Source organism: Trachemys scripta, chromosome 21 (genome assembly GCF_013100865.1).
Source record: "Trachemys scripta elegans isolate TJP31775 chromosome 21, CAS_Tse_1.0, whole genome shotgun sequence".
Classification (NCBI taxonomy): domain Eukaryota; kingdom Metazoa; phylum Chordata; order Testudines; family Emydidae; genus Trachemys; species Trachemys scripta.
Window position 1 is genome coordinate 12,929,920 of NC_048318.1, and position 139,171 is coordinate 13,069,090.

Genomic DNA, 139,171 nt, shown 5'->3' on the forward strand with positions numbered 1-139,171 from the left:
TTGCAAATATAGCCTAGGCTATTTGCTTATGTGGGAGTCTCACAGATGTTAGAGGGCCCAGACTTGTCTTTTTCAGCACTGATGAGTATTTTAACTGTGAAACTTCTTAGTAGGAAAATAAATAAAATAAATTTATGTAAAACCTGAATTTGTATTAACAATTAGAAAAATGAAAGGAACAAGTATAAGACATCCATGTTAACAATTTGACTACAAAGTGAGTGGAAAGTAGAGAACTAGCAACATGTAAATAAAAACACTGATTTACATTGGAAAATAATAATCCTGATTTTTATACACCCAGCTAGGGTGACCAGACAGCAAATGTGAAAAATCGGGACGGGGGTGGGGGGTAAGAGGAGCCTATATAAGAAAATGACCCAAAAATCGGGACTGTCCCTATAAAATCAGGACATCTGGTCACCCTACACCCAGCCCAGCCTGTGTGTGGGACACACCCCGTACCCTGGCAAGGGACAAATGGCTGAACCCCCACCATGTAATGCACCTTTCACTCCATCACAGCATCTCATGAGCCCCATATAACCAGCACCACTGCAATGCAGTAACCTCAGGGTGGAGGGCAGCAGTCAGCACATAGAACCCTAGAGGCCAGGAGGAGGAGGAGGAGAAATGTTGGCCAAGAACTCCACTGCAAATGCCCATCCTACCAAAAAGTGCTGCATGGAATCATTAATATCCATGCAGAGCAGACAGGAGGCTTGCACTATTACCACCTGGTTCCCAATGCATCCGCTTCCGAAGTGGCTTCAACATCTGAACCTGCACATTCCAGGGACTCAGGGTTTAAACCCTGATGCTTATGGCTCCAAGATATCCCCTCCCACTTATACTTGTGTTATGAAGGCAACAACCCAGAAAGGATTTGCTTGTTTTATTGTTGGCCCCACCGCTCCTCCCCAATTAGCAACCTATCCCCATCTTCCTTTGCAGCGAGCAGAATTATTGTACAGCCATTGCACGAGAGCAGCATTTCCCTTTTTCAAAAAGCCAGGTTCCCTTTTCTTCAAATCGAAAATTTTCAGCGTAAATACATAAAGAAAAGTCAGGAAATGGGGCAAGCAGATTGCAGTCTCTCACTGGGTGTGGGAAATGCAAGGCTTGCAAGTTCACTTTGCCTTGGGAAACTGTTGACTAGATAAACACACCAGCAACGCCTGGGTGCCTCAAGGTGCGGGTTCAATTTAAGAGGAGGTAGTTTATCTCTGTCCATTCCTCTGTAAAGAATAAAGATCACGGTACGAGCATACTCAGACATTCTTGTCAAAGTCATACACTTCCCTGTTCTCATGAGGTTTCTCTCGCGCCCCTCCCACACATTGTATAAAAATAGAAACTGGCCTTCAGTGTGTTGACACCACTGACCCTGCATCTTCTGCAAATAGAAGCCTTCAGGACCACGCTTGGGTTTACCTTGTGACAAGCTGTAAAACACACATGTCCCAAGAGACCATGGCTCCTCTCCTGACACGTGCTGAACTTTGCTCCCAAGAAGAGTTCCCATTAGTGTGAGTGGGACAGCTCGTGCTAGCAAAGTTAGGTAGGTTTGCAGGATGGGGATTGTCATGCGTAATCAGTAGTCTGATGCAGTCAAACAGCTTTGGATCAGGCCCCTCTAGATTCACCCATCTTTGTGTAAATGGGTGACGTCTGTCCTACTCCAGGTCAAGCTGTGACTACTTTAGTCCTAGATGTGAGCCTTTATTAGGACAAGTGGTCCCAATGAAGCTAATGAGATCACTCTTGTCACCAGGGGTTGGAGGATTCACACTATGGTCCTCACAGCTATCACAAAATGTGTATCTTTACACTTAAACAGTCTGTGTAAAATTTTAAACAAGACATAAATACATCCTGTGCTGGGTGCATGACTGAATTCCACAGAGAACAGACTCGGTGATTGCCTCTGCCCCCCATCCCATCAGGTATATCTGGGAAACAGCACACAGGCCCAAGTCTCATTTTACAGCAGTTTTCTACCAGAAGGGGAAAAAAAAAAAAACCACACACACATGGAGTTTACTTCCATAGGGTTACCACTCCTGATTTGCAGCAGCATCACTGAGAATGAGAATCAAGATAATTGCTTCCTAAACCTATGTCCAAAGAAGAAAGCCTCCTGCAGCAAAAAAAAGCCAGCCATGGAGACGTGAAACTGATGGCTCCTGAGCGATGCCAGCTGTAGGAAACATGGCCAGTTAATAAAGTGTTCTAAAACCAACATACTGGAGTCTGTTACTGGTTTCTTTTAGGATGCTCCATTTCGCAATGGCACCAAAAGCAAAACCCCCTCTGGAATTAATACAACTTCTTTCTTCATTCCCCCACCCCCTTCTGCAATGGGTCAGAGCAGGTTTGAATATGTGCAAAACAGAATCGAAAACACTCAAGGGAGATTACAGAGGGAGTTATGAGAGGAGAAGAACAAAGCTGGTAGAATTGTGACTTTTTGGCAGTATTGCAAGCAATCAAAAATCATGAAATTGGCTAAAAAAAAAAAAATCATGTGTTTGTTTTAAAAGTTGGGTTCTTTGCTTTGCCTTCTGATTTTTTGAACATTAAAGGAACATTAGGAAGTTTTTCTCCACAGCCATGAGGGCTAAAAGTTTAGTTTTTACTTTTAAATAACAACTGAGATTCTCAGAAAGTAACATGACTCCAGGAGCTGAGGGTCTAAGGGGGAAAGCCCACCAAATACTGCAAACTGGGCAATGCAGTTTTTGCAACTTAGTTTGAATAAATAATTTATTTACATCCTAGTGCTTGCTTACATTAAATTGTGTCCTTTCTGGGGATGTGGATCACTTCTGTCTTTGTAAAGTCCACTTTTGGAGGGTTCTGGAAAAATGACTCAGAGCAGCACCTTCCTTTCTCCTGCCTCTGCTTGGAAATTCAACTATTCCATGGCAACGGTGGAAATTGCTTGCAAGTTAGCAGTGGCGGCAACTTTCCTGCAGGATAGAAAGGACATGTACTGCAGCATAGTTTGTACAAGGGACAAGTTCAAGACACACCATCTCAGAGCACCCCTTCATGCCATAGTGTGAAATTGGAGCTACTGTACCCTAGCTTCCCCACCACACTCTTCAACCTACTCCAACTGTAGATATCTTGGCTCCAGAAGGGCCCCTCTAGAGAGATCAACCCCTTCCAGGGTAACAGAGTCTTTAGGCAAAAGACAACAGAAAGCACAAAACAAAGGACTCTTCAGCCCAGCCCTTGCCCTCTTCCCTACCAGCAGGGCTCAGCTGCAAGAACCTCTCTTAAGGGTACATGGGCTCTGGAGCCAGTCTACCCCCACCCCTCCTACAAAGCGTTGTGGCAGGCTACAGTCCAAAGACAGCTCCTAGAGGCTTTCTAATCCCACAGGCATAGTCCATCTACTCTCCTCCCCAGTCAGCCTCAGCTGCCAGGCAAACTTTCCCCCCTCAGACCAACACCCCACACACATATATCAGGACAGTGCTACCTGAACAGGGTTGAGTGGCTGCAGCCCTCCTGGCCCTTAAAGGGGCAGGCCACCCCGTTACAGGACAGGTTACAACTTCCCTGCCGTTTGGTTATACCACAACACTGTGTTGTGTGCCCACATTGTGTCGCCATTGTCTTATGCCACAGTAACGGTTCACAGGCATGATCTACATTGTGGTGCATTGCCTTATATCGCCACAGGTGTTGCATACACATTGCATGATGGTGCACTGCTTATCTAGCAGCAATGTATTGTGCAATTCCTTCCACCAAACCTGGAGCTACAACGGTTTCATTGCGGTAAGTGAAATTCCCCCTGCCCAGAAGATCAGCTCACGATCTAAGCACCACTTCATTCTCACTAACCTCACATTGACCTTCTGCTCTGGGGATGTTCATTCCTTGTAAAGATTCCATTTCATTCCCTGATCCGATGCATTGTACCAACAGGACAATGGACTGCTTTCAGACATTTCAGTTGTGGGGGGGATATGCCAGCTAACCTCCTATAAATCAATGCACATTAACATGAAACTCACAAACTTTAGGGGCTGATAAATATTTCTGTAACAGGCAACTCCCTGCCTGGCTTTAATTACCTGGGAGAGTTTTCCTAAGGATTCTACTGACCTCAGATATTTCCACATCAATTGAGTGCCATGTTCTTGAGTCTTTTCCCCATAGATACTAATGCATTCTGGCTAATATTCAAACCCATGTGACCACCACAGGGTGTCACGGGCAACCCAATGATGCCACCACTCCCCAGGGACAGAACTTGTGGGGATTAGGCTCTCTTTGTTGGGCAAAACATAACAACCACTATGGACCTGATCCAAACCCCATTCAGATCCATGGAAAGACTCCTGTGGACTGGAATGGGTTTTAGATCTAACCCAAAGAGGCCAAACCCTGCAGACATTGAGTGATAGTGTTACTGGCACATCTGCCTCCGGCATCATTCAGATCTCCAATAAGGGTCTTATCATTTTACCAGAATTAAAGTGAGGGTAGAGCTTTGTCACTGACCTACTTTGTGAGCTTGGTCACGTCACTTATCCGTGTCTCAGTTTCCCCGTTTGTAAAATAGGGGTAATGATGCTTGTAAAGTGCTGGAGATCTACATCTGAAAAGGACTACGCAAGCACAATTATTAAACGGCTGCAGTACTTTACAATAGCATTCAATACACTGTCAATAGATGTATTCATCCACTGTAAGTATTCTTAACGATTGATATAGGGCCATGGATTTATATGGTGCTTTGGAGACATGGACTAATACATGTTCCTTGCCCCAGAAAGCTTATGACAAAAGCTAAACAACCCAAAACTCAGGGTAACAGTCCAGGAACGGGAGGGTGAGAAGAGGATATTGGTGACAAGGAGGAAAAGTCAAGGGAAGGAGTATGTTTTAATGAGAATAGGGTTTGGCTGGAGAGAAGGGTGGGGCCTGTTTGAAGGAGCACTCCAGAAGGACAGAGGAGTGGTGGACAGATTTAGATACAATAGTTGGATTACATTCAATTGTTAGGGTCTAGTTCCTTTCTCAGTTAGACCGCTGTAAATCAGGCATCACTTCACTGACGTGAATAGAGTCACACTGATACAAAATCAGTGTGAGATCGGAATATATTGGGCTAAATCCTCAACAAGGGAAAAATCATCAGCGCAGCTGGGCCATTCTACAGGAGCTGGGGATCTGGCCCATTGGTTAGACAGAGCCAAGGCCTGGATTCTGATCTCACCCTTTACCCTGCTGTAACTCCATTCACATCCATGGAGTTACTCTGCTTAACACTGCTGTACCAGAGAGGAGAGCTAGGCCTTTAATGTGTAAAACCAAGACAAGCGGATTGGAGGAAATGAGCTGAGAGCTGGAGTGTTCCTGAATTCTCTGGGGCAGTGACGACGCTGCGGCTCAGGGGGCACTACCAAAAGTAATACATCCAGAGTTAACAAATGTGAGGCTCAGTCCTGAAGCCCTACTCAGGCAAAACTCCTGTGATTTCAGACCAGAGTAAAGGCTTGGGATTTGACCTACTGAGGATAATACACTTAGAGCTAGCGCCTCAGGCAGTATCAGTACGCCTAGCTCTTACGCCAGCCCAAGAACTGGCTGAGATTGCATCGAACTTTGTATCTTCTAAGTGCGCCATGGACATGAACACTTCCCCTGGGTGGTGAATGACTTTGATCCTCATTTGACACATGGAGAAACTGTAGAGGGGGAAGTGATCTGACCAAGGTAGAGAGGGGAAGTGACCTGACCAAGGCCATATTGTACGGAAAGCAAAGCACGTTCACCCCTTGTGGAACCACACTCCTGGGTGCAATGCTGTGTTTACGTGCAAGACCTAAAGCAAGTGCCACCACCTTTAGCACAAGAACAATCAGTTTGGAAAAAAAAAAGTCCCTCTAGACTTTGATATTAGGGCCATTCCTCTTTGTGGCTTTCAAGCTCTGTTACCTTTCTGGTCTAGAGGATTCGGCTGTATCCCATTAATGCTGCTGCACAATATTGCTCTGAGATTTCTGCAGTGACAAAAGGCCCCAAGAACCGTTGGCTTTTTCCCCGGCCAATGCTGGATGTTGAACTGTAGAAAGTGTGTGTGTGAGCGAGACTGAGCGTGACTCTGTGCATTCGTGTAACGGTGCATGTCACGGTATGCCATTGTTGGACTGTTTGTACGTGTATGTGTGTGCGAGACACAGAGCGACACTGTGTCTTCTCCCATTTCACCGCCTTAGCTGTAAAGGACACATTTTCTCTGACTGCTCACAGGCAGCCTGGCTGCAAATCGGCCAGTTCCTGATTGTGCTTTAACTCTCCTCCTGGAGCTCATCTCTGCCAAGCTTCCCTTAGTCACCATAGCAGCAAATGGGCCTGCTGCCTAGCAAAGCTCCTCTCGTGCACTGCCAGGATAGGCTCCCAGCCACCAAGCCACTGGTTTTCCTCACCGCTGATTGGCTTGCCCAGGGCTACTCACACAGAGTCGGTTACATTTCCTGTTGGATAACTGCGGCATATCAAGAAATAATAAGCTCTTCACTTCCAGGTATTCAGGGGGAGTTAATTGTATCTTGAGCGGAAATTACTGTTTAAAAGCCTTTTTCCCTTTGGAGCTCCGCTGAGATCCACGTAAGCAAAAATAGAAGCAAAATACTGATGCTTTTAATGCAGCAAATGGAAAACGTGGTTGCATGTGACGAGCAGAAGGAGTGGATCCTAACGGTCAGAGCCAGGGTCTGGGAGTCTGGACTCTAACTTTAGTCCAGACTGATTTCCTTTGTGGCCCAACGTGAGTCACTTCCCTTGTCTGTGTCTGCGTTGGCCCCAGCTGATAGCAAGTGGTTTGAGATCCGGGGCTCAAGGGTGCTTCCACATTGCAGAGAGACCGCTGTGAAGGCTGCAAGGCGCTGTGGAGGCCACACTTGTGGAAGCTGCACAATTCTAAAGTCTTAAGCTGAATTTGTGTAACAGAGCTTGGGCTGAGCCCTGAGGGCTAGATTCCGAGCTGTGTTACAGCAGTGTAGATCTGGACTATATCCATTGACTTCAGTGGAGTTATTTCAGTTTACACAAGAGAGATCAGAATCAGAGCCTAAAAGTGGGACGGAGGAGAACTGAACTGCCTTGGAGCTGGTGCACTGGGGCTGAGCGCTGGGATAATTACACTGATACTACGAGCTGGGGAAGCTGAATGCAGAGACAATTGCTCTGGAGCAAATGCCCGAGGCTAGCGGTAGGACCGTTGTACTGGTTCACTATCCTCGCTCCGAGTGCTAGATCAGTTGCACTGCAGAAGGAACATCAGCTACCTGCTCTGTAATTGCCTCTTTTAACCAGTGCAGAAAGGTCAATGGACAGTTACTTTTCCTTTATTTTAGGTAGCCCTTTAGCTGTTCCTAGACCCCCATTCCCACTCCCTGAAGGTGCAGCCCAAGATCAGGGTGCATGCTGTGGTCCCGCCACGCCTGGATCCCAGGCACAATGTACATTTAAGTTTGCTATGTGTTTTAGGAGCACAGGACTTGCCAGATTGGATCGCTTCTCTAGTCCACTACCTCATCTCCCATAGGGGCCAGCACAGACAATTCTGCACTCAGCTGCCCTTGGGGAAGACCAGGAAGCACAGACGTCAATACGTCTTGTCAATTTCTGTTTGCAGAAAAAACGCAAACAATGGCCCCCAGGAACAGAGGGAAAGGAAAGAAAGGAGGGAAACAGAAGAAAAAGAAGAATGTGGCAGGTGAGTGTGGAGGAGATTCCCCCATCCCTGTTTCTGTACCCCGGTGTCCCACTCCAGGGCTGGCGTTGTTGCAGGCTCCAGGAAGCCCAAGCTGGGAACGCTGTTGATGGAATGTGTCAGTCCCCAGTGGGACAACAGCTCTAGTGCTGTCTCATCCTCACTCCCCCTGCGCCCTCGCTGTTGGAGCCGCTCCTACATTCTGATGAGAAACAGAAGGCAGCAGCATCTGAGGGCCTTTCCTAAGTGGTTTAATAACCTCCCAAGCCAGGCGGAAGCTAGGAATCAAAGAGAGTGGCCCTCCCAGGCCCCTACTTCTCCCGCTGGGCCTTTAAAATGGAACCACATGGCATTGTGCGGTAGGGACAGGATGCTGGAAGACTGCTAGGCACATGTTTTTGGAGGGAGCTCCTCAGCACTTACACCTCCAGGAGACCCTGCTTTAGCCAATGTCTGTGAAATATAACCGCCCGATTCTGAGGGAAACGTTCTGGGTAGTCCCAGGCATGCATTCCCTATGGCTGCGACAAGTATCGCAGACAGATTCCTATCCCAAAGTGACACAGGAACGGTTAGAGCATTGCCCTGGCTTATTTCCAATTGATGACCCAGGGGATGGTTCACAGGCCCTGGTTCCTACTCTGAGGCAAGTCTGATTCAAATGCAAAACTGTTCCTAGCTTTCACATGGCAGGAGGGTAGGCGAGTGCTATGGGCCAGATTGTCCAAAGAGCACCCTACCCTGCCTGGTGCGAGTCAGGCCCTTGCCATTTTGAAAATCTGGCTCTTATTTAGATGCCTAAATGGGAGTGGAGATCTTTGGAAAATCTGGCCCTGTTTGTTGTTCCTGAGCCTTGAAAATCCAGCTGCAGGGTGGGTGAGGAGCCAGGATTCCAGTCCCGTGCATGGCCATGCTTACCCTGGAGCTTGTCTCATCCTCTGCGTCAGATCGGCAATAACATTCTCTTCTTCGCTCGCTTGCTGCAGAAAATGAAGTGGAGGAGAAATACAGGAAAGCAGCCCTGGAGGTGGACATCCTGAAAGAGCACCTGGGTAAAAGCCTCATCTCTTTCGTTGGGATGTGTCCTGCTACAGCGGGGACTGGTAACAGGTGGAGGACCGGACTGAGGGGAGTTTTCTCCCTTCAGAGGGGAGACAACTGCTGGGAGCCACCGAGTTTCCCATATGGGATCAATCACTATCCCTCTGCGGAAGTTTTCATGGTAACGAGCCCAGTGCTGCTTTCAGTTACACCAATGTAAATCAGCAGTAACTCCAGCGAGGTCAGTGAGTTTCTGCCACTGTACGTGAGACCAGTCAGGCCCATTGATTTATATCTCTCCAGCCCCTTTCAACTTGAAGGCCCTCTCCCACCCCTGGAATGCAGCCACCCCTGGGGTGGAACCCAGCCTCTGTTTCACGAGGTGCAGGGATGCTGTGCAACAGGTTAGGACCAGGAAGTGAAGAAAAATTTCCCATTGCTATTGAAACTGCAAGGGAGAACTTTAGGGAAGCAGGATGTACTTGGCCAAGGGTAATTAACCATGGGAACAACTTACCAAGGGTTCTGGTGGCTGCTTTTCCATCACCAGAAGTTTAGAAAAACACCCAGTCTTGATGTACAAACAGTGTGCTCTAATTCAAAACAGGAATTAATTCGGGGAAGTCGTATGGCCCGTCTAGCCAGGAGCTCAGATGTAGTGATCACAGTGGGCCCTGCTGGGCCTTAGAATCTATGAATGAATCTGTGAATTTGGCCAAGCAATCAGGGTTAGTAACCTGGGCCCAGATCCTCAGCGGTATTTACGTGCCTAACTCCCAGTGAAATCGGTGGACGTCTGGTGCTTAAATTCCTTTGAGTATCTGAGCCCTAGTGCTTGGGAAAAGTGCAAGGGCCCGTTGATGACCACAGGCGGTCAGGACCTTGGTTCTCCATCAGTGCTGGAATATTGCACGGCCAGCAGTACAGCGCCCTCCCCCTTGCACTGAATCACCACCATCCCGGGCAGCTCCAGAGGGCTCCAATGCAAGTGCTGTAAAGCTCAGTTCATAACTGTTAGCAGCAGCCCTCTGAGCACGAGGCATGGAAGATGGTAGAGAAGTGCCAGGTACTGTATTGTGGCCCTTCGCACTCCCTCTGGATCCAGTCCTGCTCTCACATGGAAGTGTGTAGGGGTGTCCCTTCCCCAAATTCACAGACTCCAGGGGCAACATTGCCGGGTATCCGCCTGGGGGGCAGCATGTCAGGGGAGGGGAGGAGGTTCCATCCTTTCTGTTGAGCTGTGCATCTCCGCGGCCGGCAGCCCTCCGGAGGGACGTGGCCAGGCAGGCGAAGGCTGACAGCGAAGGACTCAAGCAGAGGCTGCTGGAGCTGGAGCGGGAGCTGGAGATGTCGCGGGACGACAAGAAAGACATTTACGAAGGTGAGGGGGTGGGGCGCTGTTGCCTAATGCTTGTGGGGTGTGGCATCCTGCTGCTTTAAGAGGGAACCATGCTTCTTCAGCACTGCCTGGTGGGGAAGTGGCTGGGAGACGATAGCAGGCGGCTTGAGGGCTGCCTGAACCCCCAAAATTCTTCCTAGGCAGAGGCAGCTGCAGCCAAAGGCCATGTGCTCCATTCCCTCCAGACCCGTGGATGCCCCTCAATTGTCCCAAAGGAATGGAACACAGCTGGGCTTGTGGACAAACTCCCATTGCTCCCCTACAGCCATCCCTACATGGGGCTGCATTGTCCCTTGGAGGCTCCGCACATCCCATGCCACCCATCCCTGCAGAGCAGCGCCCCCCTGGTTCTATTGGCCATACGCACCCTGCGAGTCGGGGGCCGATGCACCCCCAGCTGTGGACTCAAGAGCCTTAACCTTTGTCCCAGGTCTGGAATCTGGGCTCCCCTCCTGTGGAGGGCCTCCACTGGTCTTTTCCATTAGCAAATGTTTCCCTCTTCAATAGCTCTAACCCCTGCCAGGGCCTTTGCTTGAAGGTAAAGCTCAACCAGTGGTGTAGGATCTGAGCAGTACCTAAACCCTACGCTGCTTTGGCTCCCTGCAGCTGGGCTTATGGGCAAAATTCCCCACGGGGGCTCTCTTCTGCACATACAGCCCCCTGCCCTTAGTGCTGGTGGGAGGAGTTGATGTCCCCCACAAGGAGGCCCTCTGCAGGGCCAAGAGGGACAGATGGTTCAGTGGTTAACCTGAGTGCTGGTTTCAATCCCCTGCTTTGCCACAGCCTCCCTGTGCGACCATGGGCCTGTCCCTTAAGTTCTCTGTCCCTTGATTCCCCACCCCCAAAATGGGGTAATAGCCCTGCCCTGCCTCCTGGGGTGAGGATCGAAACATTACAGAACGGGGCAGTGATGGGCCCCGAGAAGAGCCTGTAACAGACAGGAGGGGAGTGTGCCTGCTGGGTTGCATTTTTGTCCCTCTTGAAGAGTTACCATATTTGGCACCTTCCTCTCCCCACCCTTGTGCCCTGGGACGCCCAGAGATGATCCGACAGTACCAGGAGCTCCAGCGGCAGACAGAGACCCGCATACAGCAACTGGAGACCGAGACAAAGCAGCTCCAGGAGCAGCTCGGTAGGGCAGCCTGACACTCTGGGATGGAGGGAGGTGACCCAGGCCAGTGGGGACGTGCGTGCTGGCCAGCAGGGAATTTGAGACACGCTGTCACCTGCTGAATGGCAATTCTGGGAATGTGCTTCTCTCTGGGGGCCGCAGCATTTCCCTGGCAGGCTTAGTGGGGCCCTTGGAATCCAGGCTGGGACCTCTTCTGTCCAAAGGGAACACTAAACAGTGGGATCCCATCTTTGATCTCGTAGCCTGGACGCTTCTCAACCCTGCACTCTCCGCCGACACCACTGGGAGGAGATCTCTTCCCCCCTCCCCAACCTCTCATAGCCCCTGCAGTGCTAGGAGAGCGAGCTGATTCTGCTCTGCCTCATGCATCAGCTGTAGGGAAATCCCACATGCAGAACGCACCTTCCCAGCTGGGTGACAAACCACCTCTGCCCAGGGCTCTCTGCCCAGGTACCCCCTGCTGCAGTCAGATCACAATGGAGCCTTTGATGTTGTGATTCCTAGGGGTTGGAACTCCCCCACTCCTCCCTCCCCCAGACTGTCTCATGCCACTTCTCCTTCCCCTTTGGGAAAAGCCTCTCAACCCCTTCCCAAGGTGTGCGCTGGTCTCAACGCTGCTGGACCCCACGTGGGTGAGCTCCTCGCCCCTTGGCTTGTCCTGGTGCTGTTTAGGGAATGCCCTCTCTCCATACACTGCCAAGAATGTGATGCTGATGCCCAGCACCCTGTGCCCGGGGCAGAGGGCACTTTGTCATTGACACAATCGCTGTGGTGCATTCACCTGCTCGTCTGCCCTCAAGGTCAGGCCAGCCCCAGCTCCAGTCCTGATTCTTCACCTCCTACCCCCTGCAGCTGAGATGTCCAGGCTCCTGTGCTGGGATCTGCTGCCTGCCATCCCCTGCAGCTATTCAGCATTCCCACTCCACTGCCCTCCTCCTCTCACTCCCTGGTGTCTCTCCCTGGCAGCAACTTGCCGTGAGGATATCCAGCAGGCCCAGGCGGAGAGAGAGCAGGTGCTGGGGGAGAAGGACCAGACCATCGCCGAGCTGCAGGGCAAAATCAATGCTATGGAGACAGAGTATGAAAAGATCCTGCACGTGAGTCACTGTGGCAGGGGTCTGGCGCCATGCCTAGGGGTGGGAGAGCCCAGTTGGAGCAGGCCAGGGATTGGGTGGGAAGTTTCTCCCTCTTCTTAGAGGAACATGCCAGCCCTTCTCCACAAAGCTGGGGGTCCTATTTCCAATTAACCAGAGACACAGAGGAAGAGTGGCTACCTGCTGGTATCTACTCTGTATGTTCCCAGGGTGCCCCCCCACCCCCGCAGCATCTAGGTACCCAGCTCCAGAGCCTCCCCACTAGGCCCCTAACCCCCTGCCCCAGAGGAGGCCCCCCCTTAGTGGCTGTTCTTCACCTGTTGCTTCTCTGCCCTCTCCCTCCAGGGCAGCCTGGACCGAGTCCTTTCCAAGCTGGCAGCCGCCCAGGGCTGCTGGGAGAAGGAAGCCACAACCTTGCACATGGAGCAGAAGGAGAGACTGCGAGAGTTTGGGCTCAATCCCCTGGAGATCTAGGGCCCTGGTTTACACTGGGGCAAGGGGCCATGTAGATGCCCCCTCATGGCCAACCACTAACCTCTCAGCAGTGGCAGCAGGGATGTTTTGCTTGACAGGGCCAACAGGTATTCTCCTAATTGGGGGAGGAGGGGGCAAAGGGGGACTTAGCGCTAGGGGAAGGAGCTGAATCAACAGCCCTGGAGACTGGTGTCCTCTGACCCCAGTGCAGCTCTCTCGACAGCAGACCCAGCTCAGCTTGGCCTGGGTCCCCGCAGCTAGCAGGGAGAGAACAATTCAGTCTCCAGGCCCCCTTTGGTCCTTGGCTTCTCTGCTGAGACCAGCCCTTCCCGCTCCCCCCAACCTCCTGCCCCTTCCCCGAGAGTCCCATCAGGTTCACTGCTTCTCAGATCAGCTTAGGTAATTTTTTAAAAGTTGTTTTAATTGTGTAAAATGAGAAGAAAAGGAGGAAGTGGGAGCCAGCTCCGGTGCAGCAGGGGGATGGACGGCAGCTGCTGGGCTGGGGCTTGCAGAAGGAAAGGCCGGGGGTGGGGGGAGGGGGGAAGGCTATGCACAGCACAACAACACAAGGAGCCAGACCCTCAATGAGCAGCACAGCTAATTGGGAACTTACACAATGGAGGTCAGACCCCACGCCAAGGGAGTAACTGCTGACCCCGCCCTCTGCTCCCCCAACCACCAGCATACACAGTGCCCCTGAGAAGCGGTCTGTGGTCTCCCAGCAATGGAGGGCATGGGTAGCCCAGTCCCCTGCAGATGGAGGGGTTGGCCTGGATTCTCCCCCATTGCCAAGGCGCTGGGATCAACAAGCATCTCAAGCCCACGTCAGAGAGGTACCTGGGTGGAATTCAAATCTCTGACCCGCCAAAGGGTCCTCTCCAGCCCAGCGCAGCCCGGGGAGGGGAGGGGAGACTAGGAGGCTACTGGCAGATGTACAGAGTTAGAAAAAAAGATAACTGCACAGCCAGGCAGAATCATCTCCCGGCCCCAGCGAAAGGAATGCCTGCAATAACCCACTGCCTCTGGTTAAACGTGGCCAAATGCTCCCACATCTTCTCCCAGGAGACTTTCCACCAGCCCCCCCCCCCCCCCAGTCCCTAGAGCCAGCCCCACAATGCAACTGACTCCACTTTACACCAGCAAAAGGTTTGGGCCCCCAGCGCATAACTTGCTGCCATTCCTCCCCCAGATAACTCTTCACTCTTAACAGACAGCGAGGCCCCTTGCACCCCTTGAGCCACAACCTCTCAGCAGGCAGGCTGGGTTTCACTGCCCCTAACTTCAGGGTCTCTCCAAACTATGCAGCTGGGGAGATGAACTTGTAAAAGCCACAATTAGGACCTAATGTAGCAGCTCTACTGTCTCCAAACCTCCATGCTTTGGTGCAGCTCCTTGGTAGAGCCAGTGCTAGCAGCACAAGGGGTGAAGAGACACCATTGTCCTTCACTTACCCATGGCGCCACCGTGTCTGTTAATAAAAAGTTGCTGTGATGCCTCAGCCAGGTGGGTAATTGGTTTCCCATAGGTGCAGGCCCTTGGGCCTCCTTGTTTCACTGACCTCACCTGTTCTGGTCCCTGCTCCCATGCTGGGCCTGCCCTTAATCTGTGAGGCTAATCTCAGGAGAAGTGGCAGCTTTAAAGTCCCAAGATCAGCGGATTGATGCAGCGGCTCACCAGGAAATCAGATCAAGGGAAGAATCAAAGTGCAAATTATCGTGCGTGCAAAATCGCGTGTCCAGGGTTGGTCTGGGCTGTGGTTTGAAGCCGCTCCAGAAGTGGGATTGCGCTGAGCCCATGGGTCCAGAACAGAGTGGCTAGAATGACTGACTCAGTCCCTTCCATTCCTCACACCGTGGCTCCTGCAAGGAACGGAGAAGGGTCAGTACCAGTCAGTTACATGGCCCTTCTGGAGACCCTGAGCGTAGGGGCCATCCATAGGGAGACTGGGGAAGCAGCAGAGATGGGGGTTCCAGGTGGCATGTGGGACTGTGAAGAGGTTCTTAGAACCATGGCACCACCTGCATGGAGGCTCCTCCCCCTTTGCTCTCACCTGCCCTGTCTCACTCAGTGTGCAGGGGTGGGTCAAGCACAGTTTGGTTACTTCTCTGTCACCCCTGGGATTCCCCCCATCCTGGCATCCCCACCTCCACTCCATGTGGCTTGGGGGCCAGATAGCAAGACAGGGACACTGATCTCAGTCTAATAACCATGTAAATCCAGAGCAACTGAAGATAATGGAGTGACTCTAGATTTACACCAGGGGCTAAGAGGTGGAGCAAGTTCACTCGGTGTTCCTGGCCCCGGTTCTGCTCCCATGTACAATGGTGTAAGTTGGAGCAACTACGCTGACTTCTAGGCAGTTCCAGCCAGGCAACAGAGCAGCGTCTGGCCTGTCGCATTTGTTCTGACTAACGAGTCACTGAGGAGCTGGAGGGAGGCCAGAGAGGAGCAAGCAATGAAAAACCATCCCAGGTGCGGAGGGAAGAGCTTGGCTGATGAGAGCTCCTGCCATGGGACGGGCACAAACACCTTGTAGGGAGAAGAGTTAGTGAGCCCCGGGCCTAGAGGAGTGACTGAGACCTTATTTACACTGAGGTTTCAGCCCTGGGCGTAGCTGGGCTGGTGCAGACCTGAGTCACACCAGTGCAAGGCCATTTGTAGCACTCCAGCTCTGCCAGTGGCTACACGCCCCAGTGCAGGGAAACCCTAAGGAAAGGAAAGCGGAACATTAGGAAGGGGCTCCTCTGGAACCATCTCCCTGCAGGCAGGGGAGGGAGCCCCATTGCTTGAGACTAAACCCCACAGCAAACCATCCTGGTCTGACTCTCGGGCCTGCCCGGGCTAATACAACAACTCCTGCTCTGGCTTCTCTGTAGAGTCTTGACCCCAGGTGACTGCACTGGCAGGGCGATGTGGAGCCTGGGGCGATACTTAGAAGGTAGCAGCAGGACCAGCCTTACTCACACTCACCTGCCTAGAACCCAGCAGGGCCTCGGTCCTGGCAGCAGCATCGCCGCCCTCTGCCATATCGGCCGTGACTGCAAGGTCCATCTCCCTGTAGCTCCTGAGCTCTTCCTGCTCCATCACCAGCAATGTCAGCTGCTGCCCACTCTCCTTTATCCTCCCCAGCACCTCTTTGTAGCTCTCCTGCTCCACGTTCCTCCCGTTGACCTCAATCACCACGTCCCCCTCCTTCAGGCCTGCTCGCTTCCCGCCGCTGCCCGTGGCCACCTGGGAGACAGCAGCCATGTCGCTCAGGTAATACTCAGCCTTCACCGCCCCTCCGGCTTCTCAGCCGTGCAATCCAACGGGCAGGCCACAGAGCTGGGTCAGGGTCCCCTGCTCCTGACCATGCTCTGTGGGTGCGGCGGGGGAGTCACTGGCTCTACCTGCTTTGGAATACGGCAGGCGGACCGCCCCAGCATTGTCCAACCACCAGCATGGGGTGTTGTCCGTTCAGAGCCTCCGACGCCCATTGTCCAGGGTGGGCTCTGGACGGCAAAGCTTTTCCAGCTAATCCTTCTAATAACCATACTAGGTGGTTCTGCCCAGCGCCAGCCGACTGAGGAGCCCACAGCGCTTTACACACGGGCGAGTTAGTGAATGCAATGGGCCTGGAAGCCAGGAGTCCTGGTTCCCAGCCCCCTGCTGTAACTACTCCCCTCCCCGAGCTAGGAAGAGAACCCAGGAGTCCTGGCTCCCAGCCTCCAGCCCTGCTATAACCCCTGACTCCATTCCCCTCCCAGAACTGGGAAGAGAACCCAGGAGTCCTGACTCCCACCCCCACCAAACATTGCCTCCAGCTGGGAATGAACTCAGTGGTGGGGAGGCAGCTCAGGATGCCAGACGTGGGCAGCCAGGGACACAGAGAGGCCTGTTCCCTGCTCAGTCGCTGCCTTGGGGGAGAGGGGTGCTGGGCAGGGAGTCCGAGTCCTGGGAGTTACCCATGCCAGAGGACAGTGCCGTCTGGAGCCTCTAGCTCAGGCTGCGTGTGTGTGGGTCTGAGGCTGACCGGGATCATTTGGCCCACCCTTGGCACTGAGGCGAGGGGCATCGAGGGGAGTTACCTGCGTGATAAAGACCCCCGGCTTGTTGGTGACAGTCTGCAGCTGGAATCCGTACCCTTCCGGCCCCATGTCAAGGTGGCAGAGGCGGGGTGTGCCGATGGGCGCGCCATTTCCCTGAGGCATGCTGGGATGGGATCCTGGGGTGGTGGGAGTGCCCGATGAAGGGTGCCCATCTTCACAGAACAGCAGCGGGGACAGCCCAATCTGGAAAACCAAGCAGGCTGAGTCTCACTGCTCCTGGGGCCCTGAGCCAGAGGAGAGCATCCCCAAGGGGGGAGGTCAGTTTTGCCAAGGCCTCTGTCTTGACATCCCACATGGCCATGGGCATATAGTGACCCAGCCCCAGCACTGAATGGCAGAGGGTGCCCAGGGAGGAATTTCTGTGGGGCTGCTGCCCCCAAAGAGGGCAGGGTTGGCATCTCTCCCTGCTGCCCACCAGCCCTCACACTGCACCACGTACCGAGCTGTAGAATTTGTCTCCATCCGGATCGATGACCAGCAACGTCACCTGGTTGCCGCCGGCACGGATCATGTCCACCACCTCCTGGTGGCACAGCCCCTCCACGCCCTCACCGTTCACGGCCAGGAGCCGGTCTCCATCCCTCATCCCCGCCCTGTCGGCTGGCAGCCCGGTATCCACCTCACTCAGGAACTGGCCTGCGCGTGTGGGGGACAGACCCAGAGAGAGAGGGAGCAAGAAAAAAAGAAAGATGAGAGGAGAGAAAAGGAAAATTGTGAGCGTGAGAGAGAAATTAAAATTTCTTTACTGACAGGGTCCATACTGTGGGGCTGGCCCTCTCCAGTTAATGCATTGATCCTCATGGGCAGGAGGCGATTAGGGACAATATCCCTCTTTTACAGATGGGTAAACTGAGGCAGATGGGTGACCTTGGGCAAGTCCCTAAGGAGTCAGGGACAGAACTCAGGGCTCCCAGGCCTGCGCTCAGGCCTCTGCGATACGCACCGATAGCCCTAGCTCCCCATCCCGAGCCGCCTTACCCATCGTCCCTGAGCTGCACTTCTCTTCCTTCAGCAGGAACCCGTAGCCATCTGGACCTTTCACCATGTGCAGCTTCCTGGCCTTGAAGGGCAGCGTGGCGGCATCGGCCATGGCAGCTATGACCCTGACACCCTGCTGCCGGTAGAACTCCTCCGACTTGGCATCTATCACCAGCAGGGTCACTTTGCTGCCACTTTGCTTGAGCTGGTGCCAAAATAAACACACGCGCGCACGGAGAGCCACGTGGGCCTGGTTAGAATCAGCACAGGGCCCCCTGCCACCCTCCCACAGGGCATAAGCCCTGGTAAAGCCTGGAGACCAGGGACAGGGCAGGGACAGTCCTGGGCATCATGTCTTCACCGTGCACATTGGAACTTGTGGAGCCAGATCTCAGAGCACGGAGTGTGGGGAGAACCGGGCATTGACCTGGTAGGGCATCTCCAGGGTGATGGGCCCTTTGTCCCCTGGGAATTATCCACTACCATCTGCTGAGTGTGGAGCCAGAAGGTGACTGGATCTTTGACTTTAGAGCAGGGGTCGGCAACCTTTCAGAAGTGGTGTGCCGAGTCTTCATTTAGTCACTCTCATTGAAGGTTTCGCGTGCCAGTAATACATTTTAACGTTTCTATAAGTCTATATTATATAACTAAACTATTGTTGAATGTAAAGTAAATAATGTTTAAGTAAAAGTAAAGTCAAATGTTTAAGAAGCTTCATTTAAAATTAAATTAAAATGCAGAGCCACCTGGACCAATGGCCAGGACCTGGGCAGTGTCAGTGCCACTGAAAATCAGTTCGCCTGCCGCCTTTGGCACGCGTGCCATAGGTTGCCTACCCCTGCTTTAGACAGACAGACACTGCCTACCTTAGAGGAGGCATGATTGTGAGGGGGAGTGGGGTGGAGAAGAGGATGAAGGTCGTGGGGGAGGGACAGGCAGATGAAGAGAGAAGGCAGGGACAGGAGAACTGAGAGGTGAAGGAAGGGCAGAGGGACAGTGACCGAGGAATGGTGAGTGGGAGCAGATAGGCAAATGCAGGGCAGAGAGTGATGAGTGGGTGAGAGGGAGGGAAATGGGATCTAGTAAGACAAAAGGCAGCAAGTGTCTGACAGACACGTTCCAAGGACGTGAGGGGAGACTCGGGCCAGTCTGTGACCAGGTGGCCCCCCCGGGGAACAGCTTGGCAGTGGGACACTATGCCTGGGTGTGTACCTTCCTGGTGAGCTGTGCGTAAGTGTAGTTCCTCACACTGGCCCCGTTGAGCTCGAGCAGCCAGGAGTCAGAGGGGACACCCGCTTTATCTGCTGGGCTGTCACTCATGACGGACAGCCGGAACGTGCCCTTCACACCTGCATGGAGAGCAGAGCAAAGGGAATGGGATAGTGCTGGGAGGTCCGGCTGGCCCTCCCGTGGGGAAGCGGGCAGTGGAATACACACAGGAAGCACTGGCAGGGTTTTGATGTTTTCTTTTACCTTCTGGAGCTGAAACACTGAAGCCAAAGCCACTTTTGTCCTTCACGACGTGGCAGAGCTGTGGCCTGGCGTGGCCCGGCAGCAGCTCTGCCAGGTTCCTGTCGAGGGCTTTTGCAACTTCGTAGGCATTGCCATCCAGGACTGCAACAACCACCTGGTTACCACTGGCCTTGATCTTCTGCACCACCTGCAAGAGAGCCCACACACATGGGCCCAGGGCCGGGGGGATCCAAACACGGGTCTTGGGAGGGATGTCATGCTGGCAGAAGGTACTAAATTGACAGTCCTGGAGACGCTACAGGACACAGGACAGGGAGAACCTGGGCTGCAGCAGGGCAAGCTTCCCAACCCTGCCCTGCCAATGTGACTCACCCTTGCTAGGACAGAGAAGGGAGCTCTGCCTTCATGGCCTGCTCACGCTTTGGGCTAATGCTGCCAGCAAGGGGCCAGGGGGCATGATGATTTTCATGCTGTGGACGTTAGGAATTGAGCTGAGGCCCAGCAAACTCATTTCATGGGAGCCACCCAACCGCCCTTGGGAGACAGACTTGAACCAAAGCCCAAATCCCAATACACTGGAGCTCCAGGGGAGTTCGGTTCTGGAGCCTGACATTATGGCTCAGGCCCATGCCAAGTCTCTGCCGGCTCCTACCATGGACAATCAGCAGGGTACAGTGTGGGGCAGCCAGTGCCCCATGGCAGTTTACCCACCCCGTTAACCAGGCTGAGCTGATGGCGCTAGTCACAGACCTCGACGCTCAGCTCTGCCCACGCCTTACCCTGAAGTGCTCCATGTTGTCCACATATTCACCGTTCACCTCCAGGATCCGGTCCCCATCCTGCAGGCCCCTGCGCTGGGCCATCCCCCCGCATGTGACCTGCCGGATGATGTGCCCCTTGTTCCGCACCTCCTCACGTAGGCAGAACCCAAAGCTCTCCCCATCGCCCTTGGTCAGCAGGTAGAACCGTGGCTTCTCTGCGCCTTCTGTATCTGAGGGGAGAACAGAGCCTGTGAGTGCCACGTGGTACCCAGGATGCCACCATGGAGGGGGACATGGGTAAGCAGTATGTGGGGAATCAGTAAACGTGTAGAGTTATTAACGAACTGGGGTACCCTCCCCTCCCATGCACATCCCCTCAGTCATTCAGGTTTGCTAGAGAGGCAGGATTCTGCCTCCTCCGGGCCAGGTGGAATTCTAGTCTATGCTCAGTCTTGTACCAGCTGGACGCTCACGTGCCTGTGTGTGTACCGGCCTGTGTCTTTGTGCACCTGTCCCAGGCACTTCTGCATATTCATATCATATGGATAGCGTCAGGACAAATACGTCTGCATACACATGTCCACCTGTACTTATGCACCTGCCTGGATCGCTGTGTGCATGCAGACACATATGTGTCTCATGTGTCTGCACCCGTAGGTATTCGTGCCACACTGTGGGTACATATGCACTCACATGCACACATGCGCGCCTCCCTGCATGTGAATGCACATCCCGCTGCACTTGCATGTGATGGCCTCCCAGCAGGGACTTGTCCCCTCTATGGTTTCTCCTCATCCTTCTATACGTGGGTGGAGGGTCATTTGAGTCAGGGCTCCCTTGGTTTGGTTTTGCCAGAAGCAGAGAAGAGACTCACTGAACCTCCCACCCAACAAGACAGCAGCAAAGAGACTGCATGCAAGCTGGCCTCTGTCCAGGTCTCTGCCACCCCTCACAGAGGGGTATGGGTGCAGTGCAGGCAAGGGTCTTCAATCCAAGTGTGTGTGTTGCAGGGGGGGGGGGGCTGTTGGCAGGTCTCTTAAACATGGGGGCTCAGGAGAGGGGACTTCTCCTTCTACATGGAATGGAAGTGCCCAAGAAGCATCAGCTATGAACAGTTCTGGTCACTCATGGGACTGCAAGATGGCCTGCTGGTAGGTGGTCTCACTCTACAGGTCATGTCCACCCCCGCCCTACCCCCCACACACAAACACAACGCCCAGCCTGGCCCTGGAGGGAGGGGACCCTGCTGATCCTAGTTTCTTCCATTTGCTCGTGAAGAGGAACAACCCCACCCCACAGCAAGCCCAGGGCTGCCCCTTACCGGAGTCCTCAGCCAGTGACAGGGCTGGGTTATCAATCCCGTCCTTGGGGTTGAATTCAAATTTCCTGAAATGATAAGAGAAGAAAGCAAGTCAATCTACAGCAGCCAGACCCATTGGGCCCCACTCCAGCTCAGTGTGCCATGACATCACACCCCAGCCACATGGGCAGCAGCTGGCAGGCAGGAGGGGGATGCATCTGCTGGCTTCTTCCTTGGGAGAATCTTGTCCACAGGCTCCAGTGTTCATATAGAAATGGAGGGGAGGGAGAGGGACCCGAATGGGACCCTGGAGGGCAAGGCAGTGGGAGGCTTCAGGGTGTGAGATGACCATCTCAGGGGTCAGGAAGGAATCTCCTCACACCCCTGCCATGCAGCATGGTACAACCAGCCAGGTGCTGTACTGCCTTCCCTTGTAGCATCCAATATTGGCTACAGCCAGAGGCAGCAGACCAGGAGTCCAGTCCTGCACGAAAAGCACTTTTCCTATTGCAATGGGTGACTGGTGTGTCTGTACACCACCTCCCCCTGAATCAGAACTGCTCAGCTGTGTGTCATGGCCCCCATACTGCTAACAGCTAGGGGAGATTCTCCTTTGGCCTGAGCTTTTGGAGCAAGGGGGGGGTCCCCATTGTGCCCAAGACGTTCCCAGGAGCCCCTGGGAACTGTGAAGTCCCACATGCCCGTGGAATTGTCACACTCCCACACACAGGCACAGGAAACAGTTGGCATGAGACCACAAAGCCACCCTTAGGAGACCAACAATACCCAAGTATACAGGAGTAGCACAGCACTTACAAGGTTAACTCCTTGGTATCCTCAAGTCCTGCAGAAGAAAAGGCTCTGAGGTCAGATGGTCTCTCTAGTAGCCATGATATTGCTCACCTCGCCTGGGCTGCATTCACATGCCCACCCCCTGCCTGGGGCTCGCAGACCCTGCTCCAGCACACGCCCCAAGGCACTGCCATGCGCTCACCAAGGAAGGGCCCCACAGGGACACCGACCCAGACTCTTATGGCTAGTTCCCTTCCAGGGGCTGTAAGCAGAGCCCAGACTAGATGGGCACAAACACAGCTCAGGTGCCTCCTTTCCCACAGGCTGGACCCAGCGCCCATTCCAGGTGGCCGCCAGTTCCCGGGCTTGTCAGGAGGGGAGGGAGCCTTGTCCTTGTGCACTGTTGTGCCTGCTTCTTGCCCACGTGAGATGGATGCCCTGCAGAAGCACTTGTGCACAAGCACACACAACACAGCTTTGCTCCATCCACCCCCCCCCACCCCAAACCAGGCGAAAGAGGGGGAGAGGCAGCTAAGTTGGGATCAATGAATCAGACGCATTTTGGAGGACCACAGCCTCCTAAGCAGCTGCTCTCTGCAGTGGAGCCAACTGTGTGCGCAGGGGGGAGCGGGGAGAAGGGAGTCAAGGGCGTGTGTGAACACTTCCCTCCCACCCCCTGCAAGGTTTTTGCATTTGCTCAAAGTTGCATAGGCCATGGAGCCAGCGGGAGAGAGGGGGTTAAGCAGCATTCCTCTCAGCTAAGTCAGTATTGCTCCAGTTGTGAGGTCCCAACGTCACTGAAATTTGGCCGGGCCACCCCTCCATCCAGACTGTCCAGATAGAGGGACAGGGGGTGCTGTACTGTACTGCATCAAATATTACTCCCGTTCCCACATGGCACAGCAGAGGGGAGTCTGCCAAGAACGTGACTCCTGGCAGTCCTGGCTCATGCACTGTGTGGGTAAGAGAGAGGGGAGACAGGAGGAGACCTGGAGTCTCTGCGGTTGGAGGGGCTGGCAGGGCCTGGAATTTGACCCCGTGATCCTGCCCCAAGAAATAGCTGAAGTGGTGCCACTGCTCGCTGGCTAAATGAGGCTCAGTGCAGGGAGTCCAGCCAGCAGGGAGGCAGCTCTGGAGGTGCAGTCTGGACCCGTTCTAGCCAGTGGCCCTTACCTCTGCATTTCTGAGCAGCAGAATGCACCTCATGGCCTTCACCTCCACTTAACTGGGTACTTACTACCCCACCCATCTGGCCTGCTACTGCAGGAAGCTGGCCAGGAGTGAGGGAGGAATTAAACAAGGCCTGAGCTGTGGTGCTCACAGCCAGGGACACACTGTCCTCAGGGTCAGTAGGGGTCAGGTCTGGGCCTTTGTGGGAGACAGGACAAGAGGGCAATGGGGCTTAGGGACAAGAGCAGAGAGTAACTCCTCAGGGATAATGCCCTCAGCCCCCAAAATACCAGCCCAAGAAATCCCATGGAACTGGGGGGGGGCTGCCTAGAACCCCCAAATGAAGAGTCGTCTGTCTCTCCGGATGTCACCAGGACCCCCAAGAACCCCTGCAGCACCCACCCCCACCCTCAGCACCTGGAGAGATCTGTGAAGAAAGCCACAGGCCCTTGGTTTTGTGTGTGTGTGGGGGGGGGGGTAGGTTCCTCAGAATCAACCCCCGTTTCCCCCAGCTGCTTCCCACCCCCGCCATAAGCCTCAGCTCCTTACCTTCCTTTTGCTTCATGGCTGTGGCGACGGTGCAAGGTACAGTGTGAAGTGGCAGGTGAAGCTGGTGTCCCCGCCTCCTCCAAGACTGCACCGGTTTAATATTTAAACAAGGCAGGAGTCTTCCGCTGTGCCCATGAATCTCAGCAAGAGGGAACAGCTCCCCTCCGTTGACCCCTCCAGGTCACACCTCAGCCAGCCCAGCAGTAGGGGGCCTTGGGGTGAATGGACTTGGCCAAGGTCACGCAGCAAGTCAGTGGCAGAGCTGGGAACGGAACCCAGGAGTTCAGGCTCCCAGTCCCAACCACTAAAACACCCCTCTCCTCAGGACATAAAGAGAAGCTGAGAATCCGGGCTGCCTAGTTCAGGCTTCTCAGTCTCCATGGCCCATTCAATCCTTGCCCTCTGCTGAGGAGGTCAATGGTGGTTGGTGGGTTCTATGGATCAGCATCCCCAGACCCAGTTCACACAGGGCACCAGACAGCTGTCCAGAGGAATGACTCTAGTCACTGTGGTCCCAGGCCAGCGTGGAGAGGGAACCCTGGAGGGGAAAGGCTCCATTGTCCATCCCCCAGCCCAGCTGAGGCAGCCAGGCCAGCCACAAAGCCAACCCCCAGGTGGGCCCATGCCCGAAGCTGCTTCACCAGGTTAAGGCCCTGCAACCCCCAATCCTTCTCTCCTACCGACGAGCCATGAGGTGAGTCCCTTCCTCATCCCTGGATTGCTTCCCTACACCATGCCCACATAGCCTGGCTATGGCACAATCTCCAATCCCCTCCCCTCGTCCCCTACCAGCCCATGAAGTGCCAAGGAAATTCCCCCCCCACTGCCGTACAGAAGTACTGCAGGGATGGGAGCGGGTAGCACTCCCCAGGCAGATGGCAGGAGAGACGTAGCATGGGTTTGGGAAGGCTCTGGCTACAGAAGAACAGACCAGTTTGGTAACATCTCACGTTCGTGGAAACAAAAGTGTTTTAGTTTCAATGATACATAGAACTGCACAACAGCGTCCAATACTGGGAACAACCTCCAGAGCTGCTCCACCCTTCAGCCCGCTCCCCCCAACATTGGGCCTCACGCTGCCCCAGTCCACCCAACCCACCCCCGCAGGATGGACTCCCAGGGCCCAATTCCCCGGCGCTGTCATTCACACCAGCGCACCGTGGGTGTCAAATGCTCCCAGATCAGAATGGGAGCAGTCGGCAGCCACTGGGCCCTAGAAGAAATGACTCCACAAGGTCCAGGAGACTCAGGCCCTTGGTTGATCACTGGCTCTCAGCCCCCTCTGGTGCCCTTAAGAGTCTTGCCTCCATTGCTACCATGCAAACCTGTCCTGTGCTTGGCATGACCGATGGCCGAACTATTTTCAGCCCTCGTGGAGTTCAGGCTGCCGTTTCCCCTCTCTTGGAACAAAAGTGGCTCCCTGGGAGTAGAGCCGGGGTCTCACCAGCCTTGGCAATGGCCGCTTGCTGCCTGGGAATGGCAGATGGGTTCCCAGCCGGAGGCACGGGGCAGCTCCCAAGGGGCAATGCTCCGTGGCTCCTTCCCCAGGTAGCTCCAGGCTCTTGGCGATGCTTTCACTGCAGTTCTACTTGGGCATGGCTCAGAGACAGCACGTGAGAGTGCAGGGTTCATGGCCTCAGTGCACTCCAGGAAGGGAGGCCAGGGGCCAGGAGCTGCTTGGGAAATAACCCAGTGAACCCTAGCACTGGGCGTATCCCTGAGGTACGTGTGGCTGGGGCTGCACAGATGGGATCCAAGTGAGGGAGCGACGGTGCCATCTAAAGCCAGGACCAGTGCTGTGCAAGCTTCCCCACACCCCGACCAGCTGCTCTGACCACACCCCACCTCCTCCTTTTCTACTGCCCAGCATTGCCAACACACCTCGCTCCATGCCTAAAACAGTGCCTCCTGCTGTCCTGGCACTGGGGCTTCTCCTGCCCGGGCCCCATACTCTGTGGTGCCGCAAGTAACTCTCTGCTCCTAGCAGAGACTCCCCAGCCACCCACGTGAACCCTGCTCTTGGGGTGGTGGTGGTGGTGGAAATGGTTAACAGAGTGACTCCCTGGGACCCAGTTAAGCCCTTATGTCCATTGCATCCTCCCATCCTGCTGGTGCAGGCCCATGGGAGAAGATGTGGGGGGGCGCGTTAGAGGGTTCCCTGCTGGATTTTAACCAGCATCTTCTTGACCTCGTTCTCCACCCGCAGGAACTTGGCCTTCTTCCAGGGGTTGCCGGTCTGCCGGCGGCTGCACTCCAGGTCCTGCAGCAGCAGGCTGAGGTGCTGCTGGACCCGCTCGCGGTCCCAGTTGGGCAGGTTCTTCTGCACCACGCTCAGGATGAAGGCCCAGTAGTCGGAGACGTCGGTGCCCACCGTGAGGAACACCAGCACCTGGACGCCGTCGCGGTCCCTGCGCAGTGCGTGCAGGGCTCGCTTGCCCTCATCACTGATGTCGTTGAAATACAGGCTGGGGAAGGGAGAAGCAGAGTTAGGGGGCACCAGGCATCCCCTGGTGACCAATGAGAGAGGAGCATGGGGGGCAGTGACCAATGAAATGAAAGGACAGGAGCAGACGCAAAGGGCAGTAGCCAACGAGAGCAGGCTCAGAGAGGAGCCGCGGCCAATGGAAAATGAGTGGACAAATGATGGCCAGTGAGGGACAAGGCCTCAAGCAGCCACATGATGCAGTGGCCAATGAGAGACAAGCATGGGATCATACATAGGACAAGGCAGTGACCAATGAGGGACAGGGACTCATGCAGCCATATGGGGCAGAAGCCACTAAAGCAAAGTACAGGCACAGTGACCAATCGGAGAGAAGCATGAGCTATGGCTCAGGGAAGTAGTGGCCTATGAGAGATGAGTGGAGGCACAGTGACCAATGAGAGACAGTCACCATGAGGGGTTGGCCAATGAATGACAAGCTCAGCTGCCGTTGACAAGGGGCAGTAGTCAGCAAGGGGCAAGTGTTAGAGTAGCCACCAGCAAGAAGCCAATATGGGGTGGGGGTAGCCCCCAGAGGGAGAGGGACCAGGTCTCATGGGCTGGGAGTGCTGCCAACGAGGGAAGCTGGTGCCCATAAAGGGGATGCCGGGCTGGATGCCTGAGCTGTGGCTCCAGGGTCTGGGATCATGGATGGGGTGGGGAAGGCATTGACCCTGACCGGGTCATAGATGGGGCAGGGAGGATATTGACCAGGAGGGGAAGGGGAAGGGGCAGGGAGGACATTGTACGGGGAGGGGAAGGAGCTTAGGGACTCACTGCACTTCCTTCAGTGTTGCATGCCTCTTAGCCACCTCCACCAGCCCCAGGGCTGCCTCGTCCGTCACCGAATTGTAGCCCACGTCGAGCTCCTTCAGGTGCTGGTTCTGGGCCAGGTGCTGAGTGATCACTTCCACACCCTGGTTCCCCAAGGAGGTGTGCAGCAGGGACAGGTGTGTCAGGGAGCGGTTACCTGCGATGGCCTCAGCCAAATACTTGGCCCCCTGCTCAGTCACAGGGTTGTCCGAGAGCCTGAAAACGACACAGGAAGGTCACAGAGGGAGAGGAGGCAGCCAGGGGTATTTACTGCTCATGCCTTAGTGCTGCAGGACATGGGGTAACAGAGGACTCTAGGGAGAGAATAGCTTGTCCCCTTTAGAGATGGTTGGGGAAAAAAAAAAAAAAGAGGGGGCGGGGTTTCCCCCACCACAGATAATTTCAGCATTTTTAAAAAAAGTTTTGTATACATTTTCATTGTAAATTTTTTTGATTTTGGGCAGAAATTTGACTACCAAAATATTTCAGATTTGGAAATGCTGCTGCAGTGCTTCATGGGAGTTGTAGTTCAGGTGCCTCATGCTTCCATTTTCCACTATCAGCTGGGCTCCCTGGTTGGACTACATCTCCCATGAAGCACTATGGTTCCCCTTTTTGGAGGGGGAGGCAGTACTTCATGGGAGTCCCTGGCCATGGTGCATCATGGGAGATGTAGTCCAGCCGAGGAGCCTGGTGCATAGACGAGAATGGAGACATGAAGCAACTGAACTACAGCTGACAGGAGGCACCACGGCAGCATGTCGAAATTGGAATATTTTGGGGTTTGGAGATATGATTGTTCAATGCTTACCAGGAAATCTCCCCCGACTCTTCCCTCAAATGCCTTCCTCAGCTCTGGATACATTTCCCTCATAATGCCCTCACCCATCACATAGAACTGACACCACCCTCCTGCAGCAACACAGGAAAGATGTCGGAGTCAGGTAGTGTTCTGTAGTCCTACACAGCTTTGGCCTGGCAGTCAGCTCCCCACAGCCGGCCATGGTGCTGCGGGGAGCTTCAGATCTGCCTGAACCAGTGCTAGAGAGACCCACAGGCTGAGCAGGGATGCAGAGCCGGAAGGGGAAGGGATGCAGCAAAGAATGTGAAAGGGAAAACAGAAAGACGATGGAGCACACCAGATATTGCCTCCATGGCCAGGTGCCCAGAAAACCACCTTGATCCAGGCCCCTTTGGCAGAGCTAGGTCCAAACACCTCTGACAGCCCTTTAAAGGATCCTGCCCAATATACAGACCATGGGGGCCAGTGGCTTCAGCTGGCCCTGAGCTGAGCGTAGAGCCTGCTTAGGAAGGGCCAAAGTAACAACCAGCAGACACTGCCCCCAGCCTTCCCTCTCAGCCATTTGTTTACCCTCTAATACCTCCCTGCCTCAGGATCCCCCAGACTCAGGCCAGTAACATGGGGCTTGAACCCCTGACCAGGAGATCCAGAAAGCCATGACCACAGGTCAGACGAACACACTAAGGAAGTGACCTCACCAGCAGGGGTAGGTCTCAGAGAGAGTCCTGCTCCGGGGGACAGGCTCTGGGTTTCCTGAGCACACTCACCGCAGGGTGCTCACCACACACTTGTCGTGCAGCAGCAGGTCCCGGATCTCCCTGCAGGCTTCAGGGCCCAAGCTGTTGAGCTGCAAACTGAGACAGGGCGAGAGCAAGAGGTCAGCAGTGGCACCAGTTTACTCTTCATGTTATGGGGCCAACACCCAGCCCCTCCCCAGCACTCTGGCCCTAGAGGGCAGAGTAGAGGTTACTGCCCTACGTGGAGGGCATGTAGGTGCACCTATTGCAGTGTGACTCACACCCACCTACCCACTAACACCCCCTCCACCTCTCCTAGCCTGCCAGACTCCCCAGAACTAGGAAGTGAGAATCACAAGGGATGAGGTCTCTCCTGAGGCAACCCAATGGGAGAGGTGGCTTGCGTCTTGTGGCCAAAAGCACAGAACTGGACTCTTGGGGATGTTCCCTGCTCTACCACTAAGCAGCCTTGGGTGAGTCATTTCCCCATCAGCATTAACAACACTGACCTTCCCACCCCCACCCCCACCCACCAGGGAATGTCAGGCTTAACCTGTAAACGCTCAGTATTATTCCTGGCAGGCCCACCTGGATCAGCCATAAGGCAGCCATCACCTCTGCTTGGAAGATAATACAGTATTTTCTCCCAAACAGGGAGAAAATGCTCCCCATTTTCATGCACAGACCAGAAGTGGGGCAGTACCAGCCAGAAGACTAAATGACTTAAGCTCTTGGACTGAATCCCAGAGATATGTACATGGGAGAACAGTCCCCAGCAGGATGGGAATTTCAGATGTTGGAGGAGAGAGAGAGAGAGAGAGAGAGAGAGAGAGAGAAGGATCCACCATGGATTCCCTCCCAGATTGTCTTTGTATTGATTCTTCTCTGGCCAAAGGGATGGGACATTTTTTCAGCCCCGCTGTATTTTCTTTACTCTCTTTCTTTCCTGATTGCAGCTTGCCGCCTTCTGGTAGAAGGTGAGATTGCAATACCAGGCATATTTAAAAACGAGACTCTTGCAACTGGCTAGGACCTGGACTAGATAGGTCTTTTCCAGCTCTAGATTCCACCTTTTCTGCAGCCGGACAGGAACCATGGAGGGGGAAACAATTAGAGGGATGTACCAAAGACCCTGCACGGAGTAGAGATGGAATATATCATACAGGGAATGGATCATTTGATCATTACCTGTGCTGTTCATTCCCTCTGTGGGGCACCTGGCATTGGTCACGGTCGGAAGACAAGATACTGGGCTAGATGGACCTTTGGTCTGACCCAGTACAGCTGCTCTTATGTTATTGCTCTGGTACCAAGTGAGACAGTGGGACCAAGATACTCTGATGATCTTAGCCATTTGCTAAGATTTTACTTTAGATCAGGGTTTTCTCCTTCTCTCCCTGCTCTGCTTGTTTAATAAAAAGTTAGCAGAGCTGGCAATATAATCTAAAAATGACTAGAATGGATTTGTGGTGTCTTTAGATAGAATGACACAAAAGCAAGGGACCTGAAAAGCAACAGGGGGTTGGGAACTGACAGCTGAAATATGGAGATGAAAACCACTAGAAGAGCCTTGATGCCAAGCACAGTTCAAAGAACAGCTGAACGGCAGCCCACAGAGTCCTATAAAGGACCCATTGTCTATAAAGAGTTGCTATCCATTGAGACTACTAGTCCCAGCATGCAATAATCTAGCATGGCTGCTTAGATCAAGGAGCATTGTACCCTGACTTATAGTCTCCATGGTCTGTATCTTTGTATTTAAAACAGAAAAAAGCAGCAACTGTTTACACCAGGGTTTCTCAAACTTCATTGCACCGTGACCCCTTTCTGACAACAAAAATTACTACACGACCCCGGGAAGGGGGACCGAAACCCGAGCCCCTCCGCCCCAGGCAGGGGGGCCCAAAGCCGCAGCCCGAGCCCTGCCCCCTGCAGGAGTGTGAAGCTTGAGAGCTTCATCCCTGGGCGATGGGGCTCAGACTTTTGGCTTCAGCCCCAGGCCCCAGCAAGTCTAACACCAGCCCTGGTGACCCCATTAAAACAGGGTTGCGACCCATTTTGGGTTCCTGACCCACAGTTTGAGAACCGCTGGTTTACACCATTGTACGCAGCTCTCAGGCGCCAGGCAAATTGCTGATGGGAGTACAATCAAGGCATCCCCGGATATAAATGGATGACCTAGACCCCCGGCCGAATCAGAGAAGGAGGCACTCACTGAAGCTTCTGGCACCGTAGCAGGACAGGGAAAAGAGTCCTTAGGCTGCTGACATCAAGATGGCATGAGCTCAGGTTAAGCTCCTCCACCTCATGGCTGGTGGTGCCCATGACAGATGCCAGGATGGAGCACTTGAGTGGGGTCATCTTGATGGAGGAGAGGTTGATCACCCTGAGGGAGCGGATGGCCTCCGCCGTGAAGCGCTCATTCTGGAATTCATGCAGGAAGATGAGGTAGTCCATCAGCTCGGATGGGGGCAGCCACTTCCGGCTGTTCCTGATCATAGTCTTCTTCATAGCGTTGGCAATCTCAAAGGCTGCTAGGTTCTTGATGGAGCAGCCAAGTTGCTCCAGGAGGGCCCGGTTGCGGCGTGACAGGAGCCCGCCCATGAAGATGGGGAAGAGCTCAAAGACTTCGTCATCCGGGGCCTCGTCAGGATGGTGCAGGGGGCCCTCCACCCCCAAGATGCTGGAGTTGATCTGGTCTAGCACATCGTCGTTGAAGTAGTCCTCCTCCTTGAACATCTCCACCGCCATGGTGTGGGCAATGGTGTCGCGGTCCTTGCCACTGAGCCGGTTGAAAAAGCGGGGGAACATCTTGAGTAGGCCGAAGAGCAGCGGCAGGATGCGCAGGGGCAGGACCTTGGAGACGATGCTCAGCACCAGAGTCACGTCCTCGCTTATTTTGCCGATGACCTCGGACACCTCCTTCCCCACCCGCTGCGCCAGGGTCTTCTTCTCGCCCAGCACCACATAGAGGGCTGCCAGGTACTCCTGCATGGCGGGGATGGTGAAGACAAAGGTGTGCTCCTTGCCCGGCTGGACGCAGGGCGTGAGGAAGAAGCGGAAGACGTCAGTGCGGAAGACGTTGAGGAGGTTAAGCTCACCCTCCGTCTTCATCTCCACCTCGAAGCACTTCTGCAGGTCTTCATCCGAGAAGCAGGTCCGGCGGGACATCACCCCTTCGTGGGCCAGCTTGCCCACCGTCTTGGCCACATATTTCATCATGGAGACATTGGTGGAGTCGGTGCTGTCCAGGATCTCCCCGCTGAAGTTGAGCCGCAGGAAGCTGGTGTAGATGCCCGTCAGGGTCTGGCTGGGAGGCACCGACTTGGTGAAGTAGAGGAAGTGCAGGGTGGTGCAGACCAGCCAGCAGTAAGAGGGCAGGAAGCAAGCAGCCGCAATCTGGTCGTGGCGCTCCAGATTCCTCGAGAGCATCTCCACCAGGTTGTCCCGCTCGTCCGAGTTGCTGCTGCTCCCACTGCTGTCGCAGCCTGGCTGGCTCAGGCGCATCTGGAAGTACTGCTTCTGGAGGTTGGTGTTGGAGAAGCCGCAGATCTCGGCGTAGCGGCCCACGTACTTGCTGGGGATCCGGCGCACGGCGGACGGGCGCGTGGTGACGATGATGCTGGCCTGCAACCAGATGAACAGAGCTGGGATTGAATGTAGTCCCTCTCTTTCTCTGTCAAACCATTACTGGCCTGATCCAGAGCCCACTGACCTCAATGGAAAACCTCTCACCGGTGTCAGAGTGCCTTGGGTCAGGCCCTATATGACGAAATGACTTGAAGAGGAAGGGCGAGGACTGGATAGGATTAAAGTGATGATTACCTCAAGGCTGCTGGTTCACATCCAGCCCAGACAGCAGTGATTTAACATCATCGCTACCTAAGGGTGGGTGTGACGGGAACTTGGGGGATCTCAGTCTGGCTGATGGACTCCCACATGTTGCCTTTTCCTACAAATCCCTCACGCCGCAGCCCGTACTGATGGCACAACAGGTAAGAACCGCCGGCACTAGCATGGGACATGTCGTGCCACCTTATAACCCCCTCCGTTCCATCGCCTCACCCCTCCACCGACATCCATTCCCCCATGCCTTCTGGATTTGCCACCTTCCATTTAGGCTGTCCATTCTTCGGGTCAGGAACCACCCTGGGGTTGCATTTGCTATGTACCATAGGCAGATGTTACGCCAATAATTGCAGGTTGTCAAAGAAACCACCCTCCCAGCTGGCACGGATCGGCCTCTTTGTTCCCAGCTTGTGCAGAGAGGCCAAAGACTGAATGAGTCCATGGAGACTGGACTCCCCTCTCCCTCCTAAGGGCTGTGGGGCGGTGGTGTCCTTCCAGCACAGGGGTGTGGGGAAGCTCCTTGCTGTGCCTTTTACCAGCCAGTCAGGGCCAGTAGAGGCCTCACCAAGGAGTGGGTTTTGGGCAATGCTCCAGGGATCCCCATTTCTACCCGCAGCCCCCCACAGGCTCACAGCACCGGGTGGGGAGGGATACCAACCTCCGGCAGCAGGTACTTCCTCAGCAGGTTGACTACAATGGCGGAGGGAGGCACGGCCTCATTGGGGTCGCAGCACAGCTCGGTGCCAGACAGCCGAAAGTCCAAGTTGAGCCGCTCCATGCCGTTGAGGATGACGAGCACCTTGAGGTTGGCGGAGCCCAGAAGTGGCACCACCTCCTTGAGATGCAGGTACTTTTTGGTGATGAGGCGCCGTAGTGAGACGGGCACGTTGCTCTGGGACAGGTCCTCGCAGGAGAAGGGGATGACCAACTCGAAGCGGGGCAGGCGCCCGTGGCACCAGTCCACCACCATCTTTTTGATGAGGGTGCTCTTCCCTGTGCCCACCGTGCCGTACAGCACCACGTTCTTCACCTGCTGCCCGCAGGCGTCCACGTCAAACAGGTTCTGGAGGCCGATGGTCCGGCTGCAAGGGGACTGGAGCTGGTTCAGGATGGTCAGGTCAGGTGAGGGCTTCAAGATTTCCTCCAGGGAGCTCTCCCTGATGACCGGGTCCACGTGGATGGTGTCCAGTGAGAAGGACGGGCCGAACTGCCTCTCCTCATTGGGCTGGTGGCTGAACCAGTCAGACAGGCTTTTCCGGTGCTTCTGGATGGCATCTGAGGGGTAGGGGGGAGTACAGAGATGCTCACAAATAGGGGAGGGGAAAAGGTTGTCTCAAGTTTTCAAATTGCAGGAGCCCCTCCAGTACTCGAGTCCCTCAGGGCAGTCCCAGGCACCGGCTACTCCAAGCATTAACAAAGCCCAGGAACCCCCAGAACCAGCTAGCTCCCCCCTTCATTCCTGTATTGGCGCAGCGCTCACGCACCAGCAGGGTGTCGTAGCACTGTGCTCTCCCACCCGGGTGCTCCAGGGCTGGTGCTGTCCACTCCCCACCCCCCTGCAGCCCAACCTGACTGCCAAGAAGGTGCCTTTAATATTGCTTTGTACAGAGGTAGCATTTCCCCATCCAAAGATAACCCCCCACAGCACACTACGAAGGGTTAGAGGGGCAGTGTGACCCTCCCTGTTTCACACAGAGTGAGGAGCCCGCTGGCCCCAGGGCCCTGCAGCGAGTCAGCAACAGAACAGGGAATAGAACCTAGGAGTCCTGAGTCTCTGTCTCCTTTCCTAACCACTGCACCTTGCTCGGGTCAGTGACTGCATCCCAGCCTGCTCACCTGACTCCCAGTCCCGAGCACACCCCACCACTTCAGCACTGCCCGTCTGTGATGGGCTCCTACGGCACGGCAGAAGCACGGGGCCTTACCGGAAGAGGCCACGTTCCTCAGGGCCATCTGGCCAGGCCTGGTGGAGCTCGGCTGAGACGCAGTCTCCTGGAATCCTCCTTGGTAGCGAGTAAAGCTCCTGCAAGGCAGGGACAGGGAATTGTTGAGAGAGCAAATCCCAGAGTGGGACAGCAGCGTCTGTCCCAACGGCCCAGAGCTGGGGCAGCCTGCAGCTGGAGTGAACCTGGACATCCCAGCCAAAGACATGGTTAGCTCACCCGCCAACCCCTCAGCCCCGGCCACGTGGAAACTGCCTCCCTGCCATTGACAAAACGCTTCCAAAATGAAGGAGAGGAGCAGCTTGTGTGCAAACACAGTGGTGCGAGGAGAACTGGGAAAAGCACAACTGCAGTAGGCCCCATGGGGGCATTGTGGGAAATGGGGAACCTGAGGACAACAAACCAGGGCCTGCTCCTTCCAACTCAGCCCAAAGAACCCCCCCTCCTTGATTGAATTCTGAGCTGCAAAACATGCCCACTTTATCCTGAGACCAGGAGCCAGGCAAGCTTCCCCCAGCCCATCTGCCTCAGGCCTGCCATCGAGGGACCCATTCAGCAGTCCAGTCTGCGCTCAGGCTTTGACCTCTCCTCTGAGCCAGAGAACAAGGGGGGCTGTTAGTGCTGGGGGCTGTTCATTATGTGGATACTCGTCCACTAGAAACTGGGTGGCTGAGGTCAAACTCATTTCACATGGGCCACCAAATAGCAACAAGCCACCTTATATAAGAACGGCCAGACTGGGTCAGCTCAATGACCCGTCTAGCCCAGGATCCTGTCTCCAACAGTGGCTGGGGCCAGGTGCTTTAGAGGGGATGAACAGAACAGGGCAATCATCGAGTGAGCCATCCCCTGTCATCCACTCCCAGCTTCTGGGAGTCAGAAGTTTAGGGACACCCAGAGCATTGGGTGGTGTCCCTGACCATCTTGGCTAATAGCCATTGATGGACCTATCCGCCATGAACTTACCTACTTCTTTTTTGAACCCAGTTATACTATTGGCCTGCACAACATCCCCTGGCAACGAGTTCCACAGGCTGACTGTGCGTTGTGGGAAGTAGTCCTTCCTATTGTTCTTTTAAACCTGCTGCCTATGAATGGCATTGGGTGACCCCCTGCTTGTGTTATGTGGAGTAAATAAGACTTCCTTATGCACTTTCTCCACCCTAGTCATGATTTCATAGACCTCGATCATCTCCTCCCTCAGTCGTCTCTTTTCTAAGCTGAGCAGCTCCCCACACATAACCTTCAGTCATCAGCTGGGGTGGGTTGAATGGGTGGCCTAGAGGCGACAGGCCCCATAGTCTGTTCCCAGACTCCCAAGTGAGCTAGTCCCTCTGAAAGATCAGTAAGAGCCCAGCTGAGAGGGCCTCAGCAACCTCCCCCTTCGTCCCCCCACCAAAGCCATACGTCCTGGGGTAGGATCTCAATTAACTTTAAACACCCACACCAACAAATTAGACCAATCGCTTTATGTGAGGGGAGCTGCCTTAGCCACCCACCCCTTGCACTGCTGCAGGGGCTCCAGGCCCTACCTGAGAGGGGACATTTTGGAGCACAGCCTGCCCGCTGGGTGAAGCATCCTCCCAAGGATGAAGCAGCTCCTGGCACCTGGAAGGAAGGAATGCAGGAGGTCAGAGGGAGCAGGATTGAGAGAGATGCAGGATGGTGCCCGTCGCCTGCCACCCCCCTTCCCCAGGGTACTGGCTCCCTTCCTCCTCTGCACTCCAAGATGGTGAAGGAAGGAGCCTTGATCCAGCAGCAGCTGAGGCCCAGACAACCAGGCTGTTCTGTGCGCCTTCCCCGGCATTCTGATGGGGTTTTGGATCCATGTGCCTGGACCGGACCAAGCTCCATGTAGTGTGCCTCTGTGCATGACCAGGGAACGGGATGCTAAGGCAGCCATGCCAGATTCGAGCCCCAGGGAGACACCTGCCTGCAGAGTCCTGGGCTCATGTTCAGAGCACAGGCTTGGGAGACAGGAGCTCCACCGTTCAAATCCTGGCTCTGCCACTGCCTTACTCTGTGGCCTTGGCATTTCCCCCGTCTGTGCTGCCCTGTGAGGGACAATACCCCGCCTCCCAGGGGGCTGTGGGGATCGATTAGCTAATATCACAGAAATCATAGACATGTCAGGCTGGAAGGGACCTCGAGAGGTCAGCTAGTCCAACCACCTGTGCTAAGGCAGGACCAAGTAAACCTAGACCATCCCTGACAGGTGTTTGTCTAACCTGTACTTAAAACCCTCCAGTGATGGGGACTCCCTGACCTCCCTAGGTAACCTGTGCCAGCGCTCAACTACCCTTAGAGAGACAGAAAGTTTTCCCTAATATCCAACCTAACTCTCCCTTGTTGCAAACTCAGCTGATTCCTGCCCTCAGTGGACAAGGAGAACAACTGATCACCCTCCTCTTCGTAACAATCTTTTTACATACTAGCAGACTTATCAGGTGCCCCCTCAGCCTTCTCTTGACTAAACATGCCCAAGTCTTTCAACCTTTCCTCAGAGGTCAGGTTTTCCAAACTTTGATCATTTTTGTTGCTCTCCTCTGGACTCTCTCTGTTTTCTCCACATCTTTCCTAAAGCCTGGCCCCCAGAACTGGCCGCGCGGGTACTCCAGCTGGGGCCTCACCAGAGCGGGACAATGATCTCCCGTGTCTTACATCCGACACTCCTGTTAATACAGGATGCGATGCTTTGCAGATGGGAAGCACCCTGGGCCTGTTTTGGTGCAGATCCCGCTGACTCCAGCCGTAGCTGTAGGTGCTCAGCACCTGTAAAAAGCAGGCTCTTTATAAGTGCTAAGTTATGAGCAAGCGTCGAGGGCACCCCATCACATGAGCCGGGGAATTCTTCCCAAGCAGCAGCACAGCCTGTCCTGCCAGGGAATTTCCCCACTGAGATCTCTGCCTCCTGGTCCAGGGCCAGAGCTAGGGCACGTGGGACTAGCTCCCTGCAGTCATCCACGCAGGACTGGATTTTCCACTTATTGCCCCTTCTCTAGCACCGTTCATCCACGGCTCTCAAAGCACTTCACTAAGGAGGTCAGTATCATTAACTCAGTTTTACAGATGGGGAAACCGAGGCACAAAGTAGTAAAGTGACTTGCCCAAGGTCACCCAGGGAGTCAGTGGCACAGCTAGGAATAGACCCCAGGAGGTCTGTCTCCCAGACCCCTGCCCTGCCCTGCCTCTATGTAAACGAGAAGGAAACACTTCGCACGAACACCACCTCCCCGCCAGTAAAGTGCAATTAGAAGTGACATAACTAGGCCAGCAAGTCTCCTCTGATAAAGCAGCACAGACTGGCTGCAGGATGAGCTGGACCCAGGCAGAACTGATGCCATCCCAAGCCCCCAGAACCCAGCACCCTCCCTTATACCACAGTGCTTTTGTCTGAACGCAATTTATTCAGTGGGGAATTCATACACAGGACATGGCTGTGACTTGGCCCTGGTCACCAGGTGAATCGGGGCAATGCCAGGAGTAGAACTGGGCTCCCAGCCCCTTGCTGTAGTCTCTAGACCCTCCCACCCTCTCAGAGCCAGAAATAGAACCCAGGTGTCCTGACTCCCTGTCTCACTCATAAGGTCACGATGCCTGCGGCAGTCACAGGAAGCGGTGAATTTCACCCCAGAGGGATTGGGCTCTGGGGCAAGCCAGGTAAGAGGCTTCTCACCTCAGCCAGTTCTAACAGCTGCTTACCTGGTGCAGAGCTGGGGGACAGCAGCATGCGCATAATCTCTCGGCCTCCCAATTTGGGTCCCTGGGTCCTGCTCCAGCTGGTCCCAGCCTGGGGCAGACATCGCGGGCACTGCATGGCAGGGGGCCTGCTTCAGCTGAAATGCAGACGGCGATCACTTGGGGAGGCAGACCACCCCACTGCGGTGCCCCAGCTGGGGTCCTCTGTCCCATCACTGAGCTGTGAGGGCCAGGTTATCAAAGCCCAGCCTACTCCAGGACACAACTGAGGGCTGAGGAACCAGCATCATCTTGCATGAGCGGAAGCCCAGAGCTTGCGTCAGGCACCCTTCCTGCTTGGGCTCTCACACCAAGGAGCAAGCGTCAACAGTGCCCTCCCCACCAAACAGAGAGATTAGAGATCTTGACGCAGAGAGGGGCCCCTCAGGACAGCTCTCCCCTACGCAAACCCAGAGTATCAGGCCATCCGCTCTGTCCTCTACCCTGTCTGCAGCACTGGGGAGATCCCTTCCTGACCCCTGCAGCGATCAGCTGGTGTCCTACAGCTTTACTGCACTTTTGGGGCCTGACTCTCTTCTCACACCAGTTTAAATGGATTCACACAGGGAACGGGTGTGAGCGAGAGGAGAATCAAGCCCACTGTACTGGTGGGAGTTTTTTGCCACCTGAGTCACAGGCAAAGGAGGGTCTCTGGGCCAGGCAAAACAATAGTTCTTAACCAATCACCCGAGCACGGGGCTGCAGCTGTTCTCATTCAGTTAATTTATGGCAGGGAGAAGGAAGAGGCAGGGGAGGAGGGGAAGGAGCAGTGTCCCCCCTCCATTCAAAATCATGAGTCAGGCCCTCCCCACCTGAAGATCATACTACTTATTCAATAACGACATTTGAGTCTTTCTTTGCCTTCTTGGGGAGCCAGGCTTCTCTCCCCTGCCGAGAGGCTTCACATTTACTTTGGGGCTGGTGCCATTTAGAGAGTCTCCCACAATCAGATGACATCAGGGGTGGGGGCTTTAAGAAAGAGACCAAAGGTGAGAGTCTCGCTGACGTGGGGACAGTTGGCAGCTCTGTAGCCTTAGAGGAGAGAAAGAAAGATCCATCCTCTTCCCCCTTACGCCCGCCCCCCTCCAAATACCTGAGTGGTTACAGGCTTTTCCCCTTGGCCTGTCAGTGGCAGTCAGAGGAAGGACAGGCCGGTGACTCCTTCTCTACCAGACGGATCCCAGGGGCCCCTCTGCCGGATGCCCTCCCCATGTTGGCATGGGGAGGAGACTGTCTCCTGCTTGCATTCATGTCTCTTTCCAGTGCAGCAGTGGCAGCCAACACAGAGCCCTTGACAGCCGGCACAGAGCCCTCTATCCTGGGCCTGGCAGCCTGTGCTGTCTGCTCTGCTGGAGGAATGAGACACACATTCAGGGCAAACCCGTAGCCTCCTCCCCTTAAAGCAGCAGGGGCGAGAGACTCCAGCTGTCAAGCTGAAAGCTGGCTTGCTGCTGTCAGGCCTTTCCAGAGCAGCGCTCGGGAGCGCCCTGCCAGGGGCTGCCTTGGAGAGTCTGGGCCAAAAACAGTCGGCAGAGGGGGTGCCGCTGCCATCCACGTTTGTCAGGGCTGAATGGATCCCCACCCCACTTGCTCTGCACACCTGTTGAATGCAGTGGGGAGGTTAGCGTCTCTAAGGCAAGGGTAACTGGAGCAAGAGTCACATTTAAAGCGGAACAAGCCTGTTTCCAGCCCAGACAGCTGCTGCCAATTGCTGAATCCATGATCTGTGTGAGCCCCCGGAACAGAAGAACATTTGTGTCCAGGGAACACCTGGTTCATCCTCTCTCAACTGACTAGCACCAATCTCTGCTCCAGGCCATGTCTGACTGTCTCCAGGGCAGCAGGTTGTGGGCATTGCCTCCTCTGAGGCTTGTCAGTGCTGGCAGAGGGGTGCCAGCCCCTGTCCTTATCTAGCTGCGCTGCAAGACTTAGAGACTCCTGCCCAGTATGAGAAAAGGAGTCAGTCGTTGCATCTGGGTTTGGCGGTGGTGCTGTGGTTGTGGCTGGGGAGTTTAGATCACTGGTAGATGTAGGGAGGAGACTGAAGGGTTAACAGGCGACATGCTAGCAGGGTGTCTTTCCCTCCCCAACCTGTCATTACCTGGGCCGGAATCCCTACAAAGCAAACTGCTGGGGTGGTGACTCAGCCTCAGACTCGCATCTCATCTGGTTTGTGTTTCCGGCACCCTGATAATTTCCAAACCAAACAACAGGAAAACGCTGGTCCCAGAGAAGCTTATGGAACCTCCCTGGGCTCCGTGGTCTCCGGCGCCAACCCCTTGAGCATGGCCAGAGCTGAAACGACTCGCCTAGCCCTTCCGGATGCTTTTCATGTATCCATCCCAGAGCCCTTTCTGAAGGAGAGTCTGTCTCATTGATTATCCCCATTTTATTGCCGGGGAAACTGAGGCACAGAGCAGGCCCATAACAGAGCTGAAATAGAACCCAGAAGGTCTGGCTTTCGCGTCCCTTGTGGTAACCACTAGACACTTAAGCTGGGACTAGAACCCAGGAGTCCAGACTCCAAGTCCAGTGCTCCATGCCCACCCCACTTCACGGGCACATTTTGCTGTCCCCTATGTACCTGTAGCTCAATGGATCCATTGAATTTAAAGGCAGGGTGCTGTGAAGCCCACTGCCTGGGGTCCCGGCTGTTCTACGTCTATCAATAGCTGGGCAGGGATGCTGCTCTGGGAGGGGCACGTTTGGGGTGAAACCCAAACTGGGTCACAGTGTCCCAGAGCCACCAGCTTGGGGACTTTCTCCTGCAGCCTCTGCTCAGGGCAGCCCCTCGAGGATCAGCACAGAGGTCACTGCTGCCATGAACCCCACAGACCCCATTGCCATCGCCTAGAGAGACGAGCCAGCTTCCTGCTCATCCTGTCTTGCACGGTCCCCGCCCCCCGAGCAGAAACACAGCAGTCGCTTCCGTTCAAAACCAGCCCCTTGCTCAGAACCCAGCCCGCCAGGGAAAGCCGGAGATGCAGGAAATCAGGGCTCTGGCTTCTGAGCCGCTCTGTGCTGGGACTAGAGGGAACAGGGACCAGGCCGGCTCAGAGAATGGGGACTGAGGAAAAACGAGACTCTGGAAGGTCAAAAGTTACCTAAAGTGATTTCTCAGCCGGCTGCTGTGTGTTAGTCCCACAGCCTTCGGTCCATTTGGAATCGCTCTTCCCCACCCGTCACTGCAGGCCGTTGTATCTCTGCCGTCCCACCCGGGCAGCTGTTAAACGTTGCCCCGTGCCTTTTCCTTTCTGTGGTTTTAGTTCGCTCTCTGACAGCTTCTCTCTGGCTGCTTTGGTGCAGCTGTAACTTCCTGCAACTCTGGCCCATCCCACCACCCCTACAGCTGGGGAAGCTGCCAAAAATAAGCTGGGATGGTGAAACCACAGAGAAGGAGAGGGAGAGGAGAGCAAGAGACAGCTGCTCCATTAGCACTGCGAAAGTTATTCCTGTGCAAAAAGGCCCGGAGCTTCAAAGTCAAAGGAAATCTATGGCTGTTAGGAGCCTGAACCCCTTGGAGGATCTGGGCCAACGAGGCTGATTCTGATTGCATGCCGGTTTCACACCACTGGCTTCAGGAGCATCACTCCAGATTTACACTTGTAGACATGAGGGCAGAATGAGGCTCAGGTGCAGGGCCGCCCAGAGGATTCAGGGGGCCTGGAGCAAAGCAATTTCGGGGGCCCCTTCCATAAAAAAAAAGTTGCAATACTATAGAATACTATGTTCTCGTGGGGGCCCCTGTGGGGCCCGGGGCAAATTGCCCCACTTGTCCCCCCCCTCTGGGCGGCCCTGCTCAGGTGATTGCTGAAACAACTTTACTAACACACCTGTGCTGTGCAGGCTGATGGCACATCACAAAATCATATGGTGCCATTAAGCATAAATTGGAGAGTCTGCACTAATTGGCAGCGCAAGCTCTCTGCGTGGCCCTCCTGCTATTTCCCCGTGGCCATAGCGATCATCGGTATCGCTACAGCACCGTAGGCGGGTGCATTGCGCTTTACAGACCTAAACAGGCAAGGTTCCTGCCCTCTGGAGCTGGCGAATTGTTAAGATGCTTAACGAAAAGAGCAATGACGACCAACAGTGGTGGATTTGGGGAGCGGGGGGGGACGACAGACCAAGGGGGAGGAAATATGGCTCCTCGGCCATCTTTATTTTTGCTGTGTTTGGAAGGACCGGTGGGTCCTGTTTGAAGCAGCAGGGACCATCTTTTTGCCGTGTACGCCCAGCACCCGCGCAGAGTGAGGCCCTGATCCCTGACGACGGGTGCTAGGCGCTAACATAACATCATTCATAAACAACAATGATCATCGCTGCTACGGGGCAAAACCTAAAGAGCAGGGACAAGGCCCTAGCAGGGGTTTTACAACTCGCCTGTTACAGACCGTGGTTCTGCTCTTGTAGCCGCATGGAGCAGGGAGCAGCTCCCAGCAGGCAGGAAGATGGGTGGGGTGGAGTCATTCTCCACTTCCTCACTTGGTATTGCAGGCACAGCTATCTTTTGGGGTTTGGACCCAGGAACCATCCATCTCTAGGGAAGGATTCGCCCTGGGAGGTGACTCAGAGCTTTTCTGGCTTTTCCTGTCAGGCCAGGCGCTGAATGAGAAGGGTAAAAATGCAATAGCCGTCACTGTCAGTGCCTGGGGCTTTGCACAGATGGTGGTTACTGCAGCAACACTAAGGAGCACTGGATGGGGGAAGCTCCCAGGTGCTCCAGGCCTAACCTCACCCAGAAGGCCCTGCTCTCCCAGGCCCAGGTGAAGTGCTATGGGGAAAAGAGGCAGGGGCATTGACTGGGGCTGGGGGAGCTCCCAGACATGCCCATCCCAGTGTCTCCCAATAGGAGCAGTGTCAGCTCTGTGTCGTATGCACTCTCTCATGTGCCCGTTTTCACTGGGCGAGGGCAGAATTCCAGTCCTAAATTATTTACATTGGCAACGAATAACTGGGAGAGCTGCTTGCAAACTTGATGAGAGAAGCCCCTGGGTCTTACCAGGGACAGGAGGGAGCCTCCTGCGTCCTGCCCTGGGAAATGCCTGTAGGAATCATCCTCCCCTCTCCCACCCACAATGAAGACAAAGTTGGGTCATTAAACAGCATCTGACCCGGACCGCCCAGAGCAGGGTTAACCCCCAGCCTTATGCTGGGTCTGTCTCATATGCAGTCAGGTTTCTCCTCCGTCAGCCACACTCCTGGGTAGGCACAGTGCCAAGATGACCCCCACGCACTCTCGACCCCAAACATTCACCACCACACTCACACCCCTGACCACACTCACACCTGCCCCTCCGCACACAAAGCAACACACTTCACACTCATACCCCTGACCCTACACACAATACACATGAGCTCACAACAGCATTTCCCAAATAAACACACGCCTGCTTCCCTAACTACCCAAACCCATGTGCCCACACCCATCCCACATAAACACACATTCCCAGAGCGACATGTACACACTGGCAAACAAATTCACTGCCTAGACTCCCTACACGCACACGCCCTTCAGGCCCCCAGAGACAGAAGAGGCACTCTGACATGTACAGTATAAATATAGGTTTTATTAAGGGTGTGAAATCCAACGAGTACAGCTGGCATCTCAGGAACACTGAATTAAACTGCAAAATATCTGCCTGGCTGCTGACTCCTGTCACCCTGTGAATCTGGACGGTGGTCGAGATTAAACTAGCAATGTCTCTGCAAAGACACCATCATGAAGGCAGGAGCTACAGACAGACGATACCTGCATGTGCGTGTGTGCAGACAGCAGAATTCTCTTCACTGGAACTGACCCTCAGCAGGAAAGAGACATGCCAGCTTCCCAAGGGGAGCTCTCAGGCTGGGAGAGATTTGCTTCCCTTTCGCCACTTGTTTTGAAAAGATATACAGAGGGTCGGGCTTGGGGAAATGCTAGCAAGGTCATTTGGATCCATGAAGCCACCTTCAGTGAACAAAGAGATCGCAGAACGTGTCCTGAATGCTGGCACACAGCATGTCACACCTGGCAGCTGTAGCAAAGGGTTTGCACATGATGCCATTTAAACAGACTCCCTGTGACTTTTAGCCATGATTTGAAATGCACTGTCCCAGTTAAACAGGCACACCTCTTGTGATTAGGTGGCTCATGACAGATTCTATGAGCCAGACCTCTCTATGCTACACACGTACACACACGCGCACTCCCTATACAAACCCATCTGGTTATACAAACATGAAGAACACTCCAAAAGATGTTTACGAACACACACACACACACGCCATGTTGAGATATCGATGGGAAACGTGGAACAGTCGAGATAGCCATGTGACGCTCTCTGGCCCAGGAGCTCACTTGGTGGCTGGATGACACAAACTTTGTCCACACTGAATGAAACAAAACACGTTTATTGCCTGATTCGAGGGGAAGGTGGAACCCTGGAAATGCTCCCCGCCCTCATGGCCCAGCCTCCTCCCTTTGCAAGCTTTAGCACCAGTGATTTGAGTGTGAATCTGCTTTGCTTGTGTGTGTGAATAAGAGTATCAGGGCATGCAAGAGTGCCAGACTGTATCAGAGTGTGTGTGTGTGTGTGTGTGTGTGTGTGTGTGTGTGCGCGTACATGAGTGCACAGAGAGAGACACTGCATGTGTTGCATTCAGGCCTTTGGACGGGAGCAGCTCTGCCGGTGGGCGGAACAGTTTTAAAAAGAGGCTAAACATGTAATAACATCCAGGTTATGTTGCAATGGACACAAACCCTAATTAGCAGCCTGAACAAGGACTTGCTGTCCGTTAAAAGTGCATTACAGCAGTGGTTCCGAAACTCTTTCCTGGGGTGATCCACCAACTGTAGTTTCTTTTTTTGGTGACGTACCAGTACATTTATACACCCTCTGCCCTGGCACCGCAACCCGAATCCCAGCCCTGTGGGTGGGGAGGTCCTGGGGGAAGGGCTGGAGACCAAGTCTGCCCTGCACTCCCCGCCATAGCAGTGGCTCCTGTCCCGCAGGGCTGGGTCTTGCTCCCTACTCCAAGTGTTGCGAGCTGGTGCACAGGGTCACAATGTCTGGAGCGGGGAGCCAGGCCCAGACCCATGCGACAGGAGCTGCCTCTGTGGGGTGAGAGTAGGGCAGGTTTGTCTGTGACACCCACCCCCTCCGCGGGGCCCCCCTCTGCACCAGGCAGGGAGAAGGGTATGTTCACCTAGGGTCCAGTGATGGTTTAATCCAGCCCTGGATGCGGTGACCCATCTAAAATCTTCCTGTGACCCAGCGTTTGGGAACATTACAGGAAGGGACAGGACTGGAAAATGGAGCGGGAGGGGGCAGAGAATCCTCCCTCGCCCATAACACTCACCTCCTGATTATCCCAAAGAGACACTCAGGACTTCCCTACCCAGAGAGGAGGCGCCAAGCCCTGGTGCCACACAAACTGGCATCCGGAAGCAACCTAGTGCCCCCCAAAGTGACTGGTAATGTCAAAGCGCCCCAAGGAACATGCTCTATTAAAGTGCATTGTCATCACTTGTTACACTCCTAGGAGCAGCGGGCCGTGCGAAAGAACATGGTGCGACAGATAACGCTCTGGCACGCCCAGCTGCCCTCTTTGGAGCACACCCTGCTACCGACACCCACGCGGACGGGAGTTTCGTGTCAAACTCCCCAGCATGGGGGGAGGCCCTTGGGTTGCTTTTTCTGAACCCGTTTAAGGAAGGAGAAGGAAGAGACAGGATTGCACCAACCCGCAGCTGGAACTATTACTGTGAAGTGGCAGGTCACAATTGCCTGACCTCTCCCCATCCTGCGCACCCCGTGTGGCTGGCACACTGTGATGCTAGGGGAGACAGGAGGGAAAGCCCCCCTGCCTCATCTCCCCAGGGAAAGGAGAGGTAGGCAGTGGGGAAGCAGGTAGGCAGAGAAGGAAGGAGAGATCAGAGGGATGGCATCCTCTGGGTGACACGGCTGTCCCTGACCTGAAGCAGCAGCATGGCTGGAGTCTACAGCTGCCTCGGGCAGAGAAGACTCCACTTCCAAGCAGGCTGGAGCAGACAGGCCTTCCTCCAGCTGCATGGCCACAGCGGCTCGCTGCCTGAACTGTGCCGGGTGGCTGCTGCCAGTGACCTCCCTGTGGGACCCCTGCATGAACATCGGGAGGAGGGGACAATCCCTTGTTCCTACGAAGCAGCACTCTGCTGATCCCACTCAGACAGGCAGAGCGTTTCCTCACCTCTGAACATTGTGAAGGCTGCTAATCTCGCGTATTGGACCCTGGACCCTGACTCTCTCCCACGCACTAGGACGTGCGGTCGAAGGCACAGGGTCACTAAAGCAGCCAGCGGGGAGGGTGTTTGCCCAGTCTCCCTCCATCCCTGGTTGACAGCAGCCGTGATACCGAAGGGGCTGAGGGCAGGTGGCTTCCCAGAGATGAGCTCTGCACCTTGCATTGATCTGGCACTTGAAGTGCCGGTGCCCCTTTCACAGCCCATACAATCAACAGCATTGTGCGTTCAGTGCCGCTCGGGACAGCTGCCATCATGGGCACGGGAAAGGGGGCACCCCAGCCAGCCATTCTCCCCTCCCGCAAGCCAGGGGGTCTGTCCCGCACCACGTCTGTAAGACTTGGGACAGCATCTGACCATCCGGAGAATGAAGCCAGAGCAGGCTGAGTGAGGTACAGTGCCCAGGAGAGCGGCTGACGACCTGTACGAATCTAGGAAAAGTGCTGCCCGGACAGCTCCAGAGCCCTGTAGGTAGCTACAGAACAGGGGCAGCCTAGGCAACAGCTCCTCCCCTGCCAGCACACCCCTGCTTTCATCAGTCCCCTGAGGGTCAGCCCACGGCCCTGTCAGTGGGGCTGGTTTGCTGTTGTCTCCCCGTCCATGTTCCCCCTGGGCTCATGGATTATCTAGTTACCAGGGAATTGGGGCTTAAGGAGTCTTTGCCCAGCAATTGACCCCAAAGCTCACTCAGCAAGTCTGGCTGGCTCTGTCCTTGGGCTCTGAATTCAGGAGTCAGTAAGCAATGCTTGGCCCCGCCCCCCAGCGGGTCAGAGGTTAGCGAGCCCAGGTAGACACAATCCGAACCTGGGCAGCCAGGGTCCTACACCGAGGCTCACAAGCCATAACGAACCTTCAGAACCACCAGACGCTCCAAGCGGGTCCCGTCCCCGAGCTGTGCTCCTGCGGCATGGCCCGGCCCCGCTCCCAGACAAGACGTAGGAGGGACGTAGCTTCTGGAGACAGGTGGGGAGGGAAGAACCGTACCAAGCAGTGGATCCCACATCCAGTTTTCTATTGCTTTGATCCCGCTGCCCCAGCTAAGATCCAGGTCCAGTTCAGTCCGGGGACCCCATTTGTTCCTGTGCGGGGGGACGGAGGGGAGAGGCTCCAGCCTGGGAGAACTGGGACTCAAAATCCCCCAGAGGGTTGGAGATCCATGGTGAGCAGCTCCTTATTCCTGCATGGCCCCCGGTGTCCACAGCGCACCACCTGCCCCCGCCAGAGACAGCCCAATGAGAAACTCAGGTCCAGTCCACCCAGCAAGAGAGACCCAATAAACACCAAGCAAACGGCCCTGGTTCTTCTGGGAGGAGGAGCAGCAGCTCGGGACGCTACTGAGCAAAGATGATGCTGGAGAGGGGTTTAGACCACTGGAGGACATCTTGGTCGTAGGTGGCATGGGTTTCGTCCTCGGGACATTGCGGGCAGCAGGTTGCTACATCAGGCATTGGCCTGGCAGGGCACCTCTGCTCCTCCATACTTGCTTCCTGCAGGGCTGAGCAGGAGGAGAAGCTATTGGAGAGCAGAGCAGGACCCTACACTGGGTTCAGACCGCGTCACAGGGGTCTCCCTACACCAAGAGGGGGATAGACTGACCCGGGGTTATGTTAGGAATGCAGCGTATGTTCATGGCTGGGCCATGCACAGCTTTGGTACGAATATAGTTAACCAGTGCAGCCCCCAGCGCCGACACAGTTTGATGGGATAACTTAGATCCCAGCCTTAAGGGAAAGCAAGGGAGGAAAGAGAGATGAGGGAAGAGAAGGGAAAAGTGTCACAGTTTCTAACCATCGGCCAAGCCTCCCATGAGGAGCTGTGGGGACAAACAACCTGACTAATTTGAAGACGGAGCTTGGTAAGTTTCTGAATGGGGCTGTAGGATGGATTGCCAGCAAAAGCAGGGGCCAGACGCGAGGACCTAGGACCCTCCTTGCCTGTGCCCATGGAGTATGGGATAGAGAGAAGGAGAAGGAGGAAAGAGGAGCGAGTGGAGAACGGGGGTCCTTGTTAGCCCCCAGGCTGCTGGAATCGCATTGACTGGGTAATCTCACTGGCTCTCACCCTCCAACACCTGGGTCCCCTGCCCTCTACATACTGCCCCTTATCAGGATCAGGGCTCTAGGCAGTATGCTCAGCCCCACAGCACTAATCCCCTCCCTCCCCATCTCCTCCATGAGAACTGAAACGCGGGACTGGCAGTGGCTTGTTTAAGCCCCATTAACAGAGCAGATGTGGAGCTTAACTGAGCTCCTCCTTCCCTGCCCTACAAACACCTGAGTTCAGGGCTCTGGAGCCTCCATTTCTAGAGCACCGTCCCCCGGGATGGTCCTAAAGCACCCTACAAACTGCACACCTGCAGCCCTTTCTGGGGTGGAACACGGCAACTCTTTGACACAGCACAGCAACACTGCACAGTAGCTCAGGGCAAGAAACAAAGGAGGATCCTGTCTCTGATTGCAACCGCTAAGGACTTTAGGGAAGGGAAACTTGAGCTGGAATTTGGCCAGGACTCCAAGGCTAATGCCCTGATTGACAAACAAGCCACAAGATTGCAGTTTGTAGGGCCTGGACTTCAAGGCTCATCTGAAGGACACCTCTTTGACTACAAGCTCCCCCTAATGGCACCGTGGGCTCTGTATGGCCTCTAAAGGGAAGAACAGCTCCTATTGACCCTCCAACACCACTCCCATCCAAATACTGGCCAGGCCTGACTCCGATTAGCATGCAAGACCTGACCTGCTCCCAGCAGGGCAAGGTGCTTTGATTGCAGGCATTGCAAATGATTTGAGCAGCACAGGAAAACGCTCTGCTGTGGACACTGGCTTGTCAGCTACTGCAGAGGAAACGTGGAATATTGAGCTCAAGCCTTGGCATGTCAAAGACAGGAGGAATCGCTTTCAAATAGCTCAGCTCTATGCCTCCCAGTTCTTCCCAAATCTCAGCTGAAATCATCTTCTCTTCTCCCCTCCCCCTGAAATTCCCTCTGCTACAAGTTATTTGCCAGTGATAGCTACGGATCATGTTTTAAATACCTAGAGCTTTATAGAGCTGCCACTTCAGGTGTACACCGAAATAAATTACCTCATACAAGGGGAGACCCTCAGCTGACGTGACTCAGCATCGCTCCACTGCAGTCACTGGAGCTATGCCGATTTACGCCAGCTAAATGTCTCCCTGCAAAATGCTCTGTACACAACGTGCTACACACGGTAAACACGGTTTCAGGCTGAACACAAACGCACTGGGGATTTTTAATTCTGTGCCTGTTTTCTGCTACTGATTAGGGAGCTCAGGGAGGTTTTGAAATTTGATTGTCTACAGCTATTCAGGGCTTCAGCTGCAAGGCCAAACTGTAAAAGGGGCATTGTCCCATTGTCAGCCACACATGAAAATGTCCCTCCCTGCATTGTAACAAGACTGGGGGTTATTAAACACAAAGGAGAGGTCCTTTACTTTTCACCTTTCATGCCGCTCAGGGCCACATCCTGCTAATCTCAATGGGGCTGGTTCGTTAATGCCCTGCACATTGTGTCATCATTTTACACTTGTGCAAAGCAAGGGTAAAACACCTCCGCTCTGATTCGGCAGGATTTGTGTGCCGGTGTAAGTGACAATGCAAAGTGCAGGTTAACTGGGAGAATCAGATCCAAGTGATCTGCAGCATTGGGCCCCTAGGGACTGATTCTGATTTCACATTGGATCAGCAACTCCACTGAGGTCAATCACTGGGCTAGATTCTTCTCTCAACCCAACCTAACTCCGCTGGCTTCAGGGCAGCTGCTTCCCATTCACACCAGCGTAAGAGAACGGAGAATCTGTCCCTTACCTTTCCACCATTTACTCAGCTCCCAAGGAAAGGGGGCCATTTAGGGAACTGGAGTAAAAAACTGTCTGGGGATTGGTCCTGCTTTGAGGAGGGGGTTGGACTAGATGACCTCCTGAGGTCCCTTCTATCCCTGATATTCTATGATTCTATGAAACTGGTCACTTTCAACTCATGGCTAGCCCGGTTTGCGTCATCATTCCCTGGGTCTCATGCAGTAGTCCAACACGGCAGGGCCCTGGTGGCAAACCCAGCAGGGCTGGGAACTCTCCCACTTCCCAAAAAATCATTTAAAAAAAATTTCATTGAAATGTTTCTACCAATATTACATCCTGCCAAATCCTAAATGCAGAGGCCTGATCTACCTGCATCCCTCCAGAGCCGCAACACTTGTTCCTGTACTAAGTGCAGCTGAGTTGTCGTTTGGTTTGGTTTTTTCCTTAAGAAAAAGGGACGTTTACAAAAAAAGACAGGGGCTATGGCATTGGCTGTTGCTATGGCTAAGGTAAACACGAAAGCCTTCTGCCACGTAGCCTATTGTTGTCTTCTGATTTCTTCTGACTATGGATACACATGCTACTGGACATCGACTCACAGGCAAGTTAAAAAACTGCACTACACACTGCGCTACAAAACTGTGCTTTGCGGGAGGTAAACAGGGTTCAGACCAGCGCAACCCCTTCCCCCGAACGGCAAAGCCTTGGCAGGCAGCTCTCTCTTTCTCTGGCTTGGAAGACAACTGCCTCCATCGGTGTCCTGAGGTGGTGGTTTGGGGCACAGGGTGGAAGAAGGAATCCAAGATCCATCTGATGACGCGGCTCCAGGGGAGAGAATGAGGCATTCCAGGGCGGTACAAAACATTTGCGATGAAGAGTGTGGAAAGGTTAAAACAGTTCCGAGATGTCCCAAAAAACCTTCTCGACTGAGCCAGGACTGGTCGCCACCTCCCCGATGCCTCCCCTGTGGTCCCACATCCACAGAGACTGAGAGTCCCTTTGGGATTGTCCATGCTGTGGCAGATCAGGTCTGGGAAAGGCATCGGGCCCCGATGGCCCCCTTATCTCTCAGACTTCACCTTGTACCTGAGGACCAGGTAGGCCAGTAGCCGCAGAACGAGGAAGAAGATGCCCAGGATGATGAAGTCCAGGTAGAGTTTGGCCTCTTCCACGTCCAGCTCCTGGAGGATCCTGATGGGATTCTGGAAGGGGCAGGGAGTCTCCCGGCACTCCAGGTCCTCACGCTCCATGGCGTAGATGGTGAGGATGACGCCCTCGAAGCCATACCTGCGCCAGAGCACAAGCAACATTAGTGCCAGCTGCACCCCGGATTTGCACACACACTGGGTGGCTGCAGCTCACCTGGCACAGGACTGGGTGAGCCTCTGGACTGCTCTGCAGCAGGGAGCCAGACACGGGTGATACCGATCCTGCTGCACCTGCCAAGAGTGGCATCAGCATCACGGCACGCCAGGGAGCTGGCTGGGAGAGGCCACCAAGGATCTGGACAGGAGTGGAGCTGGTAGCACTTGGGGGTATCAGGCTGGTCAGCTGCAGAACTGGCACTGCTGTGTGGCCAGGGACCAGACAGATACACCTAAAATCATCTCCCCTAAGGCTGGCTGTTTCCATCCTCAAAGAAGCTGCAGGCCTGTGCAACCCAGCTGCAGCCACAAGGGGGCACCATCCCTCCAGGGTCCTTGCCTCTCCTGCATCCTACCACCCCTCAGCCAGAGCATCCCGGGAGCAGGGTGCCATGGCTTGAGAGGGTGTCCCTGGTAGCTGGATGTCTCCTTCATCCCTGGGGCCAGGCCTGAATCCCCTGCAAAGCCTTCCCAGAGGGAAGTCTGCGGGGAGCATTAGCAGGGATGCAGGGCAGTCACCATCCACGCGCGAGTGTTGCCAGTGCCCTGTTCCCACTGCTGCTGCGAGCCCCCACCTGACGTAGGAGACATACGAGGTCCACTGCAGGTACGTGGGGATGGTCTTGAAGCTGACGAAGAAGCCTGAGAAGAGCAGGACGGGGATAGCAGTGACCGGTCCCACGAACGTGGCCACCTGCAAGGCAGAGGTAGGCCGGAGTCAGACATGGCAATGGGGTTGGGGGATCACAGCACATGGCCAGTGTCACGCGAACCCACACCCACCACACACGCTCTAGTGAGCACACACGGCGCCACGCAGATGCACGCTCATGCTCTCAGTGCCACGCCCTTGCACAGCGGACACCCCCTTGCACACCCTCTGGCACATCACTGGCTCGATTACTGACCCTGACAAAGCAGACGGGTGCAAACTCTGCCAGAGGCTGTCCCCGGCTCGTCCCCATGCAGCCCAGGGTCCCCACCAAAACCAGTGCCCCCTCTGACCTGCAAGGAGGTGGAAGCTGCTCCGATCAGAAGCCCCAGAGACTGTGCCACCAGAGCGGTGGAGGTGGCGAGGGCGGAGAAGAGGAGGAAGCGGGTGGCCTCCGGGGGCTGGCCTGTCATCCAGTACACGATGCTGCAGTAGGCTATGGGGCAGATGACCTGCAGGGGGTGGAAGGGAGATGGTTCAGCAGGACCCACCTCCACCAAGGCTGCGTGCTGTGCCCTGCACCAGCGGGGTCTCTGCACCCCTGCTCTGTGGCCCCAAGCATCACAGTGATCCAAGTTATACTGTGAGCTCCAAGGGCAGGGATCTGGGAACTCCGGAGCTCTATGAACCCCCCTCTCTGCACCTCTCCAAGGGGGTCAGGGCCCAGGCTGTGCAACGAGCGGCAGGAACCCAGGAGAAGCCAGCCCTGGATCTCCCTGTAGGCAGACCAGCCCAGGAGCCTAACCTAGGAGAATCTATTTCATCCCCCCGCCCCCCATGCTGCATCCTCACCTGGAAGGGCACGTCTGCCATGGTCTTGGCCAGGTAATAGGCCTTTAGGCTGTACCAGTAGTTCAGGTGCTCTCTCAGGAACACAGACATCTCCAGAGGGACTGCAGGGACAGAGGGACCCAGCAGATTAGCAGCAAGCGGTGCCCTGGTCCGGCCCCATTCTCGGGCCCGCCGGCTCCTTGCTCAAATAGAAGCCAAGGGGGGATTGATCGATGCTAACCCTTGAAGTGCTGCCAAGCAGCTCCCCAGGGTTCCTGGGAGGTGGCTGTGGCTGGTTCTGATCCAGGATGGACCCGCTCCCTCTCCCTCGGGCACCAGCGCCTCCAGGAGCGAGGGGCACCGGGGTCTACGCTCAAGAACCGAACTGGGCCCGGAACTACCTACACTCCGCCCACTGCCCATCACTCCCAACCTCAGCCTCTTCCAGGCCTGGCTGGAGTCAGTCGCCCAGGACTAAACCCAGCTGCAGGGCCGGCTCCAGGCGCCAGCTTAGCAAGCAGGTGCTTGGGGCGGCCACTCCGGAGAGGGGTGGCACGTCCAGCTGTTCGGCGGCAATTCAGCGGAGGGTCCCTCGCTCCCGCTCGGAGTGAAGGATCTCCTGCCGAATTGCCGCCGAAGTGCTGCAGATCGCGATTGCGGCTTTTTTGGGGGGGCTGCTTGGGGTGGCAAAAACCCTGGAGCCGGCGCTGCCCAGCTGGACCCCATGGAGGAGCTCAACTGCCCGAGCTAGGGGATCCCCTGTGGTCCAGGGGCCTGACACCCCGACCTGCACATCACAGGGCACTGAGCTGATCTCTTAACCTGCCTTAATCCCACCCTGTCAGAGGGTCTTCCACTGACACCCCAAAGGAACCTCTGTGCCCCATTAGCTCCTGCCCACCCCACCCCGCTGGCCCTGCCTTCCCTGCAGCTACCCCAGCTCAGCCCCAGGCCTGGGCCGAGGGAGTTACTGGCTCGGGTGTTTCAGTGCAGACTGGCCTGCCCCACCCTCACTCCCGGCAGCAGCCGGGACAGACTCAGTGCTCTAGGGGAGATGGGGGCAGGTGAGTGCCGTACATGTGAGGACAGTGGGCATCAGGGCGGCGAACATGAGGAAAAGCATGGAGAAGAAGAGGAAGCCGGTGTTGTTGAAGACCTTGCCGGCGTCGTTGCCGATGTGCAGGTAGAGCAGCCCGATGAGCACCCCGATGCAGATGTGGGACATGAACCGCAGGTGGGTCAGGACCTGCAGGGGCGAGATGGGCTCGGCACTCAGAGAGGGGCAGGGCCATGGCCTACCACCAGCCCTGGGTGCACCGGGCTGCTTGCTGAGCATTCACCCCCGACAGCAAGGGCAGCGATGGGCGCCCTCCACCCGCTGGCTCCAGCAGTAAGGCTCCCATGATACAGCCTCTCCCTTCCCTTCTCCAGCCGCCAGACCTTAAATCTCTGCTCCCTCCACATGTGCCTTAGTCCTGCCTCCAACCTTCCCACCCTCTGTCCCCGGTCCCCTCCCACCGCCTCCCAATCCTGGACCCTGCTCCCCATAGCACCTGTCCCCTCTGCTCCAGCCTTGGTCTCTGCCCCGTCCCCTGCCCTGGCCCATCCCGCAGCGCCCCTCCCTTACCGTGTCTCTCATGATGGACAGGAACGTTCTCTTGAAGAGGATGCAGAACTGGGTCATGGTGCTGGTGGCAAACGTGTGGCTCTCAATATGATCCACGTCCTGGAGGGGGGTGGGGGGACCATGACAAGGACACGGAGAGTCAGGGACCCAGGGACTCTCAGCCCTGACAGGCAGACCCCTCCCCTTGGGTATCTGCTGGGAGTGCGGGCACCAGCCCCACCCACAGGATCCTTGTTACCCCCAGTACCTCAGGGACAATGGGCCCAGGCCAGGCCAGCACCTGCCACGCCCCTCGCCCCAGACACCGTCCCACTCCCTGCAGCACCCTGGGCCAGGGCGGGGCTGCTGTACACACGCCGGGGAACGGCACTACGGGGGCCGCAGGGCAGACACAGCACAGGGGCTGCCTGGTGCTCTGGTGTGTGGGAGATCCCCGGAGAACAAGGGGCACCGGCTGGGAGGGAGGGTGGCTCTAGTGCCATAGGCCTATGCTCTATCAGTGCCCAGATAACACAGCGACGGGCACCCCAAACTCCGCCGGTGGAGAGACGGACATTACTCCCTCGGGGTAGGGGAACAAGGCAGGGGCTGCTCCCAATTCTCATCCGCTCTGTACCCACCCCCTCGGGAGCCAACCAGGGTCTGGGACAGTGTGAGGCGGGCAGGGATGCTGCTATCCCAGGGATATTCCCTAGATACACCAAGACCGTTCCCCATAGCTGACCCACAGCCCAGCCCCACCTGGAGGGACAGAGCTCACACCACAGGGGTCTGGGCATCGGGGGCAAAGATGCCCCGGGGCCTGCCTGCCTGGGCGCTGCTGCACTGACCGTCACGCAGGGGACTGGGCAGGAGGAGTCCGTCTTCTCCGGGCTGCTCTTCTTCTCGGCCATGGTGCACAGCCCGTTCTGGACGGCACGGAACAGCAATGGGTTGAGGTCTCCATACTCGCCTGAGGCCACTTCGATAACTGGGGGGGGGGACCCAAACAGCAAGCGCTGAGACCCCCTCGGACCAAGCCACCTTGCCCTGCCCTTCGCAGCCACGGCTGACAATCAGGGGTGGATGGGCACCCCTGCCCCCTCTGCCCTGGCCCCGGCGCATTGGGGGTGGGGGATGTACTAACCTCCATCTCAGGGCTGAGTGGGAGTTAGGCTTGTCTGCTCTTGGAAACGTCCCCCAGATGGGATGGGGAGCTATGACAGAGGCAGCATGATCAGGAAAAGGCAGGTGACCGCAGGGGAGCCGCCACCTCCCCATGGCCAGGTGCTAAGGCTGGAGTAGCCAGGCAGAGCCCCTTGACCCACGCCAGGTGGGGTGGGGGACAGTACTCTAGGCATAACCCCCCCTAGATCTTGGGCAGGTGTGGGGAGGGAGACCCCACTCCCGAGTGCCTGGAACCACTCTGCATGGAAAATGGTCAGTGCGTTGCCCTCCCAGACCCCCTTCCCTCAAAGGCTCTTGTAGGACCTTGTAATGTTCATTCGCCCTGAGAGGGGTCTAGAGCGGACTCATCCCTGAGGAAATGCAGCCACCTCTTGGGTGGGAGGCGGCAACTGTTTAGCACAAGTGCTTAGGGCAGGAAGTGAAGAAGTATCTCACATCCGGTGAGAGCCCCGGGGGAGGACGGAACCACACCAGCTGGGCTGTGTGCAGGAGAGCAGCACGAACTTCTCCAACTCCCAGAAAAACTCACCAGGAGTCACGTGCTGAATCGTCAACCCCTCTGCCCTCCCGCTCCTGGGAGCTCTCCCATACTGTCCTGGCCTAGCCTGGCCCGGCTCAGGTAGCGAGAGGCAGGGCCGGCTGCAAGCCAAGGGAAAGGCATGGGAAGCCTGGCTTTGCACAGGCACTTACTGAAGTCAGCCGGGTTGTGGTAGGTGGGGCAATGCAGGCCCAGCCCTTTCAGGTAGGGGATGAGGTTGGGCACCACCCCTTTGAAGATGCACTGGCCCTGGCTCAGAATGTACAGCTGGAAGAGAGAACAAAGCGGCCTGAGCAGGAAATGGCAGCAAGTCCCCCACTAAACACCACAGGCCAGACCCCGAGACCTCCCACTCCTAGGGCTCGTGCCCAGGGAACGGGGAGCCGGCGGGGTCTCACCAGCCGAGAGATGCTGCCCCAGGGTACTGGGATTCTGTCCCACAGCTGGAGAGACCCCTTTGCCCCCTGGAGGCAGAGCTCTGATTAGCAGGTGATGCTCCCCAAAGCACAGGGGCAGGCAGGGGACTCACCCACCTTGTCGAACATTTCGAAGAGCTTGGCACTGGGCTGGTGAATGGTGCAGATGATAGTGCGGCCTCCCTGGGCCAGGGACCTCATCAGAGAGACGACTTGGAAGCAGGAGGCGCTGTCCAGGCCACTGCAGACAGGAAAAGGGGGAGAGAGGGAAGGGAATGGGGTTTGTGGGGGGGGGGGGGGGGGGGGGGGGGGAGAAAAGGGAGGGATGGCGGTGTGAGGGGGATGGATAGAAGAGGTGGAAAAGAGAGAGGGAGCGGGGGAAAGGATGAATGCAGAGAGGAAGAGGCGTGGAGCCAGAAAGAGGTGGGATAGGAACGGGGATGGGGAGAGAATGAACATCCCAGATACAGGAACACCTCGGGCAGCCCCTGAGCCAACTCTGCGGGGGGGGAGGGGGAGCTGTGACCCTGAGCCGTTAGCAGGGGTTACAGGGCAGGGCTCCCCACTCCCCCAGCTTGGCTACACAGTGTCCCTGACGGCTCCCCCCTCCAGCTGGTGCAGGGAGAGCCCCCCATCCTGGTCAATCCACGTTCATCCCTGGCTGTGACCCCCCCCCCCACAAATTCTGAGCTGCAGCAAAGAGACGTGACCCCGCTGCTCATGCTTGGCTCCCCCCGTGCAGCTCCAGGGGCCGGCGACAGCTGCAGGCTCCCGGGAAGGGGGAGCCCCATGCTGGCCTGGAGCGGTGGGGGAGGGAGGCCCTGTGCTCACCTGGTTGGCTCATCGAAGAACATGACGGGGGGGTTGTTGACCAGCTCCAGGGCGATGGCGAGGCGCTTGCGCTGCCCCCCGGACAGCGACATGGTGCGGGTGTAGGAGCACTCCAGCAGCCCCAGCGCCGTCAGGATCTCCTGAACCTGGGCCCAGCACAGAGCAGAGAGAGTCACTGCCAGCCTCCCTGCCCGACATGGGCGCCTCCCTGCCCCGCCACAGTCCCGCCGTGAGGGATGTGCGGCCTCTCTGGGGCCAGGGTTTCAAAGGCACTTGTGGCCCCCAACACTCTTCCTACCTCCTGCTGCTCTCCCTGACCCCTCCGCCCCATGCTCAGCCCGTGTCCCCATCTCCCCCAGCCCCCATCGTGCCCAGCCCGAGTCCCCACTTCCCCCTGCCTCCCCGTGCCCCCACCTGCCCCTACCCATGCTGTGTCCAGCCCGTGTCCCAACCTCCCCCTGCCCTCCCTGGGGCCCCGCCTCTGTGCTGGTGTATTGAACCATTAAGAAGGCTGAAGCAATGGAGGGGAGGGTGTGCCCTGGGAGCCCCTTTACCCTGTGGGCAGAAGGACAGGATGGGCCCTTCTGGGCATGGCAGTGCTGCCCAGAGAGTGCCGCCCTCCCTTGAAACCCGTACTGAGCGGGGACCCCCAACTCACCAGCTCCTTCTTCACCTCCTGCTTCTCATTCAGCTTCAGGTTAGCAGAGACCTGCGGGGCAGGGAGCAGACACAGGGGCCAGTCAGAGCCTGAGGCCAGCCACACTGGGGCCTGCCCAACTCCCAGACAGAATGACTAGGGGTCTCCTGGCCTCTGCACAGGATGCCATGGGAGACCAGGCACTCTGCCCTCAGCTCTGCTCAGCAGAAACCAGGGGATGGAATAGCAGGGGGCTGTGGGTTGGGACTGAGGGGTATTGGCAGAGCTGTGGGCACGGGGGAGCCCAGGGCTGTTATAGCGGAGGGGAGGGGGGGCTATGGGTCGGGATTTGAGGGGTATTGGCAGAGCTGTGGGTACGGGGGAGCCCAGGGCTGTTATAGTGGAGGGGGGGGCTATGGGTCGGGATTTGAGGGGTATTGGCAGAGCTGTGGGTACGGGGGAGCCCAGGGCTCTTATAGTGGAGGGGAGGGGGCGCTGTGGGTTGGGATTGAGGGGCACTGGTAGAGCTGTGGGCACGGGGGGAGCCCAGGGCTGATATAGCAGGGGGGCGGAGGGGATGTGGGCTGGGATTCAGGGTTACTGGCAGAGCTGTGTGCATGGGGGGAGCCCAGAACTGGGATAACAGGGCAGACTACAGGACAGGGCTGCAGAGGCATGTAGGAGGAGCCCACAGCTGCCTGCAGAGTCTGGCTCAGCTCCCCCAGCTTTCACGAGCACCAAACTCCCCCAGTAACAGCAGCTGAAGACCCCGGCTGGTCTATAAAGCACAAGCCAAAGTGCGTTCTACATTCGCTCTCTATTCTGTCCTTATCCCCATATAGACCACAGTCCATAGCCATATAATGGCGCTCACTGCACCCAGGCCGGTGGGATCACTCCGAGGAGGAAGGTGGCCCCGTGCCATCACATCTCCGTGCGGCCATGGGTTCAGTGGCAAGCCCACACTGGGTTAATCCAGGTCAGGTCTTATGCCCACTGCACCCAGCTCCGGGATCTCAGGGCCAAAACACAGCTCCAAGCAAGCAATCCCTCGCTGCTGTTCCACCCTTTCGGAGCAGCCCTCGAGCCCTGCTCCCCCCCGGGCCATGCCACTTCGCACCGCCCACTCACTCACCATCATGGCCTCCAGCACGGTCAGGTGCGGCAGCAGCATGTCGTCCTGCATGATGTAACAGGACATCTTGCGGAAGGTGCGCAGGTCCCGCAGCCGGCCATTCACCAGGATCTGGCCCTTCATCCCCGTCTCCCTGCGGGCAACAGGCCGAGATGCAGAGCACGGTGCTGGTGAGGCGGAGCGAGTGCAGATCCCCACCTCCCATGGGGCTAACCCACCCCCAGGAGCCTCCATCACAGTGCACTGCGTTCCGATCCCCACCGGGCTGGCCGGAGAGAGGCTCTCGGTCCCATGCACAGAGGTCAATCATTCGCCCTCACCCTGCCAGGGAGCTGCCTCACCTGTAACCAGCCAGGATGTTCATGAGTGTGGATTTCCCAGCGCCCGAGGGGCCCATTATCCCGATGAGCTCGCGCCGGCAGAATTTCCCGGACAGGCATTTCAGGAGGGTCTTGTACCCTGGAAGAGGGGAAGAAAGCAGGGTGAGCCCTTGTGCAGAGCCCAGAGAACTGTCTGGTGGCACAGGAGGGCTTGGGGGGGTCAGTGGCCATGATGCGAAGGGCCAGCCCCACATCTGTAACTCCTCTAGGGTGGAGGAGCTTACCCCATCCCCCACTACAGTAAAACAACCCCAGCCCTTTGCCCTTCTCTGGCACCTTCCACAAGGGAAGTAGTGGATTCTCCATCTCTTGTTGGCCTCACATCCAGACTGGAGGCCTCTCTGGGAGACCTGCTTTAGTCAAATACAAGTTACCGGGCTCAGTACAGAGGTAAGTGGGTGAAATGTCATGGCCAGTGTTATACAGAAGATCAGATGAGATGGTCTAATGGTCCCTTCTGGCCTTAAGCTCTATCAGTCAAAAGCCCTTTACAATTGCAGGGCAGGATCGTTCTCCCCATGTTGCAGATGGGGAAACTGAGGTACAGAATGGGGTCATACACACAACGGGGCAGGGAGAGAATCAGGAAGAGAACTCAGGAGTCCTGACTCCCAGTCTGTCCAACCATCCACAGACACCTCGGGGGGCCACCCCTCGAGCTCTCCCGCTCTCTGAGCCCCAGTGCCACATTACAAGCCTGCAGATGCTGTAACATCAACCATTGTTTTGCAAGCAGGCGTCAGCTCTGGTGTGGCATCCATTAGGAACAGATCTCCTGCCTCGTTAGTGCACACGGCATGGACACAGTTCACTGCAGAGCCGGCAGAGCTCACTCCTAACTGGTGACCTGGAGGTGAAAGTTCCTGCACTACCTGGGATGCCCAGGCCCCCGTGCCAGATCAGGCAATCTCCTGCCAGCTCCTGGGCAATCCTTGTTGAACTAAGTTTAAATAACTTGGGAGTTCATTGTATTACAAATGCCTATGTGTGCGTGTTACTGTGGGATTGCCTGGGACTTCTTTAAGGGGGAGGCAGGACTAATGTAAACCCTGGGAAGCGTTATGAGCGTCAAAGGACTCTTTTCAAACAATGGGTCAGACAAGACTGACCTTTTAGTTGAGTGGGTTTCCTAGGAAATATTGGGAGGAGGAGAATGCAAATTGCCCACCTCCGGACCCATCCCTTTGAAGGAAAACCCCATTGTCTGTTACAGGAGGAGAAAGTCAGAGGCCCAAACTGGATAAAAGAGTGACTCTCAGATTCATGGGGTATTTGTTCTCAGCTAACAGCTGTTATGAACTTGTGACCACAGAAAACCCCCTTAGTGGGGTCTGACGGATGTTTTCACCAGCTAGAGCCCTTTTGGGAGTTGGGGTGATCTCTGGCAAACGTCTTAGCATGCTTATAGCTGAATACATCTTCTCTGTAATGCTGTTACCTTAAGAATAAATGTGCTTGCTTAGAAAGATCTGCGGTCAGAAGGTCAGGCTAGATCATCTAGTGTCCCTCCTGGCCTTCAGCTCTCTAGACTCTGTGTAGTGACATAATTGTGGACCATTGCGCAAGTCAAAGCCTTCAACAACAAAGCAAAGCAAAGCAGAGCCTGCTTAGATTGTCTGGCTTTGCTGGGGAATTCACTGTGCAGGCAGGTAACTGTGCAGCCTGGAAATACCCTGGTCAGAAGGGAGAGAGACGCGGGTCTCCACCCAAGAGCCAGAAACGTAAGAGTGGGTGCCCTTGCTGGGCCCCAGAGGGGGAATACAAGTGCAGTTGCCATGACCAGTGAAACCCCATCCCAATTCATTGCACTGACTTTGCAGACAGATGCTCCCTGCCGATTTTCCTGCCCCCGATGGGGGAGGCCCAGCCTCTTGGGGGCCCTGGATCTGCCTGAGGCTACGGACCTTAGCAGCAGGGCAAGCCGGAACGTGCTAAGGGTCTCGACAGAAGGCAGGTTGCCACATGCTGGGGCAGCCTCACAGCCAGGGCAAGGGAGATGGAATCTCCCAAGAGAGGGAGCTGGGCGGGGGTTTGCTCCGCAGGGGACCGGGCCTGGGTCAAGGCGCCTGTTTCTGCATGCCGGGTCCCTCCCCTACCTTAGCTAACAGGCGTCTGTCTGCCAAAGGCCCAGGCTCGTCTACCCCAGGCTCAGCCTAGCTTGGCTCCAGCAGCAGAGCCGTGTCGATTTCAGTTGTAAATTCCAGGAAGCCAAGGTCAGCAGCAGGCTCCCTCCACCCCCTTCCCTCCAGCATCCTGTGGAGTCGGTCTGATTTGCAACCGATAAGTTGCATGCCCGGGGCCTCTGCGACCATCCAGAAATGAGAAAGCAAAGGATGCATGACAGGACTAGTCAAGGGGTGGGGCAGAGCGCACAGGGATAGGCATGTATGGGTCATACTGGAATGGAGCACGGATCCTAATGGGACAGATTATACTAGGACAGAGCATGGCATGGGGATGGACACAGAGAGGATCATACAGGGATGGTGGAAACCAAACAAACTGGGCTAGGAAACCCAAATGTGGAATCCCAGGAGACCCCACTTTTCTCCCCCCCAACCTCTCAAGATCTGCCCTATGGACAGTCACTGTTACTCATTCTCTGGCACCATGAACAGGCTGGGTGTGTTAGAAACCCTGGGCTGGGCTCCGCTCTGTTTCCCTCTCACTGCAAACCTGCAGTGACTGCACTGGCTCCAGTGATGAGGGGGCCACCGCTACACGCTGGCCTTGGGGAAACCAAGAGCAGAGCCTGCTCTGTGCAACGGGGACATCTTCATGCCCTGGGGAGTTTCCTGGGTCTACCAGCCCGATGCCGCATGGTGCTGAGCCCTCTGGCCCATCCCCTCCAGCAGGTGTCCAGCACCTCGCAGGACTGGGGCTCAAGATAAAGACAAGCAAGCACCAGCCGAGAAACTAGAGGGGGAGTTTAGGGGAGGCAGAGAGAAGCTCTGGAGGTGGGGGGGCTTGCTGAACAGGAAGCAGGAGATTGTTCTGCATGTAAGGAGCAATGTGTGCGAATGGGGAAAGCCCACGATGGGCTAAAGGACTACTCTCCCATTGCCTCCAAGCAATAACCACCTCATTGCCCACCCCGGCCCGTAATGAGGGCTAACAAGTGGTCCCTACTGCAGTGCCCCGGGGGGCTGAGATTCACAGAGGGATCTTTCTTTGCTGGTGTTTGAGTCATCACGGCTGCCCTGGCGCACCCAGCAGTGCACTGACTGGGTGGGCGCTGCCCAGGAGGGGCTTTCTGGGAAGCAGCCCCCAGGATTACCAGTCCCCAGCCCGCAGGCCCTGCGCCAGCCGGATCGATGGCCCGCCGACCTACTTTGCATTCCCACGGTGACACCCGGCAGCAGCCGCTAATCAGCCCCAGAATTACCAGGGACTTGAAGGGGCTGATTAGCATTTTGCAGCGCTGGGAACAAGATGTCTCGGGGGGGGGGGGGGGGGGGGGGGGGGGGCGTGTGACAGGCACTGCCTTGTGTCTCTGGGGAACCGTCACCTTCCGAAGCCAATCGCGGGGCTTCTCCGGTGGAGGCGTCAAAGAACTGCAGCGGAGGGGCCCAGGAGCGGAGTCAGACGTTGGGGATGGATCTGGATAACTCCCGGACCTATAGCCACAGGCTCAAACAAGGGCAATCAAATCCCCATGCATCAGGGCAACAAGGGATCGGTATAGCGGAAGGTTAGGACCTTTCTCTCCAACTTCAGCTATTGAGGGCAGCACCCACCTGCCATGGTCAAGGGCAGATCAGAGAGAGAGAGGATAGACAGAATGAGTGCTAGAGTATAGAGAGGGATGAGATTAGATTAGGAGGATTCCAGGTTTCTATCCTTCTAATCTAATGACCTAGACTGTATCTGTCTGCTGCCCACCGGTTGTCGCTTGTCAGCTCTTGGGGCGGGGCCAGTCTTTTCATCATGGCTGGACAGTGGCTAGTGCAGCGGGGCCCTGCTCCCCAATTAACGCTTATACGAGCTACCCCAACACAAATAAACAAACAAGAAGGGTTTGAAGGTCTTGCAGGACAAGCCCTCTGTTCTCCTATAGATGGGGTGCAGATGCCCCCTCTGTCGTGCTTTCTCTCACAGACGCTGTGGTAAAAATAAGGAACCAACTTCCCCCTAGTCCCTCCGAATGAGGCTCCGGCCCCCAGCAATCACAGCCTTAGGGACACAGGCATTGTGGAGTTGGCTCACAGCTCTCTGCACTTTGGCAGCGCCAGACCTGCCATTAGCTGTGCGCACCACATATCCCTCCTTCCAGCAACCTCGTAGCTTCAGCAAACCGCTGTGGTTCTGAAGGGGTTAACCTCTAGTATCTGCGTCCACAGCATTGGGGTCATTCTCCTGGAAATGCCCAGCTGTGCTGTCCCTCCCAATTTCTCACCATGCAATGCGGATGGGCAAAGGAAAAGTTGGGCTTCAGCCCAGAGCATCATGGGAACTATATGCAGATCAGCCTGGCTAGGCTCCTGGGTACCAAACTCTAGGGTTTACGGGGCACTACTTCCCTCTGCTGGAAGGAATCAGAACTGCTCTCGGTGTGTCCTGGACCCAGTACTGCTAGCAGCTAATGGGGATTCTCCTCTTGCTCCATGAAGGAACGGTCTGCGGTCTATCCCTGCTGCTGCTGTAAAGCCCCTGAGTGGCCCTGCATCAGGTGCCGGGGAAGCGGCATTTCCATCACCCCTAGGAAGATGTGTATCTTGTTTCAGGGCCCAGGGACTGCTCTCCTCGCCTGGGTCGGTGTTAACATGCCCCCTTCCTCTCCTCCAGTGGGGACGTGCGCCCCAGAACTTTTCCTGTTGCCATCCAGGGGCACTGTAGGAAATTAACGGCACAGTCGGCACCGGAGCAGGGAAGCAGCTGGCACAAGGAGGGGGCCGGTGGGGCCAGCGAGCAATCTGGGGGCAGCTTTATGGCCCTGAAGCGGTTGTCTGGCCCCTGGCAAGGGCTCCTCAGCATGATGGTAACACAGCGTATAATTCTCCTCCTCATGGCCCCATCGGTGGCTTTGCTGCAGGTTTCCTGAGTCCCGGCCAGGCTCGTGCGAGATGCTGAAGATGAGGATGTGGCGGCATGTGACCAGCTACCCCGAGCTGGGAGCAGCAACATGGCAAACCCAGGCACTGAGCTGCGCCCCCTCCCCCCAGCCCTGCACTGCCGGCGGCTCTGTGTGGCACACAAACCATGCCGCGCTCTCCAGCCTCCACAGGGCCGCAGCTTGCAGCACGGTTACTCGAGTTCATTGACAGCCAGTAACCCCCGACAGCAGCTGAGCCCTCAGCCCACCCCCGTGTGCGGCTGGGGAAGGACAGTGGGCTCTGCAGGGGCTGTGCAGTTTGCCTGTCAGCTCCGGCATGTGAAGATGGGGATTGTGCTGGGGCCTGCTCCCCAGCCGCTTTTCCTGCGGGTTTGCTCCCCTCCCAGCCCTCTGGTGTCTGAGTGAGCCCTGTGGGGCTGTGCTCGCTAATGGGGTCAGTCCCAGACTAGCCCCCCTCCTTCGCCCACTAGAGCCCTCTCTGCATCATCAGCTGCCCCCCAGGGCCAGACCCCCTCTCAGTCCCTGCCCCAGCCCCCCCAGACATCTGAGGCAGGGAGGGGAGATCTGAAGGCTTGTGGGGAGGGGACAGAGGCTGATGTGAGGTGGTGAGGGGTGAGGAAGACCACCTCCAAGAGGAAGCTTCACCAGGACCCCCAGCTGGACTCCCAACAGCTCACATGCTTTAAACTCCCTTGAGCAGGGGGTGAGGCTCCATCCCCGTCACCCCTGAATCTCACGCTGAGTTTGGCGAAGAGCTGTCTCAGCTCTGCATGGGAACCCTAAGCCTCCACCTTAGCAGGCAGGGGTCAGGACTCCTGGGTTCTATATCCAGCTCTGCCACTGGTCTGCTGGGTGACTTTGGGCAAGTCTCCGTGCCTCAATTTCCCCAGCTGTAGAAGGGGAAAGAACGATGCTTGGTAAACAAACACATGCAGAAGCCATGTGGGCACCTGTCCACAGCCATGGGCACGTTGTTTGTATGACTGTAGTGCCAGGAGTTCCGGGCACGGAGCAGGACTCCATTGTGCTAGGCGCTGTACGAACACAGAATAAAGACAGTCCCTGCCCCAAAGAGCTTCCAATCTGAGTAATTCAATGGGGAGAAGGATCTTGAGGATCCCTTTTTGAAAGGGACCAGGTACGGTATTTACCGTGACTGGGATACACCCTGAAGCCCCTCTGTCTGGTGAAAGCCTCATTGACTCCAGCCGAGTTTTGCCTGAATAAAGAGCTAGGAACTGAGCCTGCCACCCATTGGAGCCAGAGGGACTACTTGCCTGAGTAAAGGTTGCTCATGGGAGCAAGGATCAGGCCCTGAGAAAGGCCTCAGAATGTTGCCTGCTATTCCCCCATCTCTGGGTGATAGGGAGAACTGCCAGCTGATGCCAGTCCAGCCAGTCTGGGCAGGGTGGAGTGGGCTCTGGGGGAGTCAATGCAAACAGCAGGCATGGGGCTGATCCCAGAGATACCCTGCCTGGCCTGGGGAGATGCAGAGTGACCTCATGGTTATGTGTGGGACATTTAAGGTGACATCACCATTACGGGATATGCAGGGTGACAGCATCAGTATAGCAGGGGGTGAGGGTGACGTCCCATTGCTAATAAGTGGATGACTACGCCCAGCTCATTGTTTCTGGCAGGGCTGGATGAATTCGTTCCACCTAATTCTGAACCCGCCGGAAGGCGCTGGGCGTGGATGTTTGACTCAGGCCATATGGGTTCAGAATAGATTCTGCTTAGGAGACACAGTAGGAAAAGGGAACAGACAGGAGATGGGGAAAAGTCCTGATGCAATGGAACGGTTTATAGACTGTGCATACAACCCCCAGGTGTGCCAGCAGCTCTGGAGGAGGGAGAGGGGGCTCTGTCCATAATGCAGGGCACAGGCTGCGTTAGTCAAGGAGAACGTATGGGGCAGTGCAGTGAGAGTCACTGGGCCTTAGTCCTGGCTCTGCCATTGACTCACTGGGTGGCCTAGGGCAAGTCATTTGCCCTCTTTCTGCCTCAGTTTCTCCAACTGTAAAAGGGGGAATAAGATACTTGGTCAATAGACACACGCAGAAGCCATGTGGACACATGTCCACAGCCATGGGCAAACTTTGGACCCGAAAGGCCAAATTCTAGAACTTCCTAGAGGTCACGGTGGGAGGGTCTGTCTTGGGGAGATGAAGAACTCCCCAGTTTGCCTGCACAGGCTGGAATGTGGATCATTTACAGCTGAGGAACCAGGCACCCTGAGCTTCTGCCCAGATGGGTGCGTTACTGGCTGTAAGAGCTGCATAGAACCCCAGCCAGCTAAGACGAGCCAGGCTGCTTCCGGTCTGGCCAGGGGACGCTCCCTTTGTCTCACCTGGTAGAGGGGATATCGATGAGCCCCACCAGAGTAGCAATTCAAATCTCCCTTCAGATGGAGGGGTTGCACCCACCCCAAATCCAGCCTTGGATGGGGGACCCCGCCCCAATCTCTGCCCTACCAAGCCCTGGTCCTTCCCCAGCTGCAATCAACATCCTATAAAACTTGGGACCTGCTAGTAACGTCACCCCCCAAAGCACATCCTATCACCTCTGGCCCCCGTGAAGCTGCACCCAGCCTTCCACCCAGCCCTGCTCTTTCTGCAGCTGCTGTGATGTTCAGCTCTCTCCTACCGCTACCAAACCCCGGGCTCTAAAAGTGTCTTTCTTCACCCCTCCAGGATCAGCTTCTCTTCTGCCTCCTGGGGCCATTTGATTGGCATCCCATTAATGAGGGGAGCTAATTAAAGGAGACTACCACCTACCGGCTGCCATCAGCCTCCCCCGGCTCTCTGGGGACCCCTGAGTTACACACATGAAACGGGGATGCCACCGATGCATGGTTTGGTAGGAGCCGTCCTCAAAGGGCCTGAGGAGTGGGACAGTGGTGGGAGCAGGAAACTAACCCCCCCACACCTACTCCCCTCTCAGCCTGCTCATGCTCTGATCTGATACATCAATCAGGGTCTTTCAAGTGCCATTTAACCCACCCACTGGGATGACACGTCTGTAGCAGCTTCCTATAGAACCAGTCTCTTTGAGGGGATTTGAAGCCCAGAGTGCTCTGTTGTCCCTGAGATTCTGGCCATCTTGGGTCATTACACAGGAGCTGTCCAGTGTGGGTAATTCCATTCTGCCTCCCTAAATCCTGCCCAGCAGTTTCACTGGATTCTCCTTCACTCCTCTTCTCAACTGTTGTGTGGTGTTACTGGGTGCTTTTTAAACAGCTGCTGCATCCCACCTCAGAGATGGCTGCATTTCAGTGGTGGGTAAATAACCCCTTCAAAGTGCTTTGGGACTGAGGATGAAAAAAGTCACCATATCAGAAAGAGGCTGGAGCCAAGACCTTGGAGGCAAACTCCTCCAAACAGCCAGATTCCATGGCTTGAGCACATCCTTCTGCCACGGGCAGGGAAGGTAGGTACCGGGGAAGAGGTTACTGCAGTTTATACAGCCACAGGAAGTGACACAACTTCCTCCCCTTCAAGTTCCTGTCTAGTGGTTTGCGCTACACTCTCTATCAAGCTACAACCCCACATGGATGCTCAAAATAGAAACAGCGGGGAAGGGCCTGTCACTCCACTCCCCACAGATGGGCTGGGTTGGCACAGAGAAAGACTTGTCGTTGTTATTCATAGTTTGTATTGGCCTAGTCCCGGCCCAGGACCCCACTGTGCGAGGCACTGTACAAACACAGAACAGAAAGACGGTCCCTGCCCAAGGTGGGGGAATCTCCACAGTCCCAGGGGTTTAGCAGAGACTTCCACAAGAGCCATGTGATTGGAACCCCACACAACCCTCTGGAAACATGCCCCCAGGGGGTCATTTAAACATAGATTTAGATATCACAGCTGGAGAGTCAAATTCAGCAACGTTCACCGGCTGTGCCTGGATCCTACTGCACAAGGGCTGGAAGTGTGACACCTGACTATGGCATCCTGACCTTGCTGCGCTAAGCGCTCGTAATTTACCTGTATCTCCCCCTTCTCCTGGCCACAAGCACATCCTAGAACTGAAACTCGCCAGCACAGACAGCCTCAGCAGCCTTGGAAGAGACTCCACAGCCTCTCCCCCAGGCGGTGCCAGAGACGTCTGGGGCATTGATTTCTGACACCAAGAACCACCAAGGTGGAAAATTATCACCTGTGGGAGCAGGGAACTGATGCTTTCAGCACACATCCCTGCCCCAGGACATGGCGAACTCCAAGGATTACAAACTCAGCCATCCCTGATGGGCCCTTGCTCCCCTCACCACCTTCGGCTGGGGGGTGAACGTGTCAGTTGGAGCACCGAAGGGTGGTTCGATCTTGATTTCTGGGTGATGGGTGCTAGGATCGGCAACCAGCTCCCATCTCCTCTCCTGTTCCTATTCCAATCCCTCCTTCCTACCCCGCTAGCCCCAGCTCATCAGCCCCGCAACGGCTGCAGAATCCAGGGAGCGCCCTGACCCCACACCCCTCCCCTGGCTGTCCACCGCCTGTAGGAGCCAACTCAAAATCACCGCTCTTATTTTAAACACCCTTGCACGGGCTCGCTCCCACCATTTGTCGTCTTCTTTTTCCTCCCCTCCCACCTCCCTCCTGTCATCCAGTTCTGTCTCTGGTGGGTACTGGCACCTCTTGGATTTCCTTAATGAAGCACTGCACTTGCATTAAACATAGAAAAAAGAGTTTCCAGGGAATAAGAGACCTAAACCACCATCTAACCAACTTAGAGCCAGAGCCCTTTGCTTCTGCAGCACAGGGCTGCCCCCAGGCTCAGCCACAGATGCAGCATAGAACATTAGTTGCAACAAAGCATTGGGGATTTTTTTCTCTCCCTCACATGATCTACCCAATAGGAATACAAGCAACCCACAGGGGCCTCTATGCTCTCCTCTGCAGCTCCGTGTCTCCTCAAGATGCTGATTCATGTGATTTCTTTTCAAATCTCTCCCCTCCTGGCTAGCTCTCTCCATTCCCTGGCCCCAGGAACACAACTGCCATGAAAGATGCTACACTCACAGGACCGCTGTGCCCTCACCGGGGGCTGCCATGCCCTACCTCTCTTTCTCCACCAGGAGCCCTCACGGACGGAGTAGGACAGGTCAACAAACTCGATGTCCACGGCCGAACGCTTGGGCAGGTGCGAGAACCGCTGCGCCTCTGTGATGTGATTCTCCACCTTCTTCAGGTGGGTGGTCAGGAGAGGCGCGTCCTGGGAGCCAGCATTGCATACGGAGTCCTCCAAAGCAACGGAGACGCAGGTTGGGTCAATCCCCTTCTCAGCCATGGCGTCGCTCTGGAGGGGGACACCACACAGGCTCACCATGGAGACAGACAGTGACCAAATCATCGGAACTTGTTCTATGCTGAGCAGCCAGAAACTCCTGCCCCTTACCCGAGGCGCCCCGGCTGGGAAAAAGCTGGGACTGCTCTGGGGTTATTGCTACAGTGCCTCCTGCTGGGATGCAGGGGCTGGAGTCGCTGGGAGCTCCCCTGCAGCCAGCTCCCACCCTACTCCTGCTAGAACAGGGCAGCTTGGCTTGGTTTTGACCAGCTGCCATGTGGCCTCTGCCTCCCCATTAAATGTTGCAGCAGCTATTAGCATCCCTGGACCAGTGGAGACTCCCCAGGGAGCTGCTTGGTGCTGCTGAGTATTCACCCCTTGGGTGTCGGTGTGCACTGGGAAAGAGGTCTTGCCCCATGTGCTTGACACGGATAATAGCCCCTTCATGCCTAACCTGGAGGTGCCGACCCCTTCCAAGGCAGAGGAGAATTCAGGGGCTGACCCCGTTGAAGCTATCCACCATGCTGCTCCCTTGAAGGGCTTTAGCTACAGTCTGGAGGGGAACCTCTCCCCTGCCCCCACACCCCAGTGCGGATGTAGCTCAGCAAGGTCCTGGAGAGCTGGGGGCAGGCAGCCACTGATCAGCTGGGATGGCAATAATTCACGGAGCTCTGGCCATGGCTGGCTCTGCCGGCCGGGCCTAGTTCTCAGCCTGAGACGGCAGAGCAGGGAGCAGCATGTTGCCCTGTGACCCGCCCCCCCTTCTGCTCCCCTACTAGGCTTTCTCCCTTCTCCACACCAAGTGGGGAGCAGGGAGTGAGATCTGCTCCCCATTAGGGTGACCAGACAGCAAGTGTGAAAAATCGGGATGGGGGGGGGGGAAGGGGTAATAGGAGCCTATATAAGAAAAAAGACCCCAAATATCGGGACTGTTCCTATAAAATTGGGAAGTCTGGTCACCCTAGTCCCCATCCTGCTGTGACTCACTGGGCAGGGGCAGGGAGAGACTAGAAGGGAAGATGGAGGGAGTCAGAGGAGGGATTCAGGGGCACCCCCTGTAAATCCAGCTCGGATACTTACTCAGGGAGCCCCCCAGGCTTCCAATCTGCTCCTGCCATTGGCGAGGGGCTGCTGATGCCCAAGGGGAAAACCCCCTCCTGTCTGGTAAGGGGGCAGTGGGTTGGGATGACAGACAAAGCCATGGCATTGCAATTCTTGGGGCAAAAGGCTCCTCCCCCCCCCTCCCCCCATCCTTCCTGGGTTGAACCAGCCCGACCCCATCCAAGCATCTGCCTCACTCCAGTAGGTCCCACTCCCACAGGATCCTGGGTTGCTCTCAGCAGTTGGAGCAGCGCAGGCCGTGGTGACAAGCAGGGCGCGAGGCCAGTACTGGGGCAGCAGACCTGCAAGGGAAGAGCTGCCACAGGAGGCGCTCTTCCCTCCGAGCCAATCGGCACCCGCATGGTGCTGGGCTGCAGAGGGTGCCCAGGAGAACCTGGCTTTGCTCATGCTTCCCTGGCACTTTTCAGATGAGCAGCAGGTACCCCCGCCAAAGTCTAACTGGTGTCACCCCAGCAGTAACAGGTACATGAGCCTCCTTTGCTCCCGACCCTGCAGGGCCGTGTTGCTGTGCACTGGGCAGTAGGCGGTGGGCTCCACCCCAGAGCGGGCTGCACGGCGCTGGGGTTCATGGTGGGGCTAGTCCAGGGAAGTGGGGGACGCTGTTAGCACCGCCCAGGCCCCTGCACCTGGCCGCAGGGAGCCCCAAATGGGGCAGGCCTGCGGGGGCCCTGCTGCTGGGGGAAGGGAGGAGCTGAGCCTGCAGGCGAGCAGCCCAGGCCTCTCGCACCCCCTCCCACGCGTGGGGCACTAATGCCTCCTTAACCTACATTTCCCTGGGCTGCAGCCTTCAGCCATCGCCTGGCTGGAGCTGCGGGTCCAGCAGCGCATCCTTGGCTGGGCCGCTCCCCGATGCAGACAGAGCCCTTGCAGGGCTGGCAAAGCGCCAACCCCCCCCCCACTGGGCGAAGGGCTCTTGGCTTGCCGGCCCCAGCGCCCCCTCCTCGCCCGGGTGGGGGGACTGCCGGAGCTAGAGGGGCCAAGGCAAAGTTTGGGCCAGCCGGAGCCCTCGGGGGTCACCTTGACGCCTCCCGCGGCTCCTCGCAGGGACCGAGACCCCCCCTCCCCGCATCGCTCCGACATCAGCCCCCCACCCCGGGAGCAGATGTGCCAGGAATAGTCCTCAGCGCCTCGCGCCTCCCCCCATCTCATTCCTACCCTGCCCCCCGCCCCGTCCAAACTGCAGCAAAATTGATCGCCCCCCCTCCCCCCCGCAGGTCACCCGCCCGCGAGTGGGCCGGGGAGCGGGGCTCCTGGGGGGGCTTTGCAGGCTGACAGCCGGGGAGCAAAAGGGGGGGGGGGGGCTTTGCAACACTCACCTTAGCGCGTTACCGGCTCGGCCCTCCCTGCTCCCGGTCCTTGCAGAGGCGACGGATCTAGCGCCCTGCGCCGCCGCCGGCTGCTTGGAGCCCCCGAGCCGCCGGCATGGGGCGGCGTGTCTCGGTGCAAACGCCCTCACCTTCGCCTTTGCAGACAAAGGGGCGACGTCTCCTGCCTGCGGTGGCCGCGGCTCGGGGAGGGAGCGCTAGACGCCGGCGCCCGGGCTGAGCGTGCACCCGGAGAGAGAGAGACCGGCGCAATGAAGAGGCTGCCAGGTTACTGCAGGCACCAGCCTCCCATCCCATTTGCAGCTTCCCGGGGATGGGCACGTTACCCGCTGCAGATCAGTCCCCAGCTGGCGCTGGCTTCCCCATTGCCTGGCAGGTGGGGCTGGCGGGGCTGCTTTCTCAGCCAAGCAGCCGGCTAGGAACCCCTCTCCTGGGGCTGGGCAGAGGAGCTGCCTCCATCCAGCCCTTGGGTCCTTTCCAGCAGGGTCCCAGCTTCTGCTGAATGTCAGAACCAGGAGGCTGGGCTTTCCAGGCAGGTCTTACTTCCCCAGCCCACACAACAGCCTCTCTTAAAGGGGCAGGAACCCACCAGCTGTCTAATCCAGGTCCCTAAAGGTAAGGGCAGCCCCGGGCGCCTAATCCTGCAGGCCTGGGCCTGCTGTTCGTCCCTGCTGGCCCACCCCAAACAATCCCCCCTCTGGCTCTGAATGACATGATTGGGCCTGCCGCAGTGGCCATGCTCTGTGTTACTGACAGAACGCAGCAGCTAGACAGCGGCGTTTGTACCCAGCCCATCCAAGAAACAGGGGCCCACTTCTCCGGAGGCTGGAGAACATGGAGTGCTGCACCCACGGCTCTGGCATCAACTGAAATTTTCTAAAGGCCGTTCCCTATAGGGATGCGCCCCTGGGATACCCACATTGCCTGCTGGTTGCCGACAGAGGACAGCTACCAGCTTGGCTGTGAGGAGTAATTTGACCCTGGATAGGCAGCTAAGATCAGGGAGCCTGACCATCACCCAAAGCCCCCCAGAGTTACTGGGTGTAATTAATGAGAGAAGTGCAACATTCAAACAGATTCTGAGGTTGATTCATCACAAACTCCCTGCCCTAGATGGACGCGTGCACAGATGCACACCCCCTTTGGCAAATGGCTGTTTCCATTCAGGAGAGCCCCAGGGTTGGAACAGCTGTAGGAGGATTGTGTGGGAACCCTAAAATAAACTAGGGTGAGCCCCTGGGGAATGAAGTGTGTCAGCAGAGCTGTGCAGGGAGAGTAGCAGGGATACTGCAGATTGGTGCACCAGCAAGGTGGTGGGGGCATGTCCTAGGACCGGAATACCTGGGGTGTGCAGGTCAGGAATATGTATCAGCAGAGCTGTGGGGAGGTGACGGTGGGGTAGAGGAGCTGGGGGATGGGGGCTGCAGGTCAGGACCAAGGTGCCTCAGCCAGGCTGTGGTGGGGTGTCTCGGAGTAGAGGAATCTCACTCTCTATTCAGGCCCCCATCAACCTCGTATCAGAGCCCTGGAGTTCCTCACCAGAGCTCACGCAGCCCCGGCACCTCTCTGCCTGGCTCCTGCCATCGCTATTAGTCACACATATCACCCACAACATTTCTTAAAGCATGGAAGACATATGGAAATGAGCGACATTAATGAGGATATTAATTAGAAAACCATCTGCTGAGCCTTGGAGAGCTTTCCTGCTGCCACAGCCAGTCACGGGGAGGGTGGGAGACAGCTGGACACTGTGACTGTGTGCCGATGGGTTGGACCAAACTCATACTGGGAATCAGTCAAATTGGGAGTCAGGCACAAGCCATGTGTAATGGCAGGGGACCCACCTGCTGCCAGGGGCGGTAGTGAGGGATGGTTAAAGGCGTACAAAGGTCTCCAGGCTGGGCATTAGAAAGGCTGGGGAGCTGTGAATACCCCGGGCAGAGGACAGTGAGGGGACTTGTTCATACATAGAACAAGACTCAGTGTGGTGAATTCTTCATTCATTTAAGGCACCAAAATAATCAAGTTATCTTGTGGGTTTACACAAGCGCCAGAAGGGAGTTAAGTGCCTCAAATCCCATTGAAAGTCAGTGGGAGCTGGGGGTGGGGGTGGGGGGAGTGACGTTTCCAAAAGCTCCTAAATGACTTGAGTGCTGCTGACTTTCACTCTGACTTGGGCTCCCCAGTCACTTAGGCCCAGATTCACAAAGGTATTTAGGCTCCTAACTTCCACTGAAATGAATGGATGTTAGCAGCCAGGCCTTAGGCAAATCCTACCCTGGGTGCCTAACTCCCTTAGGTGCCTTGGTCTATACCCAGCCTAAGACATTCCTGGTTTATGTGTTGGAGCCAATTACTGTTCCGTGTAAACTCACAAGCCGATGCTATGCTCTGGATTGTTTGTGTCATTTTTCTTTAATAGCAGAAGTTCAACAATTCTGGGTTTGCCTTTTTCAGAAACCGCTGCCCATCCTGTCCATCACTTGGCTTCACTCCCCGCTGGAAAGGGGATCCCCTCTTGTGGGCATTCCCATGTGTGAGATGAGCTTGATGGGGTCTCAGTCCAGTCCCTAGGACGTAAGTGTCTACTGCTCAGAAACCACCACGATTGGTATGAATTACCCCCCTTTCTGGCAGCTTCAGGAGCGAATAGGCTGTGGAAACTGAACTCCCCTTGGGCTAATAACACTTCTTGTCAAACTTAGGTTTTTGGGGCAGGGACTGTCTCTCATTCTGTCTATACAGCACCTAACACAATGGGGCTTTGAGCTTGGCTGGAGCCTTCGGTTGCTACCACAATACAAATGATTAATAATACCTTGAGGCCGGACTGAAACGCGCAGGTGAGTCGGTGGCAGAGCAGCTTGCCTGGCTGCCCATGTAGTGTGGACAAGCAGAGGATTCAGTCCCTTTGGGTGTGGCCATTTCACGAGAGGGTCCCCACTGCTGTTCTCCTGGGTGGAACTCCCCCAGCACTGAACTCACACACATTCTGACACCACCCCGCAAAACCCAGCCCACCTTAGAGCCATTACTTGCTGCGGCTTGTGTGAACGGAGCGAGTCAGGAGTCATAACACTAGCTCTGTTATTAATTTGCTTCACAGTCGGGCCTAGAGGCCCCAGCTGAGATCAGGGCCCCCTTGTGTTAGGCACTGTACAGACAAGGGGTCTAGACAGCCCCTGCCCTGAAAGGCGGACAGTCTGGTCTCTTTGTTGGGAAAGTGGGGCCATGACTCCTAGTTAGGATCCTGCCTGCTGGCTTGGGTGTAAGAAACAAGCTCTCTAGGCTGGGCTTTGAGCCTAGCTTTGCATTGGCCACTGTGCCTTTGGTACAGCCATATGGGAAATAAGGGGACATGGCTGTTCATAGAGGTGTGAGCCTATCTTGGTGGCTGTACCCAGAAGGGTCTGATAACAGGCATTCTCTCCCCCATCCTGGCTGAGGGATAACCTGTACTGGTGGGTGTTGGGTGGAGTTGTGGGTGACCCATGGACCTTGCATAGGATTAGACTGTATCCTGGGTCAGGGAGTACATCCACTCATCTGTTAACCCCATGTACCTCATCTGGCATCTGCCTCCAGCCATGGTTAATAGCTGGTGAAACAGAGAATGGCACAAAACTCCATGCTGTATGGTGCCATAGGTGTGAATCTGTGTGTTCCTTCTGAGGCTTGTGTACTTGAGGTTTAGCCATGAAGCAAAAGATCTGTGCACTCTGTTTAGTGGGTGTGGCACTTACATTTTATTGAAATAGTGATTAAAATTTGCCAAGCCCTGAGTAAATCCTACTTGCAGCATTTCATGTGGGAGGGGATTTTTGGAAGCACCTAAATGACTCAGGAGCACAAGTCCTGTGGACTTTCACTGGGACTAGTGCTCCTAGGTCACTTCAGTGCTTTTGAAAACCTCACCCTCTGTGACCCCCTCCAGCAGGGAGTTCCACAGGTTGAGTATAATCATAGAGAAAGATAACAATATCTAGTGGGAATGGAAGAATGGAATGGTATTTCCTTTCACTGGCTTTCAGTTTAGTGCTATTCAATTGCAGCACGTGATTCCTTGTGCCTATATAATAAAATAATAGTGTTTAATAATTGTTACTAATTGTACTGCAGTAGTACCTCAGAGTCCGGTCCTGGATCAGGGACACACTGCACAGACGCAGACCACATAAGACCTTCTATAGTCTATACTATCCCCATCAGGGTTCTGGAAACTGGGACAGAATGCGGAAGCTCCCCTAAGAGGTTTTTAAATCAGTGGTAGTGCTGGAAAATCACTGTGATCTTGCTGTAAACATATTTTAATTACCCTTACAACACATGTGCCTCCAATTCCCTCTGCCTCTCTCGCTCACGCACGCGCGCACACACACACACACAGTTTGCTGGAGAGAATAATCCGTTGCCTCTTCCTTTGTGCATTTCCAGGGCTGGAGTGGAGATGGGGTTACACTGAGCTCTAGGAAGATTCCCCTCGGGAGCAAGAGGCTGCTTCCTGCTGGAGCCAGCATAATGCGAATGGAGAGGAACCTGTGTGGCTAAAAGCCTTCGCCGCCCACTGGAACTGCTGAATATTTATTCCTACTGGAAATGAAAGGAGAGGAGAAATCTAGGCAGCTCGGAGTGACTCTCCGCCTGGATGAGAAGCGCCTGCGGCAGCGGGTTGTGTTTGTGCTGCCTGCAGTCGATAAAATAGTTCATCTGGTCAGATGATGGATGTTATACAAAGGGCTTAGGCAATAGTGGCCCGTCCATCAACCCAACCCACGGCTTAGCTGGCCGTAGCTCACCTAGGGGCAGCAGCGAGGGCCCCAGCGCCCGCCAGCTAAACCCAGCTTATTGCTGGTCTGTTGGGATGGGGGATTGGCATAAGGTCTATGCCCTGGATGGATGTTAGGGCACAAACAACACATGTAATTGCTAACCACAGCCCTGCCCCCAACCCCACACAGACTACACGGCTCCTGAGCTGACCTGGTCTCTCCCTCCAGCAACGGGACCAGAGGGAAGAAGCTCTCCGCTCTGGCTTGGGCCCATAGGTTGCAGGGCTGGCCCTGTATCAGGTTCAGTGGATCCTCGACGCACGGATTGCGTTGGCAGACAGGTATCTCTCCATGCCCTAAGCTGAGGGAGAAGGTGCTGGTGCGATTTGGGGGGAGGGATTGGTCCATTTCTTTCCTGCTGAGCCCCAGACAGAGATCTAGGGACCCCAGAGGGTTCCCTTTCTCTCACCCCTTCATTCCCGGCAGGATGCCCCTTGCCGCAGTCTCACTCTTCCTCCATCCTGGTGGTGCACAGGTTTCATGCCAGGTTACAGATGGATGAGGCCCATCAACTCCCACCCCAGGGGGAGCCAGGCCAGGACCGTTCACAGGACAGCTCATACATCTGGGCTTTGGCCAGTCCCGCTTAAACAATTCCCACAGGCTGACAGGGTCATTGTCAAGCCCTCTCGCCCACCCTCCCTGCAGCTCTAACTCTTACTAGCCACTGCCACTGGGGCCAAGACCCAGCACTGCCTCAGCTCTGGCCTTGGCTCGTTGAGATGCTGTCCAGACACAACGCTGTGTTCTCTGGACCACCTGAGCCCCGGGGGCTGCAGCGCAGGCTGTGCTGTATTCTCAGAGGGCCTGGGGTTTGTTCAGCCCCAGCACTGCATACTCCCTGCCCCCATGCTGCAGTCACAGACCCATGCAGTTATGTTCTCCCCCCGCCTCGGCCCCTTCAATGTAGTCATTTCTCAGGTGATTTGCTATAAGAATAGAACCCAAGGACTGAGCCCTCCTTTGCCAGCCCAGCTGGACCAGTTCAGAGAGCTTCTTTTTCCTCCTGGTGACTAGCTCCCCATCCCCACCAGAGCCCAGCACAGGTCACTTACCCAAGCTGCTCCGCTGTTCAGAGCTCCAGCCCCAGAGCAGATCTGTCCCAGCGTCGGCTGCCCACTTGCTAGGCTGGGAGCACCTACTAAAGTGCCTTGGAAGTAACTAGGTTAGGCAGCTGGGGAACAAGCTCGGTGTGTGCGCCTGTAGCTTTAAATTCTCTACCTGTCACTTGTGCATGCTCACAGCCTCTTCCTCTGGCAGGGAGGAGGGGATGCTGCTGCTGCTGCAGTGAGGTTACTTGCAGTCAAACTCCAACCACTGCTGCTCAGTTCCATTGCCTTGGAAAAACCTGCCATCCTTCCCAGCCCCCTCCCCTTCCTGCAGAGGACGGGGCAGGTGGGGGCAGCAGCGGGAGGAGATACTGGGGTGAAATAACTCTCCTCGTCACAGCTCTTTTCAGAATCACACTGGTTCCCTCCCGCCCTCGCCCCCCAATGTTTGCACATGACAAACAAGAATAAGAACAGAGCTGCTGGTTCTTACGTCCCCCGCGGTGGTGGCGGCTTCTAGGGAACTGAGGTTGGCCAACCTGTTCCACTGGGACGCTGCTGCTGGACTCCTCGGCAGTTCCAACAGAGATAAGGGGCTGGTCTGAGCAGCATTGCACAGGCCCGAGAACTTCCCCCAGGGCCTCCTGCATGGAGCCCAATAGCGAGCAGCTGGTTGTTGCTCACAAGATGCCCATCCTGAGTTCTAGCTCTCCATTCTAGGTCCTTACCTGCCGCCAGCCCACTAGTATCTGAGCACCTCACACTCTTTAGCATATTGATCCCCTCCATCCCCTCGGCCTGCCATGAGATAGGGCAGCACTCTTTGAGAACAATAAAGGTAAAAGGACTCTAGTTATTATCCACATGGGAAACTGAGGCACGGAGGGATTAAGAGACTTGTCTGAGGTCACAGTCCGTAGTGGAGCAGGGAACTGAACGGAGGTCTCCTAAGTCCTAGGCTACAGTGCCAGCCACTATCCATCCTTCCTCCCAGTTAAATGGGGCTACTCACTGTTAACATACTTAGTAGGGAGCCCCACCTCACACTCCGCAGGACAAGCTGCTCTCCAACTAGTAGGGATTGGGATGAGACCTTGCAGGTTATTGCACGTCCATCTACCTGGGGCTTTCTTGCACCTGCCTCTAAAGTGCCAGTGGTTGGCTTTGGTTGGAGCTGGGATAGGGGGCTAAATGAACCATAGGTCTCCTGCTTTCTGGCTGGAGAGGAGAGTCGACAGGGCTGAAAAACCCTGGAACCCACAGGGTCAAATCCGGCAGCATCCATTCTTCGCCCTTCCCCGCTGGATACACTGAGGTCTGTGCAGTTACTGGAGGCTATGAACTCTCCCCTTTGCAAGATCCCTGCCCTAGTGGCCTAACTTCTTCCCCCCCCACACACTCTCGGGGAGGGCACTGGCTCTCCCAGAGCTGGCTCATTTCACAGGGTCTGGGTTTGTAAGCAAAGGTGCTGCATGGAGAATATTTTTGCCCATCTAAATCCTCTTTTCCCCGGAGATGAGCGAGTAGAGCATCTCCACTGTACAGCTGGGGGATCTCCAGCTCAGACAGGGAGTGACCAGTCCAAGGTCACAGCTGGAACCAGCACATCTGTTTTACGCAGGCAGCAGCCCAGGCATAATTGGGGTGCAGCGGGCATAGGGCTGAACGGCATGTGCAGATTTGTTTGGATGGGAGAGTTGGTGCACAGTCGGGCTGGGTGCAAGGGGGTACATAGGCAAGTTGGGTGGTAACCCACCGGGGATGGGATTTATAACAAGCACTTGTGTCTGTGGAAAGTCAGGGGAGGGTCTGTTGCTTTCATCTCCTTAAGGAGAGGCCAATTTCCCTCTTCGCAATGCTGCTGCAGAGGGTGATGTAAAAGGAAACCTGCCTTTATAGCTAAATCCCATGCTGCTCATTGCAATGAACGGGAGCTCAGCCATCAACTTCCATGGGATAAAGCACTGACCTTTGGAGAGGGGAAACTGGGTTCAGCAGAACCCCCTCCCGCTGCTTAGCTGGGATGCAAACCATCCACCCACTCAGTGGGAGCAGCCCGAGCCGATTGGAGAATCAGGATGGAGCAGTAGCTGGGACAGGTGCTCAAGGTGCTGACGCTGACCCCAAAGAGGAGCAGCCCATAGACTCGCTGGAGATGGAAGGTGGTAGAGAAGCAGGCTCAGGGTAAAGGACAACCTCCAGCCTCACCTGTGGAGGGACAGAGGAGGGGAATTGAGATTCCCCTTTAACAAGAGAAGAGCACTGGGGGCTACAGGCACCCCCTTGCACGGTCTGTGGGACATGTTCTGTGTGCAAGCCCAGTCACCAGCCGGGCTTCTCTCTTGTTGGCGCCCTCAGGGACTCTTCGGCCATAGCAACTGCCTTAGCTGCCTTTACCGGCCGAGTTCACCCATAAGCCTGCCCAAAGCGGAAATCAGCTGAGCTAGCAGTGTGGGCACAGAGCATGCGGCTCTGCATTAACCGTCTCCATCAATTAGCCTCATGCCTCCACCAGCTGTAGCAATGAGGAGCTCGGGCTCCAGAACCTACAGGAGAGGGGTGAACACGTGCCCTGGGGAGGAGAGAGAGGAATACCTCGGAGTGGCAGCTGGTGAGTATCAACACCTAAGAAGGAATAGCACCTTCTTAGGTCACCTCCTGGGTGCAAGGAGCTACCGCTCCCTGGAAGCCTGTGAACCTGCACCCAATACACTAGCCCTGGACTCAGGCTCCTGGCTTTGGTCCTGTTAGATTCACAAATTAAATTCACAGTGAACACAATGCTCTGGAAATACCTGGACTAACAGCAGGCGACAGCCAGGGGAGAGGACGCTGGTTATCCTCATTTGGTGCTGCACGCTACTGGCCAAACTGAGAACTGCCACCTTGGTCAGAATGCAAACTGCACCCTGGCCAGCACAGCTCACATTAGAACTGGTCACATTTTTTCAGTGGAAACTTTTTCATAAAAATGAATACAATGTTTAAAAAAGTGTCATTTCCAGGGGAAACATTCGTTTCCAATGATCTTTTTTCGGTTTTTCACTTAAAAAAAAAAAACATTAACCTTTTGGCACCCAAAAAATTTTGGCCACGACCTAAAAAAAAGTTTGTCCCCATTTTTTTGGGACTGGAACTTGCCAAAACCCAAACAATTGGGGAGTGCTGGTTTTTCAATTAAAACTGGCCCTTTTTCTTTGACAGTTTTCAACAAACTATCATTTTTTTCCTTGGTCTGTTTCACGGGAACAAAACCCCACTTCCCAACCAGCTCCGCCCCCAGCACTGGAGGAGAGATGGGGCTTCTGAACACAGGGACTTAAATGGGTGGAGTGTGGACGGAAGCCAGAGGGTGAGAAAACGCCTCCAACAACATCACTGGAACACTAGTCACCTCTAGACAGATTTATTGGAGCGATGGTCACAGGCTTGGAGCCAGTGGGCAGGAGCAGCATTTGCTATACACAGCATTTAATCCTCACCTTCCCCATGCCTACCCCACACGTGGCCAGGAGGGAGAATTTCACTGATCCTTTTGTGTCCCACAGACCCTCCCCACCTGCTAGGTGAGGGAGAGCATTTGGCAGAGGCTGCTGGGTAGCCAGGGAGTAGCATGGCACCACAGCAAAGCAGGCAAGGAAAGGGATTCCCTTCAACTGCCTTCCATCCCCCTGCATCAGAAGAGGAAACTGGTGCCTAATCCCACATTAGGGCAGGACCAACCCTCTCCCACACCTAGAACAGCTGTGGAGTCCTTGACTCCCATTCCTGTTATTGGAACACTGGTCCCTTGCTCCCACAGTGTAACCCGCTGCAGAGCAGGGAGATGACTGTATATACCCATCGCCCTATGTGCTTGTTTGGAACAAAGCAGGGTGCAAAGGGTTAAGGTATGGGGGAGGCAGTCCTTTCCTCTGCAGATGCTGCACCCCAACAAGACAGGCTAGCAAATGGTTCCAGCCCAGGAGACAGACACAACCATGCACTTCCACGAGCACATTGCCAAGAGTGTGATAGGAACAGACGGATGGCCCGATTGGGAGAGAGGCACAGTATGGTAGCCTATTGCGCAGTGAGCGTCAGGCTGGCTGCTGTCCCTCCTGGGACGGAGCTCCCCTTCACAGCAGAACAGCTCCCCATGAATCCATCCGCCCCAGATCTCTACCCGGAGGAAGCTGTAACGAGAACACATTCAGACAATGGGCTGTTTGATGTTAGATTATCCTGACCCTCACCCTCCCACATGCCCCATGTCAAGTCAAGGGTGCCACGCGAGTGCATCTGGACTGGCACGCGACTAGCTTCTGCTCCTTGTCCCCCCCTCTGCTCCATGGGCCAGCGAAGAGCAGCAGAGCTAAACTCACTTTCCTGCTCTGATCATGGAGCCAACTGCAAAACAAAGTCGCCAATTGGGGAGTAACGCCAGCGCAGCCAACAGAGTCATTCTGCATTACACAGGACACAAAACGGACAGACAGTAGCCCCTTCCATAGTGGGATCAGATTACTTAGATACCACCCTCAGGGGTGCTCTGGAAAGGGCATGCCTCTCTGGGGTGGAACCTGGCAACTGAAAGCCACCTGCACCAACAATGCACCAGAGTTTAGGACAAGAGGTGAAGAAAGAAATTGACTAATTCTGTGGTCACAAACAGACCAGCCAATCCACACCCGTGCGGTGTCAGGCATAAAATCCAGGACCTTTAGGACCAAAGAACACCGGGGTTGACTACTACAGCTAAAGGAGAGTCTCCATCAGAAGCAGCACATTAGGGCTTTTACTCTATGGGGAGTAGCCACTAGGGGGTGCCATGATCACACATGCACAGGGGAGCAAGTCCAATACATTCCACCCAGCACAGGGCAGCAATTGTGTTGCAATAGGATAGGAGCAGCAGGGAAGTCCCATCAGGTTGTCTAGGGAGGCAGCTCCCTCTGACTGCTGGACAGGGAGGAGTCACTTACAGCAGGGGATGTAGCAGTCACACTCGCAGAAGTCGCAGCGCGCGAACCAGCGGGTCCAGCCCCACTGCTTGGTGACGCAGTTGGAGATCTTGATGCAGCCGTGGTTGAGGAAGGCCCCGAGGTGAGCCTTGTCCGTGCAAGTGGAGGAGCAGCTGCCATCGATGTCCCGCTCGTTAATCTCAATCCGGCCCCGCAGGCATATCCCTGCTGGGGAGAGACAGCAATCCTGTTACCCCGGGGCTGGGGGGAGGCACTGAGAACAGAGCCTGGGAGTTATTAGCATGCGACTGGGCATGGTTACCAGAGCAGTGGGCTGGTCTCTCAGGGCTGATGAGGCATCAGGCAGCCGACACCAGCACCCCGGGTTCCAATAACCTGACCTGCTCACAGGTCCCCAAGCCGGGCAGGCCCAGCACATTCTCCAGAGCTTGCAACACCCCCAAGGGAGCGAGGTAAAGCTGATGGTGCAGCCCCAGGCTGGGATAGGAGAGCGACACTCCACTCTCCCCCTGCTCCTGACTGCAGAGGGGTGGGGGAGCAGAGGTATTTCCTCCATTAGCCCCCTCCCTGCCACACATCAGGGATGTCTGAATTTCCTCCATTAGCCCCCTCCCTGCTCACCCAGTGCAGCCAGACCTGCAGACCACGCTGACTCCCATGTGGAAAACTGACAAATAAGGGGCACTCCAGCCACCGCTGTGATACAGCCACCTCTGGGGTGGAACATTAGCTCCTCCCAATCCTACCCGTTTTACTGCCCATCGGTGCTGCACGGCGCAGTACTCACGGAGGCAGGTGGGTTTAGGTGTCCAGTGGCCATCGGACTGGCAAGCACTGGCCGGGTCCCCCACCAGCAGGAAGCCGGGCCGGCAGCCGTAGCGCACCACAGAGCCCACCCACCAGTCGTTGCCGTAGACCATGGAATTGAAGTCTGCCTCTGGCCGCCCGCAGTTCACTGAGAAGAGAAAGGTCCCTGGTGGATGGTGCAGGTTGGAAGTGTGAAGGTATTGCCACCACCCCAGAGACCAAAGGGGCACCAGAAAGCAGCATGCCATGGGTACATGCCTGGCATCATTGGGGTGCCAAGGGCTGCTGGCATAACTCCACAGCCCCAGAAAGATGCCAAGGGAACATATCAGATCCCGGGGGAGGGGGCATGCTGGGCATAGGGTCTGTGATCCCCAAGAGATGGCAATAGCATACGCTATGGATGACAAGAGTATATAGCTCCTGGGATCCGTGATGGCCAGGGTATCTGCCACAGCCTGGATGACTGCTACCAGTGCTGGTAAACTGCTCGGGGTACGTGACATGGAACCTAAATGAATGCTAGGATGCCAGGAGCTGTAGGTAGATGCTCCAGATCCCAGAGAGGATCCATTGGTCCATCTCCCGGATGCCGGGAGGCCAAGGATACAGAGATGTTGCATCAACCCCCCAGCCTGCTCCAGGACACAGTCTTGTTGCATTAACCTTGTCAACACCTTGTGATGCCAACAGCTGCTGTAATCCCTTGCCAAGGGGCCCCTCAGGAAATGCCCCATACTTCTCGCTCCCCAGATGCCCCCAAAATCCTCCAGGCCAAAGACAGCTTTTGATGGAGAGAAGAAGGGCTTTCGGGGTCATATAGAGAGAGATGTGTGTATATGTTGTGTGTATATAAAAACTATACACACACACAAATTATATATATATATATATACACACACACACCAAACAGGTTTGAATTGAACCAAAACCATTGGGGTTTTTTTTTAAATCTCATCAAATAATAAAACAATTCATTTCAAATCAACCAAAATGTTTTGGGTTGACTTGATGTGGAATTTTTTCATTTCAATTCACCATTTGACATGTCCACCCCCCACCCCCCCCTTTACAATTTTTTTTAAAAATTGGACAAATTTGAGAACCAAATGCCACGTTGAAACAAACAAACAACCCCTCTAAACAAAGCATTTCAACTTCAAACAAATCTGGGTTTTCCCCCGTGGAAGCTATTCATTAAGTTCGACCGAAATTCACAGATCGTTTTACACACACACACACACACACACACACACACACACACACACACACACACTTCATGTTTTCAGCCAAATTTCTATTTGTCAAAATAAATGCACCAGTGGCTGCTACTGGAGACAGCCTCCCACACATGAAAATCCCCTGCCTCCAGGGGACTTGGGACAGTGGCTGCCATAGTTGGTCTCCGTCTCCCCTCCTCACTCACAGCCACCCCCCCACCCTCCAATTCAGGCATGTCTGAGTCTGTTTGGGTTGAGATCAGTCCCGCACAGTCCCTCCGCCACCAAGCTCAGCCTCTCCTTTCTCTCCCCCTGGCACCGTGTACCTCGACAGAAGGATTTGTATCCCAACCAGCAGCAGCTGCCGTTCCCACACTGGCTCCTCTTCAGCTCCTTGTGTTTCCCTTTGCAGCCCCCCATGCAGATGGGGGCCGTGCCAGACCAGTACGTGTCCAAGCTTCCTGGAGGGGCAGAACAACAGGGAGAGATGGGCTGGGGCCTCTCTCCTCTCCCAGGTCCTGGGGCACCCCCACGATTCTGTCCCCACCCGCATCCCAGCTGGGCCAGCAGCAGCACTGAGCCTGCCAGGGTGTGTCTACACTGCAGCTGGCGTGAGCCTCCCAGCTCCCACCAAATGAAATTAATGGGCAGCAGGTATAAAACAAATAAAAGGAAGCTCTTCTTCACACAGCGCACAGACAACCTCTGGAACTCCTTGCCTGAGGAGGTTGTGAAGGCTAGGACTATAACAGGGTTTAAAAGAGAACTAGATAAATTCATGGCAGTTAAGTCCATTAATGGCTATTAGCCAGGACGGGTAAGGAATGGTGTCCCTAGTCTCTGTTTGTCAGAGGATGGAGATGGATGGCAGGAGAGAGATCACTTGATCGATACCTGTTAGGTTCACTCCCTCTGGGGCACCTGGCATTGGCCACTGTTGGCAGACGGGATACTGGGCTGGATGGACCTTTGGTCTGACCCAGTGTGGCCGTTCTTATGTTCTCAAGCAGGTATTGGGGGCGGTGGGGGACACTGAGGCATAGACAAAGGGAATGATTTGGAGTCATTGGCAGAGCTGGGGATAGAACCCAGGAGCCCTGGCTCCCATGGCATTTACGGCACATCTGATTGACAGGCCTGAGATCTGATGCCCCCCTCTTTCTCCTCCAGAGAGGTGCAGCCCGGGCCGGAGCAGCTCAAACTGATCCTGCCAACAAGTCTCAGCCCTGCTATGGCGTTCCCAGTGGCTTTTCTCTGACGCTGCCAACAAGGGACTCTCACTGCAGGTGGCACCTGCATTTCCTGGCTGCTTGAGGGACTGGCAAAGTTGCACCCTGAGAACGGTGCAAGGGTCTGGAAGCAGTGAGTGGTGGGAGTATCGGGGCCCTGCTGAGAGTACCAACACCAGCAGGTCCAGATCAGCACCAGAACCTCCCACCCAGCCTGGGGCATGCCAGGGAGACAAGACGGACCTTGGCATCAGACTCTGTTTGGAGAAGCGACTCCTGCCCTCTCCATTGACGGGGACGCGAAACAGAAAGGAGCACAGAGCTCCTCTACCCCTGAGAGGCGGGGATGACTCAAGGCTGCCAGCCTTGCCAGACAAAACCTATGGTGGGGAGTCTGGGATTGACAAGGAGAAATGGCAGGACAGGAATAGAGGCTCTTTCCCAGCTCTGGGCAAAGACTGGGGTGGGCACAGTTTCAGTGTGATGCCACCATCAGCTTTGTGGTATAGGAGAAGGGGTGACCTCCCACTGTGCCTTGCTGCATGGGCTGTGACACAAAGGGTGGGGTCTGCTGAGAGCATTGCCAGCTCCAGGAGGGTGTCTGAGAAAGCACAAACAGCGACCCTCCCCTCCCTTTCCTTGGTGGATCCCAGCAGGACTAGCTGAGCCTCCGGGCCGGGGACTCCGCTCAGACTGCAGAGCTGCTGCCCTATGACCAAAGCAAAGCTGCTCTTCCCCGCAAGGACACCGACCGGAACTGGCTGGATCCCAACACAGCTGGCTCCCTCCCAGTGGCTCTGGGGCACCATACCATGTGCAGCAAACGCCTCCTGCTCCGTTCCTTACCTTCCTCCTCCTCACCAGAGCCAAACCCAGCCAGCGTGACTAAGACGAGGAGTCCCAGCTCCATGGTGCTCATTGCAGGCCCAGTCCAGTGCCCTCTCCACACGCTGCTCTCCTTGGTTCTTCTAAGGTTCCCGTCCTTCGCCCACTGGCCTCGGACTCCAGCTTTCAAAAGACCCGGAGTATTTGCTTTTCCATCTCCCCCTCGCCCTGGGGATGCTGGCCGGGCTGAGCTAGCAGCCAGCAGGGTCTGGCACTGTCCTGACCCAGCCTTCCCATGGAGGAGGGGAACTTCGCTTCCATCTGCTCAGGACAGAGGCACCTTACAGGTCCGGTAGCTAGGGGAGGGCTGGGGGGTGTGGAGGGGGGACTGGAGGAAGAGGCTTCCTTTAATCCCCATTCTCTCTTCCCTGCACATAATCCTCTTGGCAAAGCGATTACCTTTTTGCAGCTTCTGCTGTGGCTGCAGCAATTAAAGACCCCAGAGGCCACAGTCCCACAGAGGAGCACCAGTAAAGTTTCCGACTCGGCCCTACAATATTTCCTGACCTTAGGTTCTATTGGTCCATGCCAGGGACAGGCGGGGCACTGCCCATATATCCACCTGTGGAGCCCCAGGTTCCTTGACCTGAGTAGTGCCATGGAAAGGAGCTGGAGACATCCCGGTTCACTGCAGCTCTTGGCAGATTCGGTTCTACAAGGTGCCGGCTGGGCTCTGTTGCCTGGAATGCTCTTGCTGCGAAGGCATCCCTCGGTACAGCTGATCAGAACCAGGTTACGCCAGGCATACAAAATGGGACACAGCTAGCTGAAAGGTGGAAACTAGCCTTTGACCTCTGGGGCATGCACGGGTGCCTCCCTGTCCAGTCCCCTCTCAGCCTGGATGCGAGAGCTGAACCTCTACAGAGGCACTGTTCTGCTCTCGAGGGCCATGAGGAGCAGCTCGCTGCATGAGCGCTCAAGGGAATTTAGAGCCAGCTCGGCAACCTGGAAATCCTTCAGCCATCCATGCCACATTTACAGCATGGGCAGGGCAGGCTTCCCCATGCCTCCTGGCAGCGTGCTTCTCCCCAGCCTTGTGACTCCACATCTATAGGACACAGTGTCCAGGGCCTATTCACACCTTTGTTCCCTCTGCAGAGGCTACGTGCCAGTTGTGAAGGGGTGTGCATGCACAGTGCCGATCTCTGTCTGTAGGGAACCAGACTGAGAAACCCCTTTGACACAGGCCTCCAAACCACTCGAGGATTTTGATCACGACTGTCTGAACTATTTCCACAGGGGTTGTGTTCCCTGACCACCTCCGCTTGGGAACGCTTTGTCCAACAGACACTCACTCTCCTTCCCACCTCCCCGCTTGTACTTATGTCTGGTCTACGCTCAAAAGTTACATTGGCATAAGTACATCAGGCAGGAGTGTGAAGAAACCAAGCCTGACTGGCATAGCTAGGCCGACAAAACCCCAGTGTAGACACAGCTATGTGGACGGAAGAACGCTTCCATTGACACGGCTAGCTGTTCACAGAGGTGGTGTCCTACATAAGCAAACGCCTTCCGGTGACATAGGCTGCATCTATGTTATGGGGCAATGCTGATATAATCTCCATAGCACGGGCATACCCTTAGTATGTGAAGGACAAGACACCAATGCGAGTGTCTACACTCTGAATAAAGAGCATCCCTTTGGGTGCTGCCCTTCACCACCTCCTGCTGTCAGGAGGCAACTGTGAATTATGCTCTTACTGGGTTTGTCATTAGAAAGTGAGCAGATGGCTGGGGGTTTAACATAAAGTGATTTCTCCATTGAAATAACCTGGAACTCCAGTGGCTTTTGCTCTGCTGAACGACACTAGCAGGGAACGGGAAAGGCGGCAGCCACTACGGCACAGTGGCTGCCGCGGCCACAATCCCCCTGTGTTGCAGGAGGATGGTCCATTGAGCCTACACACAGTAATTGCTTCCCTGAGTCATAAGCAGAGCAAGATACCTGGCTTCTGTGCACCTGCTGCACGAAACCGACTTCCTGGCTCCCTTCAGGGTCCCCCAATTCAGGGCTCTCCCATGAGCCAGCAAGAATCCTGCCCCAAGTATTGCCACCGGCAAATCCCTAATGGCAGACCGACTGGGAAAATCCCCCACCGAGCATGCCAGCGCTACAGGCTCAGCAGGGCACTACAACACCTTGCTCAGTTTAGGACAGGAAGTGAAGCAAAATCCTGTATCCAGTAGAAACTGGAGGGAGGTAAAATGGCACCTTGGGATGTTTTAATGAGCACAAGTGCATTATCCAAAAGAGGGAGCCTCCAGGTGGGGAACTTGCTTTGTGGGATGAGTATCCATATCACATTGGTTTTCTAGAAGTCTCCCATCCAAGCCCTGACACAGGCTGGCCCTGAGCAGAAGGGCAGAGTTACACCAGTTCAACTTAAGTTGCGATTTTAAACCATTTAATTAATCCAGTGCCAAAGGCCACGTGGACACTGATTAGGGTTTAAACCAGGATTCCTGCAGTTTAGCTGAAGTCAATTCAGACCACGTTTAAACAAAACCAAAATGCCCCCCTTAAACTGAAATAAGAGCTTCCCACGCAGGGGTTTGCCCTGCTTTAACTGCAGCAGTGCTGATGCGCTCGCTGACAGCCCCTCAGCCTGGGAAGGCCCGTCAGAGCCGGGCAGAGAACGGTAATCCTGCTCCGTGGAGGATCCTGAGCTTTCAAAACGAAAACCCCAAATTTCAAAATCCTCCACAAGTCAGAATGAGATCATTTTCCACCTAGCAAGACGGGAGCCCCTGCTCCATGGCAGGGATCTGGGCTGCCGTGAAGCCCCGAGCTGGGCTCTTAGCTCTTCCAAGCTCCTTGTCAGTCTGCCAGGCAGGCAGGTTTCAGCACAAACCGAAACCTTCCATGGCCCCAGATGCAGCTGGCAGAGGCCGTCTTTGCTGCACCCTCAGTAACAGGAGGCAGCTCCCTAGTAAGACGAGCTCCATAATACACTGGTTAAGGCGATTACAGCTGTCCTGGGAGAGCAGCAGGTGCCCCTGTTAGCGGGGTCATCTTGGAGCAGGGAAGGTTATTCCAGGATTAGAAAGAGCACAGCACCTCCAAGGGAACTGATCACCACCAGAGCCCGTCTACCAGTCCGAGGGTGAAACAGGGCTTCCCATTTACCTGCACTTTACAGCCAAGTTCCTGCCACATCCCAGTGGGATGGGGTCAGGCTGTCAAGCAACCAGAACCAACCCAAGCTAGACAATAGCAATCTGCAATGGACCTGCTAAAAACTGCCCCCAGCATGATGTTAACCAGTGATGTTTGACTAGCACCTTTCATCCAACAACAAACTTTTGAAGAGGGCCTCACTTTGTCCGTCCCTGAAATGCACCCAACTATGGGAGGAAACACAGCACTATTTGATTCCCCGCAACACTACGATATAATGGCTCAGGAAAGGAAGACCAGAACTGTGTCCTCCACTGAAATGGTGAGGAGGATTAGAGGCTCGGGGGACCATAATTACCCTTGCTGGAGGTTAGCCAGGACAGAGACCACTTAACAAGCGTGGCATGTCAACACCTCACTGATGAGGGTATTGCAAATGCAGCTAATGACGACTTGGACAGCAGGAGGGTTGCAGAGTTGTCTCCCCACTCTACAAACGGAAGTTTAGAACGGAGACCCCTTGGGATCCCAGGAGAGAAAGCAGCCAGCTAGCACAGCTTGGTCTCGTGGTAGAGACTTGCTTGCAAGTCGACAGCGATCCCTATGTTAAAGCAAGTAAAGGTCTCTGGGTCAACGGGAATGGCTGAGTTGTCCATGTGCAGGGAAGAAGGTTGGGGGAGCGCTATCTCCAATCTGATGAGACAGTGTGCGTATAGAAAGCTATGGGAGGCACAGAGTAAAAGTAGACGCTCCTATGCCAAAGCTGGGGATTCCGGCTGCATGAAGGTGGCCGTGTGTGTCACTGGACATGCCGCAGAGATGTGGTAAGAGCTCAAGTGTCACCTGCACCGTAGATATTACAAGGATCTGGTCACTAAAATCCCTAACTGCTTGGTCTCATCCCTGCACTAGGGCACGCGAGAGCCACATTGACGGGGCCATGGCAGACACCACACAGTTGCACCCTGACCTGGCACACAAGACTTTTAATTAATTTATTTTTATTATAAAAGCACTTACTTTGTACAGCCAGGAGCCCAGGCCCCAATGTGGGGAAAGCCCTGAGCAAGAACCCGAGGGGAGGACGAAGGCTGCACAAAGGTCCCCGAGTATTGAGAAGGGCCCCCCAATTTACACCAGCTCCCCAGCAGTGCATGGGGGAGAAGCAACCTGCAAAAGGACAAATGGACCCTTCGGCTGCTCAGATCAACAAGGGGATGGGGCAGTGTCAATGCAAATACTGATAAGGGACCTGTTTGAGTGAGCTAGAACGTGTCTGAGACAGGGTCAGGACATCTTGTTCACCCAAGGGCAATGAGATACTGGACAGAACAAGCCGGTTTAAGGCCAAACAGCATCTCAGCAGGCAAGCCAATCCACCTGCAGCTCCAAAGGAGTGGAGGTTCTGGCTGAGCACAGGGCTCTCAGCGAGCACAGGGACTGAGCCTCTTAGCAGCAGGAGTCTGACCCTTCTGCCAGGGACCTTTGGGGTGGTGGTGGGGGGAACACAGCCCAAACCTCTCCCCATGGGATGGAGGGCACTGAATCCCCAGCTCGAATCCCCTTTCCTGCCATGAGACTATCTAAGTCCCAGCATCAACTGCCACCTTCCTCTCCCAGGCTGGTGCAAGGGAGATCGCTCCCTCTCTCCCACCGGGCGCTGACCGGACGTGCCCAGAACCTTCCCGCAGGCAGCCAACGCCTCTGGTCTATAATCAAGGACATGGAGGGACCCTAGCAGGGTGATGGAGAGTGCTTGTGATTCCATCCCTGCCCTCCCAAGCAGGAGAGACACCTGAATTTCTTGAAGCCAAAGTGCAGGGAGGCAGCACCGGCCTCTCACATAATCTGTATCCCCAGTTCCTCAGCTGTCTTCTGTAGGCGGTCCATGACGTTCTCCTCCGGCTCCACGGCCAGGCCGCCGGGCACCACCGCCTGCTCCTCCGAAGGTGCATTGGCCATGACGTAGTACACAGTCTCGTTCTCCCCATGCTCGTTGGTCCTGTTCACCACACGGATGATGGGGCCGAGCGGGGCGCTGGGCTCTTGGTCTGGCGAGGCCTCAGCTCTCGGGAAGGGGCTTTGCGGAGCTGGGTCAGGGTTGGCAGCAGCATAGACCGGTGGTGGCAGTGGGGCCACCTGCGATTCCAGGTCATTGGCTTCCTCCAGGGAGGCCTCTGCCGGTGGCTCCAGGATGATCCCTTGCAAGTTGCCCTCACCCTCTGTCAGCACCACGCACTCCGCTGTGCCATCCAGCAACTCGCCCTGTTTCTCCCGGTCCTTCAGCAGCTGCTCAGTCAGCTCCACACTTTCATAGCGAACTAGCTGCAGCCGCATGTAGCCGTCCTCGTGTTCCTTGTACCTGGGCAGGCCAGAGAGAGGGACGGGTGGCAAGGGTTAGAACAAGGCTGGAAGGCAGATGCCTTGTGCCGTTACCGAGGCAGGACTGACTGCTTGGAGTGCTGCCCAGCATACTAGCACGCCCAGCACCAGGTGATCAGTGCTACCCCAAGGAGGTTATTTTGCAACACTGATATTCCTAAGGGGCAGACACCCCAGCACACAACGCCCAGTGTGTTAACAAGCAGTGCAGTGGGGGAGATGTTGTCAGGGAGGGTAAATCCTTTCATCCCCAGCCCCTAATGGTCAGCTTCTCCTTGTCTCGGCCACGTGCCATATAGAGGGTTTACATCTCCACTCAGGCCAGATTTGGTTTCTTTGTCCTATCCAGTTTCCATGAGCAAATTTGAGAGCCCTCCTTTTAAGATCTGGAATGTCTGGGGGAGACTGAGGCTTGCTGGAGATTACACCAGATAAGGCATCCTCAAAACGTGACTGGGCTTAGACTGGGGTGACACTCTCTCAGGTTGAGAAGAGCTGGATCTGGCTGCAGCCTGAGCCTGCAAATTCTAGAAGCATCCCAGTAGATCCAGCTGCATTCGCGTGGCTGCTACACAGCAGCCCTAGTCTCTGATCTGCCACTGGAGGCTACTATCTAGGTACTGATACAGCCCCTATCACCATAGTATCAGAGAACCTAGGAGCAACACCCCACCTCCGCGTGACTGTTCCCAGTGAGCCTGCTTGCCAGTCCCCTACTGCCCCCTGTGGCTCGAGAGAGGTAGTGAGCTTTGCACATAGGAGAGGCTGGAGGTCCAGTACCTGAAGCGAGGATGGCCCGAGGGCCACTTAAACTGGTGTTTCTTCCTTAGGTGCACGGTGAGGTTGTTCCCACGCGTGAAGCACTTGTCACAGATGTGGCACTTGTACCGGGGTTCCGAATCACCCTGGGGAGGGAGCGGGAAGAGAGGAAGGATGTAAGTGTCATGGGATTCAAACCTCGTGGGAAGCCAGGCTTTCCAACAGGAACAAACACCCTACACGTTTTACAGCAAACATCATTATGGCAAAAGAGTGGGGGACAAGTAACACTTCTGACGGGCTTGGCATTTCCAATCCACGGGATGGAGGGAATCTCATTACCGAGGAGATCCCGTGCCCGGGCTGCTAGTTGTTCGGGACTGCTTTGCAAAGTGGCCACAGAATCATAGAAATGTCGGACGGGAAGGGACTTCAGTAGGTCATTTAGTCCAGTCCCCTGCACTGAGGCAGGGCTAAGTATTGGAGCCATACCTATGTCTGTAGAAATACAGGTATTAGAATGCTTGGCCCATGCCAGGGAGCAGCAGAACACACGCAGTCAGCCATGCAGGGAGGAACAGGGGCAGGCAGATCCCCACCGGTGCTCCCAAGGGATTAGCCAGGAGGTGATACAAATTGACCGCTCATAAAATTATCACAATTGCCAGGTTAGTGGATAGTGCCCAAGAATGGAAAACTCCCATTCAAACCCCATGAGCCACCATTTATAGCCAGGAAAAAGCAGGCAAGATGCTAGGCACACATGTTAACACACCACAACGCCTAAATTACTGGGTGCGTATGTCCAGTTCTGGTTAGCGTTCTCTGCGTCTTTAGTGTCTTCAATGCAGCGACCTGCTACTTGTGTGTCAGGGCTCACCTACTGTTCAGTACATCTTTGCTAAATGGCCAACACGGAAGAACTGCTGCTCTTCCCGCCCTCGGCCCTGCATTGGAAGGGCGAGCAATTCCCTGTTCCCAGCCGGAGAGCAGAGATCAAGAGAGATCAGACAGCCAGAAGGAAAGTCATGAGAAACCCACTCTCCCCAGATAACTTGTGTTGTGTCAGCCGAGAATCAGAACCCGTTTAGCCATTAGCACTGCAGCAGGTGGAGAGAGGAACGGAAAGGACAGAAGAATCAATTCCTCCCAGAGCTGATGGATACCAAGCATGACCATGGACTGTTCCAAATCTATGGGGGGTGGGAATGAAGCTGAGATTTGCGTTAGGGTTTTATGGTCACCTAGAAGGCTAAGGCGGGTTTGGGAGGAAGACCGGTCAAGTGGAAGTCGGGAGATATGGATTCAATTCCCAGCTCTGCCAGACTCTCTGTATGACTTGGACAAGGCACTTGGTCTCTCTGTGCCTCACTCCCCCATCTGGCTAGCAGGGAGGATAGTATTCCCTTCCTCTCACTCTTTATCTAGATTGCAAGCTCTTCAGTGTAGGGCTCATCTCTCATGACGTGTATGTGCAGCACCTAGCACCCTGGGCCGCAAACTTGCTTGGGGCTTCTCAACATTATTGCAATATAAACAGTGGCAAAAGCATCAGATCCCTTGGTTCCCTCCCCACCTCATGGACTTTCCTGTAGTGCAGTTTGATGGAGCAGAGGGAGCGCGCAGTGAAGCTGCAGGCTTCGAACTCGCAGCGATAGGCTGGCTCTTTGCTGTGAGTGTCCAGGTGCTTCCTCAAATCAATGAGATTTTTACAGCTGAAAGGAAAGAACGTGGGAATGAAGCCAAATGTGTGTGAGACCCCTATTCTATTCTCCACCCTGGCCCATCAGTGCTTCTCTCCCACCCCCAGCCCCTGACAGCCCAGCCACCATCCCTTCCCCCCCACACAGAACCAAGCCCCACCTCTGAAGCCCAGACCCACTCCACCCTAGGGAAGTACAATCACAGGGACCCCACCTGTAGTCACAGTAGTCACACTTGAAGGGCCGCTCCTCGCTGTGCCGGAAGCGGATGTGGTTGCGCAGGGAGGAGGGCAGCGGGCAGGTCATGTCGCACAAGGGGCACTTGTAGTGGTTTACTGCTCGAGAGAAACGAGAGGGAAGCCCATCACCATGGAGTGGGGAGAGGGAACGCACTTGCCAGAGCGACGGCTGGAAGAGAGAGAAGGGCCTTTACTCACCATGGTTCCTCATGTGATCACGCAGCAGCCTCTCGGTAGCAAACCTCTTGGAGCAGTGGGAGCACTGAAACCTCTGCTCTGTAACATTGGGGAAAGGAGGGGGGAGAGAGAAGAGAGTGCACAAAGGGGGAGGGGAAGGACAGAAAGAACAAAGTAGAGAGAATATAGCACAGATAGCAACACACAGGAGGAAGAGAGTTAGTTATATCAGAGCCAGGAGCCCTTTCTTCTCATTCACAGCCACTGATGCTGCCCCTGGCTAGAGAGCCACTGTCTTGCCTGCCAATGAACAGTTCTCCCAGTGCTACCACTGCATGACTCAGGAAGCCACCCCAGAAGCTTCCTTCAAGGATGATCACAAAAACAAGTCTAACCAGGAATGAGATACATGGGAGCTGGGAACATACAGGGAGAGCTGGGAACATACACGGGGCCCCTGCAGGGAGCTGAGGGGAGACCAGCAACTCCTTTCACTTTTAGATACAGGCCCAGCCTGCAGCGGAGAATGCACAGCACAGTACTGACTCCAGTACCCAGCATGGCACAAAGGAGCTCAAGGAGATTTTTAAATGAATCTAGCACTGGCACCAGGGCCTGACTGCCAGCCTGAAACATTAGTCCCATGTCCACAGAACAAGAATGGCACTAGATACAGCAAGACAAACCTCCCCCATGCTGCCCCACTCCTGCCTGAGAGGGGAATTCAGTCTCAATGGCCTATTCAAGCCGCTGGTCTCTCTGGTGAGCCTGAGAGCCAATCAGTGCCAACATTCACAATGGTCGTGCCCTGCTAATGCCTTGCTCTTAGAACAGAGAGCTGCTGACAAATCAAATGACCCGGCTAGAAGCAACAGGGTAGATCAGTGACAATCCCACCCCCACTCAGGCACTTACGATCCAGGGCGGTCTGCCGGCGGATGTGGTCAAAGAACTTGGTGTTGTTGGAGAACATCCCGCCACAGGTAGGACAGGCCACTACCTTCTCCTGCGTGTGGCTGCGCAGGTGTTCCCGCAGCTTACAGCGCCCTTTGAAGGTGCAGTCGCACTCTGAACACAAGAGGCAGAGACAATGGTTAGCTCCTTGGCAAAGGACCTGACAGCTCCAAGAAACTTTCAGTAGCCCAGGCAGAGGAAAATGCCTTGCTGCCCCCAATGGAGAGCTAGCCAGGCATGCTGCAGATATGTAGGAGACCGGATACAGGCCTACATACAGCATAGATCTGTCATTCCACGGGACACATGAGCAGCCGAGATGATCACGGCCACATGAAAGACAGCAGTTATTGTTAAAGTTAAACCAGCACTTCCCCCGAGATTCTCTGTTCAGAGGCAAGGGCAAGTTCAGAGGCCTTGATACCATCTATTAAATTCCTCAACTCCAATCACCAGGTATTGAGCCCACCCATGGTGGGCAGTTTCCAGTCAGTTCTCTGACAGGTTGGGAAGTTCTTGGGCAGCTTTACACTTCAGGGACTGAAAACCCCTTAGCAAAGGTAGGAGGGCCGTCTAAGTCAAAAGGGCTGGGGGCTAAGAAGCCAGAATCCCAGGTTATATTCCTCACTCTTACATTGACATACCATGAGCACCCCAGCAAGTTGCCTCTGCATTTTGGTTTCTGTAGCCATCCAGTGGGGAAATGGGTGAGGCAAGGCCCAGCTCATTAGTGTTTAGAAAGCCCTTTGAGAGCCTCAGTGGAAAGGTGCTACAGAAGTGCAAAGCCTTGCTGTTTGTCAGCTGCTCCCCTGCCCCCCCCCAGGAGAGCTTTCAAGTTCTCACATGTGCAGGGACTGTGTTTTGTTCCGTGTTTGTACAGCACCAAGCACAATGAGGTCCTGGTCCATGACCTGGGTTCTTAAGTGCTACAGTAACATAAATAAAATCAAATACCTTTCCAGCCACAAAAGACCACATGGTTCTCCTTCCCAGCTGCCTTGTATTCTGAACAGAAGCTGTGATCCTCCACATGCCGGTAGAACCATTCAGGGTTATCAAAAGATCTCTGTTTGGGGGGGAGACAAAGCCACATGCATACTAGCAGTTCTGGTACAGCTCATCTTTGACAGACCGTTTTCCCTCCTCTCCCTTGGGGCAAACCCAGAAAAGCACAATCAGGGCATTCAAACTGGCTGCAGTGCTCATAATGCTGAGACCATCTCCCTATGCTAGAACTGAGACTTTGTTGGCATGAACCACGTAAGGCCCTGTCTGTGCCCCCACTTGACCTGGGCTGAGTTCTCAAGGGTTACATCAGATTGACAGCGAAGCTCCCAGTTCCCAGGCATTCACTGTGAGAGAATAAGCCCCCCTTTTCTCCTGTTCCCACCTGACTGCACACCCACAGACAGGATTTAGGAGGGCTGATCCCCTCCCTGTTGCTCTCACCTCACAGTACTCCCACAGACACAAGAAGTTTTCCTGGATCTCAGGGATGATGTTGCGGCTCTGGAAGTCCAGTTGACAGTGGCTCACATCTGACTGGCTCTGCAAAGCCTGCAGCCCCCACTGCTTCAGCTTAGTGTGGTAACAGTGGAAGTAAACATGGCGGACCAGGTCTGCTGAGCTCTCTGGGGAGCAGAAGCCACATTCCTGCCACAGACAAGTGTATTCTTCTGCAACACAAATAGGAAACACAGTTACTGACAAATCTGTAGAAAATGAGTGTCTCCCTGTTAAAGCTTAAGTCCCCATAAGTAAGAGAAGATGGAAGCTTTCTTCATAGCTGCATCCCTCCCTGCAACTGGTGGGACCACCTACTTACGGTGAGAGGAGAACTCTCAGCTTCCTACTTGTTCAGTTCTGGACTCTGGCTTATGATCCACTACAACATCAACTATTCACAAAAATAAAGCTCTTTAGCTCTGTTAATAGCTCAGGTGTTCACAGATCCCAGTCCTGTGCTCAGAATGCTAGACTATGCATCACTCTTTAAAAATATATAGTTATTGCTGCTAAGCATCTCACTGAGCAGATGTAATTCAATAGGTGAAATTGAAGTCACATAATGAAGAAAAGTGTAATTTAAGGGTTTGCTATTGTCCCTTAATTCTACAGACAATGAAGGATTGCTGTGTCAGGTAAGGGAGAACCTTCCAGGTTCTTGATACAAAACTGTACTGCACCACAGCCTTCAATCACAACCAGACATTCTAATAGGTTAATTGACAGCAGAGTGCACTAGACCCACTGGAAAGTTTATTTTCTTACCCGAACGCAGAACACATTATCACCAGTGGACACTATGGCATCACTCTCACTAGGAAATTCACTATTGAAATTTCTCATGTCTACCAGGAGTGGTTCAGAATAATGAAGGGAGCTTGATGACGCACCTGATGGCTCTTCCAACCCAAGAGTCCAATTTTAGTTATAGTTTTTAATTGCACTCAGTGTCCCTTACCAAGAGGGTTCATCTCATCCCTATGTTCCCCACGAAGATGCAGCTGCAAATGCTCCGACACGTGATCACAAAACTCCTCCATCTTAGAGGCCACATAGGTGCACATCTCCCATTCACACTGCAGCACCAACTTGTCTTTATTGCCGGCTTTTCCAGGAGGCATGGTCCGACCTTTAGGCACTGAGAGAAGATGTTACAAAGACACAAAAGGTTTCTCACGCCCATTCAGTCACCAAGAAAACCACCACCACCAAAAAAGACGCCCTCTACAAAACCATGGGGCTTCCTAGATGCAGCGTAGGTCTCGGTACTATAACGAGGGTAGAACTAGAACTGCTGTCAGCTCAGTGGGGGGAAATAACCACAAACACAACGTTGTATTTTGCAGATACAGCCCCTGCCCTAGGGAGAACCGGGAGGGGGGAGGGTTTGTGACCAGCCACATCAAGAATAAGATGCAACCCAAGTAGGAGCCCCAGGAAAATCCAGACCCCCCCCCCCCCGCACGAGCGGAGAATGACGCTACGCCAGAGGACACCAGCGTCCCCAGCGGGCCGCCAGGCGCCTACCGCCGGAACCGGAGCGCAGGGAGCGCCGTGTGGACGCAAATCCTACGGTCCGGGTCCCAGCGCAGGGGGCTGCCCCCGCTGCAGGGGGCAATGGCCGGATCGGACCCAGGGGGCGCGGCTCCCCCAGCCCCAGGAGCGGGGGGCCTGGGGACAGCGGCCCCGAGACCGGAGGGAGCCCCGAGAGCGGGGGGGGGGGGGAAGGACCCGATCCCTCGTTACCGGCAGCTCCTCGCGCCCGGCTCCGAGCCCGCCGGCAGGGGGGGGCGGGGGAGGAAGGGAGCCGCAGCACCCTATAGGCCGGCCGCCTTCGCAGCCAATGGCAGCGCCTCCTCCCAGCCCGGCAGCCAATCCGAGCGAGGGGAGGGCGCGCGCGGGGCGTCGGGCGGGAAGGCCTCGGCCGGAAACGCCCCCCGCCAGGACGGGACACGAAGGTTCCGGCTGCCTGTCTATACGGAAGTGCCCGAGATTGGCACCGGAAGCGGAAATAAGCCAATGGAGACCCCTTTTTGGGGGGGTATATAATGGAAACGTTTAAGTCTCCGTTTTGACCTTTGAACTCTGACCCATTACAGTTTGTCCGTGACCTTCTGAGCCCGGTGGACCAGGAGCTTGACCCCTAGCTCATGTGCATCAGGGTAGGTGGAGTCAGGCATCTCTGTGACCTCCTGACCTTTGACCTTCTGAGCTCTGGCTTCAGTGGCCCTTTGACCTTCCCAGGAGCCAGGCTCAGGGCTGTAAGAGCAGTAGCTGGAGGCAGAGGACACCAACCCCTGCCAAGTGGCTGGGGATGAGAACCAACCACTAGTTTCCACTTCTCCGACAGCACCAAGCCCCATCACCCCTGCTGGCACAAGGTGCAACCCCTGCAGGGACTGCCCACCGGATCTGTTTCTGACCCCCATATAAACTCACATCAGTGACCCCACTGTGCCCATGACCCCTTATCCATTCTAGGCCTATAGTACTAGGGCTGTCGCTGCTGCGGAATAAACTCTCTACACACCACATTAACATACATACACTAATAAACACAAAACCTGCACACACTACAAACACACACAATGCTCATCACTTAAACGTACATGCATATCTAGTAAGGAGCAAAACACTTTAAGAAAGACATGGAAAAACTGGAGAGAGTCCAGAGGAGAGCAACTAAAATGACAAAAGGTTTAGAAAACCTGACCTCTGAGGAAAGGTTAAAAAATCTGGGCCTGTTGAGTTTTGAGAAAAGAAGACCGCAGGAGGATCAAATAACAGTCTTCAACTACATAAAGGGCTGTTACAGAGAGGATGATGATCAATTGCTCTTCATGTCCACTAAAGGTAGGACAAAAAGTAATGGGCTTAATCTGCAGCAAAATGGATTAAGGTTACATATTAGGAATTTTTTTCTAACTATAAGGATAGTTAAACACTGGAATAAGTTACCAGGGGAGGTTGTGGAGTCCCCATCATTGGAGGTTTTTTTAGGACAGGTTGGACAATACCTCTTAGGGATGCTAAGGATATATTTGGTCCTGCTTCCGTGTAAGAGGATGGACTAGATGACCTCACTCTCAAGGTCCTTTCCAGTCCTACATTTCTATGATTCTAAGGCCCAAAACCTCAAAGGTATTTAGGCATCTAGCTCCCATTGAAATCAATGGGAATTAGGCACCTGAATACCTTTGAAGATCTGGCCCTAAACCTTAACATCAGGTTAGGAAAGAATGCGACCTAGTCCTCATCCTCAGGAACTCTCTCATTCTCTGGGACCGATTTATGATTTATCGTGAGTGAACCTCATGGTCACTGCTTCTATTTCATCATGATTATTCAGATATAAATACACCATTGGGCCAGAGGAGCAGGGCAGTGGGTAAACCTCTGAAACTTACTGAATACTATTTTTATCCCCAAAATGTTAATATTTCTTATTGGGTTAATCTTTTATTTCATGTTGAAAATCATGAAGGCCCATGCGAAAATTCATGCAAATAACACTAGGCAAATAAGAGGCAGAAGTTCTGAGTCAGTCAATACAAATAGCCATCCTGCTGTGAAAACAGATACACACCACTGGGACTTTGAAACCTTCCTGCCGTATCGTATTTGAGAACAATGCTTTCTATTCTTCCTGTGATGTGCGTGTGTAACCTGGATCATAAATAATGAGGCAAAAAAGGTTATAACATGTTTCTTTGGCGGTCTACAATGTGTATTACATTTATTATCAGCATCATCTATTAAAGGGCATTGCAAACTGTTGGGGGCCATAATTTGAACAACCTTTTCCCCCCTTTTCTCTCTCTTTGCAAAGTCCATCTAACTCCTGGTGTTTTCTACCCCCTATCTGCCGCTGAATAAGGAATTCAGGATCAGGATCTTCATGTTCAATGTCATTTTTGTTAAGAGATAATATCAATGCCAGTAGCCCAGCTTTTTTGTAAGTACCAACAACCAAGTGTCTACACCCACAATGGAAAGATACAAATTATTTAAAGAAACATGTCTGTTGCAAATTTTCTAAAGAAAACACTGTTAAACATTTTTTTTTGGTGGGGGAGATATGTGGCGGACAAATTGTATGTTTCATCTCTTATACAGGTTTTCATACCTATTTTTCAAGTGTTTTGCTTCCACCTTAACATTGTGGTTACTTGTTTGCTTATATATAGGACTTGATCCAGCAAAGCCCTTAAAAACTTATTGATTTCAATAGGGCTACCCATCTGCTCTTAATTAATCATATTTCTTAAGTAATTTTGCTGGACTGAGGGCTTATTGATATCATATTATGTCACAATCAGTATACCTGCCTCTCAGGGTTGTTGTATGGATTGATTAATAGGTATAAAACACTTTTGAAGATATCAAAAATAATGCAGGGGGCCCAAACGTGTATGCATATACTTAACTTTAGGCACATTTTAGTAGTTGCTTTGGGCCCCAAGCATTGAGTATATCATGAGATTTCATGCGGTAGCTCTTTTTCCTCTGTGTAACTTGACAAAGTGTGAAATCCTGCAATATATTATGTTAACTGAAATTTACAGTTGGTCACCATGGTAAACGGGACAAACATTGTTGTAATTTGTTGTATAAACAAGTAAACCCCTCTCATCCCAGAAGGCTACAATCAAATTACTGGCAGCTGGAGTTCACCGTTAAACACAGTACATTAACTGTTTTATTATCCATTAACTTTATGCTGCATGAGCCACTCCAGATAGCGTGACACACAACTGTGAGTGTCTACCTCAGACTGCCAGAAAACAAGGGCAGACACCCCAAACTGGTGGTATGTTTTATAATTAGATTTCACCAAGTCAGTAACAAATGTGAACTTTTGAAGCACTATACCAGTCTTACCATGGAGTCATAGACCCTTAGACTCTCCAGCCTATCTTGCCACTCTGGCAAACTGGACTTTGTGATAAAAGGTTACTTAAATCTAAAATCATACCACATCAGGTTTCTCCCAGTTCCAGGAGACCAGCCACTTACCCCAGCTCAATTGATACTCCACATCTTATACCAAAGACAACAGTGGCAGCCAAATTTATAGTAAACTAACTAAAGATTTATTAGCTAAGAAAAAAGAATGAGTTATGGAGAAATTAAAGCAGGTAAAATATAACAACAGGTGAATCACAATTTGTAACTTCAAATGGTAGCAGTGGTGTAAAAAAGTGGTGTATGAATTTCCCAAAAGTCTTTCAGGGCTACCCAGAATAACTCTCGCGATCTCCGTCTTCTCATTCAGTTATTCTGCCCTGTTAGAATCCAAACAGTCCAGAGATGAAGGATCTTTCTTTGGATCCATTCTTATATCTTCTCACAGAAGACAAGCTGACAGTCTCTCTACCAACATGGACTTTTCCTTTGATGACGATGAGTGAGGAGGAATTCAGGTGTCTTTTTACTACAGATCATCACACACAATGGCCATTCTGATAAAGTCCCTCATTAGCATTCCACCAGGCTTCTTTGCTGTCTGATCAGTTATTTAGTTATAGGGGTATTTACCCTGTAAATATTTGCTATTACATTATAACAGGAACAGATAAGTGAAAACAATGCATGTAACATCCCTTTAGTTTTATGATGTTTAAACGCCCAAAACATTAATCACTTTGATCTATACTAATCCACGAGTGAAATGACCTGAAAACACTCTAGCATGATCTGGTCAGCCAGTGTCACAGCATGTTGCAAAATAATGTTATTTAACAATAAACAATGGGTTTAAATCAAAATTTGAATTAGGGAAATAAACACTGAAATATATCTGTTAGGCCTGTGCTTTGTCTTAGTAAATAGGAGTATAATTATTAGTCAAGTTTGTTTTGGGGCAGGCAAATAGAATATAAAAGTCAAACGGGATGGTATAAGGTGTGTAATAAGACCCAGTGGTCCTGTTATGGTTTTAGGGGAGTACTCAGTTGGCTGTATATCTGTTTCCTATTATGGATCCTGATAATGAAATAAATGGAAGATGTGTGCCTAAAACCCCTACACTGCATTGAAAATCTCAGTCCCCTGTTTTGGGAAGGCAGGTGTGTGATAAGAACTGGGGTCTGTGGTAAGAAGGATATTGGTTGGGTTTTGATTTCATCTTTGGTTCATTATTTTCTTGGCTTGGCATGAGGAGCAGCTGCAGGTTCAAATGTTTTTTTAATGCAATTATTTTTAATTGATAGGAAAGCCATTTAGGCCTGGTCTACACTGGGGGGGGGGGGGGGAAATCAATCTAAGTTACGCAACTTCAGCTACGTGAATAACGTAGCTGAAGTCGATGTACTTAGATCTACTTACTGTGATGTCTTCACTGCTGTAGGTCGACTGTTGACACTCCCCCGTTGACTCCGCCTGCGCTTCCTGCTCCGGTGATGTACCGGAGTCGACGGGAGAGCGCTCAGCGGTCGATTTATCGTGTCTTCACTAGACACGATAAATCGACCCCTGCTGGATCGATCACTCCGGAGGTAAGTGTAGATATGCCCCTAGAGTCAATAGATACTTCTGAAACTATAGGGAGCAATCTTGGCTCCATTGAAGTCAATAACAAAACTGCCATGGACTTCAGTGGGGCCAGAATTTCACCTATATCTTTTAGATCTAAAGAAATCAAGCAAATAAGATTCAGGCACAAGAGATGGAAGCAGACAGGGCTAGTGAGGAGCTCTGACAATAGGTAAGCAGGTAGAAAACTAACACTACTGCTTAGTTTGCAAAAACGTATTCCTTTTACTGTGACCTAATACCCACCTCCCAAGCTTTATTGGGTCCTTGTTATCTCTTGACACGAACCTTGATTGTGAGCTCTCTGGGGCAGGTGCTGGCTTTTACTACATACTTTCCTGCTAAACTCTGTTTTTTTCTACCATGTCCTCCCACCCTTCTCCACTCTGTTGGTCTCTTCTGTTACATCCTGTCTGACTCCTAGCCTATGAACTCTCTGGGGCAGGGCTGTCTGCTTTGTCACATGGCTGCACAGTGCCTGGCACATGGTGCTCTGATCCCTGACTGCAACCTCTGAGCCCTAGTGTGATATAAACAACAGAGGCTTACACAGAAGAAGTGAGTTTGAAGGAGGAAAGAAAGGCAGTGTATCCTTAGTAAAAGCTCCAAGCATAAGAAGCCTGTGGATGTGGAGGAAGGGTGTGGTTGAAATAAGAATCTTTCATGGGGTGGAGGAGGAAGAGATCAGTCAGAAATTACAAATTCAACGGAGAGGTCATATATCAGACTTTTCCATTTGTGAAGTTGGCTCTGTGTTTTTATCACCACTCCTGTCTGGTCAGACTTCTGTCTTTTTGCATTATATGGCCAGACACACACTCCAGGTGATGTAGATTCAATACGTCAGGAAGGGAGTTGCAATTTTCTGTTATTTCAGCTTCCCGTGAAGCTTTTTTCTTTCTCTTGACATGCCTGACAGGAGCAGCCTTTGCCAGCAGCTGCTCTCCCCCCACCCAAACAAATGACGGATGGAAAAATAAAAGCCCTCCTCCAATAATGCTGCCAGTGGAGTTACAAAGAGGAATGGATTTGGACTGGCAGACCCTTGAGCCGTCAACAGACTCCAGAAGAAATGAACTATTTGATTATGAAGAATGTACTGGCACTATTTCACATAGGTAAATTTAGTGTCTACTTATGCAGGACATAGTAAATTGAGCAACAACCTGATGTTCTTGCAAACAAAATACTACAGACCTTGTCCCTCTTACTGTACCTTTCCTCCTACATACGTCCATGTTGAGGCCAGTAATGTCACACAATAATGATTTCCCAACAGATAATCAGGGCAAGTTTCTGAATCAAGGTATAAGCTACAACATTTGAAGAAGAAACAGTAAATAGAGTTAACACTGCCTCTTGGTTCAGGAAGAGCAGAAATGCAGAATTCATCACAGTGCATTGCTATCTGCAAGGAGTCTAATACTATCCACCTAGAGACAGCGACAACAATGAGTTAGTAGAATGGAAGCTTCTTGCATGCTAATGGAGAACAAGCCAAGGTTATTTACTGGGGAGCTATGGAAAAAGCATCTAGCAGGAAGGACTGCATATGGATTGGTAAAGACACATGGATATGTGGTCCAGATTATTGACTGAAAGGTGTTACCATCTTTGATACTCTTTGTGAAGCTAGTTGGTGATCTTAGTCCACTCCACCAGACCCAATGCAGTGCCCACTGCAGTTCATGGAGAGTCTCCCATAGATTTCTTTTATATTTTTTAACATCTAACCTTGATTGTGAGCTCCCAAGAGCAGGGATTGTTGTTTTATTACTTGTTTGTACAGTGCCTAGCAAAATGATGCCCTGATCCTAGGCTAGGGGTACTGTGCTACAAGTAATATGGCATTCTCCTAAGCACAATTTCTCTAGCCAAGTCCCTTTTCCTCTCTGCTATATGGAGACCGCTGATCACTGCATGACTTATAAGTTTTTCATTTTAAATAACTTTTCCTCCATAAACACGTGAAATTCCGTTTTCACCCATTCAATGTCTTTTTAATCAAGAGAAAGAACCTTTGAGAATGATCTGCACTGACCATGCAAATTGCAGTGAAAGACAGTGGAAGATTTGCATTTAAACAAATCCCAAACAAGCTATTTCAGAGACATCATTAAATTGTGAAAAATACATTTCCGTCAGGCTCAAAGAGAACTTTATTAGCGGAGAATGAGCATTGACTTCATTCTCAACTGGAAAGCTCCTGACGGTTCATTTTCAGAAATCTTGCAGAGTCTAAAAGGGGGGAATTCACAGCAGCCTTCAGAATGGAAACTGGTGAGTTTCATTGTCCAAACTTTTCAACATATAAAATGTATATCTCACCGATGGTTAATTGAAATATCAATGGTAGAAAACAGGGGAATGGGCACATTATGTGTTGTCTGAACTGAAGTAGAAAGGCAAAGAAAGGAATGTGCCTTTAAATCGCTATTTGGTATTTTCAATATTTCAGTATTTTAGCAATATTAACTAATATTTTCAGCCTTCTCTAAATACAATTTAGGATGCTTACTTAATTTATAATGCACTTTTTCAGAATTTACTGGAAAATTGTAATAAATTCTGGTTTTCTCCTGTCTGTGCTGCCAGTTATTTCAGGGTTTTAATATCTCAGTGTCAGATCTAGCACAGTGTCAGATCCGTTAGTCTTTAAAGTTGCTACCAGACTCCTTGTTGTTTTTGTGGATACAGACTAACACGGCTACCCCCTGATTCTTGAGATCTAGTACACTGCCTCACTGAACTCAATGGGACGGATTATGTGAATCGAGGCTATCTAGGTGAGAAAAAGTTGCAGCACTGGGCCCTTATTTTGTAGCTGATAAATTAGATAGGCCCTGATCCTGCAATGATTTAAGCAGTTGTGTAACTTTACATATGTGAGAAGACCAATTGACTTCAATAGGACTACTACTCATCTGAGTACAATTGAGCATGTGCATAAGTGTTTGCAGGGTCTTACTTTGTAAATAGAATCACTAATTTAAAAGAAGCTTTCAGTATAACATTCATGTGCTTTGCTTCAGTGGTTCAGGGTTAGAGCTGAGTAAATGGGTTCACTTAAATAAGAATCGGTATGAAAATTGGCTTATTCCTTGAACTAAAGTTAATCCATCCCTGACTAGAATTCCTTTGATTTTTACATGAAATACAGTGAAATCAGCCCAGTCCCATCTGAGATATTGTCTATATTAAGACAATGGTAAAGACAAAATGTAAACATTTATATGTATATATGGGCATGGGATCCCACATATTTACCAGAGGAACTGACGATAGAAGTCAATCAGTTAATGAGATTCTAGAATATTTGACTATAGAGTCTGCAAGTAATAATTGTTGTCTCTTTTTCAGGATGTGGAATTGGGATAATGTATTATGGAAAGGGGTTCACAGCATATAACTTGGGTTCACATGGGTCCTTCTAAAGCAAATGTACTGTTGTATGAGAAACGCCATCTAAAAGTAGCCACACACTGATGACTCAGAGAAAGCAACCTAATACCTAGAGCCCTGCAAATCTGCGGATATTCGCTTTATAGCCACAGACCATGTTTGTGGATCAGATGTGGATACAAATTTTGTGTTCGCACAGGGCTCTTCTAATACCTAGCTCTTATATAGTGCTTTTCATCAATAGCTCTCAAAGAGCTTCATAATAATAAAAAATAATAACTAGCTCTTCTATGCTATTTTTATCTGTAGATCTCAATGTGCTCTACAAAGGAGGTAAGCATCACTTTACAGATGGGGTAAAAGAGGCACAGAGAGGGGAAGTGACTTGCCCAAGGTCATCCAGCAGGCCAGTGGCTGAGCCAGGAATAGAACTCAAGTGTCCTGAGTCCAAATCCAATGCCCTACACACTAGGAAACACTGCCTCTCCACAGTGGTACTGAATTATGTTTACTTGACAATGGTGAGTCAGTGTCATTATCACCATTTGACAGATGGGGAAACCAAAATGCAGAAAGGTAAAGTAATTTCCTTAAGGTCACATGATTAGTCGGTGTCTGAGCCAGGAACAGAACCTACAGAATCCCAGAGCAGGACCCTCGCCATGGGGTTATGCTGCCTCCCACTATATCACACAACACTCCCATTCAGCTGCCTCTGCAGCACAGCTCATTTACCCCCCAGATTGAATCTTTCACACAATTCCTTTTGCATCAAAAGTTTGTAATGTGCGTTCTTGACCTCTTACAGGTCAAGTTTCATCAGTACATAGAAAGACAGATCCATCACGGGCAGAGAGTGTGATCTAGTGACTAGTCTGGCAGTGACTCTGCCACTGACATGCTGTATGACCTTGGTCAAGTCATTTCACCTCCCCGTGCCTCAGTTCCACCCCCACCGTAAAATGGGATTCATGATGCTTACCCATCTTTGCAAGCCACTTTGAGATCCTGAGATGATGGTAGTGAATAGGTGCAAAGTAGAAGTAGCATTATAATACATTTGAAAAAATCATTTGACTGCAGATGTCAGTCAGGTCCTGCATCCAATTCTAGAACACTCATAATTGCTTTAAAGGTATTTAGCAATCTGTTTATAGAATTGCTTGGGTTTAAGATCTGCTTCAATGCATATTTGCTCTAATGGCACAAGATTAGCCCATCGTTGCCATTTATGTATATGTTGCAGTTTGAGGATCAGTTTTTTTTGTCTTGTTAAACAAGTTTTATGATACTGTCCAACCTAGCTTGGTGTACCTGGAGCCTGAGATTGACATCCTGTAGGGCCTGAGTCCCGTTTACACAGCGCTGATAGTGTACATGGTACACTGCCAGAGAGGTGTAAAGAGGACTTAGTGCAAATGAGAATCGGGTTCCAAGTCTTCTGGTGTATTTTGGCCTCATGTATTTAACACCCTTGATGCAATATTATATGTGTTTTAAAGAATGACAGAAATTAGACATGGAAAAGACTGAACAGTAGAGCTGGTTAGAAAATTGCGGGAGAAGGGGAGGTAGGGATCCTGCAGAAAGTTTAATTTTTTTGTCAAAGAAAAAAAAAGAAAACAAGAATTTTTGGCCAAGAACCATTCAATTTTGGAGTTTTTTGTTTTCTGATGAAAAATCAAAAATATTCAAGGAAAGAAGACATTTGTCACAAAAAAAGATATGTCTATACTCTGCTATTTGGGCACTTCTATTAGAATTATTTTATTAATAAAAAATTGTTCATTTAACATTTAGAGGCATATTTATAGAGGTGGAAAACTCTGAGTGCAAGTACTGTTATGTATATATTGTCCATTTTTGCTGTATTGCCTTGGTGTATGATCTGTTGTGTGGATGCATCATCTGCATTAGCGGTTTTATTTTAAAGTTAGACAACTCAAAAGTTTAAAATTAAATATTTAAACTTCCTAAAAATACCCCTAAGCAATCAATTTTAGATGTATACACACAGACATGCATGTAAAATTTTGCTTGTTTGTTTGTTTGTTTAGCAAACTTTGTTTTCATAGCTTCTTGATTAGAAGCCCAAACATATTTTTATTAGAACTAAAGACACTTTAGAAATTATTTGCAAACAAAATAATGATGCCCAGGCTCAGAATTTGCGCTTCAGACCAATGCAGCAGAAAAATATCCTTAATAATAGGGGTTTATAGCAGAAATAACAAAAGCCTATTCACTAGGGTCCTGAATCAATGCCTAGTGGAGTCCATGGAAAGACTCAATATGTGGAGGAGTCAGACTCAGTCAGTGGGAAGAGGGGGACTCAGAAGATGTGAGTGCTATTCCCAGTTCTGACCTGCTGTGTGACTTTTTGCACATCACTTCACCTCTCTGCTTCCCCTCCCCCCTTTTGTCTATTTACACTGTAAACTCTTCAGGGCAGGGCTGGACTCTTATTCTTTGTTTGTACAGCACCTAGCACAGTGCAGCCCCAATCTTGGCCGGGGCCACAGACATTACTAGAATAAAAATAAATAATCACAATAATACAAGCAATGCCCTGTCAAAGAGAATTTTAGACACTCTGTGACCCATGGCCAGCATAAAGACCCGACACCACAAAAGCCTCAAATTTCACCCTATGTAAGTTTCTATGAGTTTAAATACACCTGTGAATAACAATACTGTAGGTATTAAAATGATAAAGTGAGTCAGAATGATGAAAAGCATAGATGTAGCAAGGTAAATCAGAATTTTAAAGAGATCAGATACTTCCCCTCTGGTACGTTTGTGTTTGCTTTCTGTCCGGAAACACAGATCTTTTTGTTTTCCAAAGGATTAATTCAGACATCAACTTCCCATTTGTAACATTTGAATAAAAGCCTTTTTTTTAAACTCCTCACTGCTTTCCACAGGTGTGAGCTCTTTACATGGACAGACTCCAATGGAGAGGATAAAAGAGTCACCTTCATTATTGTACCCTGCTACATCACTAGGCTCATTTAGTCAAAACACCCAAACAAATGGAAAGTTTTGCAGAGATGTACTCAGGGAAAAACAAACTGATATGCCTCTCCAAAACTCACATAGGGTATGTCTACACCCAGCCACTAATTCGGCGGCTGGCAATCGAAGTTCTGGGTTCGACTTATCGCGTCTTGTCTGGACGCGATAAGTCGAACCAGGAAGTGCTCGCTGTCGACTGCAGTACTCCAGCTAGACGAGAGGAGTACCGTTATTCACGTAGCTGAAGTTGCGTACCTTAGTTCGATTTGGGGGTTTAGTGTAGACCAAGCCATAGAGTCAGATTCCCTCCTGTGCAGGCTTCACTGGGACTTAAGTGTTGCCTAGTGGATAAATCACTGCTCTGGGACTCAGGAGTCCTGGGTTCTAGTCTCAGCTCTGGCACTGGCCTTCTGAGCAACCCTGGGCAAGTCATTTTGCTTCTCTGTGCCTCAGTTTCCCCATCTGTAAAATGGAGCTAATGTAGTTCCCTGCTTTGTAAAACTTTCTGAGATCTACTGCTGAAAAGTACTATTTAAGAGCGAGGTATTATTAATTAATTATTATTATTATTAAGTGGTTCATAGGCCTTGCATTGGCTCTCTGCACAAGGGCGAATTTCATCCTTAAAGAACAGCTTTACCCAACTTAACCCAAAGTCTCTGACTATCTTACCACTTCCTCCTGCTTTCAGTTCCTTTGAAGAACAGACTGTTTTTTACCAAGTCAACTTGCTGTTTCGTCTTGATCTGTTCAAGGGAAATGTTTGGTTCAGATTAAAACAAGTAATTAAGTACAAAGGTCTTGCTTGAAATTATTTGCTTTTCTAACCAATCCGATACGCTGGGCCAGATTACAACCTGCCAATCCAAAGAATAACATAATATAAAAGGCTAAGTTCTCTGTGGCTGCAAATTGGTGTTGTTCCCTTGACTTTAATGAAGTTGCATGGATTTACACCCATGGGAAATCTGGCCCATAATTTATTTTTTTTAGGTTTATAGAACAATAAAAAACGCCCATACATAAACCTCTGGGTGCCCCAAACACTTCAACTTAAATGTTCAAATAGTGACTGCCCAAATATGAATGAACTCAGTTAGCTGATAAATCAAAGCAGCAAAAATGCCCCGTTAGCCGCACCCCCAGAGACACACCCTCAGCCTCCCCACAAAACCCTGTCAAATAAATGCCTTTTGCAACATGCCCAGAAGGTCACCAAGTTTTGGACCAATGAGGGTGAGGAACAAGTTCCAGAGTCCTGGGACCCTCACAAACCCCGCCACTCCCGCCAATCATACTACTTAGCGCTCATCTAGCACGTTTGATCTTTCTCTTGCAAAGCACTTTACAAAGAAAGGTCATTTTCATCATCCCCATTTTATAAATAGGGAAACTGATGCACCTGGAGGGAAATGAATTGCCCATGGTCATCCAGCAGGGCAGTAGCAGAGCTCAAAATTGAATCCAGGTCACCCAAATCCCAGTCCAGTACCCTATCAACTATAATATACCTGAGGCCTCTCTCAGGTATACAGAACTCACACCCAGTGTTGGTCTGTTTTGTTTTTTTTAAACGAACTAATAATAGAATCTTAAATATATACCAAACAAACCACCCTTTTCATTATGCAAGGCAGCATACTGCACAGCATAGACTTCTACCACTTGAGCCAAAGGAGTAACACTGTCAACTGGTAGCAGTAGTAGGCTGTTATCCGCTAGTGGACCAGCCACTAGAGAGGGATACAGTACCCACTCTGCCAATGGGGGTTACACTTTTTAGATATTAGTTACTATTAATTGATGTTATCAAGATCTTTAAATTATCTGGATTTTGTTGAATGTAAATGACAATCATTCATTGTAAGAAGATAGTAAAAATTTAGTTAAAACACTGGTGAGTGTTAGCAAAAAATAAGGTTATTACCTCTTTAATATATCTGCCTACTTTTTTTTTTTTTTTTGGTCTCATTGTTCTGTAATTCCATTGTGATTTGGGCTAGTGATTTCAAACGTGTTTTAATCGGTTTTGGTAGGTAGGGTCCGAAATCGAGGCAGAATTAGTATGATTGAGGCATCTCTTGAGATTACCACATGATTTATAATTTAAAAAGCCAACCTTAAAACCTTTTACAGACATGTAACATTTTCTGAGTGGTATTAACAAAGATGCATCAAAAAATTACATGAGGATATGGAAAAAACGCAGCTTGTTGCCCCTAGAAAACCCCACATCCTCTATATACGAAGGCCGCAAAAATGACAGATGGAAATTAATGAGCTCTCCATATGTAGCAGCTGCAAAACGAAGCCCACGCCGACTCCTCTGATGGCAGATTCTCTCTGACATTGAAGGACAAGGCTAAGACTAGCAGTCTGAGCACAAGACTAGGAGACAGGAACTCCTTAACCTCTCAAACAGCCCATCCCTAGGGAACAACTCTTTGTTTTAATGGAATTTGCTCTGTCTAAATGAGACTTAGAATTACTAATTATTTTACCTTTGCATTGGGATGGTGCTTTTCAGATGCTTTCTGCACAAGCAGTCAATGGCAGTGCTTGAACGAGAATCCATGCCTCCTGACTTAGCTCCCTGTCTGCTAGACCGTGCTGCCTACTGAAACAGAGAGTGGGCTTGAGAAACTAGTTCCTCATTATCTAGGGTTCAGCACATTTTAATCAAAGGCATTGTAATGAGAATGTATTTTAGCTGGGCCATTTGGGTTTAGAGTTTTTTGTCTGTGTTGCGCTGACAGTAATATTGCCTCGGAGTATGAATGTACAGTATGTGCCACATATCAACACCCAGGTTTCCAAAGCACCTTATTACCAATTTTCAAAGTCGAATGGGAGTTTCACCAGACAGTTCCTATTGAGATGAATGGAAGCCATATGGCTAACTCCCCTTAGTTAACTTTGAAAATCTCAACCACCGATTGTAAGACCAGAAGGGCTCACTTATGATCCCCTAGTCATCGCTTGCGTAACACAGGCTAGCGAATTTCACCCACTGATTCCCGCAGCAGAGAGAATTTGTCTTCCCCACTGCACAGTGGCCATCATCACGCCCAGTAACTTCTTAATGAACAAGACCATAAGGCAGGGACTGTCTTTTTGTTCTGTGTTTGTACAGTCCCTAGCACAATGGAGTCCTGATCCACAAGTGGGATTCCTAAGCACTATTGCAATACAAATAATAATCTTCTGGCATACATCCCATCTTGATTTAAAGACACTTGACAATTTGACTATCCGTACCTTGGTAAGCGATTCCATTTATTCTACTTCCTGGCTGAATTCTACTCACACATGCTCCCTTTGTTTAGTTCCTACAGATTACGGCAAACGAGTTTACCAAGGAGTGAGAGTAAAACACACAGTCAAAGATCTCCTTGCCGAAAAACGCTCGAGACAGACCAGCGGCTCCCGATTCAGCGTAAGTCGTGTTTTAAACAGAAATGTCATTGTACAGAATCCTCTTGCTTTAAGAGGATTTGTACTGAGCACAATGTACCTGCAACACCGAAGTCTTCACAAAGTTTTGTCCTTAGGCAGTCTTCTTGGTATAGGAGTTTAAAACAAAGGGTTAAGAGCCAGGAGGATCTTTCAGGAGTCTAACGTAAGATGAGCTACTGTGGGATGTCAGAAACCACCATCGTCAGGGCAAAAAGCAGGAATATTTGTGCAGTTAGGGTCGGATCCAAAGATCACTGCATCTCTAATTAATTTTTCATGTCAATGAAACCCTAAGAGATTTAAATCCCAGGAGGCACAAATCTCACCTACTTTAACTAAACTGAGAACACTAAATTTCCAGTGCCTTTCACAAACTTATGTTATGGCCTTCAACGACAGATTAATGTACCAGCATCTATGTCTGACCAAATTGACTCGGTAAAAATGAATGTCCTACCCCAAATGTTATACTCCCTACAAGGGGTGTGTGTGTGTGTGTGTGTGTGTGTGTGTGTGTGTGTGTGTGTGTGTGTGTGTGTGTGTGTTTTCTATTCCTGGAAAGAGAGAGAGAATCAGCTTGCTGGGGATCCAAAGGCGGAAAACAAAAACGGGGCATTAACTTTCTCAATGGAAATTCTGGCAGCTGTAATGCAATAGGCTTGGAAACTGCTGAATTTTACAGAAACTGAGAATAGCCTCACATGACAAAGCGCTGAAGCGACCTAGTACCCTTCCTAACCTGATTTATGGCAAAGACACTTGGTTCCCTCAGGAAGTCAGGGAACATCCTATGCTAGGGACCACTCTGTTCTGTTCTATGCTATGCTATATACGTTTTTATACCATGCTTATCTGAGCACCTTCCAGCTGTGCATTGAGCAACTTGATTACACACCTGTCAGGTGTGGTTTGTTCTCTCATCCTCTCCCAAGAGGGAAAAGCATGCGGAAAAGTGTTTTGTTTTGGTTGGTTGGTTGTTGTTATTACATATCCCTTTTGCTATTTGTTTATATACTAGAGAAGGTAAGGTCAAAGAAATGCACCTTGCATTTGGACTGGAAAGTGGCGCGGTTTGTGATAGTCTTTAGTTTCTGGGGGCAGTCGTCAGGCTTGGATCACCTCCGGAGAAGGTTTTGTCTCCCGCACTCTGCAAATACGGAAAAAGGTAGCCTAATAGCTTGGTACAGTGCCAGAATTATCACTGACTTCCTGGATATGCAGCCGTCATCTCCCAGGATGAGATGCTAATGGTGAAGATAAGGTGGCAAAGAACTGCTGACCACTGGAGATATTGAACAGCTCTGAATTTAAATTTAATCTCCCCTTTTGGAATTTCTGTATCTACGTCCAAGTTAGACGTGTCATATGTATGCACTAAAAGTTTTCCAAAAGAGATTACCAGCTTGAAATGCCTTAAAGGGGCTTGATTTTTCAGAAGGTAGTTGCTCAGCATTTTCTGAAAATCAGACCCTTTTAAGGTGTCCCACATTGGGCACCCAAAAACAGAAGCTCACTGATCACTTCTGATAATCTTGGCTATACTTACTAAAGGAGAAACGCCACAAATCAGGGAAGAACTAATTAGAAGAAACAGCAGACTGTCTTAACCCAACTAAACTCCTGTCTCTTCTGAATAACTTCTTAGTGGAGATTCAGTCACTAGTGTCTACCTCATATTCTATACCCTGGACTTAACCCTCAAGAAGAATTTGAAGAGCTCATCTGTGGCAGAAAGCACTTGAATACCCCTTTGAAGGTACTGAGTTCAGTGGCTCTTGGCCAATTTGCCACAGCTAAGCATCTGACCCTAAGTAATCTGTAACACAAGCAAATGCAGCACCTCTCGCTGCAAAGACTTTTCCATTTTTCTTCCATTTTAAACAAAATGAATTCAGAGCTACACTTAAGATGCTCCAAATGTGATTATCAATCACTGTCACTCATGCATTATTTATGGGCTGCTATTATACATGCTGATTATACATGGGCATGGATCCACTATTTCATGCACTGCAAGTCAGCAGTAGACTCAGGGGCAGATTCTCCATTCAGACACAATGTGTTTGTGCCAGTTTAACTCCACTGACTTCAGCAGTTACACGGACATAAAACCGGCATCAGACCCTTAGTGTTTAACCCTTTAGAATACCCTCTGGGAACCATCCCATGCAACCAAGTCTCTGGCACTAATTTAAGCTAATCTAACACAATGTCAGGCTACATTTTGCCGTTCTTAATTCTATCCAATTACTCTTAGTTATAACCCTGTTCAGAACCCCAAATAATTGCCTTGGAGTTTAGAGTCTTGGAATAGTTGGACTTTATATTCTTCAGGTAGCTCCTGCCCTCCCAGAGATACACACGTAGGCTGAGATTTTGAAAAATGATTAATTCCCATTGGGTGAAGTCCTGGCCCCACAGAACTCAATGGCAGTTTTGCCATTGCCTTCCGTGGATCCAGGATTTCATCCAAAGTGCCCAAAGCTCCTTGAGTGACTTTGCAAATCTTAGCCTAGCTAGTCTCTTAGCCACACAAATTTATCTCACTTTCATGTTTCACCATAAGTCACATCATCCAGCCTCCGATAAATTTGGTTTCTCTTTTCTGAACTACCAGAAAGACACCGACAACTTGGACATGACACAGTCTCCAGAACAGGACACAGTATTCCAGCTGTAATCACATCTGATATGATGACTGTGTTGGTAAACTGTTCCCTGGAGGCATTTGCTATTTGTTATTACGGTTATGTGATTGGTCACCTTAGTCAAGTGGCATTATTTCTCATCTCTGACTGGCTGGGTATAATTGTGACAGATGAGGATGGTACTGTATTATCAAATCACTGAGCCTTTGATTTTCTCAGCGTACGGAGGAAGCAGTTTGTGGAATTAGGAGCAGAATGAGGGACATTTTAGAGCATTTGAAACTTTTTTCCTTTCCAGGCCATTTGAGTCAGGTTTTCACGGTTAGCAAAATTAGGCAGAAAACAGATTTTAAATTAATTTTCTCTCTGTCCCATTTACATCCATTAGCTGCATGTGGCAAAAAACAGAAGTCAAACAACCAAACAAAAATTCAGCTCATAAATTACTTAAAATCAGAATTTGCCACACAGAACATACCAGCTTATAAGACTTGACATAAAGGCCCACAATGTGTGAGAGCAAGCACACCTTGGTGCATGCCTGACTTGCATAAGTGCATTGGGCACATGCACTTTTGTTATGCCTAACTCATGCAATGGCTTTTGTGCAGGCACGAACGCTTTGAAAAACCAACTGAAACTTCAGTCAATGATTCAAGACCATCATGCTTTAGCCACTCTTCACTCTGGAATATAAAGATACCCCCTACTCAGTACTTAGATGTTATGGCGGTGGGTATTCTAGGAAGCTCTATGCTAGATAGATAGGCCAGTATTGTAAATGTTTCCTTACGCCTTATTTGCCATGTTTGTTTTGTATTATCTGCAAAAGCAGAACAGTTTTTGTATATGTAGATAATACAAAATTACTCTCTAGCTAGTTCCTTACAATAAAAGTTATGGAGGTGGGCAAACTTCCGTATTTGCTGGGACAATTCTCTGATTTGTTTGGAAAAGAATTGCTGTGAGAAGAGATAAATAGATAACATAATATAATATTATGGAGTCTGAGTGAACAGCAGGTGAGTGAGCTCGATAATGTATATTTATGATGCAGTGTAATTACATTGCACCCTTTGCAGGAATCTGATCTTTGCTCAGAAGTCAGTAAACCCTTCCTTAGCCAACGAAAGCTCATGGTCACCGATGTGTGCTCCCAGGCTGGTCTGATCATTGTCAGAAAGGTTGGCGAATGGTCTGTTGAGTGACATTAAAACTGTCACCATTCTGCAATAGTAGGTCTTTTATTCTCCAAATGATATAAAATAAATTTGCATTGTGATGATATACAGAGGATTTGCATAATTGATTTCCCATGAATTGCCGCGCCATGTTACCATTTCCTCTGATCTATCTGGGTGTCTGGGAAGGAGGCAGAGAGAGGAAGTGTTCCTCTCTGGGGAAAAAAGGGGGACACCTAGTAAATAAATACCACCTAGTTCTTATATAGCACTTTTCATCCATAGATTTCCAAGTGCTTTACAAAGACAGGTCAGTATCATAGTCTTCATCTTACAGATGGGAAAACTGAGGCACAGCGAGATAAAATGACTTGTCTGAGGTCACTCAGCAGGCCAATGGCAGAGCCAGGAATAGAATTCAGGTCTTCTGAGTCCTAGTCCAGAACTCTATCCACTAGACAATACTGCCTCCCATGATACATGTTCTCGCTACCCAAAGATGGATCTCCACAAAGGACAGACCCTCTAGCAGAGATTTGCTAAATACTAGGGCTGGCTGAAGTTTTGTCATAAAAATATTTTAAATGAAAAAAAATATGCACTGAAATTGTATATTTTAGTTGAAATTTTCTGGTTTTTCAACGAACCCCACACACACACAAAAAAAAATCAGATAAAAATGTACAGTTTTCAGTCTGAAAAACAGTTCTGGGTATTTTTGCAGTGAAAAAACAAATTCATGAGACATTTATGGAAGGAAAAAAACCAACTCCCCCCATCACGCTTTTTAAAATTTCTTGGAAGAAACAGTTGGCATTTTTGACCAGCTCCACTAAGGGCGAGAAGGGCCTTGCCGCTCTGTTAAGTTCTGCTGAGGGTTTTATGAACAGTGAGCTGACCTGCCTCGTTAGCAGGAGAAAACATCACTATTATTGTTATTGAATTAGGCCCCAATCCTGCAACTGGATCCATGTGGTTGGATCTACTGAAATCAATGAAGGCCCAAGGATCAGCCCATGCAGATATATTTGCATAACCAAGGTGCGACTGTTTATTATTTATTTGCTTGGGATCCTCTTTTCACACACACATACCCCACCACTCCGCTCTCCCCTCAGTGGATGGAGTGTGGCTTGTTTCATAACGCAAGCAAGTCATGTTGCTGAATAATGATGGTAAACTGAAACAGCAGCATTGCTCTATGCACTTTCTTTTGCAGCTCACAGGAAGCATTGCCTATTAATGTAAATCAAGAGAGAAGAGGGCCCATACCAAGATTATTAATTGCTTTACAAACTATAGCCCCAGTGATGTTAAACAGACTCACTGATCTATACTAACTCCTGCTGTGGGAAAGGTACAGTTATGATAATCCTGCAGTGCTGAAAAGAAATAATGCAGGGAGGAAATAGACTAATGAGTTTAAAATAATCTGAGCCACACACCACTTGATAAGGAAACACAGAATGAAATCCAAAGTTTAAGACCAGGCAAATATGTCAGTGTCTGTTCTGATTAATTGCCAGGGAGAATATGCTACAATGCCCATTCCAAGAAAGTTAACATCCAAAACCAAGTTAAGCAATTGGTGCTATTTGCCAGATCTCTGGAGCCGTCAATGAGATCAGTCTGCTGAGATGATCTGCAACATATGGGGACTTTTAACTATAAAAATAAAAAAATCTGTAGGGCTCACATATGCCAATATTCCAAGGTGTTTTACATTAAAGACCAGAGGACTAATATGTCCTAAGCCCACCTGCCCCAAGAGACCCGCTCTCTCCACAGGATACTGCCCTAGAAGAGATAAGCCTAGGCCCTCAAGTATCCCCCACACCATATAAAAATCAGCACATTCTCTATCAGAGTCCCTTTCTCTGGGAACTCTGTCCCCACCCCTCAAGGGGTGACAAAGCCCACATTTGCTGACCTCCCAAGCACTCCGCAAAGCTGCCATTGCTGCAGGGCTGAGGCAGTGGAGAGACGTACAGAACTTCTGCCTGGGAGGAAGGGGATATTAAACTGTATAGGTCACATGACCGGGGCTTAACTAATAAGGGGGCCAGATGGGAAACAGAAGTGTAGCTGCTTTGGACTGGTTTGTAACGCTAATCCTATTGTTTTCTTGAACGTATAAGAGCACCCTGAGCTTTGGCTGGACATGTTGGTGTGGAGTTTCTTTTAACTCAAGATCATAGGAATGAAGAAATGGAGGCGAGATCTCAGCCCAGGCAGGTAGAAAAGTAACAGAGGGTCTCAGCACGCTGAATATTCTCAGCGTATTACAGTTCCTAGTGCTCATGCGAAATGTCTGAGTGTTCATCCCACTCAGCGCATTTGCAGCGTTTACTCAAATGCCTTTGTAAAATGGCATTTTTAAATTTTAAACTACTTGCTGTGGGTGGTCTAATGACAGCCCAGTGCAGTTTAAAGCAACTGATTCAAAGCTTAGCAGAGGTCTCTCTTACCTTAAATTACAAGGTGCTTGTTTATTAATGTAGGAACATTTTTTATTTATATTTCTTATGTACAAGAGGGCAAAACGGTCATTTGACTAGTGAAAATGTAACAAACAAGGGTGGAATGAGCGGGAATCTGGGGCCCCAGGCCCCCACCTTGGCCCCATACCAGATGATGGATGGGCAGCCTCGGTCAAATTTAAGATAGTGGTGTTAGCTCCATACGCTGAATGCAACACAACTGACTCAAATGTGGCCTGCCCACCCCGTCATGATGGAGGGGAGCTAGGCCAAATTTGCGTGAGTGGCATTGGGACATGGGGTCGCAAAGCTACCCAAATTTGAAGCGGCCAAACAGGTAACTTGGGCCCCCTCCTTAGCAAAATTCTGGTTGCATTCCCGGTAACAAACCCTACCATGGGGTATGAGCTGGTTTTGAATCTGGGTCCTATGGTACAAAAGACAGGACTGCTATCACGTGAGTTAAAGGAGTTTCTGGCAGACTGCTGTTTGCACCATAAAACTTGACCGCGTTGTCTAAAATGCAAGAACTCAGTAAACCTGGAACTCTCTCTCGCTCTCTCGGATTACGAAAAAGTTTCCTGCCTGCCAAAAAATATATACCATCCAGAGTCAGGCACTTGTTCAACTGAAGGAGATAACACAAGACTTCAGCTAGTGGCCAGGGTTTACTGCTAAATTGGCAGCAATCCGAGAGAGTTTTGAGGCAAACGTGTATGTTTAATAGCACCCTAGCTTGGTGCTGAAGGCTAGGCTGTAACTAGATGAGTGACTGTGTGCATTTGCTGACTAGTGACTCAGACATGCTTGTCCTAGCCCCATGGGATCGGTGTCTTGTTCCATGCAATGCAGTAGAGGAGCAGGGGGGCAGTTAAGAGTCACAAAAACATTACAACTATCCCTGCCTCTTTCTTCTCCCAGCCCCTGGCTTGCCCTTAGTTCCTTCCAAGCACTGTCTCTACAGCACCTGCGTTTCTCCCCTACCTGTTACTGCCTCTCCCAGTCTGATGGAAAGGTATCCCTCATTTTCTGGGCTAGAACTCTCCTGAAACTGATGCTGGTCTCTCCATTTCATTTGCCAACTGGGCCCTTAGCCTTACACCCACCCTTAATCACATGAGTAATCTTTCCTCACATGAACAGTCCCAGTAAACTCTGTAGGATTATATCAGAACAAACAAGAATTGCTAGACTGAATCAGACCAGAGCGCTATCTTGTCTCCTGCAGTGGCTGGTACCAGCTGCTTTAGAGGAAGGTGCCAGAAACCCTGCATAATCTGACCCCATGGAAAGTTTCTGCCCTCAATAGCTCAATGTTGGTTTAAGCCTTTAGCAGGAGGCTTTATATCCTAGAGAAAGATTACTCAGGGTACGTACATGCAGAGAGTAGGATGTTGGAATAAGATTTGCATGGTCAAGTTCTAACCTGGTATAATATAGTGCGTTCTCTTTGACAAAGCTCATCAGGATTCACTGGCCAGGATTTTCACAAGTGGCTAGTGATCTGGGGTGCCCAGCCACACCCCCTTTAGGGGGGCTGATTTTCACAGGTGGGTGCTCAGCACTTAGTGAAAATCCAGAGCCTTTAAAGGGGCAGAAATTGGGCTCCTCAAAAATTGACAGAGCTAAAATCACTTCTCTCTTTTTGACATCCTAGCCATTGCTTTTACTTTGTGATTTAAAGTATTTTATGTCTAAAACGAGCAACACCCCAGATTGACTAGGTAGGAGCAGTAAAAGGAGAAAAAACACAGCTGATTCACTTCTTTTCTATGTTTTCAATATAATCCCCAAAGTAGCTCTGAACAAGTAGGGTACATTCTGCAAAATACTCCACCATGAAACTGCCACAGTCCTGCCTGTGGAATACTCTTTCCTCAAACCTCTTATCTTTGGAGGAGCCCATAGGCAGCTGTGAACTTACCATGTTAGCTAAAGGAAGTCTTAACACTGGCAAATTTAATTCAAATATAAACCTCTAAATTTGGTTGCCTGACATGGCAGGAACCTCCTGTTTGCTGTATGCAAACTGGAAATTGTATACTGTACCGCCTTACAGGGTCAAAAGCCGTGGAATAGTTAAAATCTCTCTTGGTCGGGTTGGTTTTTGTTTTGTTTTATTTTAAATAGGGTTTAGAAGTTTGGAGAAAGACCTAAGTCCAAAATATTTGTGTCAGTGCTCACAACGACATGCATCTGAGCTTTTCCATATAGAGAAAGCTGCCTCTTACGTGTTATGCAGAAATCTGCTCGTGCAGTTGTAGTAGCAGCATTTGTATGATGCACTGGAGGTAATCTGAAACAGAGAGCTGAGGTATGAAATATTATTCAGGGCTTGCTTGACCTCCACTAAACTTCAAGTGCCAGATGATATGTTTAACATTGTGTACCAACTGCGCTGAAAGAGTAGTAGTTAGGTGTTCAGAGGTGCCACTCATTTCATTTGCAAAGAGGGCCCAAGCAGGTGGCCCAGTTCAAAGAATCTCGGAGAAGTGAATGGAGAACTCTGTCAGACCAAAGTTCCATCTAGCCCAGTAGCCAGTCTTCTGACAGTGGCCAGTGCCAGATGCTTCAGAGGGAATGAACAGAACAGGGATGTCGAGTGATCCATCCCATCATCCAGTCCTAGCTTCTGGCAGTTGGAGGTTTAGGGACACCTGGAGCATGGGTCAAACGATTCTCATTTGGGCCATATTTTATGGAAACACAAGATTAAGAAAATGCAGCTTCCTAAACTCATAGAAATGACAGTAGAAATGGCTCTGTGCAAAGTATATTTACTGCTGATTTGACCATAGGAATTTGAATTGGGATTCCAAGGAGGCAAGATCCCCCTGGAGCAAAGTGCTCCATAGAGATCCAGAGCACACTACTAATAGAATGGCTAAATCTCTCCGTTGGATGATAAAACTGGTATTCAGTATTTTGCTTTCTACGTTCACCGAAAACTCATGGCCAGCATAGCAAACAATGTTTAGTGAAAAATAAAATAACTGTTGCAAAACTTTCGCATTCTAGAATGCATTTGCATCAATATTTTACCTGTTCTTTGAAAAACTAAAACAGGTATTTAAAAAGAAGCATTGGCCCTGCATGTGAGCACCCAGTTCATGGGTCAGAGTCTCTGCTCACTTAAGTCATCCCATGCTCTGTGACGAGCTGCAGAGGAGCTCCTGGCTGCAATGCACAGAGCTCTGCCACCCATTTGTTCTCCTCTGCCCACTTTTCTGCAGGAGGGGAGCACGCAGGCCTGCGTTAATTGGATAGTTACATGGTTAACAGACCTCTACCTTGGCTGATTTTTAACTGAATTCATACACACATAGGCCCCAGTCCTATAGTCAGATCCCTGTGGGATGATCCCTGCACTCATATGGAACCCCACTGGGACTCAGCACAGGTGTAAGAATTCATCCGTGTGGATCCATTCACAGCATCAGGACTATCATGTCATCCATCTTGTGGCTTTTCACAACCTAGTGTTCGTTGATTAATCTGCCACAGTTTATACCCCTCCTTCCACCCCCACCCCCTTTACTTCCATTTGCCGATATTGGTGCCTGTTAATTCTGCCTCAGTTGAAACAGTACAACTGGAAAAACGACCAGGCTCACGTTGCAAGCACTATAGATGGTTGCTCTGTTAATGACTTCCATAGAAGGAGTGTGTGATTAGAATACACAATGGAAACTCTGCTGCAAATCCATAAATATTCCCCCCATTCATTGTCCAGGACAACACCCAGTGCATGTGCAATGACTCACCTTTAGAGATCATCAATGGGGTTTGAACTCCAGATCCTTAGTCCCAAAGCACAGACCTGTTGGGATAACTGGTCCTACAAATTTGCCCAAATTGTGAGTTCAGCTGTGAGAAGCGAGTGAAAGTTCATAAAGTGTCACAATAACCAATGATAATAAAAGTTGATGTGAAAAGTTACAAAAGGGAGACAGACTGAATCAGTGCAAACAGAGAGGCCTCCTGATATAATTCAAGGACTGTTTTAAGATCATGCTTGGTAAACGAGACAGCATCAGACCAAAAAAAAAAAAATCAATGAACCATAATTGGTGTGCCAGAAATTAGGCCTAATGATGGACAAAATAATGACAGGACAGGCTATTCTGCCCATCACTCCCTTTTGGGGTCCTTAAAGAAAGACTCTGGGGAGAAAAAATTGGCTACTGGTGTGAGCTTCAACATTATGGCTGCCACTCCCACCATCTTCTGGGACCATGGCCCTACAGCATCCTGATCCTGAGAGATGTCCTGCCCAGACTGGGCCACAGAGATGGACCCAGATGACGCTGCTACCTCCATCAGCTCCAGCTAAATCCTGAACCTTGTTTAAAACTGTTTAGTGTTGGACAGTGACTGGGGCATGTTAACAACTTGGACTTTTTAGGCTCCTATATTCCATCTACATTGATACAACAGACCTCGACCCCTTGAGCTAAATGAGCAACTCCATTAGCTGGTAGCAGCAGTTGGTTGTTATCCACTAGCAGACCAGCCACTAGAGGGGGACGTGACACACACTTGGCCAGTGCGGTACACATATAGAGCCTGGCTTTCCTTTGTACTGCCCACATAGAGTAATTTATACCTGTGCAGAGTAGGTGGGAAATGCTACAAATCAGAACAATAACAATTTATACCCCCTTTCCACTGGTATATATGACTGCGCATGGTGCAGGGCTATGGAGTATCAGACACAATTTTTAACACAGAGGGGCTGACTCTCACATGAAGGTCACTTTACACCACTCTGACCGTGTAAAGGAACTTTAACGTAAATGAGCTACAAGCCCAGTTGATTTTCCTGCCATTATCAGCATTTGTCTTCCTAGCCTCCGTCTGCTATTACTTTCTCTCTCCAGAGCTTGCAGTCATGTGCCTCATTCCTTCTCATTCGTAGCGTCACTGAGATTCCAAAACGACATCGCAATGGTGCAAAATCCACTTCCAAGCTACACGTTTACGCTCTGGATTGCAGAAGAAACCACTTTCAATGTCTCTTTATTTTTTAGGGCAGTGCCAGCACCTCCCCGTCTCCATTTGTCCAAATGTCGGGTGAGTATTTTCACTTCATCATACATGACTTTAGTGTCGGCAATTCAGTGCCATTACAGTTTCATTCTTCCTGTGAAGGGACTTGAAAATACTACCACGAAGAGCTGTGGTGGTGCCACCCAACACTCAGAGAGGAGAGTCACTGAAGGGTTAACTCAGAAAGGTATCCTAATGACATTAAATCCCTTCCCTGGAGCCCCAAGGAAAGGGAGACCACGAGAACCAACTCTGAGAGGGGAAGGCCAGTCTTGTAGTTAAGGCACTGGGTTGAAACTCAGAAGAATGGGGCTCAGTTTCTGGCTGTCCCAGACTCCTTATATGACCTTAGACAAATCACTTAAATTGCTTTGTGCCTCAATTTCCCTTCTGTAAAATGGGGAGAATACTACTTTCTTTGTCCATCTTTGCTAGTTACACTGCAAGGTCTTTGGTGCAGCGGCAGTCTCTCACGCTCAGTGGCATTGGCCACTGTTGGAAGACAGGATACTGGGCTAGATGGACCATTGGTCTGACCCAGTATGGCTGTTCTTACGTTTGTATGATGCGTAGCACAATGGGGCTCTGATCTCAGATGGGGCCTCTAGGTGCTATTGTGATATGAAGAACAATGCTGGGATGCACTCTGCACATGTTATTACAGAAGCAGAGACGCAAGCCCATTTGCCTAAGGGAGATACTTCCCTAGTGCTAATGGCCCAGGAGGAACCAGCTGTGCTGCTGAGAGATGCCTCCTGAGAGTGGACATGGGGTTGTCACTAATGTACAGCCTCACACAGCTCTACATTGTAGTAGAAATCGCAGTTTCCCATTGGGCTGCACAGGGAAAGTGCAAAAGCTGGTATGGTTCATTTCAGGAGGGTGTGGTAAATGGGTGGATGGGAGCTGGTGGGTAGGGAGCAGATGGTTAGCCCCCCCCCCCACCTCCCACACACAAGCTATGAGAGGGGAACAGAAAGGGAAGCAAAAGTGGGGGAAGGGCAGAGGCCAAAACAGCTGGTCCCCAGCCCATGGGCAGAGCAGTTCAGTGCAGAGCATCCCAACAAAGGCCCCAGTTCAGCAAAACATGATTTACTTTGCTGAACAGACATTGACCTAAACACATCCGTTTGTGCTTTGCTGAATCGGCCAATGCTGGGTTTCCTGAGGTTTAATTGTACCTGAATTGGGCTTACCTGAGTCTATGGGAGACTGGTTTCTGGATCTTCAATAAGAGTTTGTCAAGTTCTGGTACAACACACACCAAGACTGAGAGAAAGGGGAAGGCCATGCTGTCATTTGATAATTTCGTAGTTTCATAGAGTGTAAGGCCAGAAGGGACCATTAGATAATCTAGTCTGACCTCCTGTATATCGCAGGCTATTAAATTTCACTCAATTACCACCATATTGAGCCCCATAATTCGGGATAGACTACAGCATTTCAGTCCTAGGAGACTAAACTGGTGTGTGCCACAGGCAGAGAACAGGAGAAACTGAGGTGTGACCAATGCCTGACCCCCCTGCAATGGCAGGGAAATGATTAGGTGAGATCTTCCAAGATGATCCTAGCTTGAGATCCATGCCCCATGCTGCAGAGGAAGGCAAAAAAACCCCAGGCACCCTGTAATGACCATGGGGGTAAAACCTGCTGTGCAGGGACACTTGTTTAACGACAGGATTCTCTCCTGCCCTGGGAAGTGGGCAGATGTTTGTTACAGATGGAGGGGAGAGTTGTGTGGTTTTCAGCTCTGTTGATTTGCTCAATGAATTTTGACTCAGTGGCTGGTGACTTTGACATGACCTTTCATTGGTATGACTTCCATCTTTCTCGCCAGCAGGCTCAACTGCCATGTCTGGTTACTATGGAGTTAGGAGATCATTCATGTCCGATTTGGATTTCCACAACACTAAACCGCTTTCAAATGATGTTTATGCTTCATCCCTGGGGGCAAAGTCCTTTCCGTGTGACTCCTCTGCCATTCAAGGGTACCCGCCGCTACTGGACCCCTATTTCACCGAGGACTATCGCGCCGCTGCCGTAACACCCAGCACCAGCTCCCTTTTCAGCACCTCCTCGCTGCCCCCGCTCCTGCCGCCCTTCCCCAATGACTCAGCACATTTCTTAATAGTGAGTCTGTGCACTGCTTGGAATTTGGTATCCAGGGTTAAATGGTGGGTTGGCTTGTGTAGAGGGTGCACCACATCTGGAGGCATGGTACTGGAGCAGAGGGAGCCTTGGTCTGATCCATTATGACAGTTCCTATGCTGCTATCTTCCTGTCTCCTTCTGCCTAGCGAAGCCTCCCTGGCTGTCCCGCTGGGATCTGTCAGTTCTGCTTGTGGGTTGGTGGGAGGAGAGTTGATTGGAAGGGTCACAAAGTTCTCCTGCCTCTACCACCCCAAGGAGCAAGAACCAAGCTCAGTCCCAGACCCACAGCTCCTGCATGGCACGTATGAATCTGTATGCTCCACCCTCCCTCTTCAAACCCCACTGAAATGATAACCAAGGCCCTGAGCCAGCCGGATATGCTTAATTTCAATGGACTTCACTGGGAATACTCGTGGGCTTACAGTTAAAGTGTTTTGCTGGATCAGGGCCTAAGACAATCAAGTCTGATCTGGAACTGGGTGCAAGGTAGTTTCCTCATGCCATAAATTCTGGCTCTGTTTTCCTTAATCACTTTTTACACACTCCTGCTAGTGTCTAAGGACAATACAGAGCTTGTTGTGTGGGGCCTAGGTTAGAAAGCAGGAATAGCTTAGCTTGGTAAACTCAGAAGCTAGAAGACCCAGTAGATTAGGTGTTGGTGTCTTTTTGCTCTGGAACATGGCATTATTCTCAAAGATCTCCCTCACCCTCTTTCCAACAGAGAGACTCCTGGGAGCAGGGCATGCCCGACAGCCTCAACCAATCCGATGCCGTGTGCTCAGATTCCCTACAAACCTTGCCCACAACTACCAGCTGCCTCACCTCTCACGAGAGTGGAAGCACTTCCCAGTATAGAAGCTCAAGCTGGAGTTCTGCCATCCCAGGAGCCCAGTCCTACCCTTTGCATGCTTTTGAAGATGTCCACTACGTACCCAGTTACCCTGCCACCTCGTCCTATTCCTTTTCACCATTTATGACTGTAGCGAATGACCTACCTCCCAAGATGCTCCACCTCTCATCAGAAGAGCCCTTAGATACAACCTCCCTTCATGACAACTCCTCTTGGGCAAAAGAAGACGGGAGTCCAGTCTGGGGGACATATGAATGCCGAAGAACTTATTGAGGAAAGCTCACAGTTGGTGACAAATTAGAATTAACCTTCACTCAGACAGCTGAATTGATTGTAGGATATTTCCCTATAGTCAGTCATTGAAAATTGAGGACAGTGATAACATACTTGAAGGCAAAAATGCTAAGAAGAATTTCAGACAAAGGAAATATTCATTGCTAAAATCAGCACATTACTTAATGCTCTGTTTAACAATATAATTGCCAGGGTTACTGTGTAGCTTGTAGACAATGGTCTCGATCCAATGCCCAGGGAAAGTCAATTTAAAAAGTCCAATGACTTCAGTGGTCTTTGGATCAGTTCCAGTTTGGAAAACAACCTTAAGAAACAGAACCTCATCTTTTTAGTTGCTGATAAACCGTGTCTATTTAAACAACCTTAGAAGATTTCTACAAAGTGATTCTACAAAAAGATACCGAAGTTATGGAGGGGAAGGATGGAAGCCTTTTCAAATAATTTAAGTTCTGTATAGTGATATCTTACTATCTACCACATACATGTAAATTCCAAATGCCAATGTTATGTAAATATGGCATTGTCCTAGGGTGATAGTTATGGAAGGGATAGTAAATAGATGGTGAACTTGGACAGACAGCATATCAGGCAATGACAAATAAACTTCTGTAACCTAAAATCAGCCACAATGGATTGCTTCAAGGAAAATTATGATTGCAGTATACGAGCGCTTATCTGTTACAGTGGTTTTCATACCCAAATAATGACTATTTGTTATTATTCATTTATTGTGTGTAATGCTCCAAACAGCTCCAAGCCCCCCTTGTGCTATGCAAATACATAGTAAGTGACAGTCCCTGCCCAAAGAGCTTGTAATCTAAAACCCAGATCCTGCAAAGACTTAACTTTAAACGGGTAAATGGTCCCATTGATGTGTAAATGGTCCCACTAACTTCAAAGGCACTGCTCCTGGGTGCAGAGGTCTGCCTGCATGGATCCATTTGCAGGTTGAGGGCCAGTGTTTTTCCAAAGCCATTCTAAATTAGAGCTGTATGGGTATTTCTTGAAGCATAGAGGAAGAGGTGTCTGTATATAAATTATACGATCATATTTTGAAGGCCCATAATTTTACACCCCAACCCTGGTTTTTTTTTCTAATGGCAAGGTCCATTAAACTCAAAATATCCCTTTATTATTATTTGCATTGTGATACCACCTAACAGTCCCACCCAATATCAGAGCCCCGCTACGCTAGGTGCTGTACGAACACATAGTGAGAGATAATCCCTGTCCCAGAGATCTTAAAATCTAGACAAGGGATACAAACGGTGGGAGGAAAAACTAAGCACAGAGGGGAAAGCCTATTGATTTCACTGGGAATGAGGCATCTAAATACGGGTGAGGATCTGGGCCAAAATGACATCCCTAAGATCCCACAGCAGGATACTGGCAGAACCAGGAATAGAGCCCAGGTCTCCGTATTGCAGGCCAATGTCCTGACCACTGGATCATACAACTCTTTTAGCCAAGAAGACACTTCATTAGTATTTTTTTCTCATGTGATGAAATTCAACAGCCCAGATCTCACACGCAGCCCTACAACAGCCAGCCAGGAAGGAGTGGGGCAGGGGAGCAACATGCAATGGATAAACAGTTGTAAGGAAACAAATTGTAGTTTCATGCTTCCAAAGAGATTATAGCAACAGAAGTGAAAAAATACATTTTTAAACTGATTACAAAGTACGTCAGCTGTGTCCCTTTAAAAAGCTTTTCAGAACTTTAAACAATGTGTGTTCACACACCCCAAAGCCCACTATTCGCGCCCTTGCAAAGAGCCCTGCCAGGTGAAAAAGGTATGTGCGCGCCGGGAGCTCAGTGTGGCCACTAGAGGGAGCTGTTCACACACAGATGGAACTAGGCCTGTCCCTTTTGTCTGCACAAAGCACATCCATTATGATGTTTCTAGTTAACTTCTTTGTGTTAGTAGCAATTTTGTTTCCAGAGCCGTGCTGCTTTCTCCTTTGATGGGAAATGCTCCCTTAGTGTGGCAGCGGGAAAGACGCAAAATCTTAGTTTAGGAGACATCGGACATGGTGGCATCATGGGCTAAATCCTCAGGTCTGTCTGAATTATGCTCAGCACAAGGCCTGAGGAGTGTGGGGGAGACAAGGTGGTTTAAAGTCGTATTTGCACCCTCTCCCCTCACCGATTAGATCCTGGGGGCAGCCAGGGGCATCACAGCTGCGCTAATCTCCACTGGCTGGTAACAGCAATCCAAGGTTGTTACACAGTCAGTGGGATCCCAGGAGACAAAGGTAATCCAGCCACACCTTCTCTTGTCCCTACTGTGCACTTAACCCAGAGGGGACGGAACCGTCAGGAGGTTGTGTAGAGGCTACTTTACCAGCCAGGGATTCCTCTGCAATGGGGGACTATCCACGTGGCAGCAATGCCAAAGGGTCCAAGATGGATCTGAGGATTTGGCGCACACAATCAGTGACCATTTTAGCAGCTTATTAGAAATCAGTTATGAGCGCCTCCCATTCTGGCTGCTCACACATTTCAATCAGGCACTGAGAAATCGTGGCCCCTAAAGGTGTGTAGAGCATTCTCAAGGATTTCTCCAAACCTCCTAAGGGAAGGAGGTCTCTTCCCTGACTGACCACAGGAACAGAGACCTCTCTGCCTTTTACAATTTGCTGCACAACCACAAATGGCTAGTTTAAAAATCCAAAGCCTCTGGTACTGTGTTCCAGTGGTGGGTCAGACCAAAGGTCCATCTAGCCCAGTATCCTGTCTTCTGACAGTGGCCAATGCCAGGTGCTCCAAAGAGAATGAACAGAACAGGGAATCATCAAGTGATCCATCTCCTGTCGCCCATTCCCAGCTTCTGGCAAACAGAGGCTAGGGACACCATCCCTGCCCACCCTGGCTAATAGCCATTGGGAACTAAAATAAACCCTTAAGGGAGCTCAGCCCCAAGAATGCGGATATTACTCTAATTAGTGGGAGCTGTTGGGCACTTCCCTCCTTTAAAATCTGCAAAACATGCAAAGTGTCCCTAATAATTAGGTATTTTGAAATGCTCAGTAGCTCTGTATTCAAGCTACACATGACAATCCAGAATGCAAACTGGTGACCAATCACCTTCATGCCCAGCAATGCCCCTAATGCATGAGAGTTGATTAGGCACCCCTTTGCAGCCTTTAGGTACCCCTATGATAATTGGAGCATCTTTTTTGGTACCATTCATTATTTTTAAGATTGGCTTGTTTGTCATGGCAAAAAAAAAAAGGGGGGGGGGGAGCCACACATTTAGATAGGGAAAAAAGGGGGTCTTGCTATGTGGAAGAAACTACCCTTTCATTTGCAGTAATCATTTAAACCCATCTAATAATAAAACTCCAAGTTTTAGAAAAATCTCTGCTTAGGGCCAAGTCTTTCCTCTATGAAAGCCCCTCCAAGCTGTGATGATGGTCATTACCCTTCTCCAGGCAGGTTCTATTTCTGACCTTTCTTTGAGTGAAGGCTTGTTTTTGTACCTCTGTCACACCAGTGACTCTGGTATCTGCCCTGTGGGAGTATCCCTTACACCACTTACACATGCATCCGAAGAAGTGTGTATTCGCCCACAAAAGCTCATGCTGCAATACGTCTGTTAGTCTATAAGGTGCCACAGGACTCTTTACCACTTACACCAGCATCTGAGGACAGGTCTGGGTATGCGGCTGCAGTATTTCTGAAGGCCACCCCTAGCACCAGCGCATATCCCGGCATTGCCTCACCTGGCCTTAGAAAGCCCCTGCTCCCTTCGCAATACCCACTTTTGTGACCCCCGTCCCACTTTGCAGCGCATCACCTGCCCGGGTGGCACCTGGCTGTCGGGGTTCGGCCTGAAGGCGGCGCTCTTTGTTCCAGGACCAGAAGCTCGCACGTGGCTGGCGAAGTTTTATTTTACAAGCGGCCTTGGGCCTAGCCCGCCCTTCCCCTGTAGCCCAGATGGCAGATGGCCCCAGCCGGGCCAGGTTTCCCTCCCGCTCCTCTAACTTCTCTGCAACCGAGGTTAAGAACAACCCCAGCCCCACAGAGCTGTAACCCCGCAGCCGGGCGGGGCCGCCCTGGCCCCCAGTTCTAGTGGCTCGAATTCCCTCCTGGAACTTCCTGATGCTCCAGTCCTGTTCAGACCTGTTTGGAACCAAACCCCCGTGTGAACTCCCCGCCCTGCTCCCCCTCCCCCATTGGCCTCCGGGTTCCTTTGGGCTCCTGCCACTTTTCTGCTGGCCGGGCTCCTCTACTCCAGCGAGTCGGGCAGGGAGCGCAGCGCCTGCCTCCCCCCCACCCCCAATAAACCGGGCTGGGCAGCTGGGTTAACGCGCGGCGGGTTCCCACGAGCCCGGGGTAGGAAGGGGAAGTGGGGCGCAAATTCTGCTCACCCCTCTTGTCACTCACAGCCTTTGCAGCCGCTGGGCTCCCGCTGCCTCCGGTGCTGCGGGGCAGAAAGTAAGGCACACCCGGGGTGGGGGGGACGCCCCGCACCGGTAAAGCCCCCAGCTCATGGGGCACGTGGGGGTGTTTTTGCCTCCCTGCCGTGCAATTGACTCGCTCCTACTCCAGCCATTTTATAACCCCCCATAAAAACCTCGGTCCATCTCCCGTACGAGGCAAGCGGAGTACAGCCGGGAGCAGCAGCTGGGCCCCTTGCCACGAGCCCTGAGTTGTAAAAACCCGGCTAGGTGCCAGGGGGAAGGTGGCCCGGCGCTAGCCAGCTGCAGGGCTTATGCCAACGCTGATTACAAGGCGCCGCCCGGAGCGTGGGAAATCGCCAGTGATTTGGCTCGTGGCCACGGAGGGGGCTGCTGGAAACAGGGCAACACAAGCAGCCTTCGCATCCCGCCAGCACTGAGCTGCCCCTGAAATCTTGTCACCCAGATTTCAGCCGCACGCGCCCGAGCGCCTTCACTTACTAGCAGCCAGGATGTGCCATCAGGTCTCACACCCACCACAGCCGCCTGGAGGGCAGCCCAGGCTGACCCTGACACGCACTGGGGAACTGCCTGCAGGGTACACTCGAGCCGATCGATCAGCTCGTCTTGCACTTTAAACTATGTGCCCGTGTTTCAGATCAATACACATGGAACGTCTATGTTGCTAAATCGCTATATTCGCCACCTATTTGGGCAGCAAGGCGACATAATCAGTATTTGTATTTGATGTAGCGATGTGCTGTTTCCAAGAAATTCAAAATGACACCAAGGTTGCTTTGCATTAGCTGCACCCCTCTTACATGCGTCTGAAAAATCACCCGGTGATGCTACATTAGCAGCAACCACCTTAAATGCTTCGAAAAGAAAAGGAGGTACAGACCCTCTTTTACACCGCTGACTCCATTAAGTTTTAAAAGGATAGTGAGTATTTGATCAGCTGCCCCTTCATGGAAACCAGAGAATAGGAATGTTTAACAGTGGAAGCCATTCTAAATCTGGACTCAAAGGCTCAAATCCTCAAAGAAATCCACAGAAGTTAGGAGCCTAAATACCTTTGAGGATCTGGACCATACAAACTAACACCCAAAACATTTGGTCTTCCTTGTTAGGATAAAGTCCTTTTTTCTTAAGACTCATAAACCAATTACGTATTATTTGATCTTGGCAGCTTTCATGAGCAGTTACCTACATTTTCCAGTTGCAAAAGGTAAATCTAACCACAGATTTATTGGAGCATTTTCCAAGGTAAACCCCCTTGGAACATAAACAGGATTCTCCCATGCCTCTAGCTATCTACAATGTATATTTCAAGTCAAGTAGAAGCCAATGTCACAGCTGGAGGAAGAGAGATTTCCTAATTTTTAAAACTAAGTCCCAGTAGTGGAAATCTGTCCATTTCTGCAGGAAGATTTATACTGGATATGAAAACATATCTAATTCAGGTGGTATCTAGTATTCCTTTCAGAAAATACCCACCTTCAAGTTGTGTCTTAAAGCAGAGCATGTTGTTGTTGTTGTTTTAGTCACCAACAGCGAAATTGGTGAGTGTACATTATGGTGAAAAGCAGATCTAAAACAGAATTATGAATATGGAGACATTATTAGAAGAGGTGTGTTTTATACTCATAATGAAGTTAGGGGTTTTCTCTCCTGTTATTCTGCTCCAGTATTTGGCCCAACAAAAGTAATCACGTTTTGCATGAAAATGTTTCAGGGCTGGAACAAGGCCATTTCTGAGACCACCTCTGTGCCACTCCCTAACACAAATCAAGTATATTTGTTGAACTTAAGGGGGAAAAAAAGAGTAACAATAGCTAAATTAAACTGCTGGTAGATGATTAACAGCCTATCCTGCTTTCTGCTTTAAGCAGCTATTCCTGGTGGAGGGTATTAACTGCAGGGCATAGGGAATGTTTACATACAGTGTAAAAAAAATTGGGATTCTATACCGATTGTCCAACGTTGGCCAAAAATATGTCAAGCTACCCTTGCTAGAACTAAATTGGCTGTCCATGCAAGGACAGATCAATTTGGGGGGACTCTAATCTGAAAGAGGCCACTTTATGGAATAGGTGTGAAGATCATGAACTGGGGAAAATACAAATAAAATCCAACAAAGGGCACAAACGGGGGATGAGGGAGGGGAACCGAATGAAATGAAAGCCCACTTTGGTCAGTGACAGTTACTCCGGTGCCCCAGACAGAGTCTCTATTATGCCACGCCCACCAACTGCCATTTTCCTCCAAAAATCCTCAAATTTACCCTTAAAATGTGAAAAATTGTGCAAAAATCACCCTGCTCCCTTGCAGCACGTCCTTTGCAGCTAGCAAGTGAAATATGAGAGAACTGGAGCCAAGTGTGTGTATCTGAGATGAAAATACTGAGCAGGTTTCTGGGCATCTGCTTTGTTTGTGGAAAGGTGGATAAAATGTTCAAAATGTCCCAAAATCAAGGAGTGGGGAAGGCCGCCCCACCAAATCTTATTCCCCAAGACCCTCTGCTACATGGGGATGTGCTGGGTTTCACAAAAAGATAGCCCATTTTGTTAAGCCTTTGAATATTCAAATTGAAAGTATCGCGCAATCATTGATTGTCAAATCATTGGTTTCTAGAGGTTTTAAATACTTGGCATTAGGGGAGAAAAACTCAAACTTATATCTGTAGGTATAAAACATTAATATTGTTGGTCTCCACCTGGAATTTTCACAGTGGTCTTAGGTATTCTTTTTTTAAATTTTAAAATTATTGTTTTTTTGTTCCCTTTCCCCCCAGCATCTAGGAGCCCAGGTGATTGATTCTTCTGCTGCAACATCAGCTGTTATAAAAGTTGCTTCTTCTTTCAGGTCAGAATGTCCGGTAAGTTCAGTTTAAACCTTTTCTTCATGAATTTGGGGGATGTTTAAATTATCCTCCATTTTTGGTCATTTTACCTTCAAAATGGGGAGGGGGGGAGAGAAAGAAAAAGTTAGTATTTGTATAATGCAAAGTGCAAGCAAATCAGTGTTTTTAAGTGGATAGAAGGGAAACTGATCATATGCAATACACATTATATGTAGAATAATACACACACCCAACGCAAGATACAGGAAAAAAGCAAACGTGATTTGTGCACAGGAATGCAGGGGCTCTAAATAACCATTGTTAAAGTATTTCAGCCTTTTAAAAAATGCTGCTAATCCCTAACGTGTTTTGCAAATTCAGTGCTTTTAGCCAGTGCTCCGGGGAGCGCTCGCGCTCAGGGGCTGCAGATTTCAGGGTTAACCTGCCCAATCGCGGGTGCAATTTAAGACTTCAGGCAACGTAACTCGGCGCTCCCAGGTGATTAGTTGTGGATTTTAATATTCAGGGACGATCTGACCCGAGTGGGACTCGGCAGGCCCAGGACTCCCCTGAGCCAGCCCCCGGGGGAGATGCTGCACAGGCAGGGAGAGATCTCCCCTTTAGGGCTGTTGAAAAGGGGAAACGCGCCTCCTACACTAGATCCCTAATTGGGGATCCCCCCAGAAGTGACCTGGTGCCGCGTCCGCGGTGACCAGAAGTGGCGCTGCCGGGCAGCAAACTCCCCGCGGGCCATGAGGGTGTCTGGTGGGGCGGATTCCCCCCCAGCTCCAGCCCCCTCCCCCGCGCAGTCCCCAAGCCCCCTCCCCAGATATCTGCGCCGAGCTCACACTGGTTCTGCGCCCGCCCCGGAGAGGCCAGCAGTTGCGTTATGGGGGTGGGGAGGCAAACCTGGGGAGGGGCACCTGGGGAAACAGCCTCAGATCAACGGGGGCTAATCCTGGGGAGATGGGGGGGCAGCCCGGCACCGGGGGGTCCCAGACTGAGGAGGGGCGGGGGGCAGCCCCTGTGTTCACTTCCGGCAGGTGTGGGGCCAGACTCCCGCGCCAGGCTGCGGGGGAATGAGGGGAGCCGGGGTCCGTGCAGGACAGGGCGTGGGGCAGCCAGGCCGGGAAAGCTGCGGGGGGCGCACGGAAGACGGAGCTGCGGAGGGGCCCCCTCCCGGCCCGGGTGGTGGTGGGCGCAGGGCGCCCGGCGCAAAACACGCGGAACCGGGCAGCCCGGGGGCGCGCAATGGGGCGGGGAGCCCGCGGGTGCGGGGCCTTGCCCCCGTCCCCGATCAGAGCTACTCACAGAGCCGGGCTTTCCCGGCCAAGGTGTGTGTGTGTGGGGGGGATCCCAGACCCCGAGCGGGGACCCGCCGCCTCCGGAAGGTGCCCGGCTGCGCCGCAGCGGCCTCCAGCTCCGCGCCGCGCCCAGGAGTGGGGCTGGCTGGGGGCCGCAGGCAGCTGCGCACGGAGCCCTGCGCATCCCAGTCCCGGCGCGCCCCTCTGCAGCTCCCCGCTGGGCTCGAGCTCCCACCCCGGGGCGCCGTGCGCGGCCGCTTGCCGCCCCCTATCTCCCCGGGGCGCCCTGCCTGCGGGGCTCCTTGCGCACCTCACCCCGGCCCCCGGCCTGGGGGAACTTGGGGTCCTTGGGCGACCCCCTGAGCCCGGCCGGGGTGCAGCCACGGGACCCGGCTAGCTTGCCGGAGGTGACCGAGCCAGCCCTTCGGCGTTGGGTCCCTGCAAAGCAGGCCTGTGGGAATCCCCGTCCCCTGGCTCCCACGCTGTCACCTGCCTGCTCAGCCTGGCTTGAGGCTCGGACAGGCTCTGCCCCCTCCAGGCACATGGATGCTGAGGTTTGCCAGGAAGGTTAAGTGAAGCAGGTGCAGACCGCAGCAGTATGGAGTGAGGGGTCTGCTGACCTGGGGACCTGTCACATCTCCACTTAGCCCAAGCAGGACTCGGCCTCTCTGTTGGCCTGACCCAGAGCTTGCTGAAGTGGGTTTTGGCCCCAGGCCATGTCCCTGGTGCTCCTTGCCACCGGTCGATGTGAATAGTCCCTATCTTTTTAGTTAGTGGAAGACCCTGCTCCAGGAAACCTTTGTGCAGGTGGATAATTGTACTGTCTATGCTGGGAAGATGCAACATCCAAAAACATGGTCACTATCATGATGTTAAATATGTTTTTGACTTTAGTGTTGGCAAGGCCAGTCCTGTTCGCTGGTTGTCTGGGAGTAACCATGACCAG

The 139,171-nt window shown here is 52.3% G+C and overlaps 7 protein-coding genes across 13 annotated transcripts; 2 read left to right on the top strand and 5 right to left on the bottom strand.

Annotated features, from left to right (window-relative positions):
- Nucleotides 1–6,407: 6,407 nt before the first annotated feature.
- On the top strand, nt 6,408–13,525 carry CCDC153 (coiled-coil domain containing 153). Of its 5 annotated transcripts, none has more exons than XM_034754643.1 (7): nt 6,425–6,550; nt 7,664–7,744; nt 8,728–8,793; nt 10,044–10,163; nt 11,221–11,313; nt 12,280–12,410; nt 12,753–13,525. In XM_034754643.1, exons 2-7 carry the CDS (start codon nt 7,678–7,680, stop codon nt 12,879–12,881), a joined length of 606 nt encoding a protein of 201 aa, XP_034610534.1. In that variant the 5' UTR covers nt 6,425–6,550; nt 7,664–7,677; the 3' UTR covers nt 12,882–13,525. The 5 variants fall into 5 exon arrangements, with proteins under 5 accessions (XP_034610535.1, XP_034610534.1, XP_034610537.1 ...); XM_034754646.1 differs by having other exon boundaries at nt 6,547–6,633; XM_034754647.1 differs by lacking the exon at nt 6,425–6,550 and adding an exon at nt 6,654–6,793.
- Nucleotides 13,526–13,532: 7 nt separating this feature from the next.
- On the bottom strand, nt 13,533–24,748 carry PDZD3 (PDZ domain containing 3). Its single transcript, XM_034754642.1, has 11 exons — nt 23,993–24,748; nt 22,298–22,325; nt 21,503–21,567; nt 20,200–20,411; nt 19,421–19,607; nt 19,160–19,296; nt 17,948–18,152; nt 17,409–17,605; nt 16,949–17,152; nt 15,852–16,112; nt 13,533–14,740 (listed from the first exon to the last, which is right to left on the bottom strand). The coding sequence occupies exons 1-11, from the start codon at nt 24,006–24,008 to the stop codon at nt 14,696–14,698; spliced, it is 1,557 nt and encodes a 518-aa protein (XP_034610533.1). The 5' UTR covers nt 24,009–24,748; the 3' UTR covers nt 13,533–14,695.
- Nucleotides 24,749–24,997: 249 nt separating this feature from the next.
- Nucleotides 24,998–41,667, bottom strand: NLRX1 (NLR family member X1). Of its 3 annotated transcripts, none has more exons than XM_034754639.1 (9): nt 41,461–41,667; nt 38,321–38,454; nt 36,151–36,226; nt 34,601–34,698; nt 33,334–33,950; nt 31,042–32,453; nt 28,857–28,943; nt 27,252–27,503; nt 24,998–26,457 (listed from the first exon to the last, which is right to left on the bottom strand). In XM_034754639.1, the coding sequence occupies exons 2-9, from the start codon at nt 38,433–38,435 to the stop codon at nt 26,139–26,141; spliced, it is 2,976 nt and encodes a 991-aa protein (XP_034610530.1). In that variant the 5' UTR covers nt 38,436–38,454; nt 41,461–41,667; the 3' UTR covers nt 24,998–26,138. The 3 variants fall into 3 exon arrangements, with proteins under 3 accessions (XP_034610530.1, XP_034610531.1, XP_034610532.1); XM_034754640.1 differs by lacking the exon at nt 41,461–41,667 and adding an exon at nt 39,450–39,724; XM_034754641.1 differs by lacking the exons at nt 38,321–38,454; nt 41,461–41,667 and adding an exon at nt 37,249–37,347.
- A 2,240-nt stretch (nt 41,668–43,907) lies between these two features.
- ABCG4 (ATP binding cassette subfamily G member 4) lies at nt 43,908–73,290 on the bottom strand. The gene is made up of 15 exons (XM_034754750.1): nt 72,788–73,290; nt 70,124–70,361; nt 59,978–60,095; nt 59,637–59,769; nt 58,523–58,573; nt 57,865–58,010; nt 57,151–57,274; nt 56,770–56,884; nt 55,743–55,882; nt 54,913–55,011; nt 54,363–54,531; nt 53,307–53,407; nt 52,808–52,966; nt 52,378–52,496; nt 43,908–51,725 (listed from the first exon to the last, which is right to left on the bottom strand). The coding sequence occupies exons 2-15, from the start codon at nt 70,350–70,352 to the stop codon at nt 51,500–51,502; spliced, it is 1,929 nt and encodes a 642-aa protein (XP_034610641.1). The 5' UTR covers nt 70,353–70,361; nt 72,788–73,290; the 3' UTR covers nt 43,908–51,499.
- An 8,781-nt stretch (nt 73,291–82,071) lies between these two features.
- Nucleotides 82,072–86,110, bottom strand: LOC117868605 (CUB and sushi domain-containing protein 1-like). The gene is made up of 4 exons (XM_034754712.1): nt 85,992–86,110; nt 84,426–84,593; nt 83,639–83,842; nt 82,072–82,849 (listed from the first exon to the last, which is right to left on the bottom strand). Exons 1-4 carry the CDS (start codon nt 86,083–86,085, stop codon nt 82,836–82,838), a joined length of 480 nt encoding a protein of 159 aa, XP_034610603.1. The 5' UTR covers nt 86,086–86,110; the 3' UTR covers nt 82,072–82,835.
- Nucleotides 86,111–91,868: 5,758 nt separating this feature from the next.
- On the bottom strand, nt 91,869–100,675 carry HINFP (histone H4 transcription factor). Its single transcript, XM_034754711.1, has 10 exons — nt 100,364–100,675; nt 99,576–99,755; nt 98,561–98,787; nt 98,066–98,177; nt 97,073–97,225; nt 96,179–96,256; nt 95,956–96,076; nt 95,615–95,753; nt 94,060–94,184; nt 91,869–93,259 (listed from the first exon to the last, which is right to left on the bottom strand). Exons 2-10 carry the CDS (start codon nt 99,736–99,738, stop codon nt 92,737–92,739), a joined length of 1,641 nt encoding a protein of 546 aa, XP_034610602.1. The 5' UTR covers nt 99,739–99,755; nt 100,364–100,675; the 3' UTR covers nt 91,869–92,736.
- An 8,444-nt stretch (nt 100,676–109,119) lies between these two features.
- On the top strand, nt 109,120–130,280 carry C21H11orf53 (chromosome 21 C11orf53 homolog). The gene is made up of 5 exons (XM_034754899.1): nt 109,120–109,129; nt 114,895–115,004; nt 126,364–126,406; nt 128,223–128,512; nt 129,254–130,280. Exons 1-5 carry the CDS (start codon nt 109,120–109,122, stop codon nt 129,653–129,655), a joined length of 855 nt encoding a protein of 284 aa, XP_034610790.1. The 3' UTR covers nt 129,656–130,280.
- The last annotated feature ends 8,891 nt before the right edge of the window (nt 130,281–139,171 follow it).

What these genes read in the sequence shown, in the direction of transcription:
- NLRX1 (XM_034754639.1), bottom strand. Translation starts at nt 38,435, where the DNA reads ATGCAGTGCCCGCGATGTCTGCCCCAGGCTGGGACCAGCTGGAGCAGG. An exon ending in TCCAAAATGTCCCCTCTCAG is followed by an intron (nt 34,699 to 36,150) that starts GTAGGGCCTGGA and finishes CCTGCCTTGCAG; the next exon opens with GAGCTTTACTCGCTACCAAG. An exon ending in CTACGGTGCCAGAAGCTTCA is followed by an intron (nt 28,944 to 31,041) that starts GTGAGTGCCTCC and finishes GCCCTGTCTCAG; the next exon opens with TTTGCAGCTCAACAGCTTGG.
- C21H11orf53 (XM_034754899.1), top strand. An exon ending in CCAGCGGCTCCCGATTCAGC is followed by an intron (nt 115,005 to 126,363) that starts GTAAGTCGTGTT and finishes TTTATTTTTTAG; the next exon opens with GGCAGTGCCAGCACCTCCCC. An exon ending in TCCATTTGTCCAAATGTCGG is followed by an intron (nt 126,407 to 128,222) that starts GTGAGTATTTTC and finishes TCTCGCCAGCAG; the next exon opens with GCTCAACTGCCATGTCTGGT.
- PDZD3 (XM_034754642.1), bottom strand. An exon ending in GATACCAAGGAGTTAACCTT is followed by an intron (nt 21,568 to 22,297) that starts GTAAGTGCTGTG and finishes TTATCATTTCAG; the next exon opens with GAAATTTGAATTCAACCCCA. An exon ending in GAGACAAATTCTACAGCTCG is followed by an intron (nt 17,153 to 17,408) that starts GTACGTGGTGCA and finishes TTGGTTTTCCAG; the next exon opens with ATTGGGCTGTCCCCGCTGCT.
- LOC117868605 (XM_034754712.1), bottom strand. Translation starts at nt 86,085, where the DNA reads ATGGGGGGCTGCAAAGGGAAACACAAGGAGCTGAAGAGGAGCCAGTGT. An exon ending in ATACAAATCCTTCTGTCGAG is followed by an intron (nt 84,594 to 85,991) that starts GTACACGGTGCC and finishes TTCTCTTCTCAG; the next exon opens with TGAACTGCGGGCGGCCAGAG. An exon ending in ACCTAAACCCACCTGCCTCC is followed by an intron (nt 83,843 to 84,425) that starts GTGAGTACTGCG and finishes TCTCCCCAGCAG; the next exon opens with GGATATGCCTGCGGGGCCGG.
- ABCG4 (XM_034754750.1), bottom strand. Translation starts at nt 70,352, where the DNA reads ATGGCTGAGAAGGGGATTGACCCAACCTGCGTCTCCGTTGCTTTGGAG. An exon ending in AGGAGGTGAAGAAGGAGCTG is followed by an intron (nt 58,011 to 58,522) that starts GTGAGTTGGGGG and finishes TGCTGGGCCCAG; the next exon opens with GTTCAGGAGATCCTGACGGC. An exon ending in TGGCAGACGTGCCCTTCCAG is followed by an intron (nt 52,967 to 53,306) that starts GTGAGGATGCAG and finishes CACCCCCTGCAG; the next exon opens with GTCATCTGCCCCATAGCCTA.
- CCDC153 (XM_034754645.1), top strand. An exon ending in CAAGAAAGACATTTACGAAG is followed by an intron (nt 10,164 to 11,220) that starts GTGAGGGGGTGG and finishes TGGGACGCCCAG; the next exon opens with AGATGATCCGACAGTACCAG. An exon ending in AGTATGAAAAGATCCTGCAC is followed by an intron (nt 12,411 to 12,752) that starts GTGAGTCACTGT and finishes CTCTCCCTCCAG; the next exon opens with GGCAGCCTGGACCGAGTCCT.
- HINFP (XM_034754711.1), bottom strand. Translation starts at nt 99,738, where the DNA reads ATGCCTCCTGGAAAAGCCGGCAATAAAGACAAGTTGGTGCTGCAGTGT. An exon ending in GGTCTTTTGTGGCTGGAAAG is followed by an intron (nt 97,226 to 98,065) that starts GTATTTGATTTT and finishes TCTTGTGTTCAG; the next exon opens with AGTGCGACTGCACCTTCAAA. An exon ending in ACTACAGGAAAGTCCATGAG is followed by an intron (nt 94,185 to 95,614) that starts GTGGGGAGGGAA and finishes CTCCCTCCCCAG; the next exon opens with GGTGATTCGGAACCCCGGTA.